This window comes from Pristiophorus japonicus, unplaced genomic scaffold (assembly GCF_044704955.1).
Source record: "Pristiophorus japonicus isolate sPriJap1 unplaced genomic scaffold, sPriJap1.hap1 HAP1_SCAFFOLD_637, whole genome shotgun sequence".
Taxonomy (NCBI): domain Eukaryota; kingdom Metazoa; phylum Chordata; class Chondrichthyes; family Pristiophoridae; genus Pristiophorus; species Pristiophorus japonicus.
Window position 1 is genome coordinate 12,371 of NW_027254549.1, and position 132,777 is coordinate 145,147.

Sequence of the window (132,777 nt, forward strand, 5' to 3'; positions counted from 1 at the left end):
GTGTGTGTCTCTCCCCCCACTGGTGTTATACATGAATGTGTGATACTAGTATTGAGCCTAATATGCAGACACAGTTAGGGTGTTTAAGACTGATACTATGCCTGTCTCTCTGCCGCTCACTCTGATAGCTATCTCTGGGTGATGAGGATGGGATGGATAAAATGTCCCTCAGTTTAGGAGGAGAGAGAGAGACAGACAAAGAGAGGCTGGTGGGGCAGTGAATACAATTTATATTTTCACGTTAATCAAACATATTTGCATATATGAAGGGGAAGTAATGTTTGACAAATTTGCTAGAATTCTTTGAGGATGTAACGAGAAGGGTGGATTAAGGGGAACCAGTGGATGTGATGTATTTGGACTTCCAGAAGGCATTTGACAAGGTGCCACATAAAACATTACTACACAAGATAAAAGTTCACAGGGTTGGGGTAATATATTAGCACGGATAGAAGCTTGGCTAACTAACAGAAAACAGAGAGTTGGGATAAATGGTTCATGCTCTGGTTGGCAATCAGTAACCAGTGGCGTGCCGTAGGGGTCAGTGCTGGGACCCCAACTATTTACAATCTATATTAACTTGGAAGAAAGGACCAAGTGTAACGTAGCCAAGTTTGCTGATGATACAAAGATGGGAGGAAAAGCAATGTGTGACGAGGACACAAAAAATCTGCAAAAGGACATAGACAGGCTAAGTAAGTGGGCAATAATTTGGCAGATGGAGTATAATGTTGGAAATTGTGAAGTCATGCACTTTGGCAGAAAAAAAAAATCAAAGAGCAAGTTATTTTATAAATGGAGAAAAATTGCAAAGTGCTGCAGTACAGCAGGACCTGGGGATACTTGTGCATGAAACACAAAAGGTTAGTATGCAGGTACAGCAAGTAATCAGGAAGGCCAATGGAATCTTGGCCTTTATTGCAAAGGGGATGGAGTATAAAAGTAGAGAAGTCTTGCTACAGTTCTACAGGGTATTGGTGAGGCCACACCTGGAATACTGCATATAGTTTTGGTTTCCTTATTCATGAAAGGATATACTTGCTTTGGAGGCTGTTCAGAGAAGACTCACGAGGTTGATTCCGGAGATGAGGGGCTTGACTTATGAGGAAAGGATGAGTAGGTTGAGCCTCGACTCATTGGAATTCAGAAGATTGAGAGGTGATCTTATCGAAACGTATAAGATTATGAGAGGGCTTGACAATATGGATGCAGAGAGGATGTTTCCACTGATAAGGGAGACTAGAACTAGGGGGCATAATCTTAGAATAAGGGGCCACCCATTTAAAACAGAGATGAGGAGAAATTTCTTCTCTGAGGGTTGTAAATCTGTGGAATTAACTGCCTCAGAGAGCTGTGAAAGCTGGGACATTGAATAAATTTAAAACAGAGATAGACAGTTTCTTAACAGAGAAGGGAATAGGGGGTTATGGGGAGAGTCCATGATCAGATCAGCCATGATCGTATTAAATGGCGGAGCAGGCTCGAGGGGCCGTATGGCTATACTTTTGCTCCTATTTCTTATGTTCTTATGTAAATTTGAGGTCATCCAAAACTCGGCAGCCCATGTCCTAACTTGCACCAAGTCCCGATCACCCATCACCCCCGTGCTCGCTGACCTACATTGGCTCCCAGTTAAGCAATGCCTCGATTTCAAAATTCTCATCCTTGTTTACAAATCCCTCCATGGCCTCACCCTTTCCAATCTCTAATCTCTAATCTCTTTCAGCCTCACAATGCCACGTGATGTCTGCGTTCCTCAAAATTGGCCCTCTTGAGCATTCCTGATTAGAACTGTTCAACATCGTTGGCTATGCCTTCAGCTGCCTGGGCCCTAAGCTCTGGAACTCCCTCCCTAAGCTTCTCTGCCTCTAGACATTTCTTTCCCCCTTTAAGATGACTCAAAGCTACTCTTTGACCAGCTTTTGGTCATCTGCTATAATTTCTTCTTATGTGGCTCGGTGTCAAATTTATTTGCTTTGTCTTATAACACTGAAGTGCCTTGGGACATTTTACTACATTAAAAGCGGTATATAAATAAAGTTGTTGTTGTTGAAAGCAATGGGAGCTCATACAACCAGAGCTCCCATTATTATCAATGAGAATACTAGATGTTCTTTGGTGGTCCAGGCCCACGTGATCCTAGGATACAAATACATACCTGGAAGACATGTTCCTGTACACTGCAATACGAAACTCAACCGCAATCCTATGTTCCTCTGAGACCACCAGGCAATTTTTTTTTTTAATTCTGGTCAGATGTGTTCACCCAAAAGAAGCTTCCAACCGCAATTTTCCGCCCAAAGTATTTGTTTAATTTCTCTGCCATTTCCTTGTTCCGCATTATAATTTCTCAGCCTGTAGGGGACTCGCATTTACTTTTGCTAATTTTTCCTTTGTAACATACCTACAAAAGGATTTACAGTCTGTTTTTATGTCTCTCGCTAGTTTACTCTCATTTTCTATTTCCCCCTTTCTTGATCAGTTTCTTGGACCTCCTTTGCTGAATTCTAAAATGCTCCCAATCCCCAGGCTTACTGCTCTTTTTGGCAACATTATAAGCTTCTTCCTTTGATCTAAAACTATCTTTAACTTCACTTCTTAGTCACGGTTGGACCACCTTTCCTGTGGGGGTCTTGTGCCTTAAAAGGAATGTAATTATTGTAAATTATGTATTAATTCTTTAAAGCGAGCCATTGCTTATCTATCTTGATACCTCTTAATGTAGTTTCCGAATCTATCTTAGCCAACTCACCCCTCATACCTAAAAAGTTTGCTTTGTTTAAATTTAAGACCCCAGTTTCGGATTTAACAAAATCACTTTCAAACTTAATGTAACATTTTATCATATTATGGTTATTCTTCCGTTGCCAGCACGTCCCATGTACAAATAAACAAAATAAACAAGACTCACTGTTAAAAGTTGTTGCTGTTAATAATCACAAATCACTTTTTACAAATCACTCCAGGGCCTCGCCCCTCCCGATCTCTGGAATCTGTTGCAGCCCACAAGATGTCTGCGCTCTTCAAATTCTGCCCTTTTAACCATCCCTGATTATAATCGCTCCACCATCGGTGTCCGGCCCTTCAGCTGCCTGGGCCCCGAGCTCTGGAACTCCCTCCCTAAACCTCTCCGCCTCTTTCCTACTTTCAGACCCTCCTTAAAACCTACCTCTTTGACCCAGCTTTTGGTCACATGCCGCAATTTCTTCTTCTGTGGCTCGGTGTTAAATGTACGTGTTGTGTCCTGTAACACTGCTGTGAAGCGCCTTGGGACGTTTTACTACGTTAAAGACGCTCTATAAAGAAGAGTTATTATTAATACTGCAAGAGTAAGGGATTGAGTGAGCTGGGAATCCGGCGCAGGCGCACTGAGACCAGTCCCGCCCCTCAGCATTGACGTCACAGGCGATGTGGGCGGGGCTGTGACGTTTACTGGTAACGGTTGAACGGTCGGAATTTTTTAAATCAGGAGCCACGGAACTACCGAGCTGCCCAGCGCGGCATCATCACAGTGGGCGGGGCTCTGCTGCGCTGCCGGCTCCTATTGGTGGGAGTGACTGGCATTCTGCTTCATGCAGCCAATAGATGGCCGGGAATTCACTAAAGGTCATTAATTTATGCAGGAACGCGCTCTGTGGCGGCAGTGCGCATGCTCGGTGCCGCCCTTCCCCACCCCCAGTCCCCGGATGCCGCGTAGTTTTCTGCAACCAGCGGTTGGACAATGTCGGGAACCGGGGTCCGCAGGGCAGCGGGCTGATGGTGGGCGGCCGGGGCCGAGGCCGAGGCCGAGCGTGAGCGTTCGGCCGGTGGGCGGGGAGGGTACGGTGAGTCTGTGAGGGAATACACCGAACTGAACACACAGCCCCGGAGCTCAGGGTTTGGGGACATGCGGGAGATAGACTGAAACTTCCAGTGAGCTCAGACAGTGTGTAACCCGGGGGCCCAGTGAGATCAGACAGTGTAACCCGGGGGGCCCAGTGAGATCAGACAGTGTGTAACCCGGGGGGCCCAGTGAGGTGAGATGAGACGGTGTGTAACCCGGGGGCCCAGTGAGATCAGACAGTGTGTAACCCGGGGGCCCAGTGAGATCAGACAGTGTAACCCGGGGGCCCAGTGAGCTCAGACAGTGTGTAACCCGGGGTGGATGGGTCCAGTGAGATCAGATAGTGTGTAACTCGGGGGCCCAGTGAGATCAGACAGTGTGTAACCCGGGGGCCCAGTGAGCTCAGACAGTGTGTAACCGGGGGCCCAGTGAGATCAGACAGTGTGTAACCCGGGGGCCCAGTGAGATCAGACAGTGTAACCCGGGGGCCCAGTGAGCTCAGACAGTGCGTAACCCGGGGTGGATGGGTCCAGTGAGATCAGATAGTGTGTAACTCGGGGGCCCAGTGAGATCAGACAGTGTAACCCGGGGGCCCAGTGAGCTCAGACAGTGTGTAACCCGGGGTGGATGGGTCCAGTGAGATCAGATAGTATGTAACCCGGGGGCCCAGTGAGATCAGACAGTGTAACCCGGGGGCCCGGTGAGATCAGACAGTGTGTAACCCGGGGGCCCAGTGAGATCAGACAGTGTAACCCGGGGGCCCAGTGAGCTCAGACAGTGTGTAACCCGGGGTGGATGGGTCCAGTGAGATCAGATAGTATGTAACCCGGGGGCCCAGTGAGATCAGACAGTGTAACTCGGGGGCCCAGTGAGATCAGACAGTGTGTAACCCGGGGGCCCAGTGAGATCAGACAGTGTGTAACCCGGGGTGGATGGGTCCAGTGAGATCAGTCAGTGTGTAACCCGGGCAGAATTCTGGTGATTTTCTGTAAGTCCAGACGGGCGGGTCAGGAATCTTGAGGAATAGGATAAAATCAAACAGAAATATTGAACATATACTTTTCTGAAACATTGGAAAAACACTTTACACTACATTCCACTTCACAACATTAATATTCTTCTAATTTTCTGCCCTGCCATAATTAGATCTCCCAGTGAATGGCGGAGTGATTGAGAAAGTTCCACAGCTGGAAGGAAACAGGGATTGTGGACTGAGGAACAATAGCAGGTGAACCAGCACAGGATTGTGAGAGCACCAACCAGGGAGCCCTTTCTGATTGAAAGCGCTTCAATAGATCGACTGGGGAGAAAGGTAAGAGAAAGTGCCATTTACTCAGATACACACTGGTTCTGTAGACTGTACACAAAGGTACAAGGTAAGACAGGAAATGAGACTGGGAGAATCTGACCACCGAGCATAATTATCCAGCATGAGGCCGTGCAATGGGATGTGAAGTGAGATCACTTTCTGTCTCTAAACACACAGTCACAGTGAATCTTGTGTGTGTTTTAGAGTAAAGGGCTTTGATCTAAGAGGTGACTCCAGTTTGAGGCAGAGCCCAGCAGATGGACCCGTCTCTGTACATTCGGTGGGGCTGAACTCACCGACACCATCAGATCTCAATGTTCAAATATTTCCCATCTGGTGAGAAAGCCATTGGAAAGATTGAACTGGAAGCATCAGAGTCAATTCATTGATCACGATGCACAGACCAATCTGAAATACCAGCATGGCCTATCACTGACAAAATCAATTATTCATTCATGAACATTTGGAATTAACAGAAAATATATTGATAAGTACTACTATTGAAGCATTGATCACTAGAGATATGTAGTATTTGAATATACTGAAACACAGATATGGAGAATTGCAATTTATTGATTGGCGTCGTACTTGACCCCGACATGAGCTTCCGAACCCATATTCCCTCAATCACCAAGTACGTTTACTTCCAGCTCCATAACATCGCCGGTCTCTGCCCCTTCCTCAGCTCAACTGCTCAAACCCTCATCCCTGTCTCTGTTACCACTACATTGGACTATTTCATTGCTCTCCTGATCGGCCTCACACCTCGCACTCTCCGCAAGCTTAAGCTTATCAAAAACACTCCTGCCCGTATCCTTACTCAAGAACACAAGAAGTAGCAGCAGGCGTAGGCCATACGCCCCCTCCCGTCTGCTCTGCCATTCAGTAAGATCTCTATTCGATAGAGAATTTCAAAGATTCACAACTCTTAAGTGAAGAAATATTTCATCTCAGTCTTAAATGGCCAATCTCTTATCCTAATACTAGGACCCCTAGCTCTAGACTATCCAGCCCGTGTCAGTTCTGTGTTTCAATGATATCACCTTCCATTCTTCTAAACTCCAGAGAATATAGGCCTATTCTACTGAATCTGTCCTCAGCCCCCTCATCCCAACTTGTACCAATTTCCATTCACCCATCACTCCTGTGCTCGCTGAACTACATTGGCTCCTGCTCCATCGATTTCAAAATGCTCATCCTTGTTTTGAAATCCGTCCAGGATCTTGCCCCTCCCGATTGCTGTAACCTCCTCCAGCCCTACAACCCTCAGAGATCTTTGCATTCCTCCAACTCTGGCCTCTTGAGCAGCCCCAATTTTCATCCCTCCAATATTGGTCGCCGTACCTTCAGCTGCCGAGACCATAAGCTCTGGAATTCCCTCCTTAAACCTCTCCAGCTTCAAAATGCTCCTTAATACCAACCCTTTTGAACAAGCTTTTAATCCTGTGCTAATATTTCCTTACGTGACTGGGTATTAAATTCTGTTTGCTAACGGTCCTGTGAAGTGCCTTGGGACATTTTACTATGTTCAAGGTGTGATATAAATGCAATTTGTTGCTGATAACTGAAGATATTTTAAATTGTAATATAACGAAACTACAGGCATAGGGAATTGCAATAGACTGATAACTGCAGAGGAAGAGGATTGTTTTGTATTGCTAACAGCATGAATTATTTTAACGTGAGGTGGCCCTTGCACATTAGCTACCACACGGGCTTGGCAAAGCAAGGTCTTGGTCCAATGGCAAGGGGATCCAAGACGACTGGACACCAGGCTCTGCTGCATGTTTCCTATGGTACTGACTCACTGGGGTACAGTTTCCTCTGGCACTGACTCTCACTGGGGTACAGTTTCCTCTGGCACTGACTCTCACTGGGATACAGTTTCCTCTGGCACTGACTCTCACTGGGGTACAGTTTCCTCTGGCACTGACTCTCACTGGGGTACAGTTTCCTCTGGCACTGACTCTCACTGGGGTACAGTTTCCTCTGGCACTGACTCTCACTGGGGTACAGTTTCCTCTGGCACTGACTCTCACTGGGATACAGTTTCCTCTGGCACAGATTTACTGTGTATCTAATTCGTGCTGTCCCTGCCCTGGGAGTACTTGATGGGACAGTATAAAGGGAGCTTCGCTCTTTACCGAACCCGTGTTGTACCTGTCCTGGGATTGTTGGGACAATGTAGAGGGAGCTTTGCTCTATCTAACCCGTGCTCTGCCTGCCCTGTGAGCTTTGATGGGTCGCTGTAGGGGAAGCTTTCCTCTGAATCTAACCTGTATTCTACCTGCCCGAGTTTTATCTGATGGGACAGTGTAGAGAGAGGTTTACTCTGTATCTCATCATCATCATTGGCAGTCCCTTGAAACATAGAAAATAGGTGCAGGAGTAGGCCATTCGGCTCTTCGAGCCTGCACCACCATTCAATGTGATCATGGCTGATCATGCAACTTCAGTACCCCATTCCTGCTTTCTCTCCATACCCCTTGATCCGTTTAGCCATAAGGGTCACATCTAACTCCCCTTTGAATATATCTAACGAACTGGCTTCAACAACTTTTTGTGGTAGAGAATTCCACAGGTTCACAATTCTCTGAGTGAAGAAGTTTCTCCTCATCTCGGTCCTAAATGGCTTATCCTTCGAATGTGACCCCTGGTTCTGGACTTCCCCAACATCGGGAACATTCTTCCTGCATCTAATCTGTCCAATCCCATCAGAATGTTATATTTTTCTGTGAGATCCCCTCTCATTCTTCTAAATTCCAGTGAATATAAGCCTAGTCGATCCAGTCTTTCTTCATATGTCAGTCCTGTCATCCCGGGAATCAGTCTGGTGAACCTTCGCTGCACTCCCTCAATAGCAAGAATGTCCTTCCTCAGATTAGGAGACCAAAACTGTACACAATATTCAAGGTGTTGCCTCACCAAGGCCCTGTACAACTGTAGTAAGACCTCCCTGCTTCTATACTCAAATCCTCTCGCTATGAAGGCCAACATGCCATTTACCTTCTTCACCGCCTGCTGTGCCTGTATGCCAACATTCAATGACTGATGTACCATGACACCCAGGTCTTGTTGCACCTTCCCTTTTCCTAATCTGTCACCATTCAGATAATATTCTGCCTTCCTGTTTTTGCCACCAAAGTGGATAACCTCACATTTATCTACATTATACTGCATCTGCCATGCATTTGCCCACTCACCTAACCTGTCCAAGTCACCCTGCAGCCTCTTAGCATCCTCCTCACAGATCACACTGCCACCCAGCTTAGTGTCATCTGCAAACGAGGATGACTTGCTTCCACGCCAAAAAAGGATGAGTTCACAGGTGTTTCAATGAAGGACCTAATATTCCAGATCCTGAACTACATCCTGAAGGGTGGAAGATGCCTGTGCGTGGCTTTTTTTAACGTATGGTGGCCATTGCACAGCAGCCACCACATGGGAAACTCTGTATCTAATCTGCTGTGCCTGTCCTGGCATTGTTTGATGGGATAATATAGAGGGAGTTTTACTCTTTATTTAACCCAAGCTGCACCTGCCCTGGGAGTGTCTGATAGGACAGTGTAGATAGAGGTTTACTCTGTATCTAACCTGTACTGTAACTGCCTTGGGAGTGTTTGACGGGACAGTATAAATTGGGCTTTATGCTGTATCTAACATGTACTGTACCCGCCTTGGAAGTATTTGATGGGACTGTGGATATCTGAACGGAATATATGGAATTAAGGACAGTAAAGTAAACGGGATATATGAAAATGTATAAGCCATGGAAGAATAGCTGGGAGAATGTCAGATTGCAAAAAGTGCAACATCAGCTTAGCTAACAGTCTGTCTCAAGGTTTCAAGTCACTAATCCTGCCAATAATATATAATTGTAACATGAAATACATCTGCAGAATTGCAAGGTCTCAGTAAATAGTCACACCATTAGATTGAAACATTTGGAGGCAATACTTAAGCTTTCAAGAAGAACATCTCATATAGATTGACTAATGAGTGACTGAGTTAGACTGTCAATCCATTTGTATTTTGTTATCTGATTTCAAAACTGTATAACTGTTAACGCTTTACGATGTAACTTCACCTATCCGTAGGGAGTGTGTACGCTCTATCCAGAGAGTATATCTTCTGTCTGATAGGTCTTACTGGCCGGTAATAAAGACTGCTTTGTTCAAAGCACAAGAGGTATTCGACTCAGTAATTTTACTGAACCAGATTGAGGTAAAAGAATCCAGGAATTAACATTTGGTGGCAGCGGTGGGATCTCAATGGACGACTGCCGAAAACTTGCGAATTAAGAGCCAGACTAGCCTTGGACGAGACGAGGGGAAAATGGCCACTGGAGTGAGTATGATTTCAATACTGCTCCAGTTTCCCCCGGTTTCAAAAGTCTGAGGAAAGTTTAGCCACTCGCTGGTTCTCAGGTAGTGTCTGAACGAGATCCAGGACAATCTGGTGAATACCTTTCAAACTTAGAATAGGGATAGAGATAGGGAAATTGTGCGATGATGCAAACCAAGCGGCGACTTGGAAAGATAGTTAGAGCTAGATAGGGATAGATGATCAATCATGGATCCAAAAAAAATTAATAGGAAAGAAAAGAGACTCTTGTGAATGTCTGTTTAAATGAGAAATGCTTCTGTGACTTTTACTGAAAAAAAAAGCCGGGGAGTTGTGGTTTGTTTTATCTCAAACAGAATGAAAGTTTGTTTTAACCCTTCGTAGTGTTGTCCTGTATGTGGGAAGTTTAAGAGTGTGAACCTTATTGAATTACGTATATTCGGATGATAAGTTGCGGAGCCAGGAAATGCCCAAAGGATAGATTTGTTAAAAAGAGAAAAAAATTACATGGTCCCGGTGGTTAAAAAAAAAGAAAAACTTGTTGAAAGCAAACATTCAGAGAAGGCACAGCAAAACAACTGAGATGGATTCAAAAGGATTTAAAAAAAAAAATTATATTAAATAACACGACCTTGAGGCTGGAACAATTGAGATAACGAAAAGCAGTCCACAGCCTACGTGCCAGACTTCTCTCTAGTTATAAAAAAAAAGTAACGTACTAAATAGGTGCTGAAAGAAAAAAATGTTCTGAGATTTTAAATTATGAAAAATATAAAATCACTCCTGTCCAATTGGCAGAAAAAAAAACTCCATTAAATTAGGGCTTTCATTGACTGATTGAATTTAAACTGCGCAGTAACGTCAAAGGATAGGGAAATTTGGAGACTAAAATAAATTAATTGAGGCTCATAAGAAATCAAAATTAGAAAATTAGGCTCACAGGGAATAAAATGGGGATTTAAATAGAGGATAGGTGTTCAACTCAGGTACGACGTCGACCTTGTATATCACTTGGCCCGTCTAGGCTCTGATTGAATTTAAAAAAAAAAACCCCGCAGCAACTCGGAAGGTAGGGCCGACGCGAACGCGCGGCCGAGAGAAGGGCCGAAGCGAACGCGCAGCGACGTAAACGCGCAGTGAAGCGAACGCGCAGTGACGTCAACGCGCAGTGACGTCGACGCGCAGTGACGTAGACGCGCAGTGACGTAAACGCGCAGTGACGCCGACGCGTAGTGACGCAGAGGCGCAGCAACGCGAATCGCGAAAGTCAGTGCTAATGGCAGTAAGTCTGTAAGTCTTAAAGTGTTTAGAGTTTTAAGTTTAGTATTAAGATCGCACGGCTATGCGGACCGTGCGGTGATGCGGGTAATTTTGTAGATCGTGCGGCTATGCGGACCGTGCGGTGATGCGGGTACGTGTTAGAAGTCTTTGTCTATTTTGTAGATCGCGCGGCTATGCGGACCGTGCGGCGATGCGGGTAAGGGTTTAAAGTAAAGTTAAAGTATCTTAACTCGCGCGGCGACGCGAGCCACGGGTCGACGCGGATTGCGCGGCGGCGTGAACTGCGAGGCAACGCGGATTGCGAGGCGACGTGAGCTGCGGGGCAACGCGGATTGCAAGGCGACGTGAACTGCGAGGCGACGTGGTAGTTTAGTATTAAGATCGTGCGGCGACGCGGACCGTGCGGTGATGCGGGTAAGTGTTAGATTTGGAGTTAGTTAAAGTCCGTGTTAGTTCTGTAAAGTCTGTGTCTATTTGTAAGTTTGTTTAAATTGCACGACGACACGAACGCGTAGCGACACAGTAATACGAGGGGCAGTGTGAAAATGGGAAATCAGTTAGATAAAACCACGGATGCGGATAGTCCGCTACAAAAGTTATGTGAGGAATTCCCTGAAAGAGCTGAAGACTTTAGAAAATTATCAGGAGCCCTGAACAAATTATTAGGGGATGACCAGTGGCCTCTAAGTGACACTAGAAGCGTAGAGGTAAAAAAAAAAGCACAGGGATTAATTTGGAGAAGGGGACGAGGAAAAGGGGATAAAAAAAAATGTAATTGCAACCTGGCGACATTATTGTCAGAAATTAAAAGATGCATCACTTCTATCGAGTTGGCAAACAAATGCTATTAAATTAGGACTTGCATTGACAGAGGGAACACATGTTAAAACTGTAGACGTCTTTAAAAAAAAAGAATGAAGGTGCGCACGAGAAACTTGCTAAGAGATCCTCTGGGACCTCTGAGAAAGGTATTGATCAACTACAAGTTAAAATGGCTGGCTTTGTGTTAACCGAGGCTGATGATGAAATTGATGAGTGGCCACTGACTCAGCGCCCAACGGCGCCTCCCGCACCCCCTGGCCTCTTGCTCCAGTCCTCTTCCCAACACCCTCCACCTAACACTCCAGTAAAAAAGAGTTAGGAACAACCACATATCACCAAAGCAACAAACCCAAACTGACTCCTCATCCTCTGATAGCGATTCGGATCCCCAGTTTACAAGCAATACAGCCGAAAGGACCAGATCTCACACTCGAAAGGGCAGAACTATATCTTAACATCACAAACAGTCCCGTAAATCTTCTAGTCAACCTACCAGTCCAAGTTGTGAAAGACATAGCAAACACCCCCGCCGATCGAGACGCAGAACTGTCAAGCAGTCAGACAGCTCTGAAACATCCTCCGGCCTGGAAATGATTTCCAAGATCCCAAAGTCCCGACACCAATTCCCTGTCAGACCAATGCCAAACCCTGATGCACAACAAGCTGCAGACCACCTCTCTATAGATGTCTGTGATCTTCAAACAACTATTTGATTGCTCACGCTATCCGGACAGATGGAAAGGGCAGTTAAATATTATTGGCAGAAAAAGAAAGGGGAGGGGGGAGGTGCGCCCCCAACCCGGGTCAAGACTGAATACGTGACTAGAAAGGAAGAGCCATCTCGGGAGGAAGGATCAATAGAACCGCAGTGTTGCATACAGGATTGGATGGATAAGCAAGGATACGGTTATACTAAACAACCAAACGGCCCGAGCCCTGCTAATAAACCTCCCTATTGTCCCCGGCATGGTATGGGAAGAGGCCGGGACTGGGTAAGAGGAATTGACTGTTTTAATTGTGGGCAGGAAGGACATTGGAATAAAAATTGCCCCTACCGTCAGCATGGAAAAGGAAGAGGAGGAAGAGGAGGGGGGCAAGGGGGGAGAGGAAGATCTTACACTAACTTCTCCCAGAACAACCCCTTTGGTCAATTGTCCCCCGATTGACTACGCAGCTTGATTGTGCAGGGATCCTCCCCGGACGACGAACCCATTCTGAATGAGTGGCAACCCTTTTTGATAGATACGGGAGCCTTCATGTCTTCTGTACAATCAAAGCTTAAACTCCCTGCTTCTACTGAAACACAGGAACTTTCAGGATTCCTGGGACAAATCTCGACATTCCCAGTGTCAGAACCGGTTAAAATGGGTTACCAGGAAGAATCGGTGGAACATCGAGTTGTTATCACAACCAATCTGGACTGTAACTTGATGGCTAGAGACCTCCTTTGCAAATTCCAGTTGCATTTGGAGTGTGGAGATAACGGGATTATTGTAAAACAGGAAACCCTTAAGCGGCAGTATTATACCACTAGAACCCCTCAGTGGTGGTCTCTGGACCTGCCGCAGGCACCCTGTCACGTGACCCTAGCATACGATCCCAGTGGAAAGAATCAGGTCCTGCAGAACTTTTATCAGGATCACGAAGGGGAAGTGAAGGGAATTCTATTTAGGGCTAGAGTGACTGGACTGGAAAGAGAGGCAGATTTTGTGGAAGTGGATAAGAATCTGTGGAAACAGCCCCTAACAATGGCACCGCATATTGCTCGTGAAGTATTAGCCCCTCACCATGCTAAAGATTTGGGAGTTATGGTACACAAGGCCATAGATGAGGCTGACCCTACCAGCCGGGATGTGCAAATCGTAAAACATGGCCGAACAGTCCAATTTAATGGGGACCCCGAGAAAGTATTAACAACTCTATGGCATCATACTGGCTCGGACATACCCGACTATGTGGATCCTCATGTGTGGGCAGAGGACCCCTCCCAAGTGGGTTATACTCCCATTAATTGAGATCCCAGTGCAGGGCAATGTGGACTGGCCCTCTATCCGACAGAACCCACTGAAATCACAGGCAATCCTAAACTGACTTTTCGGCACTGTACTGCAATTAATCCGGCCTGTTTTCTTACTGAGCCACCCCAAGATGAGGAAGAACCCAGTCATGATTGCTTATCTTTAATATAAGAGGCCACATCAGTCAGGGAAGATTTAGTTGATGTACCAATGGAAGATCCAGACTGTATTCTTACTGAGCCAACCAAAGATGAGGAAGAACCCAGTCATGATTGTTTATGTATGTTGACGGAAGTACTTCTATTAATCCAGAAGATACACGAATCTCAGGATACGCCATAGTAAACCAGGAGAATCAGGTCTTGGAATCTGCCACTTTGAAACCGCCTATTCTGCTCAACAAGCTGAACTATTCGCCCTCACCCGAGCCTGCATCTTGGCCAAAGATCTCAAAGTCAATATCTATACCGACTCTAGGTATGCCTTTGGGGTGGCGCATGATTTCGGACAATTATGGAAAAATAGGGGATTCCTAACCTCACAAGGGAATGAGATATCTCAAACAGCTAGTATCTGATTTGTTGCAAGCCCTCATGTTCCCCAAACGCATTGCCATTGTACCAAGAGGCCAAACAGGCCTCTCGTGACCAACAGATGGTAGTGCCCAAAATTATGAGTCAGACTAAAAATCCTGCGAAGGATAAGTTAGCCTCGGAAAAACCAATGCCAACCATCCAAGATGTTATAAAAGCACAGGGGGACGCTCCTGAAAAAGATAAACTGTTGTGGAAATATTATGCATGTACTTATGACAATGTTTCTAAACTCTGGACCACTCCCGCGGAACAGACTTGCATGTCTGACGAGTTGGCCTCATGGGTTATAGAATGTCTGCATTTTGCTACTCATTGTGGAGCAAGGACCACGAGTGACACACTTTTGGCTACTTGGTGGCACCCTAAACTCCAGGCGCTCACCCAGAACATCAGTAGTCGTTGCCTGGTTGGCCAGCAACATATTCCAGGGAAGGGAGTCCCCTGTGATTGGGGTAAAACGCCCCTACCCGAAGGTCCCTTTGAGACATTTTAGTTGAACTACATTGAGTTGCAAAAAGTTCAGTGTTACAGATATGTGTTAGTAATAGTAGATGTGTTTAGCAGATGGATTGAAGCCTACCCTACCCTGGACAATAAGACTCAGACTGTTGTTAAGGTGTTAATGAGGGAAATTGTTCCTAGATATGAGATCTCAGCTAGACTGATGACCACCTATGTTCTTTCTCTGACTCAGGCTCTGCGACTAGTTCACAACCAGGTTCAAGATGCTTACCCGAATAGTCCCTCGTGGCACCAGGGAAGTATGGATTCGGAAGGGATTAGAGCCACAATAGGAGGGGCCTTTTTAGGTGTCACTCACTACCCCCACTGCAGCCAAGGTTGAGGGGAAAAGTGTCTGGGTTCATCTGCACCACTGCAAGCTCATCACCATTTAAACAAATTTTGCTGGTTAGTCTAATTCCTGTTTCTGTTCCAGATCTCCTCCTCCCTATAGCTGAACAAGGCAGTTGAAGGAGGATCAGTTTGACCAAATACACTGACGGAAACCTGAAGGGAAACGTGAAAACAGAACTCTTTTTATCAGCTAAATAATTGGACTATTTATAAGATGAGATTGTGTCTGTATGCTACTGTCTGCATAATAGTGTTGATATATGACAGTTTTGGTGCACGGGAAGGAAGACAAAGGCGAGAGCTCCATGTAAACACCTTTTTGTATATGTCTTACGTTTATGCGGAAAAAGGGCACTTCACTAGATGCTGGGTGTGTTCACATATCCCTATACATTCCAAAGGGGGAATTCCTTTGCGCACCGTTCCCCTGACCCTAACTGAGACTGTTAGATGGATTCAAAGAAACGATATTGGAACAGGTAGCTCACCGCACTGCTGAGGCTCTGGAGGGCATCACAGCTGAAATGGTAGCGATAAGGACCGTAGCATTACAAAACCGAATGGCCCTCGATTACCTGTTAGCTGAGAAAGGGGGAACGTGTGCCCTGATAGGATCTGAATGTTGCACTTACATTCCTGATAGTTCAGAAAACATAACCCACCTTGCCGATCACATAAGGAGGGAGGTGAAAAAGTTATCCACACCAGCAAAAGAACTTAGCAGGTTTGATTGGTTTCTGGGTGGATCTTGGAGATCCTATCTAATACATGGCGCAATTGTTCTCATCATAATAATTACCTGCTGTTTGATTGTTGGTTGCCTTAACCTCTGCTGTAAAGCAATGACAAGGTTAGCAGACCCTCTTGTGGTCAAGGGTTCCCGGGTTATGATCCAACAAACTAGAGAACTACTCAACAATGCAATACTCATAGAATGATCCTAAATGTTATCATAGAATGATAAAAGGGGGGATGTGGATATCTGAACGGAATATATGGAATTAAGGACAGTAAAGTAAACGGGATATATGAAAATGTATAAGCCATGGAAGAATAGCTGGGAGAATGTCAGATTGCAAAAAGTGCAACATCAGCTTAGCTAACAGTCTGTCTCAAGGTTTCAAGTCACTAATCCTGCCAATAATATATAATTGTAACATGAAATACATCTGCAGAATTGCAAGGTCTCAGTAAATAGTCACACCATTAGATTGAAACATTTGGAGGCAATACTTAAGCTTTCAAGAAGAACATCTCATATAGATTGACTAATGAGTGACTGAGTTAGACTGTCAATCCATTTGTATTTTGTTATCTGATTTCAAAACTGTATAACTGTTAACGCTTTACGATGTAACTTCACCTATCCGTAGGGAGTGTGTACGCTCTATCCAGAGAGTATATCTTCTGTCTGATAGGTCTTACTGGCCGGTAATAAAGACTGCTTTGTTCAAAGCACAAGAGGTATTCGACTCAGTAATTTTACTGAACCAGATTGAGGTAAAAGAATCCAGGAATTAACAGGACAGTGTAGAGGGAACTTTACGCTATATCCAATCCATGCTATACCAGTCCTGTGAGTGTTTGACGGGACAGTGTAGAGGGAGCTTTACTCTGTATCTAACCCGTGCTGTACCTGCCCTGCGAGTGTTTGAATGGACAGTGTAGAGGGAGCTTTGCTGTATATCTAACCAGTACTGTACCTGCACTGTGTGTGTCTGCTGGAACAGTGCAGAGGGAGCTTTGCTCTCTATCTAACCCGTGCTGTACCTGCTCTGGAAGTGTTTTTGGGACAGTGCAGAGGGAGCTTTACTCTGCACCTAACCCGTGTTGTCCCTGCACTGGGAGTGTTTGATGGAATAATGTAGAGAGAGGTTTACTGTGTATCTAACCTGTGCTAACCTAGCAAGTTGTGAGGAGGACGCAAAGAATCTACAAACGAATATAGATAGGCTAAGTGAGTGGGCAAAGCTTTGGCAGATGGAGTATAATGTGGGAAAATGTGAGGGTATCCATGTTAGTAGGAGTAATAAAAAAGCAAATTATTATTTAAATTGTGAGAGATTACAAAATGCGGTGGTACAGAGGGATCTGGGGGTCCTTGTACATGAAACACAAACATTCAGCATGCAGTTACTGCAATTAATTAGGAAGGCAAATAGAATGTTGGCCTTTATTGCAAGGGGGATGGAGTATAAAAGTAGGGAAGTCCTGCTCCAACTGTACATGGTGTTGGTAAGACCACAACTGGAGTACTGCGTACAGTTTTGGTCTCCTTATTTCAGGAAGGATGTACTTGCACTGGAGGCAGTTCAGAGAAGGTTCACGAGGTTGATTGCTGAGATGAAGGGGTTGTCATAATGAGAAAGGTTGAGCAGGTTGGGCCTGTACTCATTGGAGTTTAGAAAACGTAGAGGTGATCTTATTGAAACGTATAAGATTGTGAGGGGGCTTGACAGGGTAGATACAGAGAGGATGTTTCCCCACGTGGGGGAATCTAACACCAGGGGGCATAGTTTCAGAATAAGGGGTCGCTCATTTAAAAGGGAAATGAGGAGGGATTTCTTCTCTGAGGGTTGTGAATCTTTGGAATTCAATACCTCAGAGAGCTGTGGGGGCTGGGTCATTGAATGTATTTAAGGTGGGGATAGACAGATTTTTGAAAGATAAGGTAGTCGCGGATTATGGGGCGTGGGCAGGGAATTGGAGTTAAGGCCAGGATCTGATCAGCAACGATCTTATTGAATGGCGGAGCAGGCTCGAGGGGCCAAATGGCCTACTCTACTCCTATTTCTTATGTTCCATACCTGCCCTTGGAGTGTTTGATGGGACAGTGTAGAGGGAGATTTGCTCTGTATCTAACCCATGCTGTATCTGCCCTGGGAATGTTTGATGGGACAGTGTAGAGAGAGTATTACTCTGCATCTAACCCATGCTGTACATGCCCCGGGAGTTTTTGACAGGACAGTGTACAGAGAGCTTTACGCTGTATCTAATCAGTGCTGTACCTGCCCTGGTAGTGTCTGATGGGACAGTGCAGAGAGAACTTTACTCTCTGCATAACCCGTGCTGTACCTGCCTTGTGAGTGATTGATGGGACACTGCAGAGGGAGCTTTGCTCTATCTAACCCATGCTCTACCTGCCCTGTGAGCTTTGATGGGTTGGTGTAAGGGAAGCTTTCCTCTGTATCTAACCCGTACTCTACCTGCCCTAGTTGTGTTTGATGGGACAGTGTAGAGGGAGCTTTAGGCTGTATATAATCTGTGCTGTATCTATCCTGGGAGTGTTTGATGGGACAATATTGAGGGAAATATACTCTGTATCTGACCCATGCTATACATGCCCTGCGAGTGTTTGATGGGACAGTGTAGATAGAGGTTTATTCTGTATCTAACACGGGCTATACCTGCCTTGGCATTGTTTGATGGGACAGTGTAGAGGGAGCTTTACTCTGTACCTGACCTGTACTGTCCCTGCCCTGGCATTGTTTTTGGGACAGTGCAGAGGGAGCTTTACTCTGTATCTAACCCGTGCTGCACCTTCTCTGGCAGTGTTTGATGGGACAATTAGAGGGAGCTTTAATCGGTACCTAACCCGTGCTGTAGCTGCCCTGAGAGAATTTGATGTGACAGTGTAGAGGCAACTTTACAATGTATCTAATCCATGCTGTACCTGTCCTGGGCGTGTTTGATGGGCTAATGTAGACAGAGATTTGCCATGTACTGAACCTGTGCTAACCTAGGAAGTTGTGAGAAGGACACAAAGAATCTACAAAGTGATATAGAGGGGCTAAGTGAGTGGGCAAAAAATTGGCAGATGGAGTATAATGTGGGAAAATGTGGTTATCCACTTTGGTAGGAAAAATAAAAAAGCAAATTATTATTTAAATGGGGAGAGATTACAAAATGCGGTGGTACAGAGGGATCTGGGGGTCCTTGTTTATTAAACACAAAAAGTTAGCATGCAGGTACAGCAAGTAATTAGGAACGCAAATGGAATGTTGTTCTTTAATGCAAGGGGGATGGAGCATAAAAGTAAAAAAGTCCTTCTATAACTGGACAGGTCGTTGGTAAGACCACACCTGGAGAACTGCGTACAGTTTTGGTCTCCGTATTTAAGGAGGGGTATACTTGCACTGGAGGCAGTTCAGAGAGGTTCACAAGGGGTTGATTACTGAGATGAAGGGATTGTCATATGAAGGAAGGTAAAGCAGGTTGGGCCTATACACATTGGAGTTTAGAAGACTTAGAGGTGATCTAATTGAAATGTATAACATTTTAAGGGGGCTTGACATTGTAGATGCAGAGAGGATGTTTCCCCTCTTGGGGGAATGTAGAACTAGGGGGCATAGTTTCAGAATAAGAGGTCACCTGTTTAAAACTGAAATGAGGAGGAATTTCTTATCTGAGTGTCGTGATCTTTGGAATTCTCTACCTCAGAGAGCTGTGGAGGCTCGGTCATTGAATGTACTTAAGGTGGGGATAGAGACATTTTTGAATGATAAGGGAGTCAAGGGTTATGGAGAGCGGGAGGGGAAGTGGAGTTGAGGCCAGGATCAGATCAGCCATGATCTTATTGAATGGCGGAGCAGGCTCGAGGAGCCAAATGGCCTACTCCTGCTCCTACTTCTTATGTTCTGTATCCATCCTTTGAGGTTTTGATGGGACAGTGGAGAGAGAGATTTGCTCTGTATCTAATCTGTGCTGTACCTGCCCTGGGAGTGTTTGATGGGACAGTGTAGAGGAAGCTTGACTCTCTGCCTAACCCATTGCTGTACCTGCCTTGTGAGTGTTTAATGGGACAGTGTAGTGGGAGCTTTCCGCTATATCTAATCCGCGCTGTACCTGCCCTAGGAATGTTTGATGAGGCAGTTTAGAGGGAGATTTGTTCTGCATCTAACCCGTGCTGTACCTGCCCTGCCATTGTTTGATAGGGAAGTATAGAGGAAGCTTTACCCTCTGCCTAACCCCTGCTTTACTTGCCCTTGGAATGTTTGTTGGCCAGTGTAGAGGGATTTTTACTTTGCATCTAACCTGTGCTGTGCCGGCCCTGGGAGTATTTGATAGGACAGTGTAGAGGGAGCTTTACTGTGTATTAAGACCTGAGGTTGCAAGCCATCAGGTCCAGGGGACTTTTCCACCTTTCATCCCATTATTTTACTGAGCACTTTTTCTTGAGTGATTGCTTTAAGTTCCTCCCTCGCTATAGCCCCTTGATTATCTATTATTGGGGTGATTTTAGTGTCTTCTACCGTGAAGACTGATACAAAATATTTGTTCAAAGTCTCTGCCATTTCCCTGTTCCCTATTATTAATTCCCCAGTCTCATCCTCTAAGGACCAATGTTTACTATAGCTACCCTATCCTTTTTACATACCTGTAGAAGCTCTTTTTATATTGCTTGCTAGTTTACTCTCATAATCTATCTTCCCTCTCTTTATTATTTCTTAAGTCATCATTTGCTGTTTTTAAAAACATTTGCCAATGCTCTGGCCTCCCACTAACCTTGGCCACTTTGTATGCCATTGTTTTCAATTTGATCCCATCCTTTACTTCCTTCATTAACCGCAGATAGTTCCCTCGTCGCTTAAAGTCTTTCCTTCTCACCAAAATATATTTGCTTGTGGCTCGGGTAATAATCCAGAGATTATTGCCTTTGTGGTTCTGCTTTTTAATTTAGACCCTAACTGCTCAAAATCCTCAGCAGAACTCCTTTCTTGTTCTGCCTATGTCATTGGTACCTACGTGGACCACGACAACTGGATCTTCCCCCTCCAACTCCAATCCCTCTTCAACCCAGAGGAGATGTCCTTAACCTTGGCACCGCGCAGGCATCACAGCCTTCGGGACTCACGCTCTCAGCTGCAGAGAACAGTATCTATCTCTGAAACTATACTGTTTCCTAACACTACAACATTTCTTTTTACTCTCCCCCCCCCCCCCCCCACACTTGAATGGCCTCCTGTACCACGGCGCTGTGGTCAGTTTGCTCATCCTCCCTGCAGTCCCTGCCCTCGTCCAAACAGGGAGCAAAAATCTCGTACCTGTTGGACAATTGCAAGGACTGAGGCTCCTCCATCACTACCTCCTGGGTCCCCACAGCTGCCTCGCTCGTAGTCACACCATCCTGTCCCTAACCACGGACCAAATTTGAATTGATGAATCTAAGGGGTGTGACTGCCTCCTGGAACACAGCGTTCAGGTAACTCTCCCCCTCCCTGATGTGTCGCAGTGTCTGCAGCTCGGACTCCAGCTCATCAATGTGGAGCTGAAGTTCCTCGAGCAGCCAACACTTGCTGCAGATGTGGTCGCCGTGGACCTCAATGGGGTCAACCAGCTCCCACATGCAGCAGCAGTAACACATTGCTGCCCTGCCATCTCGAATGTATTCAATTAATTAAGTTTTCACGTTTTGAAAGTCTAGATTTTTAATCCCAGCTCGTAATTTAAACCAATGCCCAAGAAAAGAGAGAAAAACTGACCAACCAATCACTTGCCTGCTTTTCTGTGATGTCACATTTTGAATCTTTTTACTTCTTCTCCTCCCAGGTCACTTGGTGCTGTTTCGGCTGTCTGCTCGGCTGACTCACGCCCTTTGTAGGCTTACCGCTGCTCCCGCTCTCTCGCCCTTTCCGAAGTCCCGCTGCTCGGCTGACTCATGTCCTTTGTAGGCTTACCGCTGCTCCCACTCTCGTCCCCTTTCCGAAGGGATGGGCGCAAGTAGGGTTTTCCCTTCGTATTGGTTCTCTCAGCACCTGCTGCATGCCCAGTCTCGCAGCTATGTCCTTCAGCACTCGGCCAGCTCGGTCAGTAGTGGTGCTACCGAGCCAGTCTTGATGGACATTGAAGTCCCCCACCCAGAGTACATTCTGTGCACCTTGCTACTCTCAGTGCTTCTTCCAAGTGGTGTTCAACATGGAGGAGTACTGATTCATCAGCTGAGGGAGGGCGGTAGGTGGTCATCAGCAGGAGGTTTCCTTGTCCATGCTTGACCTGAAGCCACGAGACTTCATCGGGTCCGGAGTCAATGTTGAGGACTCCCAGAGCCACACCCTCCCGACTGTATACTACTGTACCGCCACCGGTGGGACAGGACATACCCAGGGATGGTGATGGAGGAGTCTGGGACATTGGCTGAAAGGTATGATTCTGTGAGTATGACTATGTCAGGCTGTTGCTTGACTAGTCTGGGACATCTCTTCCAATTTTGGCACAAGTCCCCAGATGTTGATGAGAAAGACTGGGCTGGGTGTGCTGTTGTCGGGTCCGTAGCTGGTGCGGAGGTCGATGCCGGGTGGTCCGTCCGGTTTTATTCTTATTGTTTTTCGTAGTGGTGGATCAATTGATGAATCAATATGATCTTATTGAATGGTGGAGCAGGCTCGAGGGGCCAAAGGGCCTACTCCTGCTTCTAATTCTTATGTGCTTATTCCCTAGCCCAGATCCTGTCTCTATATTAAGAGCAATGGTCCCAACACTGACCCTGGGGACACCACTGTTTACATCCCTCCAGTCTGAAGAACATCCATTAACCACTACTCTCTGTTTTCTGCCCTTTACCCAACTTCCTCTCCACGTGGCCCCACTCCCTTTAATACCATGAGCCTTAATTTGATCAACAAGCCTCCTGTCCGGCACCTTATCAAACACCTTTTGACAATCCATCTACACAATACCCACTGCATTTCCTTTCTCACTGCACTGTGTTATTTCCTGCAATAATCCCTGCTGTCTGTCCTGAATCAATACATTTCACTACCAAATGTTGCGACGTTTACTTCTGTAACCAGAATACCCCACGCAGGCGTAAAGCGCTCTATCAATGACACCAGGAGCCCAGACACGGGACCGGACTGTGCTCTGAGCAGGCACCGTGCCAGTGGTGGAGGTGGTCTGAGGCGGAAGAGACGTTCCGCGAGTCAGTAGGAGCTTGTGGGCTCAGCGGAGGAATTGGACCCCTGGATGGGCTGGGCAGCTTCATAAACACCTGGTATAGGCCTCAGACCCCGAATATGAGCTGGCAGAACCCATGTTTGACCCGCGGTGATGGACCCGACCGCTCGGGGTAACTAGCCGAATTCTTGGACAGGATCAGGGCACCTGTGTGGCCATCTTGGTACAGGAGCAGAGGGCGGGCGGGGCTTTAGGGTCCCAGTGACCTGGAGAGAAAATCATTTCCTCATTTATTCTCAGTCTGCACAGACAGGCTGTAGACCTGAACCCAACCAGAGAAGAGGGAGTGAGAAAACTGCAGATGGAAGAAAGAAATGAAGGAGGTGGTGTGATGAGTTTGGATTTCAGCACAGGGTGGAGGGAGAGTGTGTGGGACGGGAATTTACAGCTTTGGGGAACAAGAAACGAAAGAATGTTCCATAAAAAGTAGGATTGTCTGTCCTCAATTTCTATCCTGCACTTCCAGTGCTGACTTTCGTAAACACCTTTTGCAGGATATTAGAAGAGGATGATTTACAGACTGGGAAACTCAAAGCAATTATATCAAGGTCTGACAGAGTCACTCGATTCACTTGAATATCATCGGCCTTTGAATGTGAAAAGAGAAACGTTTGTCTGCTCTGTCTGTGGGAAAAGATTTCAAACATCAGTGTGACTGGTAAAGCACCGAGACACACACACCCAAGTGAGAGTGTTCCAGTGCACTGACTGTGGAAAGAGCTTCAACCAGTTACACAGCCTGAAAAAACATCACACCATTCACAGCGGGGATAAACCGTACATGTGTTCTGTGTGTGGACGAGGCTTCAACTGATCGTCCAAACTGGAGAGACACAAGGACACCCGCACCATGGAGAAACCGTGGAAATGTGGGGACTGTGGGAAGGGATTTAATTGCCCCTCTGCGCTGGAAACTCATCGACGCAGTCACACCGGGGAGAGGCCATTCACCTGCCCCGGGTGTGGGAAGGGATTGACTCGTACATCCAACCTCACTGAACACCAGCGAGTTCACACTGGGGAGAGGCCATTCACCTGCACTGTGTGGGAAGGGATTCACTTATTCATCCAGCCTGCTGGCACACCAGCGAATTCACACTGGGGAGAGACCGTTCACCTGCTCCGTGTGTGAGAAAGGATTCACTTGTTCATCCAGCCTGGTGAGACACCAGCGTGTTCATACTGGGGCGAGGCCGTGTACCTGTCCCGTGTGTGGGAAGAAATTCACTGCATTTTCACACCTCATTGAACACAAGCGAGTTCACTCTGGGGAGAGACCGTTCGTCTGTCCCGTATGTGGGAAACGGTTTGCTAAATCATCTCATCATCTGAGTCACCAGCGAGCTCACACAGGAGAGAGGCCATTCATCTGCTCCGAGTGTGGGAAGGGCTTCACTCTTTCATCCAACCTGCTGACACACCAACGCATTCACACTGGGGAGAGGCCATTCATCTGCTCCGAGTATGGGAAGGGCTTCACTCGTTTATCCAATCTTCAGTCACACCAGCGAGTTCACAAGTGACTGCAGAGGTTGGATTCTGCTTTTATTGTTGCCGTTAATCACATCCAGGACTGAACCCTGTTCACTCGGACAGTTGGAGTTTGTTGCTGCTGGTGTAATTAATCCCTGCAACTGGGCTGGAGTTTAATTTTCTGGATATCATAGAATCATAGAATGGTTACAGCACAGAAGGAGGCCTTTCGGACCGTCGAGCCCGTGCCGGCTCTCTGCAAGTCCCACTCCCCGCCCTTTCCCCGTGGCCCTGGAAATGTTTTATTTCAGGTACTTATCCAATGCCCTTTTTGAAAGCCACGATTGAATCTGCCTCCACCACCCTTTCAGGCAGTGCATTCCAGATCCTAACCACTCGCTGCTTAAAACAAAGTTTTTTCTCATGTCGCCTTTGGTTCTTTTGCCAATCACCTTGAATCTGGGTCCTCTGGTTCTCGACCCTTCCACCAATGGGAATATTTTCTCTCCACTCTGTCCAGACCCCTCATGATTTTAGAGCACCTCTATCAAATCTCCTCTCAACCTTCTTTGTTCTAAGAAGAACAACCCCAGCTTCACCAGTCTATCCATGTAACTGAAGTCCCTCATCCCTGGAATCATTCTTGTAAATCTTTTTTGCACCCTCTGTCAAACAACGATCAAATAAATCAGCTTTGTTTCCGACAGACAGTGAGTCGATTCCTTGATTTCTCCAAGAGGAGACTAATTAATATCCTGTTATCGACTGTTCCTTTTCTCCTTTGTATTTATAAAGTGCCTTTCACGGCCTCTGTTTTAGTGATGTTGGTTGAGGAATAAATGTTAGCCAGGACACCAGAGAGATTTCTTCGAAATAACGTCATGGAATCTTTTACGCCCACTTGAGAGGTCAGATGGTTCTGATTCTCAGAAGATCAAGATGTAGAATCAGTTTGGGTGGAGATAAGAAATAATAAGGGAAAGAAGTCACTGGTAGGAGTAGCCTATCAGGACAGCATATAAATCAAGAAATAATGGAGGCTTATAAGAAAGGTACTGCAATAAGCGTAGACGATTTAAATCTTTATATTGATTGGATATATCAATATAAAGATTAGGTAGCCTTGAGGAAGAGTTCATAGAGTGTATTCGGGATGTTTTCTTAGAACAATGCGCTGTTGAACCAACCAGGGAGCAGACTATTTTAGAATTGGTAATGTGTAATGCGATTGGGATTAATTCATGATCTCATAGTAAAGGATCCTCTTGGGAAGAGTGATCATAGTATGGTAGAATTCCAAATTCGGTTTGAGGGTGAGAAACTTGGGTCTCAAAATAGTGCCCTGAAAAATAAAGGCAATTACAAAGGAAGGGTAAGACAGTAGATAAGGAGTGGCAGACATTTAAGGAGATATTTCATAACTCAGCAAAGATATATTCCAATGAGAAAGAAAGACTCTAAGAAGGATGAACCATCCATGGCTAACTAAGAAGTAATGGGTGGTATCAAATTGAAAACAAAGGCATACAATGTTGCGAAGATTAATGAAAGGCCAGAAGATTGGGAACTTTTTAGAAAATAGCAAAGGACAACGAAATAAAAAGTGAATAGATTAAGAGTAAACTAGCAAGAAATATAAAAACAGACAGTAAGAGCTTCTACAGGTATGTAAAAAGGAAGAGAGTAGCTAAATTGGTCCCTTAGAAGATGAGACTGGGGAATTAATAATGGGAAACAAGGAAATGGCAGAGAATTTAAATAAATATTTTGTATCGGTCTTCGCTGTAAAAGACACTGAAAGCATCTCAATAATTGATAATCAAGGGGCTATTGGGAGGGGAGAACTTAAAACAATCACTATTGCTAGGGAGAAAAGGTACTAGGCAAACTAATGGGACTAAAGGTGGACAAGTCCCCTGGTCCTAATAGCCTGCATCCTAGGGTCTTAAAAGAAATGGCTGCAGAGATGGTGGCCACATTGGTTGTAATCTACCAAAAATCCCTGGATTCTGGAGAGGTCTCAGCAGATTGGAAAATAGCAAATGTAATTCCCCTATTTAAGAATGGAGGGAGACAGAAAGCCGGAAACTGTAGACCAGTTAGACTAACATGTCATTGGGAAAATGCTGGAGTCATTATTTAGAAAATCATAATGCAGTCAAACAGAGTCAGCATGGTTTTATGAAAGGGAAATCATGTTTGACAAATTTGATGGAGTTCTTTGAGGATGTAATGAACAGGGTGGATAAAGGGGAACCAGTAGATGTCGTGTATTTGGATTTCCAGAAGGCATTCAATAAGGTGCCACATAAAAGATCACTGCACAAGATAAAAGCTCACGGGATTGGGGGTAATATATTAGCATGGATAGAGGATTGGCTAACAAACAGAAAACAGAGAGTAGGGATAAATGGGTCATTTTCAGGCTGGCAAACTGTAACAAGTGGGGTGCCACAGTGATCAGTGCTGGGGCCTCAACTATTTACAATCTATATTAATGACTTGGATGAAGTGAATGTAGCTAAACATGCTGATGATACAAAGATAAGTGGGAAAGCAAGTTGTGAGGAAGACGCAAATAATCTACAAAGGGACATAGATCAGCTCAGTGAGTGGGCAAAAGTTTGGCAGATGGAGTATAATGTGGGAAAATGTGAGGTTATCCACTTTGGTAGGAAAAATAAAAAAACTAATTATTATTTAAATGGGGAGAGATTAGAAAATGCTGCAATACAGAGGGGTCCTTGTACATGATGCACAAAAAGTTAGCATGCAGGTACAGCGTAATTAAGAAGGCAAATGGAATGTTGGCCTTTATTGCAAGGGGGATGGAGTATAAAAGTAGGGATGTCCTGCTACAACTCCACTGTTGGTAAGACCACACCTGGAGTACTGCGTACAGTTTTGGTCTCCTTATTTAAGGAGGGATATACTTGCATTGGGGGCAGTTCAGAGGAGCTTCACGAGGTTGATTCCTGAGATGAAAGGGTTGTCATGAAGAAAGGTTGAGCAGGTTGGGCCTGTATTCATTGGAGTTTAGAAGAATGAGAGGTGATCTTATTGAAACGTATAAGATTCTGAGGGGGCTTGACAGGATAGACGCAGAGAGGATGTTTCCCCCTGTGGAGGAATCTAACACTAGGGGGCATAGTTTCAGAATAAGGGGTCGCTCATTTAAAAGGGAAATCAGGAGCAATTTCTTCTGAGGGTTGTGAATCTTTGGAATTCGCTACCTCAGAGAGCTGTAGAAGCTGGGTCATTAAATATATTTAAGGTGGAGATAGACAGATTTTTGAACGATAAGGGAGTCGAGGGTTATGAGGAGTGGGCAGGGAAGTGGAGTTGAAGGCAAGATCAGATCAGATCAGCCATGATCTTATTGAATGATGGAGCAGATTCGAGGAGCCAAATGGCCTACTCCTGCTCCTATTTCTTATGCTGTTATGGGGCCTCATGTGAAAGATGGCACCCCCGACAGTGCAGCGCTCCCTCTGCACTGCATTGGAATGTCGGCTTTGATTTTATGCTCCATGCTCTGGGGGTGGACTTGAACCCACAACCTACTGACTCAGAGACTACCACTGAGCCACAACTAACACCGCATTGCTCGGGATTATTTGAGTTCTCTTGCCGTCTGTTACTCCCACGGACAAGTCCGAGCTCCCCATACCTTCAAGAGCGCCTCTCCTAGCCTTGCGATCAGAGAATCATAGAAATTTACAGCACAGAAGGAGGCCATTCAGCCCATCATGTCCGTGCTTGCTGACAAAGAGCTTTCCAGCCTGATCCCACTTTCCAGCTCTTGGATCGTAGCCTTGTAGGTTACGGCATTTCAAGTGCATATCCAAGTGCTTTTTAAATGCTATGAGGGTTTCTGCCTCTACCACTCTTTCAGGCAGTGAGTTTTAGACCCCCACCAACCTTGGTGAAAATATTTCTCCTCAAATCCCCACTAAACCTCCTACCACTTACTTTAAATCTATGCCCCCTGGTTATTCAACCCTCTGCTGAGGGAAATAGGTCCTTCCTATCTGCTCTATCTAGGCCTCTCATAATTTTATACACCTCAATTAGGTCTCCTAAGCTTCCTCTGTTCCAAAGAAAACAACCCCAGCCTATCCAATCTTTCCTCATAGCTAAAATTCTCCAGTCCAGGCAACATCCTCGTAAATTTCCTCTATCCTCTCTGGGGCAGTCACATCTTTCCTGTACTGTGGTGACCAGAACTGCATGCAATATTCTAACTGTGGCCTAAGTAGTTTTTTTATACAGTTCAAGCATAACCTCCCTAATCTTCTATTCTGTGCCTCGGCTAAGAAAGGCAAGTATCCCGTATGCCTTCTTAACCACCTTATCTACCTGTCCTGCTATCTTCTGGAATCTGTGGTCATGCACTCCAAGGTCCCTTTGTCCCTCTGCACTTCTCAGTGTCCTACCATTTATTGTGTGTTCGATTTCCTTGATAGCCCTCCCCAAATTCATTACCTCACACTTCTCCGCATTGAGTTACATTTGGCACTGTTCTGCTCACCTGACCAGTCCATTGATACCTTCCTGCAGTCTACCGCTTCTTCATTATCAAGCACAGGGCCAATTTTTGTATCATCTGCAAACTTCTTAATCATACCTCCAACATTCAAGTCCAAATCATTGATTATATATATATATCACAAAAAGCAAGAGACCAAGTACTGAGCCCTGCGGAAACTGCCCTGGGAGGGTGTAGAAGGAGATTTACTCCGTATCTAAACCAGGCTGTAGTTGGCCTGGGAGTGTTTAATGGGGAGTATAGAGGGAGCTTTACTCTATATATGGAGAGTGAACTTAACTCTGTACCTTGCCCGTGCTATATATGACCTGGGAATGTTTGATGGGACAGTGCAGAGGGAGCATTACTCTGTCGCTAACCCGTGTTGTAAATGCCCTGGGAGTGTTTGAAGGGTCAGTGTGGAGGGAGCTTTACTCTGCATCTAATCCCTACTGTACTACATGTCTTATTACATTAATATATTTGCAGAATTGGCATATAATGAATTTCAACATGTTAAGTCTTAGTTCGGGTGGTCAGCTGCATTCGACAATAATCGAGTCAGATACCTTCAATCTTTACGTCTATTGAAGCAGCTTCGGACCTGTTACCAAACTGCCAGCACAGAGTCTACAGATTCCGGGGCAGGCAGACAAAAGGTCTGCCTATCCTCTCAAACGCATCCTTTTTATTCTTACAAACTAGAGGAGGTATGGCCCGCTTTATCAATCACAGTGTGTTACTAGGGCTTCATGAATTGACAGCCTGTTTATCTTTAGAACACTTTATGCTTTTACGAGCGGAATTGCAACAAGCAGAATTGCTCAGGGACACCAAAACCTCCTACGTGTTAGGATAGCTTGGCTTAATCACGCGAAGCAAATGTGCACCTTATCAAGTCATGGCCATAAACCCTTGTTTATCAGTGATGGTCACACAAGCTACTTTGTCCACTACTTTCTCACGGGAAACCAAGTCTGTCTGTTCTTATTTTCTTATTGATTCCTAGAACCATTTTATTAACCCTTTCATGATACTTCCACATACATTCACAAACACTGATAAATGTGAGGTATTGCATTTTGGTAACAGAAATAAGGAGGTCACATATTAGTTGGAAAACCAGAATCTAAATGGGGCAGAAGAGCAAAGTGATCTCTGAATACAAATGCAAAAATCACCAAAAGTAGCGACGTAGGTTAATAAGGCCGTTAAAAAGAGCAAACCAAGCACTCGGGTTTATTTCCAGGGGGATTGAATTGAAAAGTAGCTCAGTTATGCTGAACTTGTATCGAACCTTGGTTAGACCATATTTGGAGTACTGTGTACAATTGTGATCTCTATATTATAAAAAGGATATAGAGGCATTGGCGAGGGTGGAAATTAGATTTACAATTATGACACCAGAAATGCGAGGTTATGCCTATTAGGAAACGATGAACAGGCTGGGTCTCTTCCTCTTGAAAAGAGAAGGTGACTTTAAAAAAAAATTTGTTCATGGGATGTGGGCTTCGCTGGCAAGGCCAGCATTTATTACCCATCTCTAATTGCCCTTGAGAAGATGGTCATGAGCCACCTTCTTGAACCGCTGCAGTCCGTGTGATGGAGCGGCGAGGTCAGGGCGAAGGAGCGGCGAGAGATTGTAGAGGGATATGATCGGGACCCAGGAGAGGGGTGAGTTTGGGGCCCAGAAGAGGCGAAGGCCCAGGGGCAGCACATGCCGTCCACACTGCGGTATGTGTGCGCATTAGGTCCGTGCAGCAGAGCTGGTCTCCAGTCGTTTTGGTTAATCCTTGCCACTGGACCAAGACCTAGCTCTGTCAAGCCCGTGTGGTGGCTGGTGTGCAACGGTCACCACACGTTTAAAAAAAATCCACGCACAGGCATCTTCCACCCTTCAACATGTAGTACGAGACCTGGAATTTTAGGTCCTTCATTGAAACACCTGTGAACTTTTTGATATGGAAGCAAGTCATCCTCGATTCAAGGGACTGCCTATGATGATGATGATGAGGGCGGGAGTGCCAGGATTTTGACCCAGCGACGAAGGAACGGTGATATTCTTACATATCAGGATGGTGTGTGACTTGGAGGGGAACGTGCTGGTGGTGGTGTTCCCATGTGCTTGCTGCCCTTGTCCTTCTAGATGGTAGAGGTCACTGGTTTGGGAGGAGCAGCCGAAGAGCACTCTCATATCTCCATCTGTTTCTTTCTCAATTTCTCTCTCTCCCCCCACCTTGTTCTCTCTCTCTCTCTCTCTCTCTCTCTCTCTCTCTCTCTCTCTCTCTCTCACATTCACATTTGCTCTGTTAAGAACATAAGAAATAGGAGCAGGAGTAGGCCATTTGGCCCTCGAGCCTGCTCCGCCATTCAATAAGATCTCTACCTCTCATTTCTCTCTGTCTCACTGTCTCTCACTCTTTCCACCTTTCTCTTCTCTGTCCCTCTTTCTGCTATGCTCTCAGTCTACCTCTATCCGCCTCTTTCGCTCCTCTCTCTTCTCTCTGCCCCATTCTCTTCTCCCTTGCCATCCCGGCCATTACCTTCTCTTCCTTTCCTCTCTTTCTCTGCCTCATTCTGTCTCTCCCACTCCCCCTTTTGGATTTAAGTCTCACTCTGTCTTACTGTCTGTTTGATCTCACTCTGTCCAGCTCTCTCTCCCCTCCGTGTCAATCTTCCTCTCACTCATTCGCTCTCTCTCCCTTCATGCGGGTTGGAAGGTACCAAATATAACCCCACTATTTAAGAAAGGAGGGAGAGAGAAAACAAGGAACCACAGACCAGTTAGCCTGACACCAGGAAAATGCTAGAATCTATTATAAGGATGTGGTAACAGGGCACTATTAAAATAATAACAGGATTGGGCAGAGTCAATATGGATTTATAAAACTGAAATCATGTTTGACAAATCTGTTACCATTTTTTGAGGTGGTAACTAGCAGAATAGATAAGGGGGGAACTAGTGTATGTGGGGGGGGGAGAGAAAGCCGTTCGTGCCGCTGAGCTGGAGTGGGGGGGGGCGGAGAGAAAGCCGTTCGTGCCACTGAGCGGGGGGGGGGGGGGGAGGAGAAAGCGGTTTGTTGTTGTGGAGGGGAGGGAGAGGAAGGAGACAGCGGGTTGTTGTTGGGGAGGGAGGGGAAGGAGACAGCCATTTGTTGCCGCGGAGGGGAGGGAGGGGAAGGAGACAGCGGTTTGTTGCCGCGGAGGGGAGGGAGGGGAAGGAGACAGCCGTTTGTTGCCGCGGAGGGGAGGGAGGGGATGGAGACAGCCGTTTGTTGCCGCGGAGGGTGGGGAGGGGAAGGAGACAGTGAGAAGGGTAGCCTCTGTGCTGATGGCAATGTGATTTTATTAAAAAATGTTCAAAAATTAAACAGCTACAAAGAACTACAAAAATGGCCGAGTGCCAATGTTTTCTTTCACACTGAGCATGCGCGAACGCTCCAACGCGCACGCGCAGCGTTGCCAGCAGGAAAAAAACTAATTTAAATAGTACCCGCCCCCTCCCACTTACAAAATCGGCGCGAGTGTAGGCTCCGCCCCCCCTAGGCGCCGCGCCAAACAGACAAGGAGCTGCAAAGCGCTCGAGAATAGCGCGTTTTTTTTCTGGCGCCGTTTTAGCTGGGCGCCCGTTTTTTATCCTGTGGAAACTTGGGCCCTTTATGCTTTTACGAGCGGAATTGCAACAAGCAGAATTGCTCAGGGACACCAAAACCTCCTACGTGTTAGGATAGCTTGGCTTAATCACGCGAAGCAAATGTGCACCTTATCAAATCATGGCCATAAACCCTTGTTTATCAGTGATGGTCACACAAGCTACTTTGTCCACTACTTTCTCACGGGAAACCAAGTCTGTCTGTTATTTTTTTATTGATTCCTAGATCCATTTTATTAACCCTTTCATGATTCTTCCACATACATTCACATTCCCCCCTTTTATCATTTCATGATAACTTCTCATTCATACTCTCAATTGTCTTTGACATTCCTCCTCCTCAAGTTCTATTTTTATTCTGTCATTTACCCGTTCAGTTGTTCCTTCACCTAACATCGGTTCTAGTTCTTCTTCCCTCGAAATGGCGAATGCTGCCCCTTCTACTGTGAGATGTGTTTTATTCGTAGATCCGCACAAAATTTGGGTCCCTTGTCTTACTTCTACACAGGTATCCACACTCTGGCAAGAGGTGATACCCGTGTTTGAGTCGTGAAGACAGGAATAATTGGACTGCTTTGTGAGACAGGTCTGGTTAACGGGCACGTCCACTTTTGCGCACCCGAATCCTGTACCATTCCAACACTGTGGGTACCCATCCTTCCCAGACCCTGTGGTGTTTAGGCAGGTGGCCGGGGTACCTCAGCCATCGGAATATGTGAAGGTAATGTTTTCGGCGGGCGGGGTATCATTGTATCCTCGTATGTAAAGACTGGGATCCATAACCGGGGTTGGGGTAAACAATTCGGTGACTGACATAACAGGGTAGCATACAACCGACTGGCACGAATAAGATCTTATGAGTCCTCAGGAATATATTATGATCGTTCCCCAGTTGCCCTTGCACGTTCCTTTTCCTCCTTTGCCCTGTTACTGATTCCAGGGATTGGTCCTTTGAATCAACGAAGTCATCTTCAGGTTGGTCAGGGCAAACAAAGTCCATCTCACATTCCCTGAACCGGCATGGCAAATTCCATTGGTCTTTGCCCTGTAGAGTCACCTGTCGATCAACCTGTGAGAGTATACCCGTACGGGATTTTATTTTAGTCATGGTCCATGATTCGAGATCGTCTGGTGTCCTGGTTCCACATTGTACGATATCTCCCTTACAGAGGCGGAGAATTTGCTCTCGTGAGCCGTCGTTTGGGCAGCTGAGTAGTCGTCCCCCTGTTTTTATTACTGTTATCAGCAGGATCACGACTCCTAACAGCAGGGTTCCGTGCATTCTTTCAATCCTTCCACCTTTACAGCGATGGGGGTGGTGAGTAAGACCTGAAATGGACCATCCCATCGGGGCTGGAGATAACGTCGCGTCCAATTTTTGATGAGGACGAAGGATCCGGGCTCGATAGGGGATGATCCGTGAGAAGAGTGACGGTCATCATAAGCGGCGCGAACCTGTGAATGAGAGGCTCGCAATGCCTTAGTTAGGGCTAACACATAGGCAGTCATCTCCTCAGTCATGTGATGAAAGTGGACGGTAACTGGGGAATGGTGGTCCCAAGGGGTGTGAAGAGATCTGCCGTACACAATCTCGGCCGGGGTGAGACGCGTCGTCCCTGCGGGGGTAGAGCGAATCTGAAAAAGAGCTACAGGTAACAATTTTAACCAAGTCGACCCTGTTTGAGAGGTCAATTTAGCTAACTTGATTTTAAGAGTCTGGTTGGTTCGCTCAACCAGACCCGCCGCCTGGGGGTGATAGGCACAATAGAGTTGTTGATGTATCCCTAACTGTTGGCACAATTCCTTGTTTACAGCTGCAATGAAATGGGGTCCATTATCTGAGCTAAGACGACCGGGAACCCCGAAGCGAGGGATAATTTCCTTCAGCAATATCTTAACAACAGTACAGGCTCTATTATCCGTAGTAGGAAAAGCTTCAATCCATTTACTAAAAACATCAACAATAACCAACACATATTTATAACACTGACAGCGTGGCAATTCTATATAGTCCATCTGCAAAGTCTCGAAGGGTCCGGCTGGCAAGGGTGTTTTACCTAATAAACATGGTACCCCCCTTCCAGGATTATGGCGTTGGCAGGTAAGACAACGAGAAATAATATTCTGCGCAAACATTTGGAGGCTAGGATGCCACCATGTCTGGAGGAGCAGGTCACTAGTGGCTTTTGCTCCACAATGCGTGGCATAATGAACACATTTAATTACCCAAAGGGCCAATTCATCGGACATACAAGTTTGACCAGCGGGTGTGATCCACAACCCGGAGGCAGTATCATATTTACAATCAAGATCGTTCCAAAGTTGTTTTTGTACAGCAGGAGCGTCCTCCTGTAGGCGAAGTACTTCTTCGATGGTTGGCATTGGCTTTTCAGGGGCCGACAAGCTCGGTTTAGAGCTGGACACCTGCCTCATCATTCAGGGCACAACAATCTACTGACTCCTTGCAGCACACTTAGCCGCCTCGTCAGCACGGCGGTTTCCGATGTCGATTGGAGAGGAACCGGCAGTATGAGCGGAACATTTAATAACAGCGATTTGTCGAGGGAGCAGAAGAGCAAGTAATAGGTCAGACACAAGCACTTGGTTCGAGATTTACTGCCACAGCCGCGTCAGCCAAGGCGTTAACATCGGGTTGTGCCGTCGGACGAGGCGGGGGAGCCCCTGGAGTCATATTCCAATTATCCCATTCATTGTCCTCGTCAGCCCCATTCATGCCAAGACCCGCCATTGAACTACGTAGTTCAGTTAAAGATTCCTTGTTTGTTCTATTTCTCTTTTCCTGTGCACATTCCTTTCTTAAAATTTCCAATGACTTAGGGATTCCCGCATCGGTTAATTTAATTCCTGCCTTGAGAGCATTCTCCTGCCAACTCGCTAGAATATTCTTATCTTTTTCATCTTGACAATGTTGGCGCCAGATTTCAATCAATTTCTTACTCTTTTTCCCGATTCCCTTTTTCCAAATTAATTCTTGGGCGCGTTTAATTGTTTCTAAATCACTTGAACCCCCTAATGGCCATATGTCTGAACCTAATTTCTGATTCAAACTTCCCGACAATTGTCTGAGTTGCTCGTTTTTATTTGGGTGTTTATTATCCATGATATAACTTATCTTAACCTAGGTATTCAACGTTTTGACGGACTCATTAAGTGAGACAATGTCAAATCAGTTATTCCTTTTCTCTCTCTTCCTTTTCTCTTTATTTCTTACTGTTTTAACGTTTGACGGACTACTTATGGTAGACAATTTCCAGATCAACCTACTCCTTCGTCATTTTAATGGACCACCATGGTGGACAATTCCAAATCTATTCCTTCGTAACTTTAACGGACCACCATCGTGGACAATTCCAAATCTATTCCTTTCCTGGGGTAATCTGACAACTGACCACGGGCGATCCCGTCAACAATTAATTGAACAGTGGTAAAAGATCCGCGACCAGAACTTAGGACAGGAGGAAAACAAAGTGGCAATTTAACTAAATATACTCACTTTGGGGCCCATTTCCTCTGCCGCGTCCCGTCTGTAGGATATCAATGATTCAGCCACTTCCAATCGAGAGTTTTTTGGGATCCCACTTCTGACACCAAATGTTAAGTCCTAGTTCGGGTGGTCAGCTGCATTCGACAAGAATTGAGTCAGATACCTTCAATCTTTACGTCTTTATTGAAGCAGCTTCGGACCTGTTACCAAACTGCCAGCACAGAGTCTACAGATTCCGGGGCAGGCAGACAAAAGGTCTGCATATCCTCACAGACGCATCCTTCTTATTCTTACAAACTGGAGGAGGTATGGCCCGCTTTATCAATCACAGTGTGTTACTAGGGCTTCATGAATTGACAGCCTGTTTATCTTTAGAACACTTTATGCTTTTACGAGCGGAATTGCAACAAGCAGAATTGCTCAGGGACACCAAAACCTCCTACGTGTTAGGATAGCTTGACTTAATCACGTGAAGCAAATGTGCACCTTATCAAGTCATGGCCATAAACCCTTGTTTATCAGTGATGGTCACACAAGCTACTTTGTCCACTACTTTCTCACGGGAAACCAAGTCTGTCTGTTCTTATTTTCTTATTGATTCCTAGAACCATTTTATTAACCCTTTCATGATTCTTCCACATACATTCACAAACACTGATAAATGTGAGATATTGCATTTTGGTAACAGAAATAAGGAGGTCACATATTAGTTGGAAAACCAGAATCTAAATGGGGCAGAAGAGCAAAGTGATCTCGGAATACAAATGCAAAAATCACCAAAAGTAGCGATGTAGGTTAATAAGGCCGTTAAAAAGAGCAAACCAAGCACTCGGGTTTATTTCCAGGGGGATTGAATTGAAAAGTAGCTAAGTTATGCTGAACTTGTATCGAACCTCGGTTGGACCACATTTGGAGTACTGTGTACAATTGTGATCTCTATATTATAAAAAGGATATAGAGGCATTGGCGAGGGTGGAAATTAGATTTACAATTATGACACCAGAAATGCGAGGTTATGCCTATTAGGAAACGATGAACAGGCTGGGTCTCTTCCTCTTGAAAGAGAAGGTGACTTTAAAAAAAAATTTGTTCATGGGATGTGGGCTTCGCTGGCAAAGCCAGCATTTATTACCCATCTCTAATTGCCCTTGAGAAGATGGTCGTGAGCCACCTTCTTGAATCGCTGCAGTCCGTGTGGTGGAGCGGCGAGGTCAGGGCGAAGGAGCGGCGAGAGATTGTAGAGGGATATGATCGGGACCCAGGAGAGGTGTGAGTTTGGGGCCCAGAAGAGGCGAAGGCCCAGGGGCAGCACATGCCGTCCACACTGCGGTATGTGTGCGCATTAGGTCCGTGCAGCAGAGCTGGTCTCCAGTCGTTTTGGTTAATCCTTGCCACTGGACCAAGACCTGGCTCTGTCAAGCCCGTGTGGTGGCTGGTGTGCAACGGTCACCACACGTTAAAAAAAATCCACGCACAGGCATCTTCCACCCTTCAACATGTAGTACGGGACCTGTTATTTTAGGTCCTTCATTGAAATACCTGTGAACTTTTTGACGTGGAAGCAAGTCATCCTCGATTCAAGGGACTGCCTATGATGATGAGGGAGGGAGTGCCAGGATTTTGACCCAGCGATGAAGGAACGGTGATATTCTTACATATCAGGATGGTGTGTGACTTGGAGGGGAACGTGCTGGTGGTGGTGTTCCCATGTGCTTGCTGCCCTTGTCCTTCCAGATGGTAGAGGTCACTGGTTTGGGAGGGGCTGCCGTAGAAGCACTCTCATATCTCCACCTGTTTCTTTCTCAATTTCTCTCTCTTCCTCCCACCTTGTTCTCTCTCTCTCTCTCTCTCTCTCTCTCTCTCTCTCTCTCTCTAATTCACATTTGCTCTATTAAGAACATAAGAAATAGGAGCAGGAGTAGGCCATTTGGCCCCTCGAGCCTGCTCCGCCATTCAATAAGATCTCTACCTCTCTCATTTCTCTCTGCCTCACTGTCTCTCACTCTTTCCACCTTTCTCTTCTCTGCTTCTCTGTCCCTCTTTCTGCTATGCTCTCAGTCTACCTCTCTCCGCCTCTTTCACCCTTATCTCTTCCCCACTCTCTTCTCCCTTGCCATCCCGGCCAATACCTTCTCTTCCTTTCCTCTCTTTCTCTGCCTCATTCTGTCTCTCCCACTCCCCCTTTTGGATTTAAGTCTCACTCTGTCTTACTGTCTGTTTGATCTCACTCTGTCCAGCTCTCTCTCCCCTCCGTGTCAATTTTCCTCTCCCTCATTCGCTCTCTCTCCCTTTGTGCGGGTTGGAAGGTACCAAATATAACCCCACTATTTAAGAAAGGAGGGAGAGAGAAAACAAGGAACCACAGACCAGTTAGTCTGACACCAGGAAAATGCTAGAATCTATTATAAGGATGTGGTAACAGGGCACTATTAAAATAATAACAGGATTGGGCAGCGTCAATACGGATTTATAAAACTGAAATCATGTTTGACAAATCTATTAACATTTTTTGAGGTGGTAACTAGCAGAATAGATAAGGGGGGAACCAGTGGATATGGTGTATTTGGATTTTCAGAAGGCATTCGACAAGAGATAATTAAACAAAATTAGAGCTCATAAGATTGGGGGTAATATACTCGCATGGATTGAGGATTGGTTATAAAATCATAAAATAGTACAGGACAATATAAGCTTAAACCAGAGTGAGTAATAGAATAGGTTAGATTATAATGTGTGATGTTTATACCTATAATTATGAAACTATAAGAAATAACAACTAACAGCAGGCAGGGGAGTTTAGGGATAATCGGAAAATTGCTGAAGAATAGTAACTGCTGGGAACCAGGGAAAGTGTCCTTGTAAATCACAGATTAGAGAAGTTCCAGCTTTCTTTCCCCAGCTTCCTGCCAAAACCCAGCAGAGAAGATAAAGAAGAGTCAGGTGCCAGAGGTGGATCACTGCAGGATATAAAAGTGAGGGGAGACTGATGTAAGGGGGCAGTCGGGACTGGAGACACCGGAGATCAAGCTCAGGGTGTCCGAGGTTCCATCCAGCGGGCTGACCTTGTGTCATTTACTGTGGACATGAGCATGGATTGAGGATTGGTTAATGGACAGAAAACAGAGTCGGAATAAACGGGTAATTTTCGGGTTGGCAGGCTGTAACTAGTGGAGTGGTACTGTAGGGATCAGGGCTTGGGCCCCAGCTATTCACAATCTATATCAATGATTTGGATGATATCCAAGTTTGCTGATACAAAGCTAGGTGGGAATGTAAGTTGTGAGGATGATGCAAAATGCAAAGAAACTTCAAAAGGATATAGATGGGCTAAGTGAGTGGGCAAGAAGATGGAAAATGGAATATAATGTGAAGTTATCCACTTTGGTAGGAAAAATAGAAAAGCAGAGTAGTTTGTAAATGCTGAATGATTGGAAAATGCTGTTCAGAGGGTCCTGGGTGTCCATGTATATGAATCACTGAAAGTTAACCTGCAGGTACAGGAAGCAATTAAGAAAGCAAATGGTATGTTGACCTTTATTATAAGAGGGTTTGAGTATAAGAGTAAAGATGTCTTACTGCAATTACATACCGCCCTGGTGAGACCACATTTGAAGTATTGTGCACAGTTTTGATCTCCTTGCCGAAGAAAGGATATACTTGCCATTGAGGAATGAAGGTTCACCAGACTGATTCCTGGGATGGGGGGATTGTCCTATGAGGAGAGATTGAGTAGATTAGGACTATATTCTCTGTAGTTTAGAAGAATGAGAGGTGATCTAATTGAAACATACACAATTCTTACAGGGCTTGACAGGGTAGATGCAGGAAGGATATTTCCTCTGGCTGGGAGTCTGGAACCAGGAGTCACAATTTCAGAATAAGTGTCGGCCATTTAGGACTGAGATGAAGATAAATTTCTTCACTCAGAGGATGGTGAATCTTTGGAAGTCTCTCCCCCAAAGAGCTATGGATGCTCAGTGTTTGAGTATATTCAAGGCAGCTTGATACATTTTTGAATATTAAGGGGTGAAGGGATATGAGGAAAGTGGAGTTGAGGTAGAAGATCAGCTATGATATTGAATGGTGGATCAGGCTCGAGGGGCCGAATGGCCGCCTCCTATTTTTTGTGTTCTTATAACATAAGTGGATTGGAGTCACTGTTAATCTAGTGAAAAACTTGCTTTAGGTTCTAACCTCTGCTGCACCTCTGACACAGTTGACTACTCCATCCTCCTCCAACACCTCTCCACCAATGTCCAGCTAGGTGGGACTGCACTCGCCTGGTTCCATTCTTACCTATCTAATCGTAGCCAGAAAATATCGTGCAATGGCTTCTCTTCCCACTCCTGCATTGTTACCTCTGGTGTCCCCCAAGGATCTGTCCTTGTTTCCCTCTTATTTCTCACCTATATGCTGCCCCTTGGCGATATCATCTGAAAACACGGAGTCAGTTTCTACATGTACGCTGACGATACCCAGCTCTACCTCTCCACCACTTGTCTCGACCCATGCTTGGTATCTAAATTGTCAGATTGCTTGTCCGACATCCAGTACTGGGTGAGCAGAAATTTTCTCCAATTAACTATTGGGAAGACCGAAGCCATTATCTTTGGTCACCGCCACAAACTGCGTTCCCTAACCACTGACTCCATCCCTCTCCTTAGCATCAATCTGAGGGTGAACAAGACTGTTCACAACCTAGGTGTCATATTTGACCCTGAAATCAGTTTCCAGCCACATATCCATGGCATAACTAAAACCACCTTTTTCCACCTCCATAACATTACCCACCTCCGCTCCTGCCTCAGCTCTTGTGCTGCTGAAACCCTCATCCATGCCTTTGTTACCTCTAGACTTGACTACTCCAATTCACTCCTGGCCAGTCTCCCACATTCCTCACTACGTAAACTTGACGTCATCCAAATCTCAGCCCCCCATGTACTAACCTGCCGCATCAAGTCAAGATCACCCATCACTCCTGTGCTTTCTGACCCACATTGGCTCCCAGTTAAAGCCTCAATTTCAAAATTCTCATCCTTGTTTACAAATCATTCCATGGTCTCGCTCCTCCCTATCGCTGTAATCTTTTTCAGCCTCACAACCCCGCAAGATGTCTTGCTCCTCAAATTCTGGCCTCTTGAACATCCCTCATTATAACTGCTCAACCACCATTTTCCAATCCTCTCTGGCTTTAGATATGGTGCTAGAGGACTACTAATGTGGTACTTTTGTTTAAGAAGGGTGAAATGGATAGACCGAGTAATTACAAACCAGTCAGCCTAACCTCAGTGGTGGGAAAATTATTGGAAAAAATCCTGAAGGACAGGATAAATCTTCACTTAGAAAGACATGGCTTAATCAAGGACAGTCAGCACGGATTTGTTAAGGGAAGGTCGTGTCGAACTAACTTGATTGAATTTTTTGAGGAGGTAACCAGGAGGGTGGATGAGGGCCAAGCGTATGCTGTAGTGTATATAGATTTTAGCAAAGCTTTTGATAAGGTCCCACATGGCAGATTGGTCACGAAAGTAAAAGCCCATGAGATCCAGGGCAAAGTGGCAAGTTGGATCCAAAATTGGCTCAGAGGCAGGACGCAAAGGGTAATAGTTGATGGATGTTTTTGTGACTGACTGGAAGGATGTTTCCAGTAGGGTTCCGCAGAGCTCAGTACTAGGTCCCTTGCTTTTTGTGATATACTTGAATATAGGGGGTATGATTAGGAATTTTGTAGATGATCGGCTGTGTGGTTGATAATGAAGAAAGCTGAGGACTGCAGGAAGATATCAATCAACTGGTCAAAACAGTGGCAAATGGAATTTAATCCAGAGAATTGTGAGGTAATGCATGTGGGGAGGGCTAACAAGGAAAGGGAATACACATTAAATGGTCGGACACTGAGAAGTGTAGAGGAACAAAGGGACCTTGGAGTGCATGTCCACAGATCCCTGAAAGTAGCAGTACAGGTAGATAAGGTGGTTAAGAATGCATACGGAATGCTTGCCTTTATTAACCGAGGCACAGAATACAAGAGCAGGGGGTTATGCTTGAACTGTTTTTTTTTTTTCAAAAGCCGAGTACTGCGTGCAGTTCTGGTCACCACATTAAAGGAAGGACATGATTGCACTGGAGAGGGTACAGAGGAGATTTATGAGGCTGTTGCCGGGAGTGGAGAATCTTAGCTATGAGGACAGATTGGATAGGCTGGATTTGTTTTCCTTGGAACAGAGGAGGCTGAGAGGAGACCTCATTGAGGTGTATAAAATTATGAGGGCCGAGATATAGTAGATAGAAAGGACCTATTTCCCTTAGCAGAGGGTTCAACAACCAGTGGGCATAAATCAAAATAATTGGTAGAAAATTTAGAGGGGATTTGAGGGGAAATTTATTCACGCAGAGGGTTGTGGGATTCTGGAACTCACTGCCTGAAAGGGTGGTAGAGGCAGAAACCCTCACCCACATTAAAAAATACTTGGATGTGCACTTGAAGTGTCGTAACCTGCAGGGTTACAGCTGGATAGCCTCTTGTTGGCCGGCACGATGTGCCAAAATGGCCTCCTTCTGTGCTGTAAACTTCTATGATTCTACTTCCAATATAAATATCTGTGACGTGGTGCATTTTTGTAGGTGGAATAAGGAGGCCAGGTACTCAGCTGTGTCAGCTGTGGCTCAGTGAGTAGCACCCTCACCTTTGAGTTATAAGATTGTGGGTACAATTCCCACACCAGGGATTTGAGCACAAAAATCTAGGCTGACAATCCAGTGCAGTGCTGAGGGAGTGCTGCACTATCAGGTGCCGTCTTTCAGAAGCGACGTTAAACCGCAGCCCCGTCTGCTCCCTCAGGTGCATGTAAAAGGTCCCATGACAATATTTCGAGGAAGCGCAGAGGAGTTATTCCCTGTCTCCTGGCCAGTATTTATCCTTCAACATTACAAAAACAGATTGTCTGGTCGTTATCCCCTAGAGGATGAGATGGGGAATTAATAATGAAGAACAGGGAAATCGCAGAGATGTTGAACAAATATTTTGCATCGGTCTTCACGGTAGAAGGCATTAAAAACATCCCAATAGTGGATAATCAAAGGACTGTATGGAGGGAGGAACTTAACACTATCACTAATAAAGTAGTACTTGGTAAAATCATGGGACTAAAGGCAGACAAGTCCCCAGGACCTGATGGCTTACATCTTTGGGTCTTAAAAGAGGTGGCTGCAGAGATAGTGGATGCATTGGTTGTAATCTACCAAAATTCTCTGGATTCTGGGGCAGTCCCAGTGGATTGGAAAACTTCAAATGTAACGCCCCTATTTTTAAAAAAAAAGGAGGCAGACAAAAAGCAGGAAACTATAGACCAGTTAGCCTAACATCTGTCGTTGGGAAAATGCTTGAGTCCATTATTAAGGAAGCAGTAGCAGGACATTTGGAAAAGCACAATTCAATCAAGTAGAGTCAACATGGTTTTATGAAAGGGAAATCATGTTTGACAAATTTGCTGGAGCTCTTTGAGGATGTAACGAGCAGGGTGGATAAGGGGGAACCAGTGGATGTGGTTTAATTGGATTTTCAGAAGGCATTCGATAAGGTGCCACATAAAAGGTTACTGCACAAGATAAAAGTTCACGGGATAGGGGGCAATATATTTGCATGGGTCGAGGATTGACTAACTAACAGAAAACAGAGAGTCGGGATAAATGGGTCATTTTCCGGTTTGTCAACAGTGAATGGTGGGGTGTCGCAGGGTGCTAGGTCCTCAACTATTTACAATCTATATTAATGACTTGGATGAAGGGACCGAGTGTAATGTAGCCAAGTTTGCTGATGATACAAAGATGGGTGGGAAAGCAAGTTGTGAGGAGGACACACAAAATCTGCAGGGGATATAGATAGACTAAGTGAGTGGGCAAACATTTGGCAGATGGAGTATAATGTGGGAAAGTGTGAGGTTGTCCACTTTTGCAGAAAGAATTAAAAAGCAAATTATTATTTAAATGGAGCAAAATTGCAAAGTGCTACAGTACCGAGGGACCTGGGCATCCTTGTGCATGAAACACAAAAAGTTAGTATGGGGTACAGCACGTAATCAGGAAGGCAAATGGAATGTTGGCCTTTATTGCAAGAGGGATAGAGTATAAAAGCAGAGAAGTTCTGCTACAACTGTACAGGGTATTGGTGAGGCCACACCTGGAGTACTGCGTACAGTTTTGGTCTCTGTATTTAAGGTACGATATACTTGCATTAGAGGCTGTTCAGAGAAGGTTCATTAGATTGACTTATGAAGATGGGTTGAGTAGATTGGGCCTATACACATTGGAGTTCAGAAGAATGAGAGGTGATCATATCGAAACATACAAGATAATGAGGGGGCTCAACAAGGTGGATGCACAAAGGATATTTCCACTCATAGGGGAACTAAAACTAGGGGGCATCGTCTCAGAATAAGGGACCCATTTAAAACTGAGATGAGGAGGAACTTCTTCTCTGAGGGTTGTAAATCTGTGGCATTCTCTGCCCCAGAGAGCTGTGGAGGCTGGGTCTTTGAATATCTTTAAGGTGGAGATAGGCAGATTTTTGAGTGATAAGGGAATACAGGGTTATAGGGAGCGGGCAGGGAAGTGGAGCTGAGTCCATGATCAGAACAGCCATGATCTTATTGAATGGCGGAGCAAGCTCAATGGGCCGAATGGCCTACTCCTGCTCCTATTTCTTATGTTCTCATCACATTGCTGTTTGTGGGAGCTTGCTGTGTGCAAATTGGTGCTGCGTTTCTCACATTACAACAATGACTATGCTCCAAAAGTACTTCATTTGCTTTAAAGCTTTGTTTTGAGATGTGTGGTAGTGGTGAAAGGTGCAATATAAATGCAAGTACTCCATTTTCGGGAAAAAAGTATCTAAATGGTGTTGAGGAGCAAAGAGATCTAGGGCAGGGTGGGCAATTATTTGGGCTGGAGGGCCACTTAACAAAGTTTTGGTGAGCTGTTGAGTGCCGCCCACCAATATTCCACCAATCGCTGGGTCCCGCACAGACCGATCCCCAGCTCCTGCCACTGGAAGAGACAGTGCGCATGTGCAGCTGCATCGTGCCCGGCTGTGCAGCAAATTTAAAGGGACCGTGCGCAAAAAAATTAAAACATTGCATAAACATAAATTAATGTAGTAGTCAGATGCTATCTTACATACACAACTTGTATCCGGTATTGCTTTTAAATGAAACATAGAAAATAGGTGCAGGAGTAGGCTGTTCGGCCCTTCGAGCCTGCACCACCATTCAATATGATCATGGTTGATCATGCACTTCAGTACCCCATTCCTGCTTTCTCTCCATACCCCTTGATCCCTTTAGCCGTAAGGGCCACATCTCACTCCCTTTTGAATATATCTAACGAACTGGCCTCAACAGCTTTCTGTGGTAGAGAATTCCACATGCTCACAACTCTTAAGTGAAGAAGTTTCTTCTCATCTCGGTCCTAAATGGCTTACCCCTTATCCTTAGACTATGACCCCTGGTTCTGGACTTCCCTAACATCGGGAACATTCTTCCTGCATCTAACCTGTCCAATCCCGTCAGAATTGTATATGTTTCTATGAGATCCCCTATCATTCTTCTAAATTTCATTGAATATCAGCCTAGTCGATCCAATCTTTCTTCATATGTCAGTCCTGTCAGCCCAGGAATCAGTCTGGTGAACCTTCGCTGCACTCCCTCAATAGCAAGAATGTCTTTCCTCAGATTAGGAGAACAAAACTGTGTACAATATTCAAGGTGTGGCCTCACCAAGGCCCTGAACAACTATAGTAAGACCTCCCTGCTCCTATACACAAATCCTCTCGCTATGAAGGTCAACATGCCATTTGCCGCCTTCACCGCCTGCTGTACGTGTATGCCAACTTTCAATGACTGATGTACCATGAAACACAGGTCTCGTTGCACCTCCCCTTTTACTAACCTGTCATAATTCAGATAATCTGCCTTCCTGTTTTTACCACCAAACATTTATCTACATTATATCGCATCTGCCATGTATTTGCCCACTCACCTTGTTGATACGGATTCTTTTCCCTTCAATCTGTTTCAGCGAATTCACTGACACACGAACACTTTTAGTCTTCGCAACATAAGACCTTTATTAGAGATTCTCCGGCCGGGACCTGTTAAGATAAAGGGAACACCCTCGATTTGAACCTGTTCACCTCTCTCTTGACAAGTCTCGTAACAGTACAAAAGCTCAATATTTATACATTGTTACAGCAGAACATATTTGAGTGACACTCAGTTTATACAATCATTGGTCGGCTTCTCCCATAGCATACCCAATTGCAGGCTAACAACTCTCCAAATAGGGCGGGCTCCAGGGATGTGTTTACAGTTTCGTTTTACGGCTGGTTATAGCAGCCTGTCGTCTGACTCATGCCTGACTTTGCTTTTTCGCGTAACTCGTGTTTGACCACAACTCTGAGTAACCCCTTTTTGTGTCGACATTGCAAATATCGCAGCTTGACATTTTCTTTTAGCTATCTTCCCATGATCCTCTTCAACTGACACATTCACAACTTCTTCATGACAACCTAACCTGTCCAAGTCACCCTGCAGTCTCTTAGCATCCTCCTCATAGCTCACACTGCCGCCCAGCTTAGTGTCATCTGCAAACTTGGAGATGTTACATTCAATTCCTTCGTCTAAATCATTAATGTATATTGTAAATAGCTGGAGTCCCAGCACTGAACCTTGCGGTACCCCACTAGTCACTGCCTGCCATTCTGAAAAGGACCTATTTATTCCTACTCTTTGCTTCCTGTCTGCCAACCACATCAGAACATTACCCCCAATACCATGTGCTTTAATTTTGCACGCTAATCTCTTGAGTGGGACCTTGTCAAAAGTCTTTTGAAAGTCTAAATACACCACATTCACTGGCTCCCTCTTGTCCACTCTACTAGTTACATCCCCAAACAATTCTAGACGATTTGTCAAGCATGATTTCCCTTTCATAAATCCATGCTGACTTGGACCGAATCAATGATAAAAGTTGAAAATGTTGTGGTATCTTCTGGTCTCTGTAAATCAGTGCTGTGAAATAGAACTATAGCCCCTTTAGAGCCTGTGTCAGCATCATTTTCCCACCTCAGTCATCATTATGTCCCTCTGCAAAGATTACTAATGCCGTCCCAATTGGTGCGAGATGAGAACTCCCCTGCCATTGTACCGGGAGAAGAAAGATGCAGAGCCAGTCACTTTCTTCGGTAAAAGATTTGTGGAGATGAGCAGCCATGACTCCACTCTAAATTGGATAGGGCATCTTCTAGTACGCAGTGCATTCTGGGTACTGATGTCTGCCATTGGCGCCTAGAATTACGGAACGGATCCTTTTACAATCGGGCCAGAGAGAATCGCTTTGGCAAGTTATTAATTTGAATGAAGTATTCCTATATTTTTTCCTTGGCTGTAGTTGGGGTCTGTCTCTGACTCATGAGAAGTGAAAGTGGATAGACGAATGTGCAGCTCGAGCTCCGGCATGCGTTCTATTTCTGTCCCATCCAGCGGGACGGATAGAATGTCTTGGCGGGCCAGATATGGCCCATGGGCTGTATTTTGCCCACCAGTGATCTAGGGGAACAGATGCACAAATCATTAAAAGCAGGTTAACAAGGCAATGGAAATGTAAATAAAGCACTGGGTCTCATTTCTAGAGTAAGAGAATTGCAAAGCAGAGAAGTTTTGTGAAACGTATATAGAACCTTGATTAGACCACACTTGGAATACTGTGTTCAGTTTTGGTCTCCATATTATGAAAAAGATATACAGGCACTGTGGCTGTTGCAAAAAAGATTTCCAAGGATGACACCAAAAGTGAGAGGTTATAAGTATCCAGAATGGCTGAACATGCTGGGGCTCTTTCTCTAGAAAAGAGAAGGCTCATAGAGATCTTTATAATTATGTAGCTGTTTGTTAGGGTAGATGTAGAGAAGATGTTACCACTTGTGAGGAGTCCAAAACTAGGAACTAAATATAAGGTAGTCACTAATAAATCCAATAAGGAATTCAGGAGAAACCTTTTTACCCAGAGAGTGGTTAGAATGTAGAGCTTGCTAGCACATGGATTTAAGGTGAATAGCTGAGCGCCTTTAAGGGGAAGCTAGATACGTACATGAGAGAGAAAGGAATAGAAGGATATGATAGGGTGAGGTGAACTAAGGTGAGAGAATGCTCGTGTGGAGCATAAACACCGTCATGGACATGTTGGGCAGAATGGCCTATTTCTGTGCAGTAAATACTATGTAATTCTATCGTGAATTCTGAAAACACATGTTACAGCACTCAAAACAATCTTCAGCAATGAGCTGGGTGTCACAGAGGGTCAAAATACTGACCTTTCACCCCTACCAATCTGAAGGACTTGTGTAAAATGAATGTGGTGAGTTCAAACAGAGTCCTTGGTGAGAGGTCAGATTTGTACCAAACCAGGCCCGAAATCGGCAGACGGACTGACGAACAAGTGCCTTTAAAAGTCTGCTTAATCCCTTTCAGTCCACCTACACCCTTAACCCATGTGTGTGTTTCAGCATGTCTGTGTGTGTGTGTGTGTGTTTGTCTTTGTGTGTCAATATACAGACACAGAACCCAACCTAACAAAAATCAGTTAGTCTGAGTCTTGAATGTTTCAGTTGAGCTCCAGCTTTTTGGGGGAGAGATTTCCAGATTGCGACTGACCTTTGTGTGAAGAAGTGCATTCTGGCCTCACTCCTGAATGGCCTAGCTTTAACTTTTAAGTTTATTCCCCTTGTTCTGGACTCTCCCACCAGATGAAATAGTATCTCTCTATCATCTTAAACATGTCAATGATATCATCCTTCATTTTCTATCTTCAAGGAAGTAAAAGACTTGTCTATGCCACCTGTCCTCATAATTTAATTCTTTTAGCCCCGGTATCAATCTGCTGAATCTGTGCTGCACCCCCGCCAAAGCTAATACATCATTCGTGAGGTCCAGAACTGAACACAATTCTCTCGATGGGCTCTTTCTTTGCATGGTTTAGTTTGCGCGGATGCAATTCATCCAGTCCTGAGGATTTATCGTTTCTACATTTTCCTAGTTTATAAATTCAGGAACAGAAATTGTCTGGAGTAGGGCTGGGGACAGAGTGACAGTAGTAATGCCAAGATAATGAGGATGTGCTCAGTATTGTATGTGCCCTGGGAGTGCTTGATAGTGACATTGGAGATAAAGTGGAGGAAGGAACATCGGAACAGGAACAGGCCATTCAGCTCCTCGAGCCTGTTTCCCCCATTCAGTGAGATCAGGGCTGATCTGTCTCTTAACTCCTTCCACCTGCTTTACCTCCGTTTCCTTTTATACCCCTGCCCCGAAAAATCTCTGCTCGTCCACAGCTCCGAGCTTCTCGCCAGTTAGAGAAGTGTATGTATGTCTATCTTTGTGGCTGTGTATGTGTTTATGTATATATTTTGATATATGAATGTGTATGTGCTTCTGTGGGTATGTCTCTACGTGTGTGTATGTGCTTCTGTGGGTATGTCTCTACGTGTGTGTATGTGTCTGTGTGAGATTGTCTCTTCCTCCTTGTTCTATTGCTCACTAAATACAGTTCAGTATCAATGTGTCTCGGCCATTCACCTCCCCAGAAAGTGCTGAATTTTCTGTTTCAATTGGTGCATTCTGATCAATTTGATTCTGGTATTTAACAGCAGAAAACAATTGCTGCAGAGTCTCAGCAAATGAATCTCTATTTGGATTATTTCACCAGTCCTGGCAAGTGCTCCATAGGAACAGGAACAGGCCATTGAGCCCCTCGAGCCTGTTCCCCCATTCAATGAGATGATGGCTGATCTGTGACCTTACTCCATATACCCACCTTTGACCAGATCCTTTAATACCTTTAGTTAACAAACGGCTATCAATCTCCGATTTAAAATTAACAACTGACCTAGCATCAATTGGTGTTTGAGGAAGCAAGTTCCAAACTTCTACCACCCATTATGTATACATGTGTTTCCTCATTTCACTGCTAAAAGTTCTGGCTCTAATCTTTAGACTGCCCCGAGTCCTAGAATCCCCAACCAGCGGAAATAGTTTCTCTCGATCTACCCCATCTGTTCCGTTTAATATCTTAAACTTCGATCAGATCAGCCCTTAACCTAAATTCTAGGGGATACAGCCCTAATTTGTGTAATTTTTCCTCATACCTTAAATCTTGGAGTCCGAGTATCATTGTGGTAAATCTACGCTGCACTCGCTTCAAGGCCAATATAACCTTCCTAAGGCATGGTACCCAGAACTGCTCACAGTGCTCCAGGTGTTGGCTAACCAGGGCTTTGTATAGCTGCAGCATAACTTCTACCCCCTAGTATTCTAGTGCTCTAGATGTAAAAACCAGCATTCCATCAGCCTTTCTGATTATTTTCTGTACTTGTTCATGACATTTTCATGATCTCTGTACCTGGACTCCCAAGTCTTTGTGGACCTCCACTGTTTTTAGCTTTTTACCATTTAGAAAGTACCTTCTTGTATCCTTTTTAGGTCCAAAGTGGATGACCTCACATTTGTCTACATTGAAATCGATTTGACGCAGTTTTGCTCATTAACTTAATCTATCGCTATCCCTTTGTAATTTGATGCTTTCAACTACACTGCCTGCAATGCCATCTTTCTTTTGTGTCAGTGGCAAATTTAGATATATGACTTTCTATTGCCATCAACTAAGTCATTAATAAATACTAGGAAGAGTTGAATCCCCAACACAGATCCCTGTGGGACACCACATCCTGCCAACTTGAGAACCAACCTTTGTCCCTACCCTCTGTCTCCTACAGCTCAGTCAATTTCCTAACCAGGTCAATAATTTGCAATGAATTCCTACTATCACCAAATTCCTCCACCCTGCTTGCGATCCACTTATCTGTGATGTTACAAGAAAAAGCTAAATTCCAATCTGGTGATTATTTACCTTACTCACTGAATACCTATCAGTGAATTCATACTATCACCAAATTAATCCACTTGGCTTGTGTGAACGATCCAGTGATGGATTCCCACCAGCCCGAGCTCTCTCTCTAAATCTACTGGGCCTTGTTTTCCATTATTTTTGACAGCTTGTGTCTGTTTTTGAAGCAATTTGGTCATTTTGTGCATTTATCTGAAACTTTTGAATAATCGGCAAGCGATTCGTGCTGATCTGCTGAGTGTATTTCCAGAGGACACCTATGCTGCGAGGGAGCAGGGTTCATAGCCAGGTTAAAATAGAATAAACCCAAACTCACATTCCAGAGATTGACAGGTACAGAAAAAAATCTACACTCACATATTAGAAACTGACAGGTAGAGTAAAACCCACACTTTCACAACATGGACTGACAGGTACAGAATAAAACCCACACTCTCCCACCATAAACTGAGGATAAAAACCCACACTCGCATACTAGAAACTGACAGGTAGAGTAAAACCTGCACTCGCATAGCAGAGACTGACAGGTACAGAATTAAACCCACATTCCCATAGCAGAGACTGACAGGTACAGAATAAAACCCACATTCCCATAGCAGAGACTGAGAGGTACAGAATTAAACCCACATTCCCATAGTAGAGACTGCAGGTACAGAATAAAACCCACATTCCCATAGTAGAGACTGCAGGTACAGAATTAAACCCACATTCCCATAGCAGAGACTGACAGGTACAGAATAAAACCCACATTCTCACAGCAGAGACTGACAGGTACAGAATAAAACCCACACTCTCCCACCATAAACTGAGGATAAAAACCCACACTCGCATACTAGAAACTGACAGGTAGAGTAAAACCTGCACTCGCATAGCAGAGACTGACAGGTCCAGAATAAAACCCACATTCCCATAGCAGAGACTGACAGGTACAGAATAAAACCCACATTCCCATAGCAGAGACTGACAGGTCCAGAATAAAACCCACATTCCCATAGCAGAGACTGACAGGTACAGAATAAAACCCACACCCAGTTATCAGAACAATAATATGCAGCAAATAAAACCCATAGTCCCCTATCAGAAATGACAGGGGCACACTCACACACACCAGAGACTGACGGAAAGAGTAAAACTCTCGAGGAAATCCCACTCCAGTGTCCGGCGCACCGAATCATTTTGTTGGTAATTCGGATTATAATTAAAATCCTCTCAATGTGACCTATTTAATTAGAGATAAAATCAACTTATGAAACAATCCATTTTTGTTAATTTAATTTGTGACAAAAAGATGGTCTGAGCATGCGCTAAATACATGCTGCTCCTCCCCTCCCCACACAGTGTTTAAACCGACAAGAAGGGCCCAGGCAAGCTCCCCTCCCCCAGCTCTGTCAGCGGCTGCCGTTTCCTCTGTGCTGGGCTGATGATCGTTGAACACATCAGGGAGCGGAGATATCCCGGGCCCAAGTAAGGGAGCAAACAGCAGCCTCCTTACAGCACCTCATCACATTAGCACTGTGTCCACAGATGGGCTTTGAGTCGGGGTAAGTGCAGCGGCAGTCGGGGGCTGTCTGTAATAGGTGGAGTGGAGCAGGAACTAGTTCCGGAACATGGAGTGAGTGGGGGAAGGGAGAGGCCATTCTCGGGCTGTGTGTGTACGGTGTAAGGTAACAGAGAAAGTCAATCACCTCGCTCTTTCAAATCATTGTTGCTTTCTTTCCCCAAATCAGTAATGAATGTTCCCGATTCATTTCCAATCTCACAGTGTCTGTTGTTCTGGGACATTGAACAGTGGGAACACAGCCTGAGAGTGAGGATGTGAGGAGTGTCACAAAGTACATCTATTGCAGGCACCAGGAGAGGAGTGTGACAGGAGATATTTCAAAAATGGGTTATTTTGTTTCGGTGTGTTGAATTCTCCAGAACTGTGTTGCAGGAGATCGAGAGATACATTGTCGCTCCCTCAGATACATCTGTGACATTCTGTTAACTGCACAGGCTCTCAGCTCTGTTTCATTGGACTGAAAACAATTGTTGTACAGCCCAGGTACCTGTGGTTATAATCCAGGAAGCGATTCAGAATTGTACAGGTAGTCCCATGGAAGTGGGAGATATAAACCTGGACTCTGCCAATCGGGTGTTCCCATTCATGGACCAGTGCTGGGTTTGGGTTGTGTCTGGATGCTGATAACTTACTATAGAACCGTCTGACACAGCTGGTGTGGGGAATCTGATCACTCGACACAGCTGGTGTGGGGAATCTGATCACTCACCACACCTCCGCCACGACCGTCCCGCTCCTCTGCTCATGGTCGTGGCGGAGGTGTGGTGAGTGATCGAGGCGGAGGGGCATTGAGGGATCGTGGCTGAGATTCGGTGGGTGATCGTGGCGGAGGTTCGGCGAATGTTTGGTGTGGATGTGCGGTGGGAGATCATGACGGAGGTGCGGCAAGTGTTTTGTGGCGGAGGAGCGACGAGAGATAGTGGCGGAGGTGTAGCAAATGAGGGTACAGGGCCCAGGGGCAGCACAGGCCAGCCCACACTGGGTTTGTGCGCACTCGGTCTGTGCAGCCGAGCAGGTCTCCAGTCCTGGTCAACCCTTGCCACTGGATAAAGTCCTAGCTCTGTCAAGCCTGTGTGGTGGCTGATGGATAATGGTCACCACACGTTAAAAAAATCCACGCACAGGCATCTTCCACCCTTTCAATTGGAGTTCAGGACTGGAATATCAGGTCCTTCATTGAAACATCTGAACTCACGTGGAAGCAAGTCATCCTGGTTCGAGGGACCGCCTATGATGATGACGATGATGAGAGAATCTGAGTGCTGCTGTACTGCAGTGAGGTCAGATAATGCCACTGTTTGTATCGCGCATTCCTCTCTCCAGATACTTTACTTTATGATAAAAATACACATTAATTATAACTATTGTTATAGTCTACGGGCACCTGTCCATGACTTGTACCTAATATTTTTCTCTCATTATTCTTGGAGCAAAATACTTCACCTCCAGATTAAATGTGATCTTTCCTCCACCCGGAACACAAGGAACAGTGTAGGCAGCTCCTTCTCACACACAGTAAGTACATTATCACTCACAGAGCGCAGAGACACAGAACTGACCTCAATCATATTGTCACAGGCAGCAGAAGCTGTCAGTTCCACAGTGATCCGAATCCCAGAGTTACATTATGAATCCCACTGTCACTTGGAACAGTACAATAAGATGTTGTTTCAAAGTCCAAACATATCGCTCTGAGAGGCAGATCCATTTTCACTCCCTTACTCACACACAAGGACTGACTGACACAGTGTCAATCTACACTGGTGTCTGTACACTGACTCTCAAACCCAGCAACTAACATACAAGAGCAGAGAAACGGAGGTAATGGACTGAACCAAACCTCCTCCTGAGACAATCGTGGATAATCTCAAACTAACATAGGCCTAAAGAAGGAACAGAATCCAACAGTCACACAGAGCAAGAATAGCACAGTACAAGAGACCGTCAATTACATAATGAATCTCACTCTCACACACATCACCAGTCTAACCGATACATAATCAATCTCACACTCTCAAACAGTAACAGAAACTGGCAGTTACAGAATGAACCCCATAACCACAAACAGTGCCAGGGACTGAGACACAGAATGGACCCCACACCCACAAACAGTGCCACGGACTGAGAGACACAGAATGGACCCCACACCCACAAACAGTGCCAGAGACTGAGAGACACAGAATGGACCCCACATCCACAAACAGTGCCAGGGACTGAGACACACAGAATGAACCCCACACCCACACACAGTGCCAGGGACTGAGAGACACAGAATGGACCCCACACCTACACACAGTGCCAGAGACTGAGACACACAGAATGAACCCCACACCCACAAACAGTGCCAGAGACTGAGAGACACAGAATGAACCCCACACCTACACACAGTGCCAGAGACTGAGAGACACAGAATGAACCCCACACCCACACACAGTGCCAGAGACTGAGAGACACAGAATGGAGCCCACACCCACACACAGTGCCAGGGACTGAGAGACACAGAATGGACCCCACACCCACACGCAGTGCCAGGGACTGAGAGACACAGAATGGACCCCACACCCACACACAGTGCCAGGGACTGAGAGACACAGAATGGACCCCACACCCACAAACAGTGCCAGGGACTGAGACACAGAATGGACCCCACACCTATAAACAGTGCCAGGGACTGAGACACACAGAATGGACCCCACACCTACACACAGTGCCAGAGACTGAGACACACAGAATGAACCCCACACCCACAAACAGTGCCAGGGACTGAGAGACACAGAATGATACATACACTCGGGCACAGTGAATGACAGATTGAGATTGAATCACAATCACATATGGTAACAGACTGACTGACTGGCAGATATAGGTTAAATCCACACACATATTGGAAAGTGACTGGTACAGAGTAAAATGGATATTCACATAACTTTTATTCTGTACCCTTCAGCTTTTGTTAACACATTCTGTAAACCAATAGATACAGAATAAAATACACACTTGCATCCCAGAGTCAGACAGCTATAAAGTAAAACACACACTCACATACCAGAGACTGGAAGATATGACTAATATCCACACTCCGGTACAAGAAACTGGCAGGTACTGATTAAAATACACAATCACATCCTGGAAACTAACAATTGGAGAGTAACAACAACAGACAAATACCAGAAACTGACAGGTAAAGATTAAAACCAAACTCTCATTCCAAAAACTGACAGATACAGAGTAAAGCCCACACTCACACCACAGAGAGTGACAGCTGCAGAGCAAAATCAACAGCCACATAAAAGATGCTGATCGATGCAGAGTCAAGTATACGCTCACATCCCACAGCCTAACAGGTACAGATTAAAACAGACTCACATATCAGAAACTGACAGATACAGCACAAAAGCAGCACTATCACAGCAGAAACTGACAGGTACAGATTAAAACCCCTATTCATATACTAGAAACTGACAGGTACAAAATAAAACCCAACTCAGATTTGAGAAAATGAAAGTTACAGAGGACAACCCAGACTCACGTCGCAGATATTAACATACAGAGTAAAACTCTCACTTTCATCCCAGAGCCTGAATGATAGAAGAAAACCACACTTGCATACCAGAAACTGACAGATACAGAGTAAAACTCTCACTCTCACATCAGAGACTAACAGATACAGAGTAAAATCCACACTTGCATCACACAGACAGACAGCTATAGAGCAAATTCTGCACTCCCATATCCAAGACTAAGCAATACAGAGTAAAACTTACACTTACATAAAAGACAGAGAGATACCCACTCTTACATATCATAAACTGACAGATACAGGCTAAAATCCACACTCGCATATCAGAAACTGGCAGGTTCTGATTAAAGCCCTCGTTAACATATCAGAAAATGACAGGTACAGAATAAAACCCCACTCACATACCAAAGACTGACTGATACAGAATAAAACGCACACTCACATCCCAGAGACTGAGAACTACAGAGTTTTACCTACATTCCTATACCGGAAACAGACAGGTACAGACAAAAAATTAACACTCACATCCCAGAAACTGGCAGGTACAGAGGAAAACCCATGTTACAAATTCAGAAAATAACAGGTACAGAATAAAGCTCACATAACAGAAACTGACAAGTACAGAATAAATCCCCAATCACATACGAGAAACTGACAGGTGCAGGGTAATACTTACATTGACATACCAGAGACCGACAGGTACAGAGTAAAATCCACACTCATATCCCGGAGACAGGCAAAAACAGAGTGGAACTCGCAGTCATATTCAAGAAGCTGACATGGTGTATAATAAAACCCACTTTTGCCCACCAAAAACTGAAGAAAGAACAACAGAACAACACTCACAACACTGACAGCTATAAGAAAATAAGAAATAGCAGGCAGTAAGGCCACTCGAGCCTGCTCCACAATTCATTACATTCATGGCTGAACTTCACCCTGAACTCCTGCCTGATACCCATTTCCCTTGATTCCCTTTGTTCTCTGTCTTGAATATACTCAATGACTGAGCGTCTCCGACCTATGTGTATAGAATTCCAAGGATTCACATCCCTCTGAGTGAATACATTTCTCCTCATCTCAGTCCTAAGTGTCCGATCCCTTATCCTGAGACTATGACCCCTAATCTAGACTATCCAGCAAAGGGAAACATCCTCACAGCATCTACCCTGCCAAGCCTGCTAAGATTTTTTTTTTAGGTTTCAATGTGCTCAGCTCTCATTCTTCTAAACTCCAGAGTGTATAGGTGCATTTCACTCAATCTCTCTATCCCAGGATTCAATGTTGCACCCCCTCTAATATCCTTCCTTTGGCACTGAGACCAAAACTGTGCCCAGTAATCCAGGTGTGGTCTCACCAAAGCCCTACATAATTGCAGCCACACTTCTTTACTCTTATACTCCAAACCCCTTGTAATAAAGGCCAACATATCCTTTACCTTCCGAATTGCTTGCAGTAGCTGCAAGTTAACTATATGTGATTTGTTTACAATGACACTCAAATCCCCCTGAATAACTACATTTACTAGTCTCTCCTCTTTTAAGCATTCGGCTTTTCCATTCATATAAAATTTAACACACACTCGCATCCCATAGTCTGAACAATACAGTGTAAAACACACACTCACATCCCATAGTCTGAATTATACAGTGTAAAACCCACACTCACATCCCATAGTCTGAACTATACAGTGTAAAACACACACTCACATCCCATAGTCTGAACTATACAGTGTAAAACCCACACTCACATCCCATAGTCTGAACTATACAGTGTAAAACACACACTCACATCCCATAGTCTGAACTCTACAGTGTAAAACACACACTCACATCCCATAGTCTGAACTCTACAGTGTAAAACCCATACTCACATCCCATAGTCTGAACTCTACAGTGTAAAACCCACACTCACATCCTATAGTCTGAACTATACAGTGTAAAACACACACTCACATCCCATAGTCTGAACTATACAGTGTAAAACCCACACTCACATCCCATAGTCTGAACTATACAGTGTAAAACCCACACTCACATCCCATAGTCTGAACAATACAGTGTAAAACACACACTCACATCCCATAGTCTGAACAATACAGGGTGACAGATTGAGCAGAGACAGCGGCCTCTGAGCTTCCAGATCCACCTCCAAGCTTCACGCTCCAGCATTGAAATACTTGCCTGCTCCCCCGCAACACCGCCCCCCCCCCCACCCCACCCGTCTCCCCGCCCAGTGTTTAAACTGACGGGAAGGGCCCATGCGACCTCCCCTTCCCCAGCTCTGCCTTTGGCTGCCGTTTCCTCTGTGCTGGGCTGATGATCGTTGAACACATCAGGGAGCGGAGATATTCCGGGCCAGAGTAAGGGAGCAAACAGCAGCCTCCTTACAGCAGCTCGTCGCATTGGGAATGTGTCTGTAAATGGGCTTTGTGTCGGGGTACCGGGGGCTGTTTGTAAGAGGCAGAATGGAGCAGGAAGTAGTTCGGGAACATGGAGCGAGTGGGGGAAGGGAAAGCATGTGTACAGTGCAAGGTAACAGAGAAAGTTAATCACCGCACTCTTCTAAATCATTGCTGCTTTCTTTCACCAAATCAGTAGTGAATGTTCCTGATTCAGTCCCAATCTCAGTGTCTGCTCTTCTTGGACATTGAACAGTGGAAACACAGCCTGACAGTGAGGATGTGAGGAGTGTCACAAAGTGCATCTATTGCAGGCACCAGGACAGAAAGTAGACATTTAAATTTGGTAATTTTGTTTCGGTGCGTTGAGTTCTCCAGAATTGTGTTGAAGGTGATTGAGAGATACATTGTCGCTCCCTCAGATACATCATGATCCGGGCTCTGTGACATTCTGTTGCCTGCACAGGCACTTAACTCGGTTCCAATAGACTGAGAACAATTGTTGTACAGCCCAGGTACCTGTGGTTATAATCCAGAAAGCGATTCAGAATTTTACAGGTAGTTCTATGGGAGTGGAAGATATAAACCTCGATTGTATCAATCGGGTGATCCCATTCATGGACCAGTGCTGGGTTTGAGTTGTATCTGGATGCTGATAACTTTCTATAGAACCATCCTACACACCTGGTGTAGAAAATCTGAGTGACACTGTACTGCAGTGAGGTCAGACAAGGACAAGTATCACGGTTTCCTCTCTCCAGATACTTTACTTTATTATAAACATACACATTCATTACAACTTTATTGTATATTTTTCCCATCAGTTGTCCATATCATAACTAATATTTTTCTGGTATTATTATTCTCAAAGCAAAATACTTCATTGAGCCAGTATAAATGTGATATTTCTTCCACCCAGAATGCAAGGAAAAGTGCAGGCCGCTCCTTCTCGTGAGTACTCCTTAAGTACATTATCACTCACAGAGCGCAGAGACACAGAACTGACCTCAATCCTATTATCACAGGCAGCAGAAGCTGTCAGTCCAACAGTGATCCGAAATGGCTGAGTTACATTGTGAATCTTACAGCCACATGGAACGATAGGATCAAATGCTGTTTCACCATTGAAACAACTCATTGGATATATTCAAGAGGGAGTTAGATATGGCCCTTACGGTTAAGGGGATCAAAGGGTATGGAGAGAAAGCAGGAAAGAGGTACTGAGGGAATATCAGCCATGATCTTATTGAATGGTGGTGCAGGCTCGAAGGGCCAAATGGCCTACTCCTGCACCTATTTTCTATGTTTCTGTGTATCACATTCATATACCAGATACTGAAATATACAGAATAAAACCCACACTTGCACACCAGCAACTAATGGGTATAGATTAAAACCCACACTCATAGACCAGAAACTGACAGGTTCAGAATATCACCCACACTCACATACCAGAAACTAATAGGTACAGATTAAAGCCCACAATAATAAACCAGAAATTGATAGGTACAGATTAAACTCCACACTCACATACCAGAAACTGACAGGTACAGTTTTAACCCATGCTATTTTTTACCAGAAACTGACAGATGCAGATGAAAACCCACACTCATAAAACAGAAACTGACACGTACAGAATAAAACGCACACTTTTTTTTAAACCAGAAACTGACAGGTGCAGATTAAAACCCACACTTGCATACCAGAAACTGACGGGTACAGGATAAATCCCACACTCACATACCACAAACTGATACGTACACATTAACCCCACACTCATATACCAGAAACTGATGCGTACAAATTAAACCCACACTCGTATACCAGAAACTGACAGGTACCGAATAAATCCCACACTTATATACCAGAAACTGACAGGTACAGGTTAAACCCCACATTCGCATACCAGAGATTGAAATATATCGAATAAAATACACACTCGCATATAAACTGACAGTTACAGAAAAAATACACAGTCACATATCAAAGACTGACAGGTACAGATTAACCCCACAGTCATATACCAGAAACTGACACATAGATTAAACTTCACATTCACATACCAAAAACTGACAGGTAGATATTAAACCCACACTCATATACCAGAACCGAGAGGTACAGAATAAACACCACACTCAAATACTAGGGAGTGACAGGTACAGATTAAAACCCACAATCACATAACCGAAACTGAGAGGTAGAGAGTAACCCCAACAATCATATACCAGTAACTGAAAGGTACAGATTAAACGTCATATTCTTATTCCAGAGATAGACAGGTACAGAATAAAATACACACACACATACCATAATCTGACACCATCAGCTCCCGGGAGATCCAGACCGCCGTGCGCCTGCTGCTGCCCGGGGAGCTGGCCAAGCACGCCGTGTCGGAAGGGACAAAGGCGGTGACCAAGTACACCAGCTCAAAGTAAAGCTCCACGCTGTCCTGAGAGAACACTCCAAACACAACGACTCTTAAGAGCCGCCCACAACCTCTCTGAAAGGCTTGCCAAGCGCATCACCCTTTAGACTCAATTTACTGTAATTATTTCCTGAACAAGGGTGTTTGGGAACCTTTGCAGTTCCAGCTGTGGATTTAGTTTTGAATTCTCATAAGCAGCTTCACTGTCTGGTTCGACGTTGGGACCGCTGTTGAATTTCCCGCCATTCATGCTACAAACACGATTCCTTGTCGCTTATTCCCATTTACAGCTCCTGCCGAGGAATTAAGAGCTTGTTTAGGGAATGAGACTCAGATTTCAGTCACTTCATTCTCTCGCAAGCCCTTTACAAGTTTATTTTTCAATTCCAGTTACGGTCAATCCGTTTATTAACCCGGGACTCCTCGCAGTTTAAAAACCCAGAACGGGAGTTCTTACAGAGACCAGAACGGGAGCAGTGTGAACACTCTATCCCTCTTCCCTTTTCACAGAAGAACTCCCAGTTCTGGTCTCACTCCCGCCTGTGCAGAGGATCAATCCATGATCTGTGATTCCCAACTTTTACACAGTTTGAGCTGGAATGTGCCCTGTTAGAGTTAGTGGGGATTGATTGTCATCCATTACAGGCAGATTGACTGAACGTGAATTTAATCCTGATTGTAACAGCCTGGAATTTGTAAGGGAAATATGGAATATAATAAAAGGAAGTAAAACCTGTTTGTAAATCTTTGGCTAATGGTGAATTTATTAACATAATCCGCACTTTAAAAAATTATTGGCGGGGTTTTTGAAATTAAAAATTGTTCGAGGTGTGACTTTTGACAGGAATTTCTGCCCTCGTTTCATTGGTGGTCTCAACAGACAATGGGTAAGGCAAGAGATTAACATTCAGCGGTGATTTCAGTAAAGAATGATCATGACTGGAAGAGGTAAAAGAGGCAAGGGACTGGGTAAAGGCGGAGCCAAACGGCACCGTAAAGTGCTCCGTGATAACATCCAGGGCATCACCAAACCAGCCATCCTCCGACTGGCTCGCCGTGGCGGTGTCGAGCGGATCTTGGGACTGATCTACGAGGAGACCCGCGGGGTGCTGAAGGTTTTCCTGGAGAATGTGATCAGGGATGCGATCACCTACACTGAGCACGCCAAGCGCAAGACGGTCACTGCCATGGATGTGGTGTACACTCTGAAACGGCAGGACCGCACACTATGGATTCGGCGGCTGAATAACTTGACCCTTTCCCCCAAGCACAACACAAAGGCTCTTCTCAGAACCACCCACCCCTCACAGAGAGAGCAGTGACCTGGGGAATGGGGGCGAGATAGTTGATTTACATTTTGTTCTGTATAGATATGTTTTTTGCCTAGATCTATATCTGGTGTTCGGTGTTTTCAATCAGCATATACACGATGGATGGAATGTCCTTTTAGTCTTCGAATCATTGACATTTACGGGGCATTCCAGATGAAGGTAATATTGGAACAACTAATATAGTTAGAACATAAAAACATAAGAAATAGGAGCAGGTGTAGGCCATACGGCCCCTCGAGCCTGCTCTGCCATTTAACTTCCCTGCCCCAGTATCCCTTATTCCCTTATCGTTTAAGAAACTATCTGTTTTTGTCATAAATTTATTCAATATCCCAGCTTCCACAGCTCTCTGAGGCAGCGAATTCCACAGATCCACAACCCTCAGAGAAGAAATTTCTCCTCATCTCAGTTTTAAATGGGTGGCCTTTTATTCTAAGATGCAGCCCTCCAGTTCTCGTCTCCCCTAGCAGTGGAAACATCCTCTCTGCATTCACCTTGTCAAGCCCCCTCATAATCTTATATGTTTCGATAAGATCATCTCTCATTCTTCTGAATTCCAATGAGTAGAGGCCCAACCTACTCAACCTTTCCTCATAAATCAACCCCCTCATTCCGGAATCAACCTTGTGAGCCTTCTCTGAACTGCCTCCAAAGCAAGTATATCCTTTTTGTAAATATGGAAACCAAAACTGCATGCAATATTCCAGGTGTAGCCTCACCAATACCCTGTACAACTGCAGCAAGACTTCCCTGCTTTTATACTCCATCCCATTTGCAATAAAGGTCAAGATTCCATTGGCCTTCCTGATCACTTGCTGTACCTGCATACTAACCTTTTGTGTTTCATGCGCAAGTACCCCCAGGTCCCACTGTACTGCAGCACTTTGCAATCTTTCTCCATTTAAATAATAACTTGCTCTTTGATTTTTTTTCTGCCAAAGTGCATGACCTCACACTTTCCAATATTATACTCCATCTGCCAAACTCTTGCTCACTCACTTAGCTTTTCTATGTCCTTTTGCAGAATTTGTGTGTCCTCCTCACATATTGCTTTTCCTCCCATCTTTGTATCATCAGCAAACTTGGCTGTGTTACACTCGGTCCCTTCTTCCAAGTCGTTAATATAGATCATAAATAGTTGGGGTCCCAGCACTGATCCCTGTGGCATCCCATTGGTTACTGATTGCCAACCCGAGAATGAACCATTTATCCCGACTCTCTGGTTTCTGTTCGTTATCCAATCCTCTATCCATGCTAATATATTACCCCCAACCCCGTGAACTTTTATCTTGTGCAGTCAGTAACCTTTTATGTGGTACCTTGTCAAATGCCTTCTGGAAGTCCAAATACACCACATCCACTGCTTCCCCTTTATCCACCCTGTTCGTTACATCCTCAAAGAATTCCAGCAAATTTGTCAAACATGACTTCCCCTTCATAAATCCATGCTGTTACATCCATGTTACAGCAGTGACAGATAAGAAAGGTGTTGAATTAAATGATAGGAGGAAGGCAGCATCAGGGAGGAAGGGCAGTGAGGGTCCCTTGCCCTCACAGAAGGATTCCCAAGTCCAAATCAGAAGTGACCCTCAAGCAATCTCGGTTACAAACCGGTCAATGTCGCGAACATGTCGAAATCTAGATCGACAAACACAGCAGCGAGTTTGCTGTTCAGATATATATATAGGAAAAAACCTTCCTCATAAGTCCGGCCGTCATTAAACATTTTTGCATGAGAGCAGAATAGAAACAAAGAATAGAGGATAAATCGGGAGGGGATGTAATTGATGACCTCATTCAAGAATTTGTAATTGTGGCGAGCATTAAATCTGATTGGTCTCTTTATACATCCAATCAGAGAGATACAGAACAATGGAAATTGACAATGCAGCCAATGAACCAATCACAGTCATTGCCTTCACCCATCCCTCATTAGCATAGGGTTGTGGGGCTTCCGATATAATGCTAGCCTGGAGCAGAATTTCCTTCATATCTGTGCCTGACTGAACAAGACAATTCCTGAGGAAAAGAAACCAGCTTCAGACAGACATCACCTGCTGCTGGAGGGCCATCAACTCGGTCAAAGACGCTCTTTGGTCTTGCCGAAACTTGCTGGTCTTCCAGAACAAGGAGATGACCACGTCCGCATGTTGCAGACTGGCGCAATCCAAGATCCAGGAATACGTGCTGAGGGACGCACTGAAAATTGGTGCAGTCGCCGCAAAGGCACGGTGGGGAAGGGCCACAGTCTAAATCCCTTCCGCCACGGAAAACCCGGGGGCAGAAATCAGCACCAAACTCCCTCGGGCTGTATTTGTAATTTACACTTTGTGTACATAGAGCACCAAATCTGTAAACACCAATGTCGTGTCATGTACAATGCAAGGTGTGTTATGAAATGCATGTTTGAAAAGAAAAAAATGTAAATGTACCGTCACCCATTCCGGGCACTGTATTGTAACACATAAAATGTAATTTGTGTAAATGTACCACAATGTACCCTGTTAATTGTACTGAATCGCAGTTGAACAGAAAAACGAGAAATGTAACGAACGGAACTGCCGTCAGCACCCAGATGTATTGTATGGGATTGCTGACCGCAGCAAAATGTAATGAAATGCCCTTGAATGTACTGTACAGATTCTTTTTATGAATAAAGTATATTTTGAAATTTAAAAAAAAGAAACCAGCTTTGAAAAAAGGTGCCAAGAAAGCCATCAAGAAAACACCACCGAAGGGCGGCAAGAAGCGCCGAAAGTCAAGGAAGGAGAGTTATGCTATCTACATCTACAAAGTGATGAAGCAGGTTCACCCCGACACCGGCATCTCCTCCAAGGCCATGGGCATCATGAATTCGTTTGTGAACGATATTTTTGAGCGCATCGCGAGTGAGGCTTCCCGCCTGGCCCAAAACAACAAGCGCCGCACCATCAGCTCCTGGGAGATCCAGACCGCCGTGCGCCTGCTGCTGCCCGGGGAGCTGGCCAAGCACGCCGTGTCGGAAGGGACAAAGGCGGTGACCAAGTACACCAGCTCCAAGTAAAACTCCACGCTGTCCTGACAGAACAAACCCCAAACACAACGGCTCTTTTAAGAGCCACTCACAACATCATTGAAAGAGCTGCACAAACACATCACCCTTTAGACTGAATTTACTGTAATTATTTCCCGAACAAGTGTGTGTGAGAACCTTTGTAGTTCCAGCTGTAGATTTAGTTTTGAATTCTCATAAGTAGCTTCACTGACCGGCTTGACCTTGGCGTCGCTGGAATTTCCTGCAGTGAGTAAACTACAAATATGGTGCCTGGTCGCTTTCCCTTTGTTCTCAGACCCGTTCATTCACAGCGCCTGCTGACGAATTTATTTTTGGGGGGCAGGGAAACTCCGATTTCAGTCACATTCTCACTCAAGTCCTTTTCACTTTTTTAAAAATTCCGTTCCCGCTCTGTCTGTTTATTAACCCGAGAGTCCCCGCAGTGTAACAACCCAGAATGGGAGTTCTTAGAGACTAGAACAGGGGCAATTTGAACACTGTCCCTCTTTTTACAGAAGGAATCTCAGTTCTGGTCTCACTCCCACAGCAGCTCCTGTGAAAAGATGGAGCTGGAATGTGTCCCGTTACAGAATCAGTGGGGACTGAGTCCCGCCCGTTACAGACAGTTTGAAACTGAAGCCGAATTTAATCCTGATTGTTACAGGCTGGAATTTGCAAGTAATGAGACAAAAGGAAACAATTATTACATGTAATAAGACAAAAGGAAACAAAAAGTGCTTTGAAGTATTTGGCTAATGGTGAAGTTACTAACATAATCTGCAATTTTACAATTATTGGCGGAGTTTTTGAATTAAAAAAATCGTTAAGTTCTGACTGTTGAGAACCAGTAATTTCCACCCTCCTTTCATTGGTGGACGAAGCAGGCTGTGATTGGGAATCGGAAATGACCAATGAAATTCACCACAGAGTCACCAATCACAAGTTCGCTCCCTGCATCCCTCCAGAAGCTATAAGAAGGGCAGATGTGGGAAGAGTTTCTGATTCTTTCTCTAAACCTGTGGATTGTGGAAATGTCGAAGAGGAAAAACCGGCGGAAAAGCTCAGGCCAAGGCCAAGTCTCGCTCCTCCCGGACCGGTCTGCAGTTCCCTGTGGGCCGTGTTCACAGGCTCCTGCGAAAGGGGAACTACGCTGAGCGTGTGGGTGCCGGAGCCCCGGTCTACATGGCTGCTGTGCTCGAGTATCTGACCGCTGAAATCCTGGAGCTAGCCGGCAATGCGGCCCGCGACAACAAGAAGACCCGTATCATCCCCAGACACCTGCAGCTGACCATCCGCAATGACGAGGAGCTCAACAAGCTGCTGGGAAAGGTGACCATCGCTCAGGGCGGGGTGCTGCCTAATATCCAGGCTGTGTTGCTGCCCAAGAAAACCACCACTTCTTCCAAGAGCAAATAAAGCAGACAAGATTTAATCTAATAACTTAAAGGCTCTTCTCAGAGCCACCCACAGTTTCTGAAAGGGCTGCTTACTGTCTTAATGGAGACCTTGAGTTCAAGTACCAATAAATTGGTCTGTTTCAGACCTGTATGCGGGAATTTTCAGTACCTGGTATCTGCATTACGGTTCTGTGCTCACACAAACTCTCTTCCAGTTAGCAGCGAATAATTGAACGACAGTTATCAGGGACTCAAAAATTGTATAAAGGCCACAACCAGTTCCCTAAATGTTCTTTAGTCTTTCAATGAAAACTGTATGAAGAGATTCATAGAAAATAGGTGCAGGAGTAGGCCATTTGGCCCTTCGAGCCTGCACCACCATTCAATATGATCATGGCTGATCATTCCATCAGTACCCCTTTCCTGCTTTCTCTCCATACCCCTTGATCCCATTAACTGTAAGGGCCATATCTAACTACCTCTTGAATATATCCAATGAACTGGCATCAACAACTCTCTGCGGTAGGGAATTCCACAGGTTAACAACTCTTGAGTGAAGAAGTTTCTCCTCATCTCAGTCGTAAATGGCCTACCCCTTATCCTAAGTCTGTGTCCCCTGATTCTGGATTTCCCCAATATCGGGAACATTCTACCCGCATCTAACCTGTCCCATCCCGTCAGAATCGTATATATTTCTATGACATCCCCCCCTTATCCTTCTAAACTCCAATGTATAAAGGCCCAGTTGATCCAGTCTCTCCTCATATGTCAGTCCTACCATCCCAGGAATCAGTCTGATGAACCTTCGCTGTACTCCTCAATAGCAAGAACGTCCTTCCTCAGATTAGGAGACCAAAACTGAACACAATAGTCCAGGTGAGACCTCACCAAGGCCCTGTACAACTGCAGTAAGACCTCCCTGCTCCTATACTCAAATCCCCGAGCTATGAAGGCCAACATACCATTTGCTTTCTTCACCGCCTGCTGTAACTGTATGCTAACATTCAATGACTGATGAACCATGACACCCAGGTCTGGTTGCACTTCCCTTTTTACTAATCCGCCACCATTCAGATAATATTCTGTCTTTGTGTTTTTGCCCCCAAAGTGGATAACCTCACATTTATCCACATTATACTGCATCTGCCATGCATTTGCCCACTCATCTAACCTGTCCAAGTCACCCTGCAGCCTCCAAGCATCCCCCTCACAGCTCAAACCGCCACCCAGTTTAGTGTCATCTGCAAACTTGGAGATATTACACTCAATTCCTTCATCCAAATCATTGATGTATATTGTAAAGAGCTGGGGTCCCAGCACCGAGCCCTGCGGCACTCCACTAGTCACTGCCTGCCATTCTGAAAAGGATCCATTTATCCCGACTGTCTGCTTCCTATCTGCCAACCAGTTCTCTAACCACGTCAGTACATTACCCCCAATACCATGTGCTTTGACCTTGCACACCAATCTCTTGTGTGGGACCTTGTCAAAAGCCTTTTGAAAGTCCAAATACACCACATCCACTGGTTCTCACTTGTCCATTCTACTAGTTACATCCTCAAAAAATTCCAGAAGATTTGTCAAGCATGATTTCCTCTTCATAAATCCATGCTGACTTGGACCGATCCTGTCACTGCTTTCCAAATACGCTGCTATTTCATCCTTAATAATGGATTCCAACATTTTCCCCACTACTGATGTCAGGCTAACCGGTCTATAATTACCCGCTTTCTCTCTTTCTCTCTTCCTCCCTTTTTAAAATGTGGCGTTACATTAGCTACCCTCCAGTCCATAAGAACTGATCCAGAGTCGATAGATTGTTGGAAAATGATCACCAATGCATCCACTATTTCTAGGGCCATTTCCTTAAGTATCTGGGATGCAGACTATCAGGCCCCAGGGATTTATCGGCCTTCAATCCCATCAATTTCCCGCCTAATAAGGATATCCTTCAGTTCCTCCTTCTCACTAGACCCTCGGTCCCCTAGTACTTCCAGAAGGTTATTTGTGTCTTCCTTCGTGAAGACAGAACCAAAGTATTTGTTCAATTGGTCTGCCATTTCTTTGTTCCCCATTATAAATTCACCGGAATCCGACTGCAAGGGATCTACATTTGTCGTCACTAATCTTTTTCTCTTCACATATCTATAGAAGCTTTTGCAGTCAGTTTTTATGTTCCCGGCAAGCTTCTTCTCATACTCTATTTCCCCCCTCTTAATTAAACCCTTTGTCCTCCTCTGCTGAATTTTAAATTTCTTCCACTCCTCAGGTTTGTTGCTTTTTCTGGCCAACTTATATGCCTCTTCCTTGGATTTAGCACTATCCCTAATTTCCCTTGTTAGCCGCGGTTGAGCCACCTTCCCCATTTTATTTTTACTCCATACAGAGATGTACAATTGCTGAAGTTCATCCATGTGATCTTTAAATGTTTGCCATTGCCTATCCACCGTCAACCCTTTAAGTGTCATTTGCCAGTCTATTGTAGCCAATTCATGTCTCAAACCATCGAAGTTACCTTTCCTTAAGTTCAGGACCCTTTTTCTGAATTAACTGTATCACACTCCATCTTAATAAATAATTCTATCATGTTATGTCCATTCTTCCCCAAGGGGTCTCGCACAACAAGATTGCTAATTAGTCCTTTCTCATTACACATCACCCAGCCTAGGATGGCCAGCTCCCTAGTTGGTTCCTCGACATCTTGGCCTAGAAAACCATCCCTAATACACTCCAGGAAATCCTCCTCCACCGCATTGCTACCAGTTTGGTTAGCCCAATCAATATGTAGATTAAAGTTACCCATGATAACTGATGTATTTTTATTGCATGCATCCCTAATTTCTTGTTTGATGCTGTCCCCAACCTTACTACTACTGTTTGGTGGTCTGTACACAACTCCCACTAGCGTTTTCTGCCCCTTGGTATTCTGTAACTCCATCCATACCGATTCTACATCATCCAAGCTAATGTCCTTTCTTACTATTGCATTAATTTCCTCTTTAACCAGCAATGCCACCCCGCCTCATTTTCCTTTCTGTCTATCCTTCCTAAATGTTGAATACCCCTGGATGTTGAGTTCCCAGCCTTGGTCACCCTGCAGCCATGTCTCTGATGCCAATTACATCATACCCGTCAACTGCTATCTGCACAGTTAATTTGTCTACCTTATTCCAAATACTCCTTGCATTGAGGCACAGAGCCATCAGGCTTGTCTTTCTAACACTCTGTGCCCCTTTAGAATGTTGGTGTAATGTGGCCCTTTTTGCTTTTTGCCTTAGGTTTCTCTGCCCTCCACTTTTACTTTGCTTCTTTGTATCTTTTGTTTCTGCCCCCATTCTACTTCCCTCTGTCTCCCTGCATCGGTTCCCATCCACCTGCCATATTAGTTTAACTCCTCCCCAACAGCACTAGCAAACACTCCCACTTGGACATTGGTTCCAGTCCTGCCCAGGTGCAGACCTCCGGTTTGTACTGCTCCCACCTCCGCCAGAACCGGTTCCAATGTCCCAAAATTTGTATCCCTCCCTTGTGCACCACTCCTCAAGCCACGTATTCATCTGAGTCAGCGATTGTTAAAATGGCCTAGTTTAATTCTGGTCTGGTTTGAGAGTTCGAATGCTGGTTCTATTCCCGGGAGCTCCGGCCGTTCCCGGGCTGTGTATTGCTCTCCTAAGCCGGTCATTTTAGACCTACACTGAGCAGCCAAGCGCAAGACGGTCACTGCCATGGATGTGGTTTACACTCTGAAACGGCAGGGCCGCACTCGCTGGATTCAACGTGTCCCTCTCCCCCAAGCACAAAGCAAAGGCTCCACTAAGTTGCACCCACTGCCTCGCAGTAGGGGGAAGGAGAGATAGTTGATTAACATTTTGTTCTGTATAGATATATATTTTTCGCCAAGGTCTATATATTTTAAATCAGCATATGCACGATGGACGGAATATCCTTTTAGTTTCAGAATTATAGACATTTATCGTCGAAGCTTACAACACGGAATGAGGCCACTTTGGCCCATCGTGTCCGTGCCGGCCAACAAAAGGCTATCCAGCCGAATCCCGCTTTCCAGCTTTAGGTCCGTAACCCTGCAGGTTACGGCACTTCAAGTGAACCTCCAAGTAGTTTTAAATAACGTAAGGGTTTCTGCCTCTACCTCCCTTTCAGGCAGTGTGTTCCAGACCCCCACAACCCTCTACGTGAAGACATTTCCCCTCGAACCTTCGACCAATTACTTTAAATGTATGCCTCCTGTGGTGAGGGAAATAGGCCCTTTACGGCACAGAAGGTATGGCATATTTCAGGTGAAGGTAATACTGAAACAACTAATGTAGTTACAGCAGTGACCGATAAGAAAGGTTAAATTAAACGGTGGGAGGAAGGCAGCATCAGGTCGGAAGGACAGTGAGGGTCTTTTGCCCTCATAGAAGGACTTCCAAATCCTGACCAGAAGTGACCCTCAGACAATCTTGGTTATAAACGGGTCAATGTCTGTCGAACATGTAGATATCTCGATCGATAAAGAAGAGTATGGCTCGGGAGGGGATGTAACTGATGACCTACCTCAAGCATTTGAGATTGTGGCGAGCAGTAAATCTGATTGGATGTTTAAAGAGACCAATCAGAGATACAGAACAATGGAAATTGACAACGCAGCCAATGAACCAATCACAATCGTTGCCTTCACCTATCCATCATTAGCATAGGGCTGTGGGCGGGCTGTGGAGCTGCCTATATAATGCGAGCTCCGAGCTGAAATTTTTTCATATCTGGACCGGACCGAACAAGACGATGCCTGAGGAAAAGAAAACAGTTACTTCCAAGAAAGGCGCCAAGAAAGTTAAGAAAACACCACCGAAGGGAGGCAAGAAGCGCAGAAAGTCGAGGAAGGAGAGTTACTCTATCTACATCTACAAAGTGATGAAGCAGGTTCATCCCGACACTGGCATTTCCTCCAAGGCCATGGGCATCATGAACTCATTTGTGAACGATATTTTCGAGCGCATTGCGGGTGAGGCTTCCCGCCTGGCCCATTATAACAAGCGATCCACAATCAGTTCTCGGGAGATCCAGACCGCCGTGCGCCTGCTGTTGCCCGGGGAGTTGGCCAAGCACGCCGTATCGGAAGGGACAAAGGCGGTCACTAAGTACACCAGCTCTAAGTAAAACTCCACGCTGTCCTGACAGAACAAACCCCAAACACAACGGCTCTTTTAAGAGCCACCCACAACGTTTCTGAAAGAGCTGCACAAACGCATCACCCTTTAAACTCAATTTACTGTCGTTATTTTCTGAGCAAGTGTGATGACATTTAAAGTTCCAGCTGTAGATTTAGATTTGAATTCTCAGATAGCGGTTTTACTATCCGGTTCAACCTTAGCTTCGCTGATGAATTTTCCTCCCAATAAACTGTACACACTGTCCCTGGTCGCCTGCCAATTAATTATGATCTTGTTTTAGAGGATGAAACAAAGACTTCATTCTCTCTCAAGCCCTTTACAATATAAAAAAAATTCTAGTTCGGGTCAGCCCGCTTATTAATCCGAGATTCCGAGTGCAACAGCCTAGACTGGGAGTTCTTACAGAGACCAGAACAGGGAGTTTGAACCCTGTGTCCCTCTTCTCTTTTCACAGAAGGACTCCCAGTTCTGGTCTCACTCCCGCCTGTGCGGAGGATCGATCCATGATCTGTGATTCCCAAATTGTACAAAGATTGAGCTGGAATGTGTCCTGTTACAGAATGTTTGAAACTGAACCCGAATTTAAACCTGATTGTAACACCCTGGAATTTGGAAGGTAATATGGAATACGGCAATAGGAAATAAAAAGTGTTTGGAAATCTTTGGCTAATGGTGAATTTATTAATTTAATCCGCATTGTAAAAATTATTGGCTGGTTTTTTGAAATTGAAGATTCGTTGGAAGTCGAACAGTAATTTTCGCCGTCTTTCCATTGGCGGGCTAAACAGACGATGATTGGTCAGCGGAAAAGACCAATGAAATCCACCGCAGAGCGACCAATCACAAGTTCGTTCCCTGCATCCGTCCAGAAGCTATAAGAAGGGCAGATGTGGGAGGAGTTTCTCATTCTTGTCTGAACTTGTGGACCGTGGAAATGTCTGGAAGAGGAAAAACTGGCGGTAAAGCTCGGGCCAAGGCCAAGTCTCGCTCCTCCCGGGCCGGACTGCAGTTCCCTGTGGGCCGTGTTCACAGGCTCCTGCGAAAGGGGAACTACGCTGAGCGTGTGGGTGCCGGAGCCCCGGTCTACATGGCTGCTGTGCTCGAGTATCTGACCGCTGAAATCCTGGAGTTAGCCGGCAACGCGGCCCGCGACAACAAGAAGACCCGCATCATCCCTAGACACCTGCAGCTGGCCATCCGCAACGACGAGGAGCTCAACAAGTTGCTGGGAAAGGTGACCATCGCTCAGGGTGGGGTGCTGCCTAATATCCAGGCTGTGTTGCTGCCCAAGAAAACCACCACTTCGTCCAAGACCAAGTAAAGCGGACAAGATTTAATCTAATAACCCAAAGGCTCTTTTCAGAGCCACCCACAGTATCTTTGAAAGGGCTGCTTACTGTCTTAATGCAGTCAGTCATTTAATTCATGTACCGATAGATGGGCCTGTTTTAGACCTGTAAATATAGAAAATAGGTGCAGGAGTAAGCCATTCGGTCCTTCGAGCCTGCACCACCATTCAATAAGATCATGGCTGACCATTCCCTAAGTACCCCTTTCCTGCTTTCTCTCCATACCCCTTGATCCCTTTAGCTATAAGGGCCGCATCAAACTCCCTCTTGAATATATCAAACGAACTGGCATCAACAACTCTGCCGTAGGGAATTCCACAGGTTAACAACTCTTGAGTGAAGAAGTTTCTCCTCATCTCAGTCCTAAATGGCTTACCCCTTATCCGTATGAGAGTTTTCAGTTCCCAGTATCTGCATTACGGTTCTCTGCTCACACATACACGCTTCCTGTTAACAGCGAATTGTCACTCAACAATTGTATAAATACCGCTACCGGTTCTTTAAATATTCTTTAATCTGTCTGAAAACTAGAGAGTCGTCGGTGATGAATTAATGTAGTAATAAAAGGGCCTAGTTTAATTCTGGTCTGGTGTGAGATAAGTTTGAATGCTGGTTCTGTTCTCGGGAGCTCCGGCCGTTCCCGGGCTGTGTATTTCTCTGCTAAGCCGGTCAGTTTAGACCGCACTGCATCAGCGAGCGATGTACACACACAGGACCCGGGTCAATTGCAGTCCTTCCCAGATCTGCCTGCCCCCATTCTCCGACAACGCCGAATGGGGAAATCTGTGCTCTGCCCCGGGGAACTCGAGGTCAGAGCGACGCAAAGCCGATGTCAGTTTCTGAAAATATTAAAGGGCTCATTAATTAATCGTCAATAACTCCCATGTGAAGGGAGCTGGTATATGAACACACGATCAGTAATCAGTCCACCGCACTCTGCCCGTCCCTACAATGGGTTAATGAACACGAAGCTTTGGTTACAAGAGATCGTAGCTCTTTCCTTTGCTGATTTGGTGGCTCTGAGAAGAGCCGTTGTTGCACTTGGTGCCGAAGCTTCGAGCCGAGGCAGGGGGAGTCTAGGCGCGCTCCCCGCGGATGCGGCGAGCCAGCTGGATGTCTTTGGGCATGATGGTGACTCGCTTGGCGTGGATGGCGCACAGGTTGGTGTCCTCAAAGAGCCCCACCAGGTAAGCCTCGCTGGCCTCCTGCAGGGCCATGACGGCCGAGCTCTGGAAGCGCAGGTCGGTCTTGAAGTCCTGAGCGATCTCCCGCACCAGGCGCTGGAAGGGCAGTTTGCGGATCAGCAGCTCAGTGGATTTCTGGTAGCGGCGGATCTCCCTCAGAGCCACGGTGCCGGGTCGGTAGCGATGAGGCTTCTTCACTCCGCCTGTGGCCGGAGCGCTCTTCCGGGCCGCTTTGGTCGCCAACTGTTTGCGAGGAGCTTTCCCTCCGGTGGATTTGCGCGCTGTCTGCTTGGTCCTGGCCATTTTCCTGAACGGATCTCAGCACAATCTGGGACACATAGATTGTTAATGCAGAATGGCCTCTGGGGCCTCCTTTTAAAGTGTGTGAGGGTCCGCCCCGGGGATGTGATTGGCGGTCAGGCTCCAGCCAATCAAGTTTGACCCAAGCACCGAGAGTGAAAATGAAGGGCGGGGATTACTGGGCCCTGATTGGCTGAACTGAAACTGACAGTTCGTTAATTTCAAAAAGCCCGCCAATTTCACAGGATCAACCAACAGAGATTAAATAAAATCTAATTTCCCGCCAGCAATTTAAGAATCCGCTCCTTATAACGGCGATTGTGCCCCATTATAAGTCACCAATCCCATTCTCTGTAACATTCCGGTTTGAATTATGTTCTATTCCCTGATCGGTCTGTACAGGGCGGGAATAAATCCCCGGTCACTGCTTCCTGTAAACACAAAGTCCCGCATCGATCCCGCCAGTGCCATACCATTTAATCGATTCTCACACAGAAACCTCACATGACAGGAATTATGTGAGGAGACTGTGTATCCCGCCCGGTAATTATGACTGTCAGCCGGAGTTTCTGATCTCTCATATTTACAATAGTTGTAAAATATTTAATTCCCATATTCCTACAGCGACTACACTCTCAAAGTACTTCATTGGTGTTGAGACATTGGTCGTGAAAGGCGCTATATAAATCCAAATCTTTCTTTCCATTAATTAAACAGCCGAAACCATTTCCCAACCAAACTGTCCGCGCTCCGATCCCCAGGTCGTTGCTCTCTCTGTGAGGCGGTGGGTGGCTCTTAGAAGAGCCTTTGTGTTGTATTTGGGGGAAAAGGTCGAGTTATTTAGCCGCCGAATCCATAAAGAGTGCGGCCCTGCCGTTTCAAAGCGTACACCACATCCATGGCAGTGACCGTCTTGCGCTTAGCGTGCTCAGTGTAGGTGACCGCATCCCTGATCACATTCTCCAAGAAAACCTTCAGCACCCCGCGGGTCTCCTCGTAGATCAGGCCCGAGATCCGCTTGACACCGCCACGGCGAGCCAGGCGGCGGATGGCTGGTTTGGTAATGCCCTGGATGTTATCACGGAGCACTTTACGGTGCCGCTTGGCTCCGCCTTTACCCAGTCCTTTGCCTCCTTTACCTCGACCAGACATGATGATTCTTCACTCAAACAGCCGCTGAATGAGACGCGAGCTCCTCCCGGCTCTTTTTTATATAGCCGGAGCCGACCTGACTGAGAAAGCGCAGAGTGAGAGAGGCGGGAAGGGGAGGAGACATAGTCAAGATTGACAGACAGAGCAGAGAGCGGCCTCTGATCTTCCAGCTCCGCCTCCAGCTTTCTGCAGCCGCCAATTTCAAAACATTTTCCCACAATAGAACCGAAACAGACTCGGAATTTATATTCAAAGCTTCCAGAAACCAGAAGCTTTTAAATGTCTCGTTAAAATTAGCAATCGCGAATATTCCCGCCTATATACAGCCCCTTCCCTGTTAATCTCCCCACACTTCCTCTCACAGACGGGTTCAGCAGTTTACAAACACCTTATTCCAGCTGATTTGGAGAATGTGGTGTTTAGGGTTTGAGTTGTGAGGCGGGGTATCTCCGCCAGTATCACCGTCTCACAGACTCTCCCCCTTACCATCTGTGAAATGACAATGACCAGGAACTGAGACTGGAGCCGAACACATCCCCAGTTACAGTGAGGCTCGGGCCGGACATCCCATTCTCTGTGTGTTTTATTGCAGACACTGGGGGAGGGGTGAGTGCAGCCAATGTCAGCGAGTCACCAGGGATCCTGGCTTCATGTTCAATGTTTTCTGTCTGAAATCTGAGCCCAGCCCCGGGACAGGGGTCATTTGATTCGGGGATCAGCTCTTTTCTGAGGTGTGGGTGGCTCTGAGAAGAGCCTTTGTGTTCAGATGTTTACAAGTTGAATTTTTTATTTACTTTGTGGGCGTTGCTTTCTTGGGTTTTGCTGATTTGGCCTTGGCCCTCGGTTTTTCCACCTTTTTGGCCGCCTTCACCTTTGCGCCCGAGGCCTTCTTGGGGCTCTTGGGCTTCGCCGCCGCCGCCTTCTTCCTAGCCGCCGCTTTCGCTGTCTTTTTTACTGTTGGCGCCTTCTTGACCGGAGATTTCTTCGCTGCTGGTTTCTTGGCCGAAGATTTCTTGGCTGCTGGTTTCTTGGCCGGAGATTTCTTGGCTGCTGGTTTCTTGGCTGGAGTTTTACATAGAAACATAGAAAATAGGTGCAGGAGTAGGCCACTCGGCCCCTCCAGCCTGCACCGCCATTCAATGAGTTCATGGCTGAACATTCAACTTCAGTACCCCATTCCTGCTTTCTCGCCATACCCCTTGATCCCCCTAGTAGTAAGGACCTCATCTAACTCCTTTTTGAATATATTTAGTGAATTGGCCTCAACAACTTTCTGTGGTAGAGAATTCCATAGGTTCACCACTCTCTGGGTGAAGAAGTTCCTCCGCATCTCGGTCCTAAATGGCTTACCCCTTATCCTTAGACTGTGACCTCTGGTTCTGGACTTCCCCAACATTGGGAACATTCTTCCTGCATCTAACCTGTCTAACCCCGTCAGAATTTTAAATGTTTCTATGAGGTCCCCTCTCATTCTTCTGAACTCCAGTGAATACAAGCCCAGTTGATCCAGTCTTTCTTGATAGGTCAGTCCCGCCATCCCAGGAATCAGTCTGGTGAACCTTCGCTGCACTCCCTCAATAGCAAGAATGTCCTTCCTCAGGTTAGGAGACCAAAACTGTACACAATACTCCAGGTGTGGCCTCACCAATGCCCTGTACAACTGTAGCAACACCTCCCTGCCCCTGTACTCAAATCCCCTTGCTATGAAGGCCAACATGCCATTTGCTTTCTTAACCGCCTGCTGCACCTGCATGCCAACCTTCAATGACTGATGTACCATGACACCCAGGTCTCTTTGCACCTCCCCTTTTCCTAATCTGTCACCATTCAGATAATAGTCTGTCTCTCTGTTTTTACCACCAAAGTGGATAACCTCACATTTATCCACATTATACTTCATCTGCCATGCATTTGCCCACTCACCTAACCTATCCAAGTCGCTCTGCAGCCTCACCGCATCCTCCTCGCAGCCCACACTGCCACCCAACTTAGTGTCATCCGCAAATTTGGAGATACTACATTTAATCCCCTCATCTAAATCATTAATGTACAGTGTAAACAGCTGGGGCCCCAGCACAGAACCTTGCGGTACCCCACTAGTCACTGCCTGCCATTCTGAAAACTACCCATTTACTCCTACTCTTTGCTTCCTGTCTGACAACCAGTTCTCAATCCATGTCAGTACACTACCCCCAATCCCATGTGCTCTAACTTTGCACATCAATCTCTTGTGTGGGACCTTGTCGAACGCCTTCTGAAAGTCCAAATATACCACATCAACTGGTTCTCCCTTATCCACTCTACTGGAAACATCCTCAAAAAATTCCAGAAGATTTGTCAAGCATGATTTCCCTTTCACAAATCCATGCTGACTTGGACCTATCATGTCACCTCTTTCCAAATGCACTGCTATGACATCCTTAATAATTGATTCCATCATTTTACCCACTACCGATGTCAGGCTGACCGGTCTATAATTCCCTGTTTTCTCTCTCCCTCCTTTTTTAAAAAGTGGGGTTACATTGGCTACCCTCCACTCCATAGGAACTGATCCAGAGTCAATGGAATGTTGGAAAATGACTGTCAACGCATCCACTATTTCCAAGGCCACCTCCTTAAGTACTCTGGGATGCAGTCCATCAAGCCCTGGGAATTTATCGGCCTTCAATCCCATCAATTTTCCCAACACAATTTCCCGACTAATAAGGATTTCCCTCAGTTCCTCCTCCTTACTAGACCTCCCGACCCCTTTTATAACCGGAAGGTTGTTCGTGTCCTCCTTCGTGAATACCGAACCAAAGTACTTGTTCAATTGGTCCGCCATTCCTTTGTTCCCCGTTATGACTTCCCCTGATTCTGACTGCAGGGGACCTACGTTTGTCTTTACTAACCTTTTTCTCTTTACAAATCTATAGAAACTTTTGCAATCCGTCTTAATGTTCCCTGCAAGCTTCTTCTCATACTCCATTTTCCCTGCCCTAATCAAACCCTTTGTCCTCCTCTGCTGAGTTCTAAATTTCTCCCAGTCCCCAGCTTCGCTGCTATTTCTGGCCAATTTGTATGCCACTTCCTTGGCTTTAATACTATCCCTGATTTCCCTTGATAGCCACGGTTGAGCCACCTTCCCTTTTTTATTTTTATGCCAGACAGGAATGTACAATTGTTGTAGTTCATCCATGTGGTCTCTAAATGTCTGCCATTGCCCATCCACAGTCAACCCCTTAAGTATCATTCGCCAATCCATCCCAGCCAATTCACGCCTCATACCTTCAAAGTTAGCCTTCTTTAAGGTCTGGACCATGGTCTCTGAATTAAATGTTTCATTCTCCATCCCAATGCAGAATTCCATCATATTATGGTCACTCTTCCCCAAAGGGCCTCGCACAACGAGATTGCTAATTAATCCTCTCTCATTACATAACACCCAGTCTAAGATGGCCTCCCCCCTAGTTGGTTCCTCGACATATTGGTCTAAAAAACCATCCCTTATGCACTCCAGAAAATCCTCCTCCACCGTATTGCTTCCAGTTTGGTTAGCCCAATCTATGTGCATATTAAAGTCACCCATTATAACTGCTGCACCTTTATTGCACGCACCCCTAATTTCATGTTTGATGCCCTCCCCAACATCACTACTACTGTTTGGAGGTCTGTACACAACTCCCACTAACGTTTTTTGCCCTTTGGTGTTCTGCAGCTCTACCCATATAGATTCCACATCATCCAAGCTAATGTCCTTCCTAACTATTGCCTTAATCTCCTCCTTAACCAGCAATGCTACCCCACCTCCTTTTCCTTTTATTCTATCCTTCCTGAATGTTGAATACCCCTGGATGTTGAGTTCCCAGCCCTGACCATCCTGGAGCCACGTCTCCGTAATCCCAATCACATCATATTTGTTAACATCTATTTGCACAGTTAATTCATCCACCTTATTGCAGATACTCCTTGCATTAAGACACAAAGCCTTTAGGCTTGTTTTTTTAACACCCTCTGTCCTTTTAGAATTTTGCTGTACAATGGCCCTTTTTGTTCTTTGCCTTGGGTTTCTCTGCCCTCCATTTTTCCTCATCTCCTTTCTGTCTTTTGTTTTTGCCTCCTTTTTGTTTCCCTCTATCTCCCTGCATTGTTTCCCATCCCCCTGCCATATTAGTTTAACTCCTCCCCAACAGCACTAGCAAACACTCCCCCGAGGACATTGGTTCCGATTCTGCCCAGGTGCAGACCGTCCGGATTGTACTGGTCCCACCTCCCCCAGAACCGGTTCCAATGCCCCAGGAATTTGAATCTCTCCCTGCTGCACCATTGCTCAAGCCACGTATTCATCTGAGCTATCCTGCAATTCCTACTCTGACTAGCACGTGGCACTGGTAGCAATCCCGAGATTACTACTTTTGAGGTCCTACTTTTTAATTTAGCTCCTAGCTCCTTAAATTCATTTCGTAGGAACTCATCCCTTTTTTTACCTATGTCATTGGTACCAACATGCACCATGACAACTGGCTGTTCTCCCTCCCTTTTTAGAATGTCCTGCACCCGCTCCGAGACATCCTTGACCCTTGCACCAGGGAGGCAACATACCATCCTGGAGTCTCGGTTGCGGCCGCAGAAACGCCTATCTATTCCCCTTACAATTGAATCCCCTATCACTATCGCTCGCCCACTCTTTTTCCTGCCCTCCTGTGCAACAGAGCCAGCCACGGTGCCATGAACTTGGCTGCTGCTGCCTGCTCCTGATGAGTCATCCCCCTCAACAGCACTCAAAGCAGTGTATCTGTTTTGCAGTGGGATGACCACAGGGGACCCCTGCACTACCTTCTTTGCACTACTCTTCCTGCAGGTCTTCCATTCCCTCGCTGGCTGTGGACCCTTCTCCTGCGGTAAGACCAACTCGCTACACGTGATACTCACGTCATTCTCAGCATCGTGGATGCTCCAGAGTGAATCCACCTTCAGCTCCAACTCCGCAACGCGGACCGTCAGTAGCCGGAGGTGGACACACTTCCCGCACATGTAGTCGTCAGGGACACTGGTATTGTCCCCGTGTTCCCACATGGTACAGGAGGAGCATATCACACGACCGAGCTGTCCTGCCATGACTTAACCCTTAGATACACTTAAATTGCCGACAACAATGTTAAAAGTTACTGACTAATAAAGAAAAAGAAAAACTACTCACCAATCAGCAGCCAATCACTTACCACATTGGCTGTGACGTCACCTTTTGATTTCTTTCTACTTCTTTTTTGACTTCTCTCAGCTGGAGCTGCACAAGTACGTCTCTCTCGACGCTCCCCGGACTGCTAAGCCTTGGCTGCTGGTTTCTTTACCTTCCTTCCCACTTTCCCCTGGTTTTCCTTCTTAGCGAGTTTGAAGGAGCCCGAGGCGCCCGTACCCTTGGTCTGCACCAGGAAGCCATTTGTCACATTCTTCTTGATACTGAACCTGATCTGGGACCCGCGCTTCTCCACATCCACGCCTTTGGCCGCCAGAGCCTTCTTTATCGCGGCCAGAGACATCCCCTTGCGATCGCTGCCATCGGCCACAACCTTGAGGATCTGTTCGCCCAACGGGGGCCGGCTGGCTTGGAGCGGGGAGCTGCCTTCTTCTTCTTGCTGGGAGCCTTGGTTTGAGCTGCGGCGGCAGGAGGAGCGGTTTCGGCGGCTGCAGTGTCAGTCATGTCGGCGGCTCTGTGGAAAATCTCTCTGACAGTCAGAGCTCGGTCAGAAATGAAACGGGAGGCGGCGGCACAGAGCAACTTAAAGGCAGCGAGCGGACGGGGCGAGACATCCTGCTGTCAGCTCACCGCCCCTCCAGCCTCTCTGTGTTTCTCTCTCCTCATTAACTGTCCGATTCCAATTCAACCCTGGCCCTCCAGATTCCCAGACTGGCCTCTTTCTGTCCCGAAGACCGGGATGTTTGTTGTCGAGAAAGTTTCATCCGAATTGAAGACAGCAATTTGGATTTAAACCCGTTTTATTGCTGCACTGATCGCGCTCTCTCACCCGATCGCGGACATTTTCTCTGTTTTTCGATTGAAATTTGAAATCACATCAAACTTGACGTTTAATTCCCACTTTAGACCTGAGCAGGGCAGCAGGGCGATCCTGTGACAGGGAAATCTTTGAATTTTACACAAGAGGGACTCTGGAATCCGGCGATGAGACGGACACACAAACACAGTGACATTAATCTCACCGGGCCGCCCCTTTAACACACTCTCGCTCACACAATGTTCACATCTGCACATTCACAGCACAAACTGTCCCAGATTTACAGCTCCCAGCACAGGGTTACCTCTCCGCTCGGCCTGTGCTGCCGATTCTCGGGGTTAGTTGTAGTTTCGCAGCTCAGTAAGTGTTAAACACTCCGAGGCCGGCGCTCCTCAGTGTCTGTTCCCCAGATTCAGGGGCAGGAGCCAATCACAGCAGTGGCTGGCTTAACTCATATCTACTGTTAAGTTGTTATATTGTTCCAATGCAGAAATATGTTTGATTAGTATGAAAATATAAATTATATGTTCACCGTCCCTCCAGCCTTTCTTTGTCTCTCGCCTCCTAAACTGAGGGACATTCAACAGTAACGAGTGTCCTATCCATCCCATGCTCATCACCCAGAGATGTGTCTCCATATTACGCTCAATACTAGTATCAGACATTCCTGTACCGCACTACGAAAGATAGAGAGAGATACACACACTTTATCAGTCTTACACTTGGTATCAGTGTTCCCATATTACGCTCAGTCACAGTGCCACACCGTCATGTACAGCACCAGAGAGAGAAACAGAAACAGTATCAGGATTGTACTTCCAATAGTGTTTCCACATCATGCTCATTAGCAGTATCCCCCATCACAGACAGTACAAGAGAAAGAGGATTGTAACAGAGTCAGAGATGGGGGAGAGTGCTGAGTGAGAGACAGGAGAGATCGAGGTCTGGCGGTGAGACACAGAAACATGCACAGGAGCAGTTCCAGACTGACCTGTGAGGTCCGGTTTTATCCTGAAAGTCCCATTGGGGAGATAGAAGATGCAGTCCCCTCTCTCACTGCTGTTGTACCACAGAGGGAGACATTATTAATCCCACACTGCTGGACAGTGTCAGAGACTGAGAGAAACAAGGTCCCACATTTAACCATCGCTTGCCTGTTGTACTCCCTGTAATCTTGCAGCTCATGGCTGTTCGGTATTATTCTCAGTGACTGAGTGTTTCACTCTAATTAAATTAATCTGGGAACGTTTCTGTCAGATATTAACTCCTGCACAGTCCCAGCAAACACTCCTGCTCCCTAGTCCCTCCGATGATTCTGCAGGATTGCTTGGTGAAGACGGGCTCACGAAGAGAAAAACATCCTGCATGGCATGATCCCAAATTGAGCATCTCAAAGAGGCAAGGCCCCCAGCTTTAAACATTCTCTGCCCTTCAGGCCTCCATAACCAGTGCCTGTGAAGAGACACTTGGTCACTCAACCAGAAAACTCCAGGACTGGTTTGATGAGAATGATCAGGAGATCCAAGAACTAACAGATCGCAAGCGCAGAGCATTTCTGAGCCTCAAGCAACAACACAACTCAGGAGCAGCAAAGCAACATTACAGGCAGCTCAAGGCTGAGGTCCAACAAAAAACCTGGGACCTAACAAACAGCTGGTGGATGGAGAAAGCACAGGAGATACAACAACTGGCCAACAGCCATGATGTGTGAGGATTTTTCATCACAGTCAAGGCCACCTATGATCCAAACTCCCAAGGACCCACCCCACTGCTGGCCAAGAACGAGGAAACCATCAAGGACACCGAGGCTGTCAGGGTCCCGCTGGAAGGAGGACTTTGAAGATCTCCTCAATCGAGACTCTGCCTTTGACTCGAGTGTTCTCAATTCCATCCCGCAGCATGCGACCCGCCACCACCTCAGTGAAACCCCAACGGTGCATGAGGTAGGAAAAGCCATAAGACAACTCAAGAACAACAAGGCTATGGGAGCGGATGGTATCTCTGCTGAGGCACTAATGTATGGCGGAGAGGCGCTGTTGACGCGGATACATGACCTCATCTGGAGGGAGGAGAGTATGCCGGGAGATCTGAGAGTTGCAGTGATCGTGACCATCTTTAAAAAAGGGGACAAGTCCGACTGCGGCAATTACTTAGGAATCTCCCTGCTATCAACCACTGGGAAGGTTGTCGCTAGAGTCCTCCTCAACCATCTTCACCCTGTGACCGAGGAGAACCTCCCAGAATCACAGTGCGGATTTCGTCCCCTACGGTGCATAGAAACAGAGGAACATAGAAAATAGGTGCAGGAGTAGGCCATTCGGCTCTTCGAGCCTGCACCACCATTCAATAAGATCATGGCTGATCATTCAACTCAGTACCCCTTTCCTGCTTTCTCTCCATACCCCTTGATCCCTTTAGCCGTAAGGGCCATATCTAACTCCCTCTTGAATATATCCAATCAACTGGCATCAACAACTCTCTGCAGTGGGGAATTCCACAGGTTAACAACTCTCTGAGTGAAGAAGTTTCTTCTCAACTCAGTCCTAAATAGCTTACTCCTTATCATTCGACTGTGACCCCTGGTTCTGGACTTACCCAACATCGGGAACATTCTTCCTACATCTAATCTGTCCAGTCCCGTCAGAATTTTATATGTTTCAATGAGATCCCCTCTCATCCTTCTAAACTCCAGTGAATACAGGCCCAGTCAATCCAGTCTCTCCTCATATGTCAGTCCAGCCATCCCAGGAATCAATCTGGTGAACCTTCGCTGCACTCCTTCAATAGCAAGAACATCCTTCCTCAGATTAGGAGACCCAAACTGACCACCTCACCAAGGCCCTGTACAACTGCAGTAAGACCTCCCTGTTCCTATACTCAAATCCCCTAGCCATGAAGGCCAACATACCATTTGCCTTCTTCACCACCTGCTGTACCTGAATGCCAACTTTCAATGACTGATGTACCGTGACACCCAGGTCTCGTTGCACCTCCCCTTTTCCTAATCTGCCGCCATTCAGATAATATTCTGCCTTCGTGTTTTTGCCCCCAAAGTGGATAACCTCACATTTATCCACATTATACTGCATCTGCCATGCATTTGTCCACCTACCTAACCTGTCCAAGTCACCCTGCAGCCTCTTAGCGTTCTCCTCACAGCTCACTTCATCACCCAGTTTAGTGTCATCTGCAAACTTGGAGATATTACACTCAATTTCTTCATCCAAATCATTAATGTATATTGTAAATAGCTGGGGTCCCAGCACTGAGCCCTGCGGCACCCTAGTAGTCACTGCCTGCCATTCTGAAAAGGACCCGTTAATCCCGACTCCCTGCTTCCTGTCTGGCAACCAGTTCTCTATCCACGTCAGTACATTACCCCCAATAACATGTGCTTTAATTTTGCACACCAATCTCTTGTGTGGGACCTTGTCAAAAGGGCAAATACATCAGCTCCACTGGTTCTCCCCTGTCCACTCTACTAGTTACATCCTCAAAAAATTCCAGAACATTTGTCAAGCATGATTTCCCTTTCATGATTTCCCATGTTGACTTGTCACTGTCACTGCTTTCCAAATGCGCTGTTATTTCATCTTTAATAATTGATTCCAACTTTTCCCCCACTACTGATGTCAGGCTAACCTGTCTATAATTATCCATTTTCTCTCTCCCTCCTTTTTTAAAAAGTGGTGTTACGTTATCTACCCTCCAGTTCATAGGAACTGATCCAGAGTCAATAGACTGTTGGAAAATGATCACCAATGCATCTACTATTCCTAGGGCCACTTCCTTAAGTACTCTGGGATGCAGACTATCAGGCCCCGGGGATTTATCGGCCTTTAATCCGATCAATTTCCCTAACACAATTTCCCGCCTAATAAGGATATCCTTCAGTTCCTCCTTCTCACAAGACCCTCGGTCCCCTAGTACTTCCAGAAGGTTATTTGTGTCTTCCTTCGTGAAGACAGAACCAAAGTATTTGTTCAGTTGGTCTGCCATTTCTTTGTTCCCCATTATAAATTCACCTGAATCTGATTGCAAGGGACCTACATTTGTCTTCACTAATCTTTTTCTCTTCACATATCTATCAAAGCTTTTGCAGTCAGTTTTTATGTTCCTGGCAAGCTTCCTTCACACTCTATTTTCCCCCTCCGAATTAAACCCTTTTTCCTCCTCTGCCGAATTCTAAATTTCTCCCAGTCCTCTGGTTTGCTGCTTTTTTGGGCCAATTTATATGCCTCTTTCTTGGATTTAACACTATCCTTAATTTCCCTGTTAGCCACGGTTGAACCACCTTCCCCGTTTTATTTTTACTCCAAACAGGGATGCACAATTGTTGAAGTTCATCCATGTGATCTTTAAATGCTTGCTATTGCCTATCCACCATCAACCCTTTAAGGATCATTTGCCAGTCTATTCTAACCAATATCACATATCATACCATCGAAGTTACATTTCCTCAAGTTCAGGACCCTAGTCTCTGAAGGAACTGTGGCACTATCCATCTTAATAAAGAATTTTACCATATTATGGTCACTCTTCTCCAAGGGGCCTTGCACAACAAGATTGCTAATTAGTCCTTTCTCATTACACATCACCCAGTCTAGGATGGCCCGCCCTTTAATTGGTTCCTCGACATATTGGTCCAGAAAACCATCCCTAACACTTTCCAGGAAATCCTCCTCCACCATATTGCTACCAGTTTGGTTATCACAATCTATATGTAGATTAAAGTCGCCCATGATAACTGCTGTACCTTTATTGCATGCATCCCTAATTTCTTGTTTGATGCTGTCCCCAACCTCACTACTAGTGTTTGGTGGTCTGTACACAACTCCCACTAGCGTTTTCTGCCCTTTGGTATTCCGCAGCTCCAACCATACAGATTCCACATCATGCAAACTGATGTCCTTCCTTACTATTGCGTTAATTTCCTCGTTAACCAGCAACACTACCCCATGTCCTTTTCCTTTCTGTCTATCCTTCCTGAATGATGAATACCCCTGGATGTTGAGTTCCCAGCCTTGGTCACCCTGGAGCCATGTCTCCGTGATGCCAATTATATCATATTCATTCATTGCTGCCTGTGCAATTAATTCTTCAACCATGTTATGAATACTCTTTGCATTGAGGCAGAGAACCTTCAGACTTTCTTTTTAACACACTTTGCCCTTTTAGAATTTTGCTGCAATGTGGCCCTTTTGGATTTTTGTCTTGGGTTTCTCTGCCCTCCACTTTTACTTTTCTTCTTTCAATCATTTGCTTCTGTCCCCATTTTACTTCCCTCTGTCTCCCTGCATAGGTTCCCATCCCCCTGCCATATTAGTTTAACGCCTCCCCAACAGCACTAGCAAACACTCCCCCTAGGACATTGGTTCCGTTCCTGCCCAGGTGCAGACTGTCCGGTTTGTACTGGTCCCATCTCTCCCAGAACCGGTTCCAATGTCCCAGGAATTTGAATCCTTCCCTTCTACACCACTCCTCAAGCCATGTATTCACCTGAGCTATCCTGCAATTCCTACTCTGACTAGCACGTGACACTGGTAGCAATCCTGAGATTACTACCTTTGAGATCCTACTTTTTAATTTAGCTCCTAGCTCCCTAAATTCAGCTTGTAGGAGCTCATCCCATTTCTTTACCGATATCTTTGGTACCTATATGCAGCACGATAACTGGCTGTTCACCCTCCCCCTTCAAAATGTCCTGCAACCGCTCCGAGACATCCTTGAACCTTGACCTGGGAAGCAACATACCATTGTGGCCACAGAAACGTCTATCTATTCCGATTACAATAGAATCCCCTACCACTATTGCTCTCCCACTCTTTTTCCTGCCCTCCTGTGCAGCAGAGCCACCCACAATGCCATGAACTTGGCTGCTGCTGCCCTGCCCTATGAGTCATCCCCCCAACAATACCCACAGCAGTGTATCTGTTTTGGCGGGGGATGACCGCAGGAGACCTCTGCACTGCCCTTCCTGTTGGCCATCCATTCCCCATCTGTCTGTGTAACCCTTACCTGCGGTAAGACCAATTCACTAAACGTGCTATTCATGGCATCCTCAGCATCATGCATGCTCCAGAGTGAATCCACCCACAGCTCCAGTACCGCAATGCAGTCTGTCAGAAGCTGCAGCAGAGTACACTTCCTGCATATGTAGTCGTCAGGGACACTGGAAACGTCCCTGAGTTCCCACATAATACAGGAGGAGCATGACACCTGTCTGAGCTCTCCTACCATGAGTTAACCCTTAGATCTACTTAATTTGGCAACAACAATGATAAAGGTTACCCACTGATAGGGAAAATAAAAATAAAAACTACTCACCAATCACCAGCCAATCACTTACCCCCTTGGCTGTGACGTCACCTTGTGATTTCTTTCTACTTCTTTGTTTACCTTCTACCCCTGCACCTGCACCAGCAGGCCTCTCCGACTGTTGGGTCTTTTATAGGCCTCTCCGATGCTGCCCCAGACTCCCGCTGCTCGAACTCCCGCCTCTCCGACTGTTGGGCCTTTTATAGGCCTCTCCGATGCTGCCCCAGACTCCCACTGCTCGAACTCCCGCCTCTCCGATGCCGAGCCTTTTATAGGCCTCTCCAACACTGCTCCGGACTCCCGCTGCTCAAACTCCTGTCTCTCCGATGCCGAGCCTTTTATAGGCCTCCCTGACACTGCCCCTGGGCACAATGGACATGATATTTGCAGCGCGACAGCTGCAGGAAAAATGCAGAGAGCAGCACCAGCCCTTATACATGGCCTTTTTCGACCTTACAAAGGCCTTTGACAATGTCAACCACAAGGGTCTATGGAACTTCCTCCTCCATTTCAGATGCTCCCAAAAGTTTGTCAACATCCTTCGCCTGCTCCACGACGACATGCAGGCAATGATCCTTACCAATGGATCCATTACAGACCCAATCCACGTCCGGATTGGGGTCAAACAGGGCTGTGTCATCGCTCCAACACTCTTCTCAATCGTCCTCACTGCCATGCTCCACCTCACAGTCAACAAGCTCCCCGCTGCAGTGGAACTAAATTACAGAACCAGTGGGAAGTTGTTTAACCTTCGCTGCCTCTAGGCCAGGTCCACGATCACCCCAACCTCTGTCGTTGAGCTACAGCACGCGGATGACACCTGCGTCTGCACACATTCTGAGGCTGGACTCCAGGATATAGTCGATGTATTTACTGAGGCATATGAAAGCATAGGCCTTAGGCTAAACATCTGTGAGACAAAGGTCCTCCACTAGCCTGTCCTCGATCCACGGTGCAGCCCTTGACAATGTGGACCATTTCCCATACCTCGATATATCAACAAAAGCAGACATTGATGAGGAGATTCAACACCACCTGCAGTGTGTCAGTGCAGCCTTCGGCCACCTGAGGAAAAGAGTGTTCGAAGACCAGGCCCTCAGGTCTACCACCAAGCTCGTGGTCTACAGGACCGTTGTAATACCTGCCCTCCTGTATGGCTCAGAGACATGGACCATGACAGCAGACACCTCAAGTTGCTTAAGAAATATCACCAACGATATCTCCCCAAGATCGTACAAATCCCCTGGGAGGACAGGTGTACCAATATCAGCGTCCTCTTACAGGCTAACATCCCTAGCATTGAAGCACTGACTACACTCGATCAGCACCGCTGGGCAGGCCACATAGTTCACATGCCAGACACGAGACTCCCAAAGCAAGTGCTCTATGCGGAGCTCCCTCACGGCAAATGAGCCAAAGGTGGGCAGCGGAAACATTACAAGTTCACCCTCAAAGCCTCCCTGATAAAGTGCAACAACCCCACTGACACCTGGGAGTCCCTGGCCAAAGACCGCCCTAAGTGGAGATAGTACATTCGGGAGGGCGCTGAGCACTTCAAGTCTCATCGCTGAGAGTGGAAGAAATTAAGTGCAGGCAGCGGAAAGAGCGTGCAGCAAACCAGTCCCACGCACCCCTCCCCTCAACGACTGTCTGTCCCACCTGCGACACAGTCTGTGGCTCTCGTATTGGACTGTTCAGTCACCAAAGAACTCACTTCAGGAGTGGAAGCAAGTCTTCCTCGATTCCGAGGGACTGCCTATGATGATGATAATGATAAACATTCTCTATCCTTGCCCCCCAGGCCCAGTTCCTTTGCTCAGATTCTGATAAAAGTAAATTGGGAAAAGTTCACTTTGATTTTTAAAGGTGAATTGTTGCAGAGACCTGCGCATGCGGGGATAAGCCCCGCCCCCTGTGTCGATTTCCAGTGAGCAGAAGAGCGCATGCGCCCTCCCCCAGCCTGTGAGCGCCATTCACTCAGTGAGCGGAAGAAGATGGTTGAAACAGCCGGGAATGGAGATACCGCGGCCCCGGGGTAAGGCAGCGAGCAGTAGCCTCCTTACAGCAGCACATCGCTTTGGGAGCGTGTCCGCAGATGGGCTCAGAGATCGGCACCGAGTCCGGGGGAAGTTCAGGGGGAGTCGGGGTCTGTGTGTAACAGGCGGAGTGGAGCAAGAACTGGTCTCAGTGCGTGGAGTGAGTGGGGGAAGGGAGAGGCCATTCTCGGGCTGTGTGTGGACAGCGTGTGTCCCGGGTAAGGGAGACAGAATGGGAAGGATCTGCTGTTTACAATCATTGCTGCTTTCTTCCTGCAAACCAGTAGTGAGCGTTCCTGCTTTAGTTCCAGTCTCACTGTGTTTGTTGTCATTGGACAGCGAGTAGTGGAAGCAGAGCCGGACACTGAGGATTTATACAAGGAGAATCTATTGCAGGCACCGGGTGAGAAATGTGAAGGACACGTTTTAAACAGTGGCTCTTTGTTTTTGGTTGAACGGTTAGTGCCCTGGGAGAGGGGAGTAGCAATCTGAGCTGTGTAAAAGTCCGTGCTCCATCGGGTAGTCCCATTCCTGAAGCAGGGCAGGGGTTGGGTTGTGTCTGGATGTCAATAAATTGCTGTAAATCTGCCCAACACATTTGGTATGCAGAAGCCGAGTGCTGCAGTACTGCAGTGGAGTCAGACACACACTGTTTGTATCGCTGGCTTCCCTTTGTGAATGTTCATAATGAATATTAATTGAACGATTATATTCATCACTTTAGTCTTTTGTACCTCTCCTGTTTTTGAATGATCAGAGATACCTTCTCCTCCTACAGGCAAGGAATTGAAGAAACTGGAACAAATGTGAAGTTTCCACCACCTGAGACATAAGGAACAGTGCAATCAGCTCCTTCTCACACACAGTAGGTATGGTACCTATCACTGTGTGCGGATACACAGACAGGTTATCCGAATTAAACATGTTTGTGGTGCTGAATGGCTTCCTCCTATTCCTGTGTAACAGGCCCGAGGGGGCTGATGGCCACCTCCTATTCCTAATTTAACAGATTGGAGATACTGAGTGCCCTTCTGTTCCTAATGTAATAAACACGAGGGTCTTAATGCCTTCCTCCTGTTCATATGTAACAAGCTCTAGGGGCAGAATGACCTCCCCTGTACCTTTTGTATCAGGCTAGAATGGGATGAATGGCCTCCTTTAGTTCTTATGTAACAGGTTCCAGGGGCTGAATAGCCTCCTCCAGTTCCCATGTAACAAGCATGAGGGGCTAAATGCCCTCCTTCTGTTCCCATGAAACAATCCCATGGGGATGATTGCCTTTGTCCTATTCCTAATGTAACAGACCCGAGGGGCAGAATTGCGTTGTCCTATTGCTTTTTAACTCCAGTTGCTGAATGGCCCTCTCCAGTTCCTAATGTAATAGGCTCGAGGAGCTGAATGGCACTCTCCAGTTCTTAATGTAATAGGCTCGAGGAGCTGAATGGCACTCTCCAGTTCCTCATGTAATAGGCTCGAGGAGCTGAATGGCCCTCTCCAGTTCCTAATGTAATAGGCTCGAGGAGCTGAATGGTCACTTCCTGTTCCTGGTTAACAGTTCCGAGGGGTGGAATTGGCCTACTCCTGTTCCTATGTAACAGACCTGAGGGACTGAGTGGTCTTCTCCTGTTCCTAATGTAAGAAGCTCGAGGGGATGAAAAACGTCCTGCTGTTCCCATGTCACAGAATCAAAGACTGAGTGGTCTGCTTGTGTTTCTAATGTTAGAGAGGCTGAATGGCCTCTTCCCACATAAGAGAATGGAAGGGTTGAATGGCATCCTCCTGATCCAATGTAACAGGCTTGAGGGGAAGAATGGCCTCATCCTGTTCCTGTCTAACAACATTCGGTGCTGAACAGCCACCTCTTGTTCCTGTGTAATAAGTTAGATGGGGTGAGTGGCCTCCTCCAGTTGCAATATAACATGTGCTACTGGTTTATTGGCCTCTTCCAGTTCCTATAATATTATCAGGTGACTGAATGGCCTCCTCCAGTTCCTACATAACATGCTTGAGGGTCTGAATGGCCTCCTCCTGTTCCAAAGTAAAAGGCTCCAGAGGATGAATGGCCGCCTCTATTCCTGTGTAACAGTATCCAGTCAATGCATCGCCTCCACCAATTCCTTTATAGCAAGGCTGAGGTGCTGAATGCCCACCTCCTGTTCCTATGCAACAAACTCAAAGGTCTGAATGGCTTCCTATTCATTTGTAACAGGTTCGAGGGGCTGAATGGCTTCTTATTCATTTGTAACAGGTTTGAGGGGCTGAATGGCACCCTATTCATTTGTAACAGGTTCGAGGCGCTGAATGGCGTTGAATTTCTGTAAAGCAGACTCCAAGGCTGAATGGCCCACTCGAGTTTCTAATGTAACAGAGTCGAGGGGCAGAATGGCTTACTGTTCCTATGTAACAGAGACTGAATGGGCCTCCTCCTCTTCCACTGTAACAGACTCGAGGGACAAAATGGCCTCCTCCTGTTCCAATGTAACAGGCTCGAGGGACTGAATGGCCTCCTCCTGTTCCTTATGTAACAGGCTCGAGGGACTGAATGGCCACCTCCTGTTCCTTATGTGACAGACTCGAGGGACTGAATGACCTCCCCCTGTTCCTTATGTAACAGGCTCAAAGGGATGATTTGCCTGCAGGTTCCATGTGCTGAAAGGACTCCTCAAGTTCCCAGATCCAGGGACTGTTCTTCCCCGTTGTTTTGGAAATAGCATCGGGCAGTAAACAGGAGCTCAATGCTTCTTGCCCGCCAGCTCTCTGATCGGGCTCCTCGCGCTGATTATGTTTTCTCATCTCGCTCAAACGTCCCCAAAATGTTGCTTTCTTTTCCATCACCTCTAGAGTTATTAGCGAAGTTTGCATCAAGCAAATCGTGATCTCACCAGTAACAGCACTTTCCCGACGGTTATCCACGAGGCTGCTTCTGACATTTTCTTCTGCGTAATTGTTAACCACCGTAAGTAACTGAAAATCTTCATTTCTGCAGCAACAACAAACACTTGCATTTATGACAGATTCAGAATGAATCCCACACTCACTCACTGTACCACAGACTGACATGGATTATATAATGTACTAATAGCTCATCTCTACTCAAAATATTTCTGAATCGCATTCATCCAATATAATGAGAGAAAAAAATTCACAGAGGATAAAACTCATTCTCACATACCAGAAACTGACAGATACAGAATAAATCCCACTCAGATACTAGAAAATGACAGGTTCAGAATAAAACCCACACTCACATACCAGAAACTGACAGGTACAGAGGAAACACACATTCACTTACCCCAGAATGAGAGATACAGAATGAATCCCACATTCACATAGCGCAAACTGACATATAAAGGTAAAAATCCACACTTGAATACCAGAAACTGACACCCCACACATCTACCACAAACTGACAGGTACAGAAAAAAAACACAATCACATATCATAAACTGGAGGTACATATTAATTCCTGCACTCGCACAGCAGTAACTGACCAGTACAGAATAAAATCCACATTCACATAGCAGAAACTGACAGGTACAGAATATAATCAACACCCAGATTCCAGAAACTGACGGGTACAGAATGCAATCCACACTTGGATACCAGAAAGTGACCGGTACAGATTAAAACCACAGTCACATATCAGAAACTGACAGGTACCGATTAAGCCCCATACTCCCATACCGGAATCAGACGGGTACAGAATAAAATCCATACTCCAATCCAAAAAAACTGACAGGTACTGGTCAATATCCACACTCCCTACCAGAAGCTGACGATATAGGTTAAACTACACACTCGCATACCAGAAACTGACAGATACGTGATAAAACACACACTCACATACCAGAAACTGACAGGTACATGATAAAACACACACTCACATACCAGAAACTGACAGGTACAGAATAAAACCCAGACTCACATATCAAAACTTGACGGGTACACAACTCACATAGCAGAGACTGACAGGTACAGAATAAATCTCTCATTCACTTCACAAAAACTGATAGGTACAGAATAAAACACACACTCTGATACCAGAAACAGAGAGTTACAGAATAAATCCCACATTCACATAACAGACACTGACCGGTACAGTATGAAACCCACATCCATGTATCTGAACAATAATATGCAAGTAAAACCCATACCTGCCTATTAGAAACTGACAGCGAAACACTCACACACCAGAGACTGACGGAACGAGTAGAACAGTTTAGTCACTCTTACATAGAAACATAGAAAATAGGTGCAGGAGTAGGCCATTCGGCCCTTCTAGCCTGCACCGCCATTCAATAAGTTCATGGCTGAACATTCAACTTCAGTACCCCATTCCTGCTTTCTCGCCATACCCCTTGATCCCCCTAGTAGTAAGGACCTCATCTAACTCCTTTTTGAATATATTTAGTGAATTGGCCTCAACAACTTTCTGTGGTAGAGAATTCCACAAGTTCACCACTCTCTGGGTGAAGAAGTTCCTCCGCATCTCGGTCCTAAATGGCTTACCCCTTATCCTTAGACTGTGACCTCTGGTTCTGGACTTCCCCAACATTGGGAACATTCTTCCTGCATCTAACCTGTCTAACCCCGTCAGAATTTTAAAATGTTTCTATGAGGTCCCCTCTCATTCTTCTGAACTCCAGTGAATACAAGCCCAGTTGATCCAGTCTTTCTTGATAGGTCAGTCCCGCCATCCCAGGAATCAGTCTGGTGAACCTTCGCTGCACTCCCTCAATAGCAAGAATGTCCTTCCTCAGGTTAGGAGACCAAAACTGTACACAATACTCCAGGTGTGGCCTCACCAATGCCCTGTACAACTGTAGCAACACCTCCCTGCCCCTGTACTCAAATCCCCTTGCTATGAAGGCCAACATGCCATTTGCTTTCTTAACCGCCTGCTGCACCTGCATGCCAACCTTCAATGACTGATGTACCACGACACCCAGGTCTCTTTGCACCTCCCCTTTTCCTAATCTGTCACCATTCAGATAATAGTCTGTCTCTCTGTTTTTACCACCAAAGTGGATAACCTCACATTTATCCACATTATACTTCATCTGCCATGCATTTGCCCACTCGCCTAACCTATCCAAGTCACTCTGCAGCCTCACAGCATCCTCCTCGCAGCTCACACTGCCACCCAACTTAGTGTCATCCGCAAATTTGGAGATACTACATTTAATCCCCTCATCTAAATCATTAATGTACAGTGTAAACAGCTGGGGCCCCAGCACAGAACCTTGCGGTACCCCACTAGTCACTGCCTGCCATTCTGAAAAGTACCCATTTACTCCTACTCTTTGCTTCCTGTCTGACAACCAGTTCTCAATCCATGTCAGCACACTACCCCCAATCCCATGTGCTCTAACTTTGCACATCAATCTCTTGTGTGGGACCTTGTCGAACGCCTTCTGAAAGTCCAAATATACCACATCAACTGGTTCTCCCTTGTCCACTCTACTGGAAACATTCTCAAAAAATTCCAGAAGATTTGTCAAGCATGATTTCCCTTTCACAAATCCATGCTGACTTGGACCTATCATGTCACCTCTTTCCAAATGCACTGCTATGACATCCTTAATAATTGATTCCATCATTTTACCCACTACCGATGTCAGTGTCAGGCTCACACAATTGTTTCTTCAGTAATTCGGATGATAACTAACATGCTCTCAGTGTGGCCCATTTAATTAGTGATAAAAGCAACTTATGAAACAATCCTATTTTTGCTAATTTAATTTGTGACAAAAAGATGGTCTGAGCATGTGCTAAATACATGCTGCTCCTCCCCTCCCCACACAGTGTTTAAACCGACGGGAAGGGCCCAGGCGAGCTCCCCTCCTCCAGCTCTGTCGGCGGCTGCCGTTTCCTCTGTGCTGGGCTGATGATCGTTGAACACATCAGGGAGCAGAGATATCCCGGGCCCGAGTAAGGGAGCAAACATCAGCCTCCTTACAGCAGTTCATCGCATTGGCACTGTGTCCGCAGATGGGCTTTGTGTCAGGGTAAGTTCAGCGGCAGTCGGGGACTGTCTGTAAGAAGCAGAGTGGAGCAGGAACTAGTTCCGGAACACGGAGTGAGTGGGGGAAGGAAGAGGCCATTCTCGGGCTGTGTGTGTACGGTGTAAGGTAACAGAGAAAGTAAATCACCTCGCTCTTTGAAATCATTGCTGCTTTCTTTCCCCAAATCAGTAATGAATGTTCCTGATTCAGTTCCAATCTCACCGCATCTGTTCTTGTACAGTGAACAGTGGAAACACAGCCTGACAGTGAAGATATGAGGAATTTCACAAAATGCATCTATTGCAGGCACCAGGAGAGGAGTGTGACAGGAGACATTTCAATAATCGGTTATTTTGTTTCGGTGCGTTGAATTCTCCAGAACCCTGTGGCTGGTGATCGAGAGATACATTGTCGCTCCCTCAGATACATCAGCATCGAGTCACTGTGACATTCTGTTAATGACACAGGCCCTTAACTCGGTTCCAATAGACTGAGAACAATTGTTGTACAGCCCAGGTACCTGTGGTTATATTCCAGGAAGCAATTCAGAATTTTACAGGTAGTCCCATGGGAGTGGGAGATATAAACCTGGACTGTGCCAATCGGGTGGTCCCATTCATGGACCAGTGCTGGGTTTGGGTTGTGTCTGGATGCTGATAACTTACTATAGAACCATCCTACACACCTGGTGTGGTGAATCTGAGTGCCGCTGTACTGCAGTGAGGTCAGACAATGTCACTGTTTGTATCGCAGATTCCTCTCTCCAGATACTTTACTTTATTATAAAGAAACACATTAATTATAACTTTATTGTTATAGTCTACAGGCACCTGTCCATATCATAACTAATAGTGTTCTCCTATTATTATTCTCAGAGCAAAATACTTCAAGCCAGAATAAATTTGATCTTTACTCCACCCAGAACACAAGGAACAGTGCAGGCAGCTCCTTCTCACACACAGTAAGTACATTATCACACTCAGCGCAGAGAGACAGAACTGACCTCAATCATATTGTCACAGGCAGCAGAAGCTGTCAGTCACACAGTGATCCAAATTTCCAGTTATATTATGCATCCCACAGTCACTTGGAACAGTACAATAATGTGTTGTTTCAAAATCCAATCATATCGCAATGAAAGGCAGATCCAATTTCACTCCCTTACACTCACCCACGATCAGTTAGACACTGACACGGTGTCAATCCACACTGGTGTCTGTACACTGACTCTCAAACCCAACAGCTAACTTACAAGAGCAGAGAAACGGAGGTAATGGACTGAACCAAACCTCCTCCTGAGACAGTCACAGATAATCGCAAACTATCATCCGTCTACAGCAGGTGGAGAAGGAACTAAATTCAACAGTCACACAGAGCAAGAATAGTTCAGTACAAGAGACTGTCAATTACATAATGAATCCCACACTCACACACATCACCAGTCTAACAGATACATAATCAATCCCACACTCACACACATCACCAGTCTAACCGATACATAATCAATCCCACACTCTCACACATCACTAGTCTAACAGATACATAATCAATCCCACACTTACACACAACACCAGTCTAACAGATACATAATCAATCCCACACTCTCACACATCACTAGTCTAACATACATAATCAATCCCACACTCACACACAACACCAGTCTAACATATACATAATCAGTTCCACACTTACACACAACACCAGTCTAACAGATACATAATCAATCCCACACTCTCACACATCACTAGTCTAACAGATACATAATCAATCCCACACTCACACACAACACCAGTCTAACATATACATAATCAATCCCACACTCTCACACATCACCAGTCTAACAGATACATAATCAATCCCTCACTCTCAAACAGTACCAGAGACTGAGAGAAACATAATGATTCATATACTCAGACACATTGAATGACAGATTGAGAGAGAATCACGATCACTTCCAGTACCTGAGATTGACTGACTGACTGATGGTGAAACCCACACTCCCATACCAGGCCCTTACAGCTACAGACAAATTCTCACACTCACATACCAGAGACAGATAGTTAGTGAACTCCACAGTCATTCACCAGAAACTGACAGGTACAGAAAAAAACACGTTTGCTTTCCAGAGACTGATAGATACAGAGTAATACCCACACTCACATGCCAAAGACTGAGAAATACAGACTAAAAACCACGCTCCCATAACAGAAACTTACAGGTGCTGATTAAAACCCTTACTCAAATATCAGAAACAGATAGATACAGAATAAAACCCACACTCACTTCCCAGAGATGGACTGATACAGAATAAAACACACAGTCACATACCAGAGAGTGACAGGTAGAGAGTAAAATCAACATTTACCTGAAAGTGACTGACTGATTCAATGTCAAACCCACAATACCACAGCTGTACCAGACACTTAAAGGCACAGAATGAAATCAACATTCATATCGCCATTGACAGGTACAGAAAACATACACACATTAACATACCAGTGACAGACAGGTAGAATGTGGTAAACTCCACACTCACATAACAGAAACTGTGACATATAGAATATAACCCCACTCATAACAGAAACAGACAGGTACAGATAAAAAGTGCCACACTCTCACACAAGAGACTGACAGGTACAGAGTGAAATCCACATTCACACTTGAATAAAACACACGTTCACATAACATGCAACTGACAGGAGGAAAACCCACATACATATCCCAGAGACTGACATTCACAGAATAATACTCACACATAGACTGATGGATACAAAATAAAACTCACACTCATGTGCCAGAAACTGACCAGTACAGATTAAAGCCCACATTACCTGAAATTGATTGAGAGTAAAACTCACCTACCAGAGATTGAAATTTACAGATAAAATCCACACATATACCAAAAACTGAAAGGTTGAGAGTGAAAACCACACTCACACACCAGTAACTGACAGATACAGATTACAACCCACACTCACATATATCAAACACTGACAAATAAAGAGTAAAACCGCGCTCACAAAGAAAATCAACACAAATACCAAAAATTGACAGTGCCAGACGAAAACCCACAATCACAGAGTAGAACCAGACATGGACAGAGTAAAATGCACACTCACATTTCAGAAACTGATAGGTACAGAATACAGCTCGCATTCACATAACAGAAACTGACTGGGATAGAGGAATCACAAACTAACATACCAGAGACTGACAAGTATAGAGTGAACTCCACACTCGCACACCAAAAACTGTTATATACAGAGTAAAATTCACACTCACATACCATAGACTGAGAGATAGCGTGTAAAACCCACACACAAATATCAGAAACAGACAGACACAGGTAAAACCCACACTCGCATATCAGAAATTGACAGGGACTGTGTAAACCCAACACTTGCATACCAGAGAATGAAAGATACAGAATGAAACCCACACTCACTTACCAGTAATTGACAGGCACAGAGTGAAAACCTCTCTTCCATACCATAAACTTACAGATATAAAGGAAAAGCCACACTCGCTAACCAGAGACTGAGATACAGAATAAATACTACACTCACTGGCGGGCAAAGTTTATAGCTACACTGTAGCTACACTGTTAATCAAGAAATAATGGAGGCTTGTAAAAAAAGGAACAGAAATAATCATCGGCAATTTTAATCTTCATATTGATTGAACAAATCAAATAGGCCAAGGTAGCCTTGAGGAAGAATTCATCGTGTGTATCTGGGATAGTTTACTTGAACAGTACTTTGCGGAACCATCCGGGAGCAGGCTTACTTAGATCTGGTACTGTGTAATGGGAACATAAGAACATAAGAAATAGGAGTAGGCCATTTGGCCCCTCGAACCTGCTCTGCCATTTAGTAAGAACGTGGCTGGTCTGATCATGGACTCACCTCCACTTCCCTGCCCGCTCCTCATAACCCTTTATTCCCTTATTGCTCGAATATCTGTCCATCTCCGCCTTAAATATATTCATTGGCCCAGCCGCCACAGATCTTTGGGGCAGAGAATTGCACAGATTTACAACCACCTGAGAGAATAAATTCCTCCTCATCTCAGTTTTAAATGGGCGACCCCTTATTCTGAGACTATGTCCCCTAGTTTGAGTTTCACCCTATTTTTGGAAATATCCTCATTGCATCCACCTTGTCAAGCCCCCTCATTATCTTATATGTTTCAATAAGACCACCTCTCATTCTTCTGAACTCCAATGAGTATTGGCCCAACCTACTCAACCTCTCTTCATAAGTCAACCCCTTCATTTCTGGAATCAACCTAGTGAACCTTCTCTGAACAGCCTCCAATGCAAGTATATCCTTTCTTAAATACGGAGACTAAAACTGTACGCAGTACTCCAGGTGTGGCCTCACCAATACCCTGTACAGTTGTAGCAGGACTTCTCTGCTTTTATTCTCTATCCCCCCTTGCAATAAAGGCCAACATTCCATTTGCCTTCCTGGTTACTTGCTGTACTTGCATACTAACTTTTTGTGTTTCATGCACAAGGATGCCCAGGTCCCTCTGTACTGCAATTGCACTTTGCAATTTTGCTCCATTTAAATAATAATTTGCTTTTTAATTATTTCTGCCAAAGTGGACAACCTCACACTTTTCCACATTATACTCCATCTGCCAAATGTTTGCCCACTCACTTAGCCTGTCTATATCCCCTGCAGATTTTGTGTGTCCTCCTCACAACTTGCTTTCCCACCCATCTTTGTATCATCAGCAAACTTGGCTACATTACACTTGGTCCCTTCATCCAAATCATTAGTATAGATTGTAAATAGTTGAGGTCCCAGCAACGATCCCTGTGGCACCCCACGAGTTACTGTTTGCCAACCGGAAAATGACCTATTTATCCCGACTCTCTGTTTTCTGTTAGTTAGCCAATCCTCTAGCCATATTACCCTCAACCCAGTGAACTTTTATCTTGTGCAGTCACCTTTTATGTGGCACCTTATAGAATGCCTTTTGGAAATCCAAATACACCACATCCACTGGTTCCCCTTTATCCACTTTGCTCATTACATCCTCAAAGAACTCCAGTAAATTTGTCAAACATGATTTCCCTTTCATAAAAACATGCTGACTCTGCTTGACTGAATTATGCTTTTCCAAATGTCCTGTGACAGATGTTAGGCTAACTCGTCTTGTAACACTGTTGTGAATCACCTTGGGACGTTGGACTACATTAAAGGTGCTATATCAATAAAAGTTATTCTTATTATTGTTATTAATAAAGGAAAGCTGCAGGTTTCTTTGCCACCACCGAGATTCATCAAGATGTGGAGCGCATGCATGGCCATCTTTGCAAAACAGCAAAGTGTGGGCGGGGCTACACGGTCCCAGTGAACCCAGCCAGAGTCAGCACCTTCAGGGGAGGAGAGGGAGGGGAACCAGTGAGTGTAGAACTGAACCCAGCCAGAGTCAGCACCTTCAGGGGAGGAGAGGGAGGGGAACCAGTGAGTGTAGAACTGAACCCAGACAGAGTTGGTGGTGAAAACTGGTAGTGGAGGATATGGTGTCTTCAGACGTGAGATGTGTTTGAATTTCAGCACAGGGAGGACGGAGAGTGTATGGGATGAGGATTTACAGCTTTGGAGGAACAAGAGAGGCAAGAATGTTCCATGGATTCTACAATTGTCTGTTCTGAATTTGTGTCCTGTACTTGCAGTAATGGTTTCTGTAAACTCCTTTCCAGGGTATTAGAATGGCAGGATTTGCAGACGGGAAACTCAAACCAAACTTCGCATCAAGTTCTGACCGAATCACTCGATTCCTCAGGACCTGAATATCATCAGACTTTACTTTGAATGCTGAAGGAGAAATGTTTGTCTGTTCTGTCTGTGGGAATAGATTTCAAACATCAGTGTGACTGGAGAAGCACTGAGACACACACACCCGAGTGAGAGTGTTCCAGTGCACTGACTGTGGAAAGAGCTTTAACCAGTTTCACAGCCTGAAAAACATCGCACCATTCACAGCGGGAAGAAACCGTACATGTGTTGTGTGTGTGGACGAGGCTTCAACTGATCGCCCAACCTGGAGAGACACAAGGACACCCACACCACGGAGAAACCGTGGGAATGTGGGGATTGTGGGAAGGGATTCAATTACCCTTCTGATCTGGAAGTTCATCAGTGCAGTTCCACCGTGGAGAGACCGTTCACCTGCTCTGAGTGTGGGAAGAGATTCACTCATTCATCCTACCTGCTGATACACCAGCGAGTTCACACTGGGGAGAGGCCATTCACCTGCTCGGTGTGTGGGAAGGGATTCACTATTTCATCCAACCTGCTGACACACCAACGCATTCACACTGGGGAGAGGCCGTTCACCTGCTCTGAGTGTGGAAAGAGATTTACTCAGTCATCCAACCTGCTGAAACACCAGCGAGTTCACACCAGGGAGAGGCCGTTCACCTGCTCCATATGTGGAAAGGGATTCACTTATTCATCCGACCTGCTGACACACCAACGCATTCACACTGGGGAGAGGCCATTTATCTGCTCCACATGTGGGAAGGGATTCACTCGATCATCCCACCTGCTGGTACACCAGCGAGTCCACACTGGGGAGAGGCCATTCATCTGCTCCACATGTGGGAAGGGATTCACTCAGTCATCCAACCTGCTGGTACACCAGCGAGTCCACACTGGGGAGAGACCGTTCACCTGCTCTGAATGTGGGAAGGGATTTACTCATTCATCCCACCTGCTGGTACACCAGCGAGTTCACACTGGGGAGAGACTGTTCACCTGCTCGAAGTGTGTGAAGGGATTCACTAACTCATCCAACCTGCTGAGACACCAGCGAGTTCACAAGTGACTGCAGGGGTTAGATTCTGCTGTTGTTGCTGCTTTTATTCACCTCCTAATGAACAGTGTTCATTCTGTTAGTTGGTGTTTGTTTCTGCTGATAACCCTTCAACTAGGCAGGAGTTTAATATTTTGATATTTCAAATAACTGTTGTTACTTGATGTCTCCAAGATAAGAGGAGACCAATTGATGACCTGTTTCTGACTGCTCCATTTTTGATTGGGGCGGAGGAGCAGTGAGAGATTGGGGCCCAGGAGCGTCATGAGGTGAGGGTTCAGGGCTTAGGAGAGGTGAGAGTTCGGGGCCCAGAAGAGGCGAGGGCCCAGGGGCAGCACGGGCCAGCCCACACTGCGATCTATGGATAGTAGGAGCATGCGTGTGCACTAGGTCCGTGCAGCAGAGTCTTGGTTAACCCTTGCCACTGGATCAAGACCTAGCTCTGTCAAGCCCGTGTGGTGGCTGGTGTACAACGGCCGCCCCACATTAAAAGAATCCATGCACAGGCATTTTCCACCCTTCAGCATGGAGTTTGGGACCTAGAATGTCAGTTCCCTCATTGAAACACCTGTGAACTCATGTATTTTTGGTGTGGAAGTGGGTCATCCTCGATACGAGGGACAGCCTAATACTATACTATCATTTTTGAGCCTTTTCTCCTTTCTGACTCCAGATTATTTCAGTTCTCAGACCTTCGATTACTCTCAGGGACAAGTCCCAGCTTCCCATATCTTCCAGAGTGCCTCTCCTAGCCTTGATATCCAGGGAAGGTATCGTTAACACGCCCAGGATCACTGAACACAAAACCCAGTCTGTTAATCACTTTCAGTTGCTGGACTTGGCGTGTGCCTCACAGCATCTCTCTCACCTTCGATGTGTGATTGGAGCATCATGCCTCAAACCTGGGTTCAATTTAAATTTGAATCCATTCAGCAATTGTATTTTTAAAAAAAACTACATAAAAGTATACAGATCACATCAAATAATTGGCAATGATTTAGTGTCAACAAGATGAACAAGTAAACACATCACGGCTCACTACTCCAGCTCTATAATCACAGGAGAAAGTCTGTTATCTTACTCCTCAAGTGATAGAGAAAGATCAGGACTCTAAGAACATCTAGAATCTGTTGTAAATATATTTCAAATCCTCACTGGTACAACCTGTCTATCTCTTTTCAATTGAAGTGAATGGAAGATGAGGAGGGGTTAGAGAGTAGGGGTGAAAGAGGAAATGGGGGTGAGGAGGGTTGGAGAGGAGGGAGGGGGGTTGGAGAGTAGGGGTGAAAGAGGAGTTGGGGTGAGGGGTTTGGAGAGTTGGGGTGAGGGAGGGTTGGAGAGAAACATAGAAAATAGGTGCAGGAGTAGGCCATTCGGCCCTTCGAGCCTGCACCACCATTCATAGAAACATAGAAAATAGGTGCAGGAGCAGGCCATTCAGCCCTTCTAGCCTGCACCACCATTCAATAAGATCGTGGCTGATCATTCAACACAAGACCACTTTCCTGCTTTCTCTCCATACCCCTTGATCCCTTTAGCCGTAAGGACCATATCTAACTCCCTCTTGAATATATCTAACGAACTGGCCTCAACAACTTTCTTCAGTAGAGAATTTCACAGGTTAACAACTCTCTGAGTGAAGAAGTTTCTCCTCATCTCGGTCCTAAATGGCTTACCCCTTATCCTTAGACTATGGCCCCTGGTTCTGGACTTCCCCAACATCGGGAACATTCTTCCTGCCTCTAACCTGTCCAATCCCGTCAGAATTTTATATATTTCTATGAGATCCCCTCTCATTCTTCCAAACTCCAGTGAATACAGGCACAGTCGATCCAGTCTCTCCTGATATGACAGCCCAGCCATCCCTGTACTCCCTCAATAGCAAGAATGTCCTTCCTCAGATTAGGAGACCAAAACTCAACACAATATTCCAAGTGAGGCCTCACCAAGGCCCTGTACAACTGCACTAAGATCTCCCTGTTCCTATACTCACATCCCCTAGCTATGAAGGCCAAAGTGCCATTTGCCTTCTTCACCGCCTGCTGTACCTGCATGCCAACTTTCAATGACTGATGTACCATGACACCCAGGTCTCATTGCACCTCCCCTTTTCCTAATCTGCCGCCATTCAGCTAATATTCTGCCTTCCTGTTTTTGCCACCAAAGTGGATAACCTCACATTTATCCACATTAGACTGCATCTGCCATGTATTTGCCCACTCACCTAACCTATCCAAGTCACCCTGCAGCCTCCTCACAGCTCACACAGCCACCCAGCTTAGTGTCATCTGCAAAGTTGGAGATATTACACTCAATTCGTTCATCTAAATCATTGATGTATATTGTAAATAGCTGGGGTCCCAGCACTGAGCCCCGTGGCACCCCACTAGTCACTGCCTGCCATTCTGAAAAGGACCCTTTTATCCCGACTCTCTGCTTCCTGTCTGACAAACAGTTCTCTATCCACGTCAATACATTATCCCCAATACCATATGCTTTAATTTTGCACACTAATCTCTCGTGTGGGACCTTATCAAAAGCCTTTTGTAAGTCCAAATACACCACATCCACTGGTTCTCCCTTGTCCACTCTACTAGTTACATCCTCAAATAATTCTAGAAGATTTAGCAAGCATGATTTCCTTTTCATAAATCCATGCTGACTTGGACCGATCCTGTCACTGCTTTCCAAATGCGCTGCTATTTCATCTAAATAATTGATTCCAACATTTTCCCCACCGCCGATGTCAGGCTAACCGGTCTCTAATTCCCTGTTTTCTCTCGCCCTTCTTTTTTTAAAAAGTGGTGTTACATTAGCTACCCTCTAGTCTATAGGAACTGATCCAGAGTCGATAGACTGTTGGAAAATGATCACCAATGCATCCACTATTTCTAGGGCCACTTCCTTAAGTACTCAGGGATGCAGACTATCAGGCCCTGGGGATTTATCGGCCTTCAATCCCACCAATTTCCCTAACACAATTTCCTGACTAATAAGGATTTCCTTCAGTTCCTCCTTCTCACTAGACCCTCAGTCCCTTAGTATTTCCAGAATATTATTTGTGTCTTCCTTCCTGAAGACAGAGCCAAAGTATTTGTTCCATTGGTCTGCAATTTCATTGTTCCCCATTATAAATTCAACTGATTCTGACTGCAAGGGACCTACGTTTGTCTTCAATTTCAGGGGTGAAACAGGAGTTGGGCTGAGGAGGGGGGGTTGGAGAGTAGGGATGAAAAAGGAGTTGAGGTTGGGGAGTTGGAGAGTACTGGTGAAGGAGGAGTTGGGGTGGAGAGTGAATGGAGAGGAGATGTAACGTAGGAAATGCCGCAGCCAATTTGTGAACAGCAAGATCCCACAAACAGCAATGTAATGATGACAAGATAATCCATTCGCAATGATGTTAGTTGAGGGATACACATTGGCCAGGACACCGTGGAGAACTCCACCTGATCTTCCTCAGAATCGTGGCCGTGGGATCTTTTACATCCAACTTAGGGACTAGACGGGGCATTGGTTCAATGTCTCCTCTGAAAGATGGCACCTCTGACAGTGCAGCACTCCCTCTGTACTGGCACCTGGAGTCTCGGCCTAGATTATGTGCTCGGGTCTCTGGATTGGGAATTGAACCCTCGATCCCCTGACTCAGGGCCGAGAGTGGTACCACTGAGCCAAGGCTGACATGATCTGTTCCCTGTTCCCATTACACTAGACCGTGCCTGTGTTATTACACTAACCCCACCCATTCTTACTGCAGTGGGCCCTAACTCTGTTATTAGACATTCGACAAAGCATTTACTACAACAACAAAACAACCAGAACTTACATTAATATAGCGCCTTTAACGCAGTGAAACATTCCAGAGTGCTTAACAAAATCGATTCAATAAGAAAACAGTTTTGACACAGAGCCACAGAGAAAGATATCAGGACAGATTCTCAAAAGTTTGATCGAAGAGGTCGTTTTTAAGAAGAATCTTGAAAGAGGAGGTGGAGATTTAGGGGGAATTCCAAAACTTAGAGCCTCGGCAGCTGAAGGCACGGCTGCCAATGGTGGATCGATTAAAATCGGGGATGACCAAAATGATAGATTTGGAGGAGCACAGAGTATTCGTTGGGTTGTGGGGCTGGAGGAGATTACAGAGATAGGGAGGGGCGAGGCCATGGAGAGTTTTGAAACCAAAGATTAGAATTTTAAAATTGAGGCGTTGCTTAACCGGGCGCCAATGTAGGTCAGTGAGCACAGGGGTGATGGGTGAATGAGAATATAGCAATAGGCCCTGACTTGCACACACTATTAGATGAGACCCAATCTTTGTTTGAGTGCACTAGATACTGCCTGTGTGATCATCACACTAGATCCAGCCTTGTGTTCAGTATAACTCTAGGGTCTGCCTCGTTATTATTGGATCCAGCACTGTCTTTGTTACTCTCACAGTGGGCCATGCATTTGCTGTTGTTAATCTGGACTCTGTCTCCACTCTTATTGTACGAGACCCGGTCTCTGGAATTGTTACACTAGACCTGGCCTCTGCGATGATTGGAAAATAACCTGCCCTTGTTGTTCCAGTTCTAGTGCACGCCTCTATTATTATAACTATAGATCTTGTCTCTGTTGTATTCAATAGAGTATGTATTGTTCTGGTATTGTTAAAGTAGACCCGGCTTCTGTGAGTGTCACACTATCACCTCTTTCAGTTATTGCAAAAAAACTGTTTCAATTATTAAAGACTTGTTTCTAGTGTAAAACTAGGCCTTGTCTCAGTTATCAATGCACTATACCCTGTCCCTGTTTATATTACACTCGGCCCTGTCTGTTTATATTAGACTAGACCCTGTCCCTGTTTATGTTACATAGGACCCTGTCTCTGTTTATGTTACATAGGACCCTGTCTCTGTTTATGTTACATAGGACCCTGTCCCTGTTTATATTACACCGGACCCTGTCCCTGTTTATACTGCACTCGGCCCTGTCTCTGTTTTTTGACACTCGACCATGTCTTAGTTATTGCGGCACTAAACAATGTCCACAAATATTGGAAATGGTTTTGGAGGAAACAGTGAAAGTAACAGTCAAGAAATAGAAGACTGGAGACAGAAATAGAGCAAATTTTGCTGGATAGTTGCAAGTGTTTCATTCCTTTCCAAACGAAGGATAGAACCAGTGAGAGAATAAGAGATTTATTAACCTCACGGCAGGTTTAGGTACAGCTTCACTTTTCCCATCACTGGCACCAATCATCACACACCGGAGGTAAATCTCAGGAGCTTCTGTGTGATGGTGAGGTGATCACTGGACAATAAAGCTCAGAGACTGGTGGGGGGGCTGCTCATTATCCTCGGTGTGATTTAATCCCCTTTCCCACTGAATACTGCGGACAGATATGGTCACCTTGGTAACAGAATGGTCAGTGTGACATCACTTTCTAAACAAGAGACACACAAGACAATGGGTTATCAATCAATGGTAAAGGTATTAAACACTCTGCAATTACATTTTACATAAAAGGAAATACAATGCTGGAAAAGAATTGCTGAAGAGAATAATTTATCTCTGGGGAATTGACTAGCAAACATTAAAAATGATGTGTTTTGTTTACACACATACACACAAATATATATATTATAGCAAAGACAGTGTGTGTGCTCTTTTCCATTGTTCTGCTACACCCGAGGTGTTATACTTTCTGTGGACTTTAGGAGCCTGCGGCAGCCCATCCAGCGGTGCTTACTGGGTCAGGATATAAAGAGACCGAGCACTGTTCCTCCTCCCACTGCCTGGGGGAATGGGTCAGATATTTAAAGGGGCAGGGACTCCCCCTTTCTTTGCATAGTTATAGTTAAAGGGACAGTCCAGTGCGGCGATTGTAAAGCTGTCTATTTCAGTGACTTAAGCCTTTCTAAATTGTGCTGGTCCAATCGGGTGAGCCCGGCTGGCCCAATAGGGTGAGCCTGAGCTGGCCCAATAGGGTGAGCCTGTGCTGGCCCAATAGGGTGAGCCCGGTCTGGCCCAATAGGGTGAGCCTGGGCTGGTCAAATAGGGTGAGCCCGGGCTGGCCCAATAGGGTGAGCCCGGGTTGGACCAAAGTCACCAGACAACAATCAACACAACAAGGCTCCCTTTCAGGGGCCACTGACCTGGGCATAAACATGTGTCCAATCAAACTGACAGACAGCCTGAAGCCCCGCCCACCCCTTGTCCCTGCCCAAAGGACCGCGCATGCGCTGCGATACCCGCCCTGACCAAGATGGCGGAAGGTAACTCCGCTCCCCCGCCCTGACCAAGATGGCGGAAGGTGACTCCGCTCCCCTGCCCTGACTAAGGTGGCGCCCGCTTCCCCGGGTGCTCACTGACTGGGCCTGGAACCAGTGGGCAAACACGAGGCCTGCGGGCTGTGATTCGGGGCCTGGGGCTGAGCCCGGATGTGTGTGAAGCGGATGGTGCGGAGTGTTGTCTCTCGGGCCTGGGCCTGCACTCGGTGTGTGTGAAGCTCACGTCCCCCCCCGGGGTTTATTAACCCATGGAACTATTTGTGCTGCACTTTTTTGACTGACAGGCAACAAGTCCCGCCCCCTCAGAGAGCTGTGGAAGTTGGGTCATTGAATAAATTTAAGACAGAAATAGACAGTTTCTTAACCAATAAGGGAATAATGGGTAATGGGGAGCGGGCAGGGAAGTGGACCTGAGTCCATGATCGGATCAACCATGATCGTATTAAATGACGAAGCAGGCTCCTGCTCCTATTTATTATGTTTTTTATGTCAAGCCCCAGCCCCCCAACTCCCCCCCGCCTCCCGGACCAGTGCTTAATGTACACACTTCAATGCAAGAAAGACTAGGGAATAAGGCAGATAAGCTGAGGTGTTGTTACAGCAGTGATGAGAGATGATATGTTAAAAGGATCATCAAATGAGGCCATATGTGTTGAATTGATAAACAAAAAAGGAGCAATCACAATGTTGGGAGTGTACTATAAACAGTCAGAGGGAGATAGAAAAGCAAATATGTAGGAACGTTTGAGAATTAGGCAGCAATAGTCGGAGATATCAACTACCACAGAATCAGAGAAATTTATGGCACAAAAGGAGGCCATTCAGCCCACTGTGTTTGTGCCAGTTGAGAAAGAGCTATCCCGCCTAATCCCACTTTCCAGCTCTTGCTCCACAGCCTGGTAGGTTATGACACTTCCAGTGCATATCTAAGTATGTTTCAAATGTTGTGAGGGTTTCTGCATCTACCACCCTTTCAGGCTGTGAGTTCCAGACCTCCACCACCCTCTGTGTGAAAAGTTTCTCCTCAACTCCCCTCTAAAGCTTCTACCAATTACTTTAAATCTGTGCCCCCTGGTTATTGACCTCTCTGTAAAGGGAAATAGGTCAGTTCAGAGAAGGTTCACGAGATTGATTTCGGAGAAGAAGGGGTTGTCATATGAAGATAGGTTGAGCAGGTTGGGCCTATACTCATTGGAATTTAGAAGAATGAGAGGTGATCTTATTGAAACGTGTAAGATTCTGAGTGGGCTTGACAGGGTTGATGTAGAAAGGATGTTTCCCCTCATGGGGGAATCTAGAATTAGGAGGCATAGTTTCAGAATAAGGGGTTGCCCATTTAAAACAGAAATGAGGAAAAATTTCACTCTCAGAGGTTTGTGAATCTTTGGAATTCTCTACCCCAGAGAGCTGTGGAGGCTGGGTCATTGAATATATTTAAGGTGGGGATAGACAGATTTTTGAATGATAAGGGAGTGAAGGGTTATGGGGAGTGGGCAGGGAAGTGGAGTTGAGGCCAAGATCAGATCAGCCATGATCTTATTGAATGGTGGATCAGGCTCGTGGAGCCAGATGGCTTACTCCTGCTCCTATTTGTTTGTCTTATGTTCGTATGTCCTTCTTATCCACTCCATCTGGGACCCTCATAATTTTGTACACAATTAAGTCTACCCTCAGCCACCTCTCTTCCAAAGAAAACAACACCAGCCCACCCAAACTTTCTTCATAGCTCAAATTCTTCAGTCCAGTTAACATCCTCGTAAATCTCCTTTGTACCCTCTCCAGTGCAATCACATCGTTCCTGTAATGTGGGGACCAGAACTGTGCGAGTACTCTACCTGTGGCCTAACTCGTATTTTACACAGTCCGAGCATAACCTCCAGAGTCTGGAACTTACTGCCTGAAAGAGTGCTGGAGACAGAAACCCTCATTGCATTTACAAAATTACTTGGATATGCATTTGAAGTGCCATAACCTACAGGGCTACGGACCAAGAGCTGCAAAGTGGGATTAGGCTGGATAGCTCTTTTTCAGCCGCACAGACACGATGGGCCAAATGGCCTCTTTCTGTGTTGTAAACTGCTATGATTCCATGACACCAATCTCCTCCTGACTGATATAAACCAACCCCACAGTCACTGACACCAATCTCCTCGTCTGATATAAACCCACCCCACAGTCACTGACACCAATCTCCTCCTGTCTGATATAAACCCACCCCACAGTCACTGACACCAATCTCCTCCTGTCTGATATAAACCCACCCCACAGTCACTGACATCAATCTCCTCCTGTCTGATATAAACCCACCCCACAGTCACTGACACCAATCTCCTCCTGTCTGATATAAACCAACCCCACAGTCACTGACACCAATCCCCTCCTGTCTGATATAAACCCACCCCACAGTCACTGACAACAATCTCCTCCTGTCTGATATAAACCAATCCCACAGTCACTGACACCAATCCCCTCTTGTCTGATATAAACCAACCATCATCATAAAAGACAGTCTCTTGGAGTCGAGGATGACTTGCTTCCACATTAAAAATGAGATCTCAGTTGTCTGTTAAGTCCAATGCGGGAGCTCCAGTCTCTGTTGCAGGTTGGTCAGACAGTGGTCGAAAGTACGTTGGTTGAAGTGTCGGTTTGTTGAAGTACTTGGGTTGTTGTTTGCTCCTTCCGCCGTATGCGCTTGGTCTCTGCTTACTCCTGGTGATGAGACTCAAAGTGTTCAATGCCCTCACGGACTATTCTCTTCCCTTTTCAGTGATCTTGTGGCAGGGATTCCCAGGTGTCGGTGGGGATGTTGAACTTCTTCAAAGAGGCCTTGAGGGTGTCCTTGAAGCATTTCCTCTGCACCCCTGGGGCTCGCTTGCCGTGTCAAAGCTCCAAGTAGAGCGCTTGCTTTGGGAGTCTTGTATCGGGCATATGGACAATGTGGCCCATCCATTGTAACTGATCGAGTGTGGTCAATGCTTCAATGCTGAGGATGTTGGCCTGTGCGAGGACATTGATGCACCTATCCTAGCAATGGATTTGCAGGACCTTTCACAGGCAATGTTGATGGTACTTCTCCAGTGCTTTGATGTGCCTACTGTATAGTCCATGTCAGAGAAGCACATATGAGGGCAGGTATCACTACTGCTCTGTAGACCATGAGCTTTGTGCCGCTTTTAAGGTTCTGGTCTTCAAACACTCTATTCCTTAGGCGACCAAAGGCTGTGCTGGCACACTGAAGGTAGTATTGGACCTAGTTATCAAAATCTGCCCTTGTTAACAGTAGGCTCCCGAGGTATGAAAAATGGTCCTAATTGTTCAAGGCCTCAGCATGGATTTTGATAATTGGGGGAGGGGGATGGGGGGTGATAGTGCTGTGTGGCAGGAGCAGGTTGATAGAGCACCTTTGTTTTACGGATGTTTAGTGTAAGGCCTATGCTCTCAGTCGCTACGGTGAAAGTGTTGATGATGGTTTGGAGTTCGTCCTCCGAGTGAACGCAGACGCAAGCGTCATCTGCATATTGTAATTCGAGGACAGAGGATGGCACGACCTTGGATCTGGTCTGAAGGTGATGGAAGTTGAACAGTTTCCTGTTTGTTCTACAGATTATCTCCACTCCAGCGGGAAGCTTACTGATAGTGACAAGTGGTATTGCAGCAAGGAAGATCGAGAAGAGCGTCGGTGCAATGACACAGCCTTGCTTCACCCCGGTTCATACATGAATTGGGTCTGTGGTGGATCCATTGGTCAGGATCACGGCTTGCAAGTTATCATGAAGCAAGCGGAGGATGGTGACAAATTTTTGAGACAGCCGAATTTGTAGAGTACACTCGATAATCGCTCACAGTTGACCATGTCAAAGGCCTTGGTCAGGTCAAAGAAGGTTGAACCAACCCCACAGTCTGACACCAAGCTCCTGCCATGTGATATAAACCAACCCTCGTCACTGACACCAAGTGGACTGGGAAAATATGTTAAAGGTTAAGACTGTAGAAACGCAGTGGCAAACATTTAAGGAGATATTTCATAACTCTCAGCAAAGATTTATTCACGTGAGAAATAAAGATGTTCAGAGAAGGATGAACCATCCCTGGCTAACTAAGGAAGTAAAGGATGGTATCAAATTGAAAAAAAAGGCATATAATGTGGCGAAGGACAGTGGAAGCCCAGAGGTTTGGGAAATTTTTATAAACCAGCAAAGGGCAACTAAAAATATGATAAAGACAGAGAAGGTAGCATATGAGAGCAAACTAGCAAGAAATATAAAAACAGAGAGTAAGAGCTTCGACATGTATATAAAAAGAAAACGATTAAAGTAAATGTTGGTCCCTTAGAAGACGAGACTGGAGAATTAATAATGGGGAACTTGGAAATGGCAGAGATTTTAAACAAATATTTTGTATCAGTCTTTACGGTAGAGGACACCAAAAACATCCCAACAGTTGATAATCAAGGCACTATTGCAGTGGCGGAGCGGGGAGGAATAACTTAAAACTATCACTAGAGATAAGGTACTAAGCAAACTAATGGGACTAAAAGTGGACAAGTCCCCTGGACCTGATGACATGCATCCTAGGATTTTAAAAGAAGTGGCTGCAGAGATAGTGGTTGTAATCTACCAAAATTCCCTGAATTCTGGAGAGGTCCCAGCGGACTGTAAAAGTGTAAATATAACACCCTTATTCAAGAAAGGAGGGCATCAGAAGGCAGGAAACTATAGACCAGTTAGCCTACCATCTGTCATTGGGAAAATACTGGAGTCCATCATTAAAGGAAGTAGCAGCAGGACATTTAGAAAATCATAATGCAGTCACGCATGGTTTTATGAAAGGGAAATCATTTTTGACAAATTTGCTGGAGTTATTTGGGGATGTAACAAGCAGAGTAGATAAAGGGGAACTAGTTGATGTCGTATATTTGCATTTCCAGAAAGCATTCGATAAGGTGCCACACAAAAGGTTACTGCACAAGGTAAAAGCTCACGAGGCTAGGGGTAACATATTAGCGTGAATAGAGGATTGGCTAACTAACAGAAAGTTGGGATAAATGGGTCATTCTCAGGTTGGCAAACTGTAACTAGTGGGGTGCCGCAGTGATCAGAGCTGGGGCCTCAACTATTTACAATTTATATTAATGACTTGGATGAAGGGACCGAGTGTAATGCAGCCAAATTTGCTGATGATACAAAGATAGGTAGGAAAGCAAGTTGTGAGGAGGACGCAAAGAATCTACAAAGGGATATAGATAGGCTCAGTGAGTGAGCAAAAATCTGGCAGATGGACTATAATTTGGTAAAATGTCAGGTTACCTCCTTTGGTAGGAAAACTAAAAAAGCAAATTATTTAAATGGAACAATTACCAAATGCTGTAGTACAGAGGGATGTGGGGGTTCTTTTACATGAAACTCAAAAGGTTAGCAGGTACAGTAAGTAATCAGGAAGGCAAATGGAATGCTGGCCTTTACTGCAAGGAGGATGGAGTGTAAAAGTAGGGAAGTCCTGCCACAACTGTACAGGGCATTGGTAAGACCACACCTGGAGTACTGCACACCGGTTTGGTCTGGACTTGTCTCCATTCCTGTGCCGAGGGGATTGCTACACCAGACGGGAAGGGCAATATTTGGGGACACTGATTCCCCACCAATTCCCACTGCCCTTCTTTCTGGTGGATAATGGAGGGGCCACTGTGTGTAATGTGCAAGTCAGTAAGAATTGTTAGCAAGCTCTTTGTAATTGGAGATTTTATTCAGTGGAAACTTTCACACACCATTGTAGATTTTGAACCAAAGATCAATTGAGGATTAAAATAAAAGTTCATAATTTTATTACACACTAAATTTCTGTTGAGAGTCGCTGAATTAAGGGGAAAGATAACACACAGCGTTTCTTAAAATGGACATTGCAGCCCCGAGAACACCATCAGCAATATATGCAGAATATTAAAGTCCAGCCCAGTTATAGGGTTATCAGCAGAAACAAACCCCAAATGTCAGAATGGACATGGTTCAGTCGAGATGTGATTAACAGCAGCAATAACAGCAGATTCCAACCCCTGCAGTCACTTGTGAACTCGCTGGTGTGTCAGCAGGTTGTATGACCGAGCGAATCGCTTCCCACACTCAGAGCAGGTGAACGGCCTCTCCCCAGTGTGAACTCGCTGGTGTGTCAGCAGGGTGGATGACTGAGTGAATCGCTTCCCACACTCAGAGCAGGTGAATGGCCTCTCCCCAGTGTGAACTCGCTGGTGAGCTACAAGCTGGGATGAACAAGTGAATCCCTTTCCACACTCAGAGCAGGTGAATGGTCTCTCCCCAGTGTGAACTCGCTGGTGTTTCAGCAGTTCGCATGACTGAGTGAATCCCTTCCCACACTCAGAGCAGGTGAACGGCCTCTCCCCAGTGTGAACTCGCTGGTGAGTTACAAGGTTGGATGAATCAGTGAAACCCTTCCCACACTCAGAGCAGGTGAACGGCCTCTCCCCAGTGTGAACTCGCTGGTGAGTTACAAGGTTGGATGAATCAGTGAAACCCTTCCCACACTCAGAGCAGGTGAATGGCCTCTCCCCAGTATGAACTCGCTGGTGAGTTACAAGTTGGGATGACCGAGTGAATCCTTTCCCACACACAAGGTAGGTGAACGGCCTCTCTTCTGTGTAATTGCGTCGATGAATTTCCAGCTCAGACGGTGATCTGAATACCTTCCCACAATCACCACATTTCCACGGTTTCTCCATGGTGCGGGTATCCTTGTGACTCTCCATGGTTGGACAATCAGTTGAAGCCTCGCCCACGCACACATTTACAGTTTCTCCGTCGTTTGAATGGTGCGATGTTTTTTCAGGCTGTGTAACTGGCTAAAGCTCTTTCCACAGGCAGTGCACTGGAACATTCACTCGAGTGTGTTAGTCTCGATACTTTTCCAGTCACACAGATATTTGAAATCTATTCCCACAGACAGAACAGACAAGCATTTCTCCTTCCACTTTCAAAGCCCAATGATATTCAGGTCCTGATGAAATGATTGACTCCGTCAGATCTTGACACGATGTATGGTCTGAAAATCTCCCCTCCTGTAAAAGGAGATAACAAAACTCATCACTGTCAGTACAAGACAGAAATTCAGAATAGACAAATCTAGTTTCCATGGAACTTTCTTTCCTCTCTTGTTCTTCCAAAGCTGTAAATCCCTGTCCCACACATTGATCCTCCTGCTGTGCTGAAATCCAAACCCATCACACATTTTGGAAGGAAAAGGAGGTGGGCTAGCGCTGTTAATAAAGGTTGGGATCAGTGCATTACTGAGAAACGATATTGGCTCAGAGGATCAAGATGTTGAAACAGTTTGGGTGGAGATAAGGAATAATAAGGGGAAAAAGTTGCCGGTGTGCTTAGTCCATAGGCCCCCTAACAGTAGCTACACTGTTGGACGGAATATAAATCAAGAAATAATGGAAGCTTGTAATAAAGGAATGGCAATAATTATGGGTGATTTTAACCTTCATATTGATTGGACGAAGCAAATTGGTCAGGGAAGCCTTGAGGAAGAGTGAATCCAGGATAGTTTCCTTGAACAGTACATTGCGGAACCAACCAGGGAGTGAGCTATCTTAGAACTAGTACTGTGTAATGAGGCAGGATTAATAAATGATCTCGTAGTAAAAGATTCTCGAGGAATGAGTGACCATAATATGTTGAATTTCAAATTCAGTTGGAGGGTGAGAAAGTTGGTTCTCAAACCAGGGTCCGAAGCTTAAATAAAGGGGACTACAAAGGTATGAGAGCAGAGTTGGCTAAAGTGGACTAGGAAAATAGATTAAAGAATGGGACGATTGATGAGCAATGGCAGACATTTAAGGAGATATTTCATAACTCGCAACTAAAATATATCCCAATGAGAAGGAAAGACTGCAAGAGAAGGGATAACCATCCGTGGCTAACTAAGCAAATAAGGGATGGTATTAAATTGGAGAACAGGGAAATGGCAGCGACGTTGAACAAATATTTTGTATCAGTCTTCACGCCAGAAGACACTAAATACATCCCAATAGTGGATAATCAAAGGACTATAGGTAGGGAGGAACTTAATACAATCACCATCACCAACAGTATTAGATAAAATAATGGGGCGAAAGGTGGACAAGTCCCTTGGACCTGACGCCTTACATCCTGGGGTCTTAAGAGAAGTGGCTCCAGAGATAGTGGATGCATTGGTTGTAATCTACCAAAATTCCCTGGATTCTGCCGCGGTTCCAGCAGATTGGAAAACCACAAATGTAACACCCCTATTTAAAAAAGGAGGCAGACAAAAGCAAGAAACTATAGACCAGTTAGCCTAAGATCTGTCATTGAGAAAATGCTGGAGTCCATTATTAAGGAAGCAGTAGCGGGACATTTGGAAAAGCAAGATTCAATCAAGCAGAGTCAGCATAGTTTTATGAAAGGGAAATCATGTTTGACAAATTTGCTGGAGTTCTTTGAGGATATAACGAGCAGGGTGGATAAGGGGGAACCAGTGGATGTGGTGTATTTGGATTTCTAGAAGGCCTTCGATAAGGGGCCACGTAAAAGGTTATTGTACAAGATAAAAGCTTATGGGGTTGGGGGCAATATATTAGCACGGATAGAGGATTGGTTAACTGACAGAAAACGGAGTCCGGATAAATGGGTCATTTTCCGATTGGCAAACAGTAACTAGTGGGGTGCCGCAGGGATCAGTGCTAGGTCCCAACTATTTACAATCTATATTAATGACTTGGATGAAGGGACCGAGTGTAATATAGCCAAGTTGCTGATGATACAAAGATGGGTGGATCAGCAAATTGTGAAGCGGACACAAAAATCTGCAAAGGGATATAGACAGGCTAAGTGAGTGGGCAAAAATTTGGCAGATGGAGTATAATGTGGGAAAATGTGAGGTTATCCACCTTGGCAGAAATAATAGAAAAGCAAATTATAATTTAAATGGAGAAAAATTGCAAAGTGCTGCAGTACAGAGAAACCTGGAGTTCCTTGTGCATGAAACATAAAAAGATAGTATGAAGGTACAGCAAGTAACCAGGAAGGCAAATGGAATGTTGATGTTTATTGCAAGGGGGATAGAGTATAAAAGCAAAGAAGTCCTGCACCAAGTGTACAGAGTATTGGTGAGGCCACACCTGGAGTACTACTTACAGTTTTGGCCTCCGTATTTAAGGAAGGATATCCTTGCATTGGAGGCTGTTCATAGAAGGTTCACTACATTAATTCCGGAGATGAGGCGGTTGAATTATGAACATAGGTTGAGCCTATACACATTGGAGTTTAGAAGAATGAGGGGTGATCTTATCGAAACATATAAGATAATGAGGGGGCTTGACAAGGCGGATGCAGAGAGGATGTTTCCACTCACAGGGGAAACTAAAACTAGGGGACACAGTCTCAGAATAAGGGGCCGCCTATTTAAAACTGAGATGAGGTGGCGTTTATTCTCTCAGAGGGTTGTAAATCTGTGGAATTCTATGCCCCAGAGAGCTGTGGAGGCTGGGTCATTGAATATATTTAAGGTGGAGATAGACACATTTTTGAGCGATAAGGGAGTAAAGGGTTATGGAGAGCAGGCAGGGAAGTGGAGTTGAGTCCATCATCAGATCAGCCATGATCTTATTGAACGGCGGAGCAGGCTCGAGGGGCCAAATGGTCTACATCTGCTCCTATTTCTTATATTCTGGAGTGTTTCTCCTCCACTACCAGTTTTCACCACCAATTCTGGCTGTGTTCAGTTGTACACTCACTGGACCCCCTCCCTCTCCTCCCCTGAAGGTGCTGACTCTGGTTGGGTTCAGTTCTACACACACTGGTTCCCCTTCCCTGAAGGTGCTGACTCTGGCTGGGATCCTGAAACCCCGCCTACACATTGTTCTTTCACAAAGATGGCCACGCATGCGCTCTACTGCTCGGTGAATCACGATGGCGGCGCAGAAACCTGCAGCTCTCCTTTACAAAGATGGCGACCGTCAGTTTGGGCCTGTTACCGCGAAAACGCCCCAGAGCTGCAAATTCGAGACCTGTTGTTTCTTAGTCCGGGTTGGCGACCTGCAGCAGGTGTTTATAAAGCCCACCTGTCGAGCACGTTGCTCCCCTGCGCCCGCTGATTCAAATTCGACTTCAAACTACATGTCAGATCACAGCCCGCGTCCCCTCTGATCAAAGTCACACTGCGCATGCTCCACATACAGCCCACGCCTGCGCACTGGGCTCCCCCGTGAGACGACCTCCTGACGTCACAGAAAGGCGGCGATGTTTAAAATAGAAAAGCAACCTGGCATTTGTTGATTTTATAATAAAATGCTAAAACGGAGAATGGCATCATGAAGATAAATTGACTGCTGCAAACTTTTCATGAATTAATCGCGGTTTTTAAAGGTCTCTCCACAGTTGCCAGGGGCGACGCGACAGGTTCGCCAGCCGCCGAGCGGACGTGACGCACAGACGCCGGAGGTGGGGTTTGCCAGGGACGACAGCGAGGCTGGGCCGGGGGACAACGTCGTAGCCGGGAGAGAGGCGCATCTGTGGGTTCCGCTGGTGGGCGGGGCCACAGGGGGAGGGGCTACAGGAGGAGGGGTTACAGGGGGAGTGGGATAGAAGGGAGGGGTTACAGGAGGAGTGGTTACAGGGGGAGGGGGATAGAGGGGAGGGGTTGCAGGGGGTGGGGTTTCAGGGCCGGGCTATAGGGGGAGGGGCTATAGGAGGAGGGGTTACGGGGAGGAGCTACAGGGGCGAGGCCACAGGGGGAGGGGGTTACAGGGGGAGGGGGATAGAGGGGGAGGGGTGACAGGGATGCAACTCCTTGTTAATACCATCCCCTTCAGTCCCAACCCCGCCCCCATTTCGAGCCCAGTATAGCATGGTGCTGACCGACCTGGGGAGGCCTCACAGTTTCACTTCTGGTCTGTGCTGAGTTAAGGGGCGAAGGCCGCAATTAGCAGAGACCGGTTGGGCCGAATGGCCTGTTTCTGTGCTGTGCCATGTTGTGAGAGGGCGGGTAAATGGAGCTGAGGGCGCGCTCTGATTGCGGGATCTTTCTATGCTTGCAATCAGAACAATAAAAAGCGGGACAGATCGAGGCCGCGGGCTACAGGATGGATCGGAGATCCCGTCCCACTCCTGCCTCCGCCTGGCAGAAAGGTCACCACCCCTGACCAAACAAAGGTTTGCCCGCTCGGGTCACCCTGACCCCGCCCCCTCTGCCCAGCAAGACAGCAACGCACGTACTGGCGGAGGGGAAGGAGAGGGTACGCCTGGAACCTGTCCACACAGCGCTCGCAGGGAAGGCCCAGCCTCCATCCCCGACCCAGTGCTGAATTAACCTGATCTTGGCTAGTATGCAGGAATAGGGACATGATTGGAGCTTGATGTCCCTGCGCTGGGGGGCAGGGGTTTGAAAATCAGCCAGGATCGCAGCTCCTACTCGCTATCCAACGGTCGAATAATTCAAGAGCAGGGAGGTTATGCTTGAACTGTGTAAAACACTAGTTAAGCCACAGCTAGAATACTGCGATCAGTTCTGGTCACCACATTACAGGAAAGATGTGATTGCACTGGAGAGGGTACAGAGGAGATTTAAGCGGACGTTGCCTGGACTGGAGAATTTTAGCTATGAGAAATGATTGGATATGCTGGGTTTGCTTTCTTTGTAACAAAGGAGGCTGAGGGGAGACTTTTCTGCGGTGTATAAAATTAAGAGGGGCCTCGATAGAGTGAATAGGATGGAGCTATTTCCCTTAACAGAGGGGTCAACAACCATTCGGCATAGATTTACAGTAATTGGTATGAGGGTTAGAGGGGATTTGCAGGGAAATTTCTTCACCCAGCAGGTGGAGGGGGTCTGGAACTCACTGCCTGAAAGGGTGGTAGAGGCAGAAACCCTCACCACATTTTAAAAATGCTTGGATGTGCACTTGAAGTCCCGTAATCTACAGGGCTACGGACCAAGAGTTGAAAAATGACATTTAGCTGAATAGCTCTTTGTCGGCCTGCGTGGACACGATGTGGCAAAATGAATTCCTTCTATGTTGTAAATTTCTATGATTCTATGACCCTTGAGGGGGTAAGCGTGAATGGACCATTTGCATAGAGCCTGCACACGGGAGAGGCAGTGTTTAGGGTTGGTTGTGAAGCCCCTCACAGCCGAATATCTCATCAGCAAAACCTTACATCTCAGTGTGGGGGTCATTGCCTCAATAAGGAGATCTTGGAGCATTATTGGAGAACACCGGGAGTTAGTTGAAGGAAGACATTTATTGCTGACTCCTCTGTGACACCAGTCTCTATCTGATCTTTTACAGATATCAGGCTCGATGTCACTCCCGTTTCCTTGTGCCCAGCCCAGGCTCACAGCCAGTAGAGAGTTCCCCCAACATCTGGGGTGAGTTCAAGTAAGTAAATACCGACACACTCCCCAGGGACTCCCTGTAAAGACCAACACACTCCACAGGAACTCCCTGGAAATACTGACACACGCCCGGGGACTCCCTGTGATACTTACACACTCCCCGGGGACACCCTGCAAAAACTGGCACATTCCCAGGGACCCACTGAAAATACCGACATACCCCTTGGGACCCCGTGTAAACACAGATACTCCCATGGACCCCCTGTTTATACAGACACACTTGTGGGGACCTCCTGTAAACACTGACACACTCCCCGGGGACCCCTTGTAAACACTGACACACTCCCAGGGAACCCCTGTAAATACAGACAGACGTTTGGCGGTCCTTGTAAATATGGGCACACTCACTTGGATCCCCTGTTATTACTGACCCACTCCTGGGTTCTCGCTGTAAACACTGACACACTGCCGGGAACTCTCACTAAAAACCGACACACTCCTGGGGATCCCCTGTAAATACAGACAAACTCCCTGGGACACCCCTTGTAGACACTGATACATTCCTTGGGGATCCCCTGTATCGGTCCAAGTCAGCATGGATTTATGAAAAGGAAATCATGCTTGACAAACCTTCTAGAATTTTTTGAGGATTTAACTAGTAAAGTGGACAAGGGAGAACCAGTGGATGTGGTGTATTTGGACTTTCAAAAGGCTTTTGACAAGTTCCCACACAACAGATTAGTATGCAAAATTAAGGCACATGGTATTGGGGGTAATGTATTGATGTGGATAGAGAACTGGTTGGCAGACAGGAAGCAAAGAGTAGGAATAAATGGGTCCTTTTCAGAATGGCAGACAGTGACTAGTGGGGTGCCGCAGGGTTCAGTGCTGGGACCCCAGCTATTTACAATATACATTAAAGAGTTAGACAAAGGAATTGAATGTAATATCTCCAGGTTTGCAGATGTCACTAAGCTGGGTGGCACTGCGGGCTTCGAGGAGGATGCTATGAGGCTGCAGGGGGACTTGGACAGGTTAGGTGAATGGGCAAATGCATGGCAGATGCAGTATAACGTAGATTGTGAGGTTATCCACTTTGGTTGCAGAAACAGGAAGGCAGATTATTATCGTAATGGTGACAGATTAGTAAAAGGGGAGGTGCAATGAGATCTGGGTGTCACGGTACATCAATCATTGAAGGTAGGCATGCAGATGCAGCAGGCAGTAAAGAAGGAAAATGGCATACTGGCCTTCATAGCGAGGGGATTTGAGTATAGGAGCTAGGAGGTCTTACTGCAGTTGTACAGGGCCTTGGTGAGACCACACCTTGAGTATTGTGTGCAGTTTTGGTCTCCTAATCTGAGGAAGGACATTCTTGCTATTGAGGGAGTGCAGCGAAGGTTCACCAGACTGATTCCCGGGATGGCGGGACTGACATAGAAGAAAGTCTGGATTGACTAGGCTTATATTCACTGGAATTTAGAAGAATGAGAGGGGATCTCATAGAAACTTATAACATTCTGATGGGATTGGACATGTTAGTTGCAGGAAGAATATTCCCAATGTTGGGGAAGTCCAGAACCAGAGGTCACAGTCTAAGGATAAGGGGTAAGCCATTTCGGACCAAGATGAGGAGAAACTTCTTCACTCAGAGAATTGTGAACCTGTGGAATTCTCTACCACGGAATGTTGTTGAGGCCAGTTCATTAGATATATTCCCTTTCATAAATCCATGCTGACTTGGACCGATCCTGTCACTACTTTCCAAATGCGCTGCTATTACATCTTTAATGATTGATTCCAACAATTTTCCCCGCCACCGATGTCATGCTAACCGGTCTAAAGTTCCCTGTTTTCTCTCCCTCCTTTTTTAAAAAGTGGGGTTACATTAGCTACCCTCCAATCCATTGGAACTGTTCCAGTGTCTATAGAATGTTGAAAATGACCACCAATGCATCCACTATTTCTAGGGCCACTTCTTTAAATACTCTGGGATGCAGACTATCAGGCCCTGGGGATTTATCAGTCTGACGCACTCTCGGGGATCCCCTGTAAATATTGACACACTTTCGGGGACCACCTTTTAATACTGACATACTCCCAGGGATCCAATCATTTGACAGCGAGCATTCCTTACCGGAAAAACATCGACTTTTCCTGATCAGGTGATCTAGCCATTCCTCCAAGATCAATAAGCTTCTTGAAACGTTCAGGTTAAGCATTCGATGATTTATTGAGCGTACAGATCATGCAGTAGCACTTCAAAATACACTCAAAAAATGGGGCTTACAAACACACCCAATGGTCAGGAGCTCAAAGGCATTACAGTTCTGGGCTCAGTATTCAGACCCTACAAACCCTTGTAATCCAAATCTTCATTCTCATCTGCCACTTTCTAAGCTGCAGGTTTCCTTGTCCAAATGTCCATCACTGGAAGCTACAACTGTCCTGACCATGTTGTGCTCACCTCTGCAGGTCTCCACCTTTGGCTTTCCACTTCCTCCGGAATAAAACTCCGTATCAGGAGAATCTCACTGGACCCGCCCCTTACCAACTTTGGTTAATAAAGCTGGTGCCCTTACTTATTTACACTGGGCTCATGAGCTCGGTATAACTCTTTTACATCATCGTCTTATCCAACTAATTCTTCCCACTCTAGAGAAACCCTAATTAAAATGATGATATCTACCCAGAGGTTCTCCTTTTGCCAGGACTATCTGTTGCCCTTGCACCCATTATCAGCGCTGATAGCTCCCTGAAGCTCAGAAGCCTCTGCACAATGGTAGGTCTTTCCTGACATTCCCTCATTGAGCAGGAGGTCACCTCATGTTGAAACAGGCCAGAGCTAGATGGTCAGTCTCAGTTCAGCAATCCAGTGGTCACTACTTAAAAATGTGATGGTATTTCCCACAGCAAATGCTCAAAGCTCCCACGCCCTTGCAGTGTGAAGAGGAATCAATCGCGATACAAGAATAGCACACGTCTAGTTGGAGATTAACCCTTTGCTGAGCGTTTTCTTGGGTTAAACAAGGCGACGGTCAGGCAGAGCCAGAATTGTGCGAGACTGTCACACACATGGAGACGGGATCACGGGCACTGGCTGACACGCTCGGTCACTTTCATTCTGGCGGAGAGCCCACATCCGAGCAGTCAACATCCTCCGGTTTCAAATCAAATTCCTTGTTAGGACATTGTCCCTGAAACATCTTCTTCAGCTGCATCGCAGACAGGATAAAGGATGAGTGTTGGAGCAAGGATGGGAGAGAGCGAGACATAGAGAGAGCGAGACAGAGAGGAAACGAGACAGAGAGAGAGAGAGAGACAGACAGACAGACAGACAGACAGAGAGAGCGAGACAGAGAGAGAGAGAGAGAGGGAGACAGACAGAGAGAGAGAGCGAGACAGAGAGAGCAAGACAGAGAAAGAGAGAGAGAGAGAGTGAGAGAGAGAGTGAGACAGAGAGAGCGAGACAAAGAGACAGAGAGAGAGACAGAGACAATGAGAGAGAGACAGACAGTCAATGAGAGATGGAGACAATGAAAGAGAGAGTGAGTCAATGAGAAAGGGAGAAAGACAGAGATATAATCAGTGACTAAAGGCGGACAAGTCCCTTGGACCTGATGCCTTACATGCTAGGGTCTTTAGAGAAGTGGCTGCAGAGATAGTGGATGTATTGGTTGTAATCTACCAAAATTCCATGGATTCTGCCGCAGTCCCAGCAGATTGGAAAACTGCAAATGTAATGCCTCTATTTAAAAAAGGAGGCAGAAAAAAAGCAGGAAACTATAGACCAGTTAGCCTAACATCCGTCGTTGGGAAAATGCTGGAGTCCATTATTAAGGAAGCAGTAGCGGGACATTTGGAAAAGTATAATTCAATCAAGCAGAGTCAGCATGGTTTTATGAAAGGGAAATCATGTTTGATAAATTTGCTGGAGTTCTTTGAGGATGTAAAGAGCAGGGTAGATAAGGGGAAACCAGTGGATGTGATGTATTTGGATTTCCAGAAGGCATTCGATAAGGTGCCACATAAAAGTTTACTGCACAAGAGAAAAGCTCACAGGGTTGGGGGTAATATATTCGCATTGATAGACGATTGGTTAACTATCAGAAAACAGAATCGGGATAAATGGGTCATTTTCTGGTTGGCAAGCAGTGACAAGTGGGGTGCCGCAGGGATCGGTGCTGAGTCCTCAACTATTTACAATCTATATTAATAACTTTGATGAAGGGACCGAGTATAATGTAGCCAAGTTTGCTGATGATAAAAAGATGGGTGGGAAAGCAAATTGTGAGGAGGACACAAAAAATTTGTAAAGGGATATAGACAGGCTAAGTGATTGGGCAAAAATTTGGCAGATGGAGTATAACATGAGAACATGTGAGGTTATCCACTTTGGCAGAAATAATAGAAAAGCAAATTATAATTTAAATGGAGAAAATTGCAAAGTGCTGCAGTACAGAGAGACCTGGGGGTCCTTGTGCATGAAACACAAAAAGTTAGTTTGATGGTACAGCAAGTAATCAGGGAGGCAAATGGAATGTTGGCCTTTATTGCAAGGGAATAAAAGCAGAGAAGTCCTGCTACAACTGTACAGGGTATTGGTGAGGCCACACCTGGAGTATTGCATACAGTTTTGGCCTCCGTATTTAAGGAAGGATATACTTGCATTGGAAGCTGTTCAGAGAAGGTTCACTAGGTTGATTCCGGAGATGAAGGTTTGACTTATCAGGATAGGTTGAGTAGGTTGAGACTATACACATTGGAGTTCAGAAGAATGCGAAATGATCTTATTGAAACATAAGATAATGAGGGGGCTCGACAAGGTGGGTGCAGAGAGGATCTTCCCACATAAGGGAAACTAAAACTAGGGGACATAGTCTTAGAATAAGGGGCTGCCCATTTAAATCTGAGATGAGGAGAAATTTTTTCTCTCAGAGGATTGTAAATCTGTGGAATTCTCTGCCCCAGAGAGCTGTGGAGGCTGGGCCATTGAATAAATTTAAGGTGGAGATTGACAGATATTATAGCAATAAGGGAAGAAAGGGATATGGGGAGCGGGCAGGGAAGTGGAGCTGAGTCCATGATCAGATCAGACATGATCTTATTAAATGGTGGAGCAGGCTCGAGGGGCCAAGTAGCCTACTCTTGCTCCTATTGCTTGTGTTTCTTGTATCTGGTTCGAGGGGCTAAAGGCATCATCCTGTCCCTATCAAACAGGGTCAATAGGCTGAATGAGCTACTGCTGATCCCATGTTACAAGTTCAATGGGCTGAATGGTCTTGGTTTCTTCCTGTGTGGCACATGGGAGTGGCTGAATGGCTGACTCCTGTTCCCATAACACTGCTTCGAGGAGCTGATTGGTGTGCTCCTCTTCCTATGTGTCAGGCTCAGGGGATGCATGGCTTTCTCCTGTTTTTTTATTTGTTCACGGGATGTGGGCGTCGCTGGCAAGGTCAGCATTTATTGCCCATCACTAATTGCCCTTGAGAAGATGGTGGTGAGCCACCTTCTTGAACCGCAGCAGTCTGTGTGGTGATTGTACTCCCACAATGCTGTTAGGGAGGGAGTTCCAGGATTTTGACCCAGCAACAATGAAGGAATGGCGATATGCTTCCAAATCAGGATGGTGTGTGACTTGGAGGGGAACATGGAGCTGTGCTCAGGCATCCTTTGCGTATCGATGTTTTAACCAATTTCTTATCAAAAGTTAATTGGGCCAGTGTCTATATATGGTCTTCAACAAAATCACCTTGTTTAATTGGTTCTCGTGGTCAAAATACCATTGGCATTCAAAACCAGAGCTAGCATGTGGCCACTCCTGTCTCCAGTAATTTCCCCATCAATTTCCCCATCAATGCCTGCTTGTCCATGTTATCTTGTTTATAAATTCGTTCATCTCCTCGGAACCTGTCTTATTTATGCTCCTGTATTCAAACTGTTAGCTTTGATGAAGCTGACTCCAATTAATACTTTGTTATTATAATAATGTGACCTTGGCTCTCAGCTTGTGTTAGTTTGTTATTTGAACCGAGTTAAAACTGAGTTCTGCATACATTCAAGAAGCGCCTAACATTCCAATGCCCACAGATAATCATGGGTAAGATTAATTTGGTCAATGACTAAAAATTGAATACTTATTTATGAATCTCTAATACCAATGTTTTGTACAATTCCAAGGTCCCTTTGTTCCTCGACACTTCTCAGTATCCTACCATTTGATGTATATTCCCTTTCCTTGTTAGCCCTCCCCAAATGCGTTACCTCACACTTCTCTGGATTAAATTCCATTTGCCACTGTTCTGCCCATCTGCCCAGTTGATTGATATCTTCTTGCTGTCCACAGCTTTCTTCTTCATTATCAACCACACAGCCGATTTTAGTGTCATCTGCAAACTTCTTAATCATACCCCCTATATTCAAGTCTAGATCATTGATGAAGATCACAAAAAGCAAGGATCCTAGTACTGAGCCCTGCAGAACCCCACTAGAAACATCCTTCCAGTCGCAAAAACATCCATCAACCATTACCCTTTGCTCCCTGCCTCTGAGCCAATTTTGGATCCAATTTGCCACTTTGCCCTGGATTCCATGGGCTTTTACTGTTGTGACCAGTCTGCCCTGTGGGACCTTTTTAAAAGCTTTGCTAAAATCCATATACACTATATCATACGCTTTACTTTCATCGGCACTCCTGGTGACCTCCTCAAAAAATTCAATCAAGCTAGTCAGACACGACTTCCCCTTAACAAATCCATGCTGACTGTCCTTGATTAATCCGTGTCTTTCTAAGTGAAGATTTATCCCGTCCCTCAGGATTTTGCTGGGTTAAAAACCCCGCCATTGAAAGGCCACATTAGTGAATTGAACAGGATTTACTGTGATTGCACTGAGCACTGAACCATGTTCATTCTGGCAGTTATGGTTTGTTTCTACTGATCTTAATAACCCCAATAACTGGACTGGTGATTCATATTCTGTATAAATGTTGAATGTGTTCCAAATACATAATGCGTTTAATATTTGATTTCTCCATGATAAGAGGAGACTAATTGATGTTCTGTTACCAACTGTTACATTTTGGGCCTTTTCTTACTCTAGATTATTTCAGTTCTCCTCTCGTTCGCCTTCAACCATATCAAATCCCAAGCCTGTTCTGTTTGAGAACACGGCTTGTAGGAGACATAGTCTGAACTGTTATGTCTCACTTTACACTCATCTGAAATTCCTTTGAACTACCCCTTTATAGTACCTTCTTGTATCAGATTTGAAATCTGTTATTATCGGTATCATTTAACACTTTTTGTATCCGGATTTGTAAAAGTTCTCCACACATATTGCATGTAATTGCCTTTGAAATGTATGATATTTGTCATTCTCATTACTAATTTTGATGGTTTCGTTGGTTTAATCTCTTGTTACTAACATACATTGCACTATTTCTTTAAACATGATAATTGGTTCAAACATTTCCTTTATCAGGTCTTTGGCTCAATTGAGCCCTGTCAATAATCTTTGGTTGGGGATAGGATTAGTGTTTAGTGGCTGGGGTTAAGGATGGGTTTTGAGGCTGGTGTCAGAAGCTGGGGTTCGGGTTACAATGTTAGGCTTATGAGATAGTGATTAGAATTACAAACCACTATTAACAACGCCCGTGTCACTAGATGCCTCCTTTTTCATTTGTTGTTTTTTAACCTCATACAGGTAAATCGCAAAACAACCTTATGAATTGTTCATTCAAGGAATCTTCGTTCTGGCCTGAGTCCGATCTGCTGCCTTTTTTCACACCTCTACATTTCCCACAGAAAAGACATCAGGGACAGGAGGGGAAATAATGTTTTATAGAATCCAGAATTGTCTGTTCTGAATTTCTATCCTGTATTTAAAGTAACAACTTTTGTAACCACCATTTCCAGGGTATTAGAAGGGGAGGATCTGCAGCAGGGAAGCTCAAAACAAACATTACGTCAAAATTTGACAGATTCAACCTGAAGAATCAATAGTGTAAATGTGGGGACTGGATCCGGATTCAGTTGCCCGTCTGAGGTGATAACACATCAGGGAGAGGCCGTTTATCAGCTGAGTGTGGAAAGAGATTCACTCGCTCATCTCACCAAATGACACTCTGGCATGTTCATAATGAGCAGAATCCATTCACTGCTCTGTACGTGGAAAACGATGCAATCGACTACACCCATTTACTGACACACCAACAGAGTCACACCGGGAAGAGACCGTTTAGATATTTCACATGTGGAAAGGTAGTCACTCCGTTGTCCCAACTGTTTACACTCCAGATTATCCACATTGAGAACATTTGCTTTAAATGTGAGAAAAACTTTCAAAGTTCAAAGCAGCTGATGCACGATCACCGCACTGATACTGGAGAGAAGCTGTTTCAATACCCACTGTATGGAAATAAATTCACCCCACCTGCTGAGACACTAGTGGCTGTAGGGGTTATTAATCACATCCAGAACTGACCCGTGGCAGAGTGCCTGTTCATTTGGGGTTTTTTATGTATGATTTATTAATTTTCACTCAATCAGATCACAGAAAATCAATCCCCATTCACTAACTGGGGTTTTCAATGGCGGGACTGTGACCCAGCATAGCCCGCGGGGGAGAATGTACCCTATTCGCACTGCACAGGCACAGGACCAGGTGGTTTTTGGAGCATGCACAGTGTCACTTTGATCAGAGCCGGACGAAGAATGGAAACGGGAAGAGCCGGAGACGCAGGTGAGTAGCTCACACGGCGGGTATGCTTCATGAAGACCTGGTATAGGCCGCAAACCCTGACGAAGAACTTCCAGGTCCCGCGTTAGCAGCTCCGGGGATTTATTCCTGGTGACAGGCCCAGGCTGACGGCCGCCAGCTTTGTAAAGCACAGCGGAAGGTTTCTGCACCACCATCGTGATGCACTGAGTAGCAGAGCGCATATGCGGCCATGTTTGTACAGGGACCATTAGTAGGCAGGGCTTCAGCGTCCCAGTGAATGTGGAACTGAACCGAGCCACCGTTCGGGGAGGAAAGAGAAGGAAACCAGTGAGTATAGAACTGAAATTCACTGCCACTTCTCTTCCAGTTACTTCACTGCCACTTCTCTTCTAGTTGCTTAGTGTAATTTCAGGGGTGGACAGCGAGGGGAACCAGTGAGTGTAGAACTGAACCCAGCCAGAGTCAGCATCTTCAGGGGTGGAGAGTTAGGGGAACCAGTGATTGTAGAACTGAACCCAGCCAGAGTCAATACCTTCACGGGAGGAGAGGGAGGGGATTCAGTTAGTGCAGAATTGAACCCAGCCAAGGTCAGCATCTCCGGGGGTGGGGGGGACCAGTGAATGTGGAAATGAACCCAGCCAGAGTCAGCACCTTCACGGAAGGAGAGGGAAACCAGTGAGTGCAGAATTGAACCCAGCCAGAGTAAGCATTTCCAGGGGAGAGAGGGAGGGGAACCAGTGATTGTAGAACTGAACCCAGCCAGAGTCAATACCTTCACGGGAGGAGAGGGAGGGGATTCAGTTAGTGCAGAATTGAACCCAGCCAAGGTCAGCATCTCCGGGGGTGGGGGGGACCAGTGAATGTGGAAATGAACCCAGCCAGAGTCAGCACCTTCACGGGAGGAGAGGGAAACCAGTGAGTGCAGAATTGAACCCAGCCAGAGTCAGCATCTTCAGGGGTGGAGAGTTAGGGGAACCAGTGATTGTAGCACTGAACCCAGCCAGACTTGGTGCAGGATAAACAGTCTTGAGCTGTGCGATGTGTTTGGATTTCAGCACAGGGCGGAGGGACAATGTGTGGGATGGTGATTTACAGGTTGAGAGAAACAGGAAAGAATGATACATAGAAATTAGAATGGTCTGTTCTGAATTTCTGTCCTTTACTTACAGTGATGAGTTTTGTCATCTCCTTTTACAAGGTATTAGAAGGGAAGATTTACAGACGGGAAACTCAAACAAAACATCACGTCAAGATCTGACAGATTCTCTCGATTCCTCAGGACCTGAATTTCATCGGCCTTTGACTGTGGAAGGAAAATTGTTTGTTCTGTCTGTGGGAAAAGATTTCAAACATCATTGTGACTGGAAAAGCATTGCTACGCACATGCCCGACTGAGAGTGTTCCAGTGCACTGACTGAAAAGAGCTTTAACCAGTTACACAGCCTGAAAAACATCACACCATTCACAGCGGGGAGAAACCATACATGCGTTCTGTGTGTGGACGAGGCTTCAACTGATCGTCCAACCTGGAGGGACACAAGGACACCCGCACCATGGAGAATCCGTGGAAATGTGAGGACTGTGGGAAAGGATTCAATTACCCATCTGAACTGGAAATTCATCAGCGCATTCACACTGGGGAGTGGCCGTTCACCTGCTCTGAGTGTGGGAAGGGATTCACTTGTTCATCCAACCTGCTGATACACGAGTGAGTTCACACTGGGAAGAGGCCGTTCACCTGTGCTGAGTGTGGGAAGGGATTCACTTGTTCATCCACCCTGTTGACACACCAGCGAGTTCACACTGGAGAGAGGCCATTCACCTGCTCTGAGTGTGGGAAGGAATTCACTAAATCATCCAATCTGCTGATACACCAGCGAGTTCACACTGGGGAGAGGCCGTTCACCTGCTTTGAGTGTGGGAAGGGATTCATTTCTTCATCCCACCTTCTAAATCACCAGCGAGTTCACACTGGGGAGAGACCGTTCATTTGCTGAGTGTGGGAAGGGATTCACTCAGTCATCTGACCTGCGGAAACACCAGCGAGTGCACACTGGGGAGAGGCCGTTTATATGCTCCGTGTGTGAGAAGGGATTCACTCAATCATCCCACCTGCTGAAACATCAGTGAGTTCACACCGGGAGAGGCTGTTCACCTGCTCTGAGTGTGGGAAGTTATTCACTCAGTTATCCAACCTGCTGATTCACCAGTGAATTCAGACTGGGGAGAAGTTATTTACCTGCTCTAAGTGTGGAAAGGGATTTGCTCAGTCACCCTACCTGCTGAGACACCAACA

General features: G+C 45.8%; 5 protein-coding genes, 2 long non-coding RNA genes and 2 pseudogenes across 9 annotated transcripts; 5 read left to right on the forward strand and 4 right to left on the reverse strand.

The window, feature by feature from the left end:
- Positions 1 to 3,680: 3,680 nt before the first annotated feature.
- LOC139255823 (uncharacterized) lies at positions 3,681 to 16,473 on the forward strand. Its single transcript, XR_011592124.1, has 3 exons — positions 3,681 to 3,824; positions 4,970 to 5,135; positions 15,131 to 16,473. It is a non-coding gene; the product is annotated as an uncharacterized lncRNA (long non-coding RNA).
- Positions 16,474 to 32,972: 16,499 nt separating this feature from the next.
- Positions 32,973 to 46,341, reverse strand: LOC139255810 (uncharacterized). Its single transcript, XR_011592123.1, has 4 exons — positions 46,195 to 46,341; positions 39,821 to 39,871; positions 36,169 to 36,293; positions 32,973 to 34,289 (listed from the first exon to the last, which is right to left on the reverse strand). It is a non-coding gene; the product is annotated as an uncharacterized lncRNA (long non-coding RNA).
- Positions 46,342 to 61,956: 15,615 nt separating this feature from the next.
- LOC139255811 (histone H4-like) lies at positions 61,957 to 62,266 on the forward strand (annotated as a pseudogene).
- Positions 62,267 to 62,454: 188 nt separating this feature from the next.
- On the forward strand, positions 62,455 to 65,395 carry LOC139255815 (histone H2B 1.2-like). The gene is made up of 2 exons (XM_070874004.1): positions 62,455 to 62,511; positions 65,036 to 65,395. The coding sequence occupies exons 1-2, from the start codon at positions 62,455 to 62,457 to the stop codon at positions 65,393 to 65,395; spliced, it is 417 nt and encodes a 138-aa protein (XP_070730105.1).
- A 6,172-nt stretch (positions 65,396 to 71,567) lies between these two features.
- LOC139255814 (histone H2B 1.2-like) lies at positions 71,568 to 72,066 on the forward strand. The gene has a single exon (XM_070874003.1). The coding sequence runs from the start codon at positions 71,569 to 71,571 to the stop codon at positions 71,941 to 71,943; it is 375 nt and encodes a 124-aa protein (XP_070730104.1). The 5' UTR covers position 71,568; the 3' UTR covers positions 71,944 to 72,066.
- Positions 72,067 to 75,630: 3,564 nt separating this feature from the next.
- Positions 75,631 to 75,942, reverse strand: LOC139255812 (histone H4). Its single transcript, XM_070874002.1, has one exon. It carries the CDS (start codon positions 75,940 to 75,942, stop codon positions 75,631 to 75,633), a length of 312 nt encoding a protein of 103 aa, XP_070730103.1.
- Positions 75,943 to 76,732: 790 nt separating this feature from the next.
- Positions 76,733 to 93,294, reverse strand: LOC139255826 (histone H1.C6/H1.C9-like). The gene is made up of 2 exons (XM_070874010.1): positions 93,172 to 93,294; positions 76,733 to 76,999 (listed from the first exon to the last, which is right to left on the reverse strand). Exons 1-2 carry the CDS (start codon positions 93,292 to 93,294, stop codon positions 76,733 to 76,735), a joined length of 390 nt encoding a protein of 129 aa, XP_070730111.1.
- A 9,033-nt stretch (positions 93,295 to 102,327) lies between these two features.
- Positions 102,328 to 104,356, forward strand: LOC139255821 (zinc finger protein 239-like; annotated as a pseudogene).
- A 10,790-nt stretch (positions 104,357 to 115,146) lies between these two features.
- LOC139255818 (zinc finger protein 239-like) lies at positions 115,147 to 119,567 on the reverse strand. 3 transcript variants are annotated; one of them, XM_070874007.1, is made up of 2 exons: positions 119,488 to 119,567; positions 115,147 to 116,460 (listed from the first exon to the last, which is right to left on the reverse strand). In XM_070874007.1, the coding sequence occupies exon 2, from the start codon at positions 116,149 to 116,151 to the stop codon at positions 115,450 to 115,452; it is 702 nt and encodes a 233-aa protein (XP_070730108.1). In that variant the 5' UTR covers positions 116,152 to 116,460; positions 119,488 to 119,567; the 3' UTR covers positions 115,147 to 115,449. The 3 variants fall into 3 exon arrangements, with proteins under 3 accessions (XP_070730108.1, XP_070730110.1, XP_070730109.1); XM_070874009.1 differs by having other exon boundaries at positions 119,434 to 119,492; XM_070874008.1 differs by lacking the exon at positions 119,488 to 119,567 and adding an exon at positions 118,562 to 118,577.
- Between the last annotated feature and the right edge of the window lie 13,210 nt (positions 119,568 to 132,777).

What these genes read in the sequence shown, in the direction of transcription:
- LOC139255812 (XM_070874002.1), bottom strand. Translation starts at nt 75,942, where the DNA reads ATGTCTGGTCGAGGTAAAGGAGGCAAAGGACTGGGTAAAGGCGGAGCC.
- LOC139255818 (XM_070874007.1), bottom strand. Translation starts at nt 116,151, where the DNA reads ATGGAGAGTCACAAGGATACCCGCACCATGGAGAAACCGTGGAAATGT.
- LOC139255814 (XM_070874003.1), top strand. Translation starts at nt 71,569, where the DNA reads ATGCCTGAGGAAAAGAAAACAGTTACTTCCAAGAAAGGCGCCAAGAAA.
- LOC139255826 (XM_070874010.1), bottom strand. Translation starts at nt 93,294, where the DNA reads ATGCAAGTGTTTGTTGTTGCTGCAGAAATGAAGATTTTCAGTTACTTA. An exon ending in TCGGGAAAGTGCTGTTACTG is followed by an intron (nt 77,000 to 93,171) that starts GTGAGATCACGA and finishes ACTCCAGCCAAG; the next exon opens with AAACCAGCAGCCAAGAAATC.
- LOC139255815 (XM_070874004.1), top strand. Translation starts at nt 62,455, where the DNA reads ATGGAATGTCCTTTTAGTCTTCGAATCATTGACATTTACGGGGCATTC. An exon ending in ACGGGGCATTCCAGATGAAG is followed by an intron (nt 62,512 to 65,035) that starts GTAATATTGGAA and finishes TTTAAAAAAAAG; the next exon opens with AAACCAGCTTTGAAAAAAGG.